General features: G+C 48.2%; 2 protein-coding genes across 3 annotated transcripts; one reads left to right on the top strand and one right to left on the bottom strand.

Annotated features, from left to right (window-relative positions):
* Positions 1–36215: 36215 nt before the first annotated feature.
* On the top strand, positions 36216–57978 carry IGFBP5 (insulin like growth factor binding protein 5). The gene is made up of 5 exons (XM_036857388.1): positions 36216–36236; positions 36943–37298; positions 51440–51669; positions 51959–52078; positions 53268–57978. Exons 2-5 carry the CDS (start codon positions 36965–36967, stop codon positions 53397–53399), a joined length of 816 nt encoding a protein of 271 aa, XP_036713283.1. The 5' UTR covers positions 36216–36236; positions 36943–36964; the 3' UTR covers positions 53400–57978.
* A 5876-nt stretch (positions 57979–63854) lies between these two features.
* On the bottom strand, positions 63855–89891 carry IGFBP2 (insulin like growth factor binding protein 2). Of its 2 annotated transcripts, none has more exons than XM_036858004.1 (4): positions 89352–89891; positions 67148–67377; positions 66264–66404; positions 63855–64383 (listed from the first exon to the last, which is right to left on the bottom strand). In XM_036858004.1, the coding sequence occupies exons 1-4, from the start codon at positions 89776–89778 to the stop codon at positions 64219–64221; spliced, it is 963 nt and encodes a 320-aa protein (XP_036713899.1). In that variant the 5' UTR covers positions 89779–89891; the 3' UTR covers positions 63855–64218. The 2 variants fall into 2 exon arrangements, with proteins under 2 accessions (XP_036713899.1, XP_036713900.1); XM_036858005.1 differs by lacking the exon at positions 89352–89891 and adding an exon at positions 88796–88999.
* Between the last annotated feature and the right edge of the window lie 53830 nt (positions 89892–143721).

The raw sequence follows: 143721 nt of genomic DNA, 5'->3' as shown, positions 1-143721 counted from the left end.
TGTCCAAGGGCAAATCCTTCCCACCCTCTCGGCATCTGGCAACCATCCAACCGCCATCTGACCACATCTCCCTGGTTCCCCAAAGAGCCTCTTCTATTAACGGACCCTTGGAAAGATACTAAGCAAACGCCTCTGGAAATGTCCATCCCGTGAGGGACAGATGTCCTGAATTATCCTAGGACACAAAGCCTGGTTGATAACCAAGCCATAACATCCACGAGGCTCCACTGCGCCGTTGCTCACGACCACTGGGGCTACAGCCTCTCAATGGAATAACCCAAACCCACCCGCCGATGCTCTCCAGGATACTCGGTTCATGTCTTCAGTTTTCAAAATAGACAAATCACTGCTAACTCTGAACTTGACTATCTAATCTTTCTTAGGCCTCCAATTCCTCATCTGGAAAATGAGAAAATCAGATCAGACGATCTCTCACTGAAATCTGATCTAAGGCTAACACTGCGATCCTGTGATTACTCTTGCTGGCAAAGTGGCAGGTGGGAGGAGAGAGGGGACTCAGGATTTATGTGAGAGTCACACCTGAGCTCCAGGTAGAAATGGCCTTGGCAATGAGCAAAGGCTGAAAACATGAAAAGTGGGTGTATTCGCACTGGAGAGCTGGATGGCTGCCCGAGGCTCCAGGTACACAGAGCGAGGTCAGGAGCTCAAGCCACCTGGATGGAATGGTCCCGGCTGCCCAACAGCTGACGGGCTAAGGGAGAGGGTACCCAGAGCTCCCACTCAAGCTGCACCTTCAGAAGGCACTCCTACCTAGCACAGCTCTGGGCCCGCAAGGGCGTTGGGGAGGCAGGGTCTATTCCAGGCAAGGCTTCCCAAATTTCTTAGCAGGGTTTGGGAAAGCACTGGGCAGGTCATTACTGAGGGAGGAAGAATGGGGTATATAAAGAGTGAGCTAGCAGAGAAATCAGGCAAAAATAGGAATTTGTATATATCCAGTCACAGTCCTGAGAACGCTAACCCACTGTATGGGCAGGATGCGGGTGGCACAAAGATGCCCCACCGTATTCCTCAGCCGAGTCCTAGCACAGCGCCGGGGCAGACAGGGTAGAGCCGGGGCGAGCGTGGGCTCTCGCTGAGCGTGCCTGGCCCCCGTCCCACCCCCTGATTCACAGCTGTACTACTTGGATCCCGTAAGTAACCTCTCTAAGCTCAGTTTCCTCATCTGCATGATGGGGATGAAAATAATCTGTATAATGGGGATACAAGTAACCCACCTCCTAAGGTTCTCATGCATATTAGGGGAGATGATTTTAGGAAGCGTCCAGTAAAGTGTCCAGAACCTATGACACACCCAATACTGTTAGTAGTATCAGCAGTCATTGTTATCTTGTCATTAGACCAGCCCCATCCCAACAGCGGAGCTACCGCTCATTCCTGAAGTTCTTGAGTTTGGAGGAGGTGACGGAAGGGAGGAAGCAGGAAGGAAAAATCATCCCCAGTGATGAACCAGAAGAAAGGGCCCTTTTTACGTCTGCCCTCCACACACAGCTGTGCCCCAGGGCTCCTGGCAGGGGCTCTGCAGACAGGCAGTCCATGTCCCACAGGTGACATGGACCCCTGTCCGGTTCTACCGAGTGGTCAAGAGGCTGACCTCACAGGTAGCAGTCTGGGGCCTGAGGGACAGCAAGTGGGTCACAGGACTCAGTGGAGAGATGGGAGAAGAAATGTCTTACAATGATGGGAACAGGGAGAAACAGGAAAATCAGTGGCCAAAACCCAGTTCGGAAAGTCTGGTTGTCAGATAAAGTACAGGACGCCCAGTGAAAGCTGAATTTCAGATAAACAAGGAATAATTTTATAGTACAAGTATGTCCAAATACTACGTGGGGCATACTTATACTTTAAAAAAAAAAAAACTGTTGTTTATCTAAAATTCAAACTTAACTAGACAGCCTGTGTTTGTATTTGTTAAATCTAGCAGCCTTGGCAGGAAGCACCATGACAGCAGGCTGGAGAGGGTCCTGCAGGGGCCGGGGAGGGGAGGTGGAAGAGTGGGGTCAGGACAAGGGTACAGGGGGAGGTGATGGAGAACGCCATGCTTGGCTGTGAAAGGACAGAGACCGGTCAGGCAGAGGGAAGACAACACCGCAGGCCTCGTGTGCAAAGGCCCAGAGCCTGGAACAGCACAGCATGTTCTAACAACTGGTGGCATCCAGTGTCCCCCAGTGTCACCCAGTGCAGCACGAGGTGAGGAAAGCAGGGGCCGGGCACCCACCTCAGGAGATGCCTCATATTCAGAACATGTTTATGTAGAACTATTTTAGCATCTACAATGTGCCAGGCTCTCTTCCTGGGATACAGGAAGCGAACTGACAGACGAGCTCACTGCTCTCATGGTGTTACTTACATTCCAGGAGGAAGTGAGGGCATTTCGGAGGGTAAACAAGTAAACAAGGCCATGAGAACCAGTGACAGTCAGATCGAACTCCCATTCCCATAGTTACCTGGCTAACTCCAATTCACCTTTAGATTCTACCCGGATATTATCCCCTTGAGCAAGCCTTTCCTGAAGCCTTTAGCTGGCGTTAGGACCCTCCCTTGTTCTCTCTGCACAGCATTGAGCATACCGTATGGAATGAAGTGTTTACTTCTCTAAGCCACACACTAAACCATGGGTCCTTAAGGAAAGGGCCTGCTATTAAGTCCATAGTACTTAGCGTGGTGATTGGTATCTGATACACGCAAAAAAAAAAAAAAAGAAAAGGAAAGTTCTGTTGAAGAAACTTATAGGTTTTGTATATGAGGCATGGCTATGTACACCCTGGTGGAGAAGCCTAGTCAAAGTGAACTTATGGATCTGGAAATGGGGAAAGGATCAGGGACTTAAAATCAGATCTTTAAATTCTAGTATATTGATTGTATATTGGAGCCAGGAGTGTGAATATTCTTGTCCAGGGAAAGTATATGCATTATGAAGTTAGATAAGTTTCTTTGGTTAGGAGAAAACAGAATTCACACCGGCAGACTCAAAGAAAAACAAAAGAGCAAACAAAAAACAAGCTGAACCACACAAACAAAAAACAACTCACCTGGGGATCGGGGATTACTTTGGGGGCCAACATAGGTGGCTCACAAGATCAGAGGAAAAGCTGGCAGCCAGGTTTAGAAAGGCTAGGTCCAGAGTAGGTCAGGGCACGTGCGGGGCAGGAAAGAAGCCCAGCATGCCAGGAGCCCCTCTGGAATGGGCTCCACCAGTGTGGCTTACCCTGCTCACTCATCTCAACTAAGTCCCAGGAGAGAAAATCCACTGCATAGCTTGGGGTATGGACCCACCTCTTGGTTAGACCAGGACAGGACTTTACTGAGACGAAGACTGCACGCATGGGTAATTCCACCATTTGAAATTAGGGTGGTGTTTTCAGAAAAAAAAAGAAAAAAAGAGAAAATGGATGCCGAGCAGCCAATACCTATGTCCTCATAGTCACTAAGCTTTTACCAAACTGTCAGAATGCAAAGCACTGGAATGGGCAACCAAAGGACACTATGACGTCTCCTTCTATGGTAATTTCAAAAGAAAATCATATACAAACCTGTTCCTGAGATTATTTGAATGGAACATTGTCTAGAAATAGGAGAATGAGCAAAGTAACATCTTTAGTTGTTTCCGCATCTACAAGAATCAAAGTTTCAGGACAACCAAGGGAACGTGGAAGCGTTGATATTGTCCATTTTATGTGAGAAAGTATGAAATCATGCTGTTTCATTTTTGGTGTGCTGGGGTGGGGCAGAAAGGGACACAATGGGGTGAGCTGCTGGAATAACCAACTTTAGGTTGGATGGGTAACGTCTAATTTATGTGCAGATGCGCCTTCAGTGTTGCAGGTGTTTATGTCAAGATAGACATCTAGATGTGTTGATAGGCTGCAGGCAAGTTGCCCTCCCTGTTGGAGCACCTGGGATTTACAGATTTGGAAGAGGCCTCCCCGTGCAAGCAACTGTCAAGAATGATGGATGCTGAAATCTCAGGTTGGAGGAAGGCATGAACCAGAGGCCTGGGCCCTGGGAACCTGTTGCAACTTAATTTCAATCTCTTTACCCTCAACTATCAAGGACTGATGACCCATGATTGGTGATCCCTTCCGAGTTGCCTGGAAGATATCGGAGCCAAGGCACCAGAAGAGTGTTTGGAGAGGTAGTAGGAAAAGCTTAAGAATTATTTGTGGGGAGCGGAGGCTAGAGGGTGAGGATAGCAAAATGGTAATGGGAGGGGGAGATGATGGGGCGGAAACCCAGTGGGGGAGACCAAGAGGTGATTTTACATATCAGTAAGAAACTAGGATGATTTGCCTCTGAAATTATTGTTTTGGACAAGAAATTCTATTCTCTAGCTCTAATACCAATCACCTTTCTCCTAATTTTTAAAGCTCAAGAGTCTTTTCATGACCTTCCCAAATTGCCCTCCCCAATTTATCTTTCTTTCTACTAGCCATTCTTCTATTTCCTATTTAAAATCTGGAAGAGACTTGCATGTTAAGCCTTCAAGATGTTAAAGCCCACAGACTTTAGAATAAATAGCAGCAATCCTTTTCATACATATCATCCTGACCAGATTGAAAAGCATATTCACTTATGCACTCTCATTCAATTGTCACAACAGCCCTGTGAAGAAGGTAAGGCTGGCATTATTTTTCTTTAAAGCCAAGAAAATAGTGATAGTGGGACTTCCCTGGCAGTCCAGCAGTTAAGACTTCACGCTTCCACTGAAGGGCTGCGGGTTCGATCCCTGGTCGGGGAACTAAGATTCCATATGCTGACCGGTGTGGGGAAAAAAAAAAAAAAACAGTGATAGCGAAATAAGGTTATGGGTTCAAGATGATGTACCTAGTAAGGAATCAAGTGGAGAGGTTAACCCCAATCTTTTTTTTCTTAGTATTAGAAACAGCTTTCACACATGTATGTTTAAACACTATTTACAACTTTCACGGTGTGGCGGTCACATTCATTCACTGAAATAACACTGATCTTAAATCTGCATGCAAGTAGTTCACATAGAATCATCATTTTTTCCCCAATTTTACTGAGGTATGATTAACCAAAAAATTTAAGGTATACAATGTGGTGTTTTAATGTAAGTAGACATTTTGTAATGATTACCACAATCAAGCTATTTAACATATCCATCCCTTCACATGTTAGCATTTGTGCGTGTGTGTGTGTGTGTGTGTGTGTGTGTGTGTGTGGTGAGAATACTTAAGATCTATTCTTTTAGCAAATTTCAAATATACAATGCAATATTATTAACTATAGTCACCATGCTATACATTAGATCCCCGGAACTTATTCATAACTGAAAGTTCATGCCCCTTGACCAATATCTCCCCATTTCCCCCACCCCCCAGCCCCTGGAAACCACCATTCTACTCTCTATTTCTCTAGGTCTACATTTTTAGATTCCACATATAAGTGATACTATGCACGCTTTGTCTTTCTGTGTCTGGCTTATTTCATTTAGCGTAATGTTCTCTAAGTTCATCCACATTATTGCAAATGGCAGAAGTTCCTTCTTTTTTAAAGCTGAATAATATTCCATTGTAAATATACTCATTTTCTTTATCCATTCATCTCTTGACAGACACTTGTTGTTGTTTCCATACCTTGGCTATTGTGAACAACGCCGCAGTGAACATGGGAGTGCGGATATCCCTTCAAGATACTGATTTCATTCCTTTAGATAGATACCTAGAAGTGCGAATTCAGAGTTCTTTCCCTAATTCCACACTGCCTGAAATCCATGTTCTTCTCCAATCACCAGAGGGATGGATGATTTGCTCTGGACAAGAGGGAAGGGAGGAGAAAACAGCAAGGCTACTTCTTGAGATGGGAGCTCATTTCAGATGCTTGTCTGGTGGGAAGATACTATGTGATCCACCCATTCTGAAACCATGCACAGAGCCACTGATACATAACTGCGTTGATTTGTGGCTGCCTCTCCTTTGTTTTGTGGCACTTGTAGTTTGGGTGGAGCATGACCCAACCTGAACTCCAAAAATGAGCCCTGATTGGTCTGAGCCAATCAGATAATTCCATCCAACTTATCATAAGAATTGGTCCACATTGCACAGCAAAGGAAATGATAAACAAAAGGAAAAGACAACCTGCAGAATGGGAGAAAACATTTGTAAACAAAGGGACCAACAAGGGATTAATTTCCAAAATATACAAGCAGTTCATGCAGCTCAATATCAAAAAAACAAACAACCCAATCAAAAAATGGGCAAAAGATCTAAATAGACATTTCTCCAAATAAGACAAACAGATGGCCATAAAGCACATGAAAAGATACTCAACATTGCTAATTATTAGAGAAATGCAAATCAAAACTACAATGAGGTTAAAAACTAACCATGCCATATTTTGGGCCCGCCTTCTGAGATGGCCCACACTCTGTCTGCGGAGTGTGTTTCTCTCTAAAAAATCTACTTCTTACCTAAAAAATAAAATTAATTTAACTTAATTTTTAAAAAAACAACAACATTGCAATGAGGTATTACCTCACACCAGTCAGAATGGCCATCATCAAAAAGTCTACAAACAATAATTGCTGGAGAGGGTGTGGAGAAAAGGGAACCCTCTTGCACTGTTGGTGGGAATGTAAATTGGTACAACCACTGTGGAGAACAGTATGGAGTTTCCTTAAAACACTAAAAATAGAGTTACCATATGATCCAGCAATCCCACTCCCGGGCATATATCTGGAGAAAAACCCATAATTTGAAAAGATACATGCACCCCAACGTTCATTGCAGCACTATTTACAATAGCCAAGACATGGAAGCAACCTAAATGTTCATCGACAGATGAATGGATAAAGAAGATGTGGTACATATATACAATGGAATATTACTCAGTCATAAAAAAGAATGAAATAATGTCATTTGCAGCAACATGGATGGATAATCTAGAGATTATCATACTAAGTGAAGTAAGTCAGAGAAAGAAAATACCATATGATATCACTTTTATGTGGAATCTAAAATATGACACAAATGAACTTATTTACAAAAGAGAAATAGACCCACAGACATAGCAAACAAAGTTATGGTTACCAAAGGGGAAAAAGGGGAGGGATAAATTCAGAGTTTGGGATTAGCAGATACACACTACAATATGTAAAATAGATAGTCAACAAGGACCTACTGTATAGCACAGGAAACTCCACTCAATATTCTGTAATAACCTATATGGAAAAAGAATCTGAAAAAGAATGGATATATGTATATGTACAGCTGAATCACTTTGCTGTACACCTGAAACTAACACAACATTGTAAATCAACTATACTCCAATATAAAACAAAAATTAAATTAAAAGAGAAAGAATCGGTCCATGAATGAGCAATAACATTATATGATATATATAATGTTACATTATATATAGCAATAACATTATATGATTATATATACATAATATATAATCAAATACCAGTTAGCTTCAAATCCCATCAGGTCCACACTCAGTAACATCAGTCTTTTTAGGTTCTTCAAAATCTTCTGTTAAATCTACAAAGTTGTTTTCAACCACCGGGGAGGGGATGGAAATCCCCATTGCTTTTCGGACTCCATACATGCTTACAATATCACCCGGAGTTACTTGCTGTGCAAGTTCTTTAAGGTTATTGGTCACTTGTTCAGCAAGATGCATTGCATGAGCCAATCAGCTCATGGGACCCTTCTGGGAATCATAGTGATTAGTTCAAGTTGGCCCAATAAGACTAAGCACAGGACCAAGACCAACCTCATGGGCATGTGACCTATACAGTCACACAGTGCTCTGCACTTACTAAGGTTCCATAATTGGTTTAATATTCTGGTTTTGCCTTCTTGAAATTCTCAATAATTGTTGAGCAAGATGCCCACATTTTCCTCCACACTGGGTGACAAATGATGTCACCAGCCCTGCACAGGACTCTACTTTACTGGTTGAGGGTGACAAGAATAAGGAGTACGTAGCCACGGCTGCTGTCTGCTGCCATCTTGCAAGCATGAGAAACGTAACCTGAAGACAAAGCCAACACTTAGAGGGCAGAACTGAGAGAACCACAGAGAGCTGGCACCCTGACTGAGTCATGCCTGAAGTCCACCACTCAGTTAGGCTTCTTGATTATGCAAGTTAAAACATCCCCTTCATGGTAAAGCAGTTTTCAGGGAAATTCTCTGTTATTTGCCACTGAGCACATCGTATCTGATGCAATGATTAAAGACAATTGTCAATGCAATAACTTAGACACATAGAGCCACATCTCTAGGGCAGGAAAGGGTGACTTCAGCTACCTCCCCCACGTATTCTGCACCCCAGTTCCATCTTCTCCGTGACATCTGTCTTGCCCATTCACTCCAGCCCCAAGGGGTGCCCCCCCCTCAACACTCCTGAAGAAAGTCAATCAAATTGACACCCATTTCTTGAACACTTGGCATAAGATGTACCCAGCACTGGGCTGGGCTGAACCATTTATGTTCCGGATAGTATCTGTTTCTATAAGAAGCATAAGAACTAGCATTTAGAGCTGGACAGGACCTAAGAGATTGAGTCCAACACCATTTCATTTTCCAGATGGGAACAAAGCCCACAGGGAAAATGACTTTGTCCAAGGACACATAACAAGTTAGGCTGATCCAGGCCTCTGCCTCTGTCCCCTGACCCCCAGCTCTCTCCACCTACTCTGCCTCGGGAACCATCCAGGTATCACTATGGTACATTGACAATTGAATCTTTGGTCTACTAAAGTTGGAGAAAGCACAGTAGCCCTGCCAGTCACAGAGAGTTTGATGTGCAAAACCCCTTCCAACTTCTCCATAGACTCCCTCAGACATGTATCAGAATCTGCCCAGTGTCCCATCGTGATAAAAATTGTATTTTCTCCCTGTTGGAACTTAATCATTCATACTCTGCTATTAAATAATCTGGGTTCACAATGTGGATTCTTCCATTTACTAACTCTGTGATCTTAGGCAAGTCTTTCAAAATTTCTATGAAGTTTTGTCCTTTCTAAAACAAGGTAATTGTTCTTACCTCAGAAGGGAGTAGTAAGGATGAAATCAGTTAATGAATACAAGACACTCAGGACAGGCCTTGCACATAACAAGTGGTCAATAAATATTAGCTATTATTATTTGAATTAATATAATAATACTCTCCCTCACGATACTGTCCATGGTTATCTTGTATTGACATTTAACTCTTAAGTTGATGTTTAGCTTTTTGTGGATACATGCTTTATCCTCTCCCAAAAGCTCCTTCACGACAGAGAGCTGTCGTAATTGATTGCTATCTTCTGTGATACCCAGGACAGGGCTCTGCATTCAGTGACTACTCACCAAAGAATTGTTGACTCAGTGGATCCACTTCCACCAGCAGATGGGATGCAAGAATTTCTCTTCTGTCAGCTTTAGAAAAGTCTAGCTTTCTCTTCTGCAAGATGGAGGATCTAACAAATCAACTTTAAAAATTGGCCAGTTAAGGGAAGGTTCCGGGGTTCTTTGACGTGATGGAGACAAAATAGCTGTTCTCTGTGCCAGCTGGAAACAAGACCCAAAAGAATGGGGCTCGCTACAGCTGAAGAGATTTGAGTTAGGTATCAAGCACTTCCTCGTTCTACTGGGGCTTAGATACACTTTCAAAGAAGGTCGTGGTATTTTCTTCTCTGAAGATTTTTAGAGAAGGTGGATACTGCTTGATTTCTAGTATGGTTGGGTGAGGTCCCACTGGGGTTAAGTAGACAGATATCTAAGTGTTCTTTTGAAGGCTTGGGGTGGACAGAGCAAAGACAGCAGAGCCTTGGGACCCAAGTCCCAGAAGCCAAGGCCTACACATCCCGGCAGATCCCACTGGAGCACCATGCCAACCACTGAAGCTGTGCCAGGGCTACCTCTTTCTCTCCAGGTTGTGCCGGGGGAATAGTTCGGGGGCAAAAGAGGTGGGAATGAGCTGAGGAATTAATGATGTAATTTCCCTCCAGCAACCTGAGCTCCTTGGGAGAAAGGTGTGGTATTATTATTATGAATCAGAATTTCTTCCCTTTAAATCCCTTCTTCAATTAATACTCTAAACAAAATGAACCATTTCTAGGAAAAGGGAGTAGGAGACTTGAGAAATGGTTTTCCAATTGAGTGGAGTGTTTCGGATCCTTTCAACCAGTTTTCCCAGACTTCTTTTTTTTTCCTCTCAGGATCAAATGTCGCCAACTGACCAGACAATATTCTGTCTAAACAGGAAATTCCCTATCCCTGAGCTCAATCTTCTCCTCCCTTCTCCCCTCATTATATTGACCCTTTGACCTGAACATAATATAAATATTTAATCTCATTTATTACCTGAAAATTATCTGTATTTATTCTGTTTATTTAGTGACAGTTACATGAAAACAAAACAAAAACTACCAGATTTGTTCAAACAAACAGTGTGTCTGATTTTTCCACTAAGGTAATCTCTTTTGGTGTTTAATTTAGATAATTGACTAGTCACTCCCCAAACACACCATGGATTTTCCCAGCCTCCTTGCTTTTGGCCTTTCCTCACGTTCTCCCACATACATCTTTTCTCTGTCTGGCAAAATCCGATTCATCTTTCAAACCCTATTTCAAACACCCGCTTCTCTGTGAAGACTTCCCTGATCGCCCTGCCCCCGTCTGCTGCTGGACCAGCGCTCCCTTCCCTGTCTTCCAAGAGTGACTTGGGTGTACCTGCATCCTTGGTCTTATCACAACATGGGATTCCCTGGGACCTACTAGGAGGTTTTAGAGGATTCCAGAATCATACTCCCTGACTTCAAGTACAGACTCTACAACTTTCTAGTTTTGAGACCGAAGGCAAGTGTCTTAGCTTTTTGATGGGTCAGGAAGCCCATCTTATTAGGTTTTACTTAATAAGCCCTCGGCTCCTAGGAGATGCTATTCAGTCCTTGGGGGGTGGTTATAGATAAAGAAGCAAAGGGAACTGACTGGAAGAATAAAGATGGAGATGGGGGAAACTAGAGGGAAGAAGGGGGAAAAGAGGAAGGATTTTTCTGAAGAGGGAAGAACACATCATTTGGGAGTGGTTGAGACCCCAAACATCTAATCCTTAAGTTAGTATCCCACACCCCAACCCAGCAGCCACCATGGCCTATGGTTTGCGGGGTGCAGGTTCATCTGTCAGCCAGCTCTGTGCTCCTGCACACCAGCGAGGCCTGGGCTGCAGCCTGGGAGCAAGAACAGGACGAGGCATGGGCAGGCAGGTTCCCTCGGTCTGTCCTGGCACAGCTCATGAAGTCTGCCTCTCAGGCAGGACCTCGCTTTGGGTCTATCCTTCCTCCTCCCATACCAAGCCAGATCCACTTAGCCTGGGACTGGGAGAAGCCCGAGGTCGGATAACTCGGGATCAACTTATTATTTTAACACCCACGTCAGAGCATGCCAGTGCCTTGCTCCCAGGGCCCCATGGCTGCCCCAATCACTCAGGAGACAGTCCAAGGTCCTTACCATGTGGCCTGGCCCCTGCCTACTTCTTTGCCCTCTGTCCCCACCTGTCCTTGCTGCTTCTTAAATACACCAAACAGATTCCCTCCAAAGGTCTCTGCACTTGCTGTTCCTGAGGATCCACTCCTTCAGAGACATGCCTGGCCTTTCCCCTCCTTTCTTCATGTCTCTGCTCAAATGTCACCTCTTGGGAAACGCCTCCCATGACCACCTTACCTAAGGCAGGCCCCCATCAGTCACCTCCCACTAGCCCCACTGCACTTACCTTCCCCACACCCATCTATCTAACATTACATCTGCTCCCCAGTCACTCGCTGCTTCCTTTGGCTTTTGTCTGACTCCCCCTGTATATATGCTCCATGACTGCAGAAACTGTATTGTGTTTACCACCATGTCATCAAAGTCTGGCATGTAATAGGTGTTCAGGAAACAGCTGTTGAGTGGATGACAGAATGAAGTATTCCAACCACCTTATTCACAGTGAGGAACCCAGGGCCAGAGCAGGAAGAACTTGTTCAAGGTCATATGTGCTGGCTCATGTGCAGCAGATCCTGAGTCAGTCATGTCTCCTGGCCCCAAGATGGAGGCCACTGTGATCTGGGGAATGGCCCCCTTACTCACACACCCACCCAGAGTGGACTCTGAAAGGGAGACTTAGCCCCAGACAGCCCGGTGCTCAAGGTTGCTTTCTGGCTGCACTTGAGTCTCTTCACATCTCTTACTCTAAGTAGGTTCTGACTCCAAACAAAAAGGTGCTTAAAAAAACCAGGTCAAGGGACTTCCCTGGTGGTCCACCGGGTAAGACTACATGTTCCCAATGCCCAGGTTCGATCCCTGGTCGGGGAACTAGATCCCACATGCATGCCACAACTAAGAAGTCCACATGCTGCAACTAACAGATCCCACGTGCTGCAACGAAGATCCCATGTGCCACAACTAAGACCCGGCGCAGCCAAAATAAATAAATAAATATTATAAAAAAAGAAAAGATAAGCAAAGAAAGAAAGACGACCCTGCTATTAAAAAAAAAAAAAAAAAAACAGGTCCTGATGATTACAGGCTGGGGGTGACCAGTCCTGGATTATGTCCACAGAAGGCAAGACAAGAGTCCACTGGGTTTGGTTAGAGTGTGGTTAGAGGGCAGAAGGAAGCCAGAGGAAGAACAGTTGGAACCAGAATGGGTGTCCAGGACAGGGTGAAACATTGTGAGAACCCTGGAGAGACAGGAGAAAGCCACAGCTATCCATTTATCCATTTATGTGACATTCATGCAATCACTCAGCAGATATTCACTGAGTGCCCACTGGAGAATCTCAGGATATCTAAGGACTCTGCATGGGTGGGACAACCTGTGAGTCCTCACAAGCCCACAGAACCTGATCCTGTATGAGTTGTCCTCAAAGAGTCTCTTTGTAGAACAGCTCAGGAGATGAGAAGTCCCCAACAAAGAACCTGACACCATCTTCCTCCTCTTTGCTCTGGTTCAGTGACTCAGATGACAATGACATCCACACCAGATTCATGGATGCTGGACTATCTGGACCCTCCATGGCTCATTTTTGTCCATCCCCCTGCCCCTAAAAATAAACAGTACTTTCTTAGACCCAGGCAAGGATGGGTCATTCTTAGAGATTCCCCAGCAGAATTAATCCCACAACTCCTTTGTTCAACATTGTGTAACTACTCTCAGCCTTTCCATCATAAAGCTTCTTCTGGAATCTGCCCTCATACTTTTCTGCCAGAGCTTTTTAAGTTCTTGTTTTAAAGTCAGTCTCAGTCATTAGATGATTCTCCAGACACCAGACCCCTTTTTGCACCATTGACTAAAGAATACATTACAAAATTAATCAATCAGCCAACAAATATGCATTGAGTATCAATGATACGCAAAAATCTCTGGTAGGTTTAGGGAAAGGCACAAAGGGAAGGCAGAGGAAAGAGCAGTGGGTCTGGAGACAGAGATTAAATTGGAATCACAGCTCTGATACTTGTCCCCATGAGGACAAATCCTCTTCCCCCTGTGAAGTTTATCATCTGTGAAATGGGGTGAGCAGCTTCTGCTCTCTCTGTCACCCTGGGTTGTTGTGGAACTCAATAAAGATGATCATAGGCAGGGGCTTTATAAACTGTAAAATTCCATAGAAATGTGAGTCAGATGCGATACTGTATAGTGGAAAAACACTGAACTTACAGCCACAGGGCTGAGTGGGCCTGACTCTGTCAGTACTGATTCCATCACTTACTTCCCCTGGGACTTTGGGCAGTTCATTTCACCTCAGTTTCCTTCTCTGTAAAAATGGCTTGTTGTGCAAATAGAGACACTGCACATAAAAAGCATCCCTCATTGGCTCCTAGTACCTCACAGATCCTCAGTCTGGATTTGTTCATTCCTTTGCAACTGATGTGGGGAGAGCAATACAAGCCAGCAACCAAGAAGAGATTGTAGCAGTGAACACCTTGGTCCAGCCAGGCCTGAAGGGGCAGCCTGAGGATCAGTGAAAAATGAGACCAGAAGGGCTGTGATATAAGGGAGATGGGGAGGCGAAATGCCGGACTAAGGAGTTTAGGCTTGAGAGAACCATTTTTGGGCATTAGGGAGCCATGGGTGGTTTTAGAGCAGTAGGATAATAGATGAACACTCTTTCTGCTCTTTTTGGGAAGTGGCTCAGGAATGGGGAATATCCTGGAATTGTTGGGTTCTTCACTCCAGGGCTAGGCGCTAACCAGCTGGAATGGAACACAGGCTTCAGAGGGTCAAGGTCTGACCAGCACCTCCTTTGCATAGCTAGAGCTCAGAGCAAAACTTGCCCACCTTTCTAGAACTTGGGCCTTGTATTAGTCATAAATAGCTGTGTAACAAATTTCTTCAAGAAGTAGTGGCTAAAAAAAAAGTTTATTTTCTCATAGTTTCTGAGAGTATCCTAGCTGGGAGGTTTGAACTCTGGGTCTCTCATGAAGTTGCAGTCAAGATGTCAGCTGGGGGCTTCCCTGGTGGCGCAGTGGTTGAGAATCTGCCTGCCAATGCAGCGGACACGGGTTCGAGCCCTGGCCTGGGAAGATCCCACATGCCGCGGAGTGACTAGGCCCGAGAGCCACAGTTGCTGAGCCTGCGTGTCTGGAGCCTGTGCTCCATAACAAGAGAGGCCGCGATAGTGAGAGGCCCGCACACCGCGATGAAGAGTGGCCCCAGCTTGCCGCAACTAGAGAAAGCCCTCGCACAGAAACGAAGACCCAACACAGCCATAAATAAATAAATAAATAAAAATTAAAAAATAAACAGGAGCTGTTATTTAAAAAAAAAAAAAAAAAAAAAAAAGATGTCAGCTGGGGCTGCAGTCATCTGAGGGCCTGATAGGGGCTGGGGGTTCTACTACCAAGGTGGCTCAGGCATGTGGCAGCCAACTTGGTGCAAGCTGGTGGTGGGGGGCCTCAGTTACTCACCCTATGGACCTCCTCACGGGGCTGCTTGAGAGCACTCGTGGCATGACGTCTAGTTCCCCAGCTCAAGTGTACAAGAGAGAGCATGGCTACAATGACTTTGATGCCCTAACCTCAGAAGACAGACACTCTCACTTTCATGGTGGTCTCTTTCATCCCGGTACAATGTGGGAGGTGTCTACATATGGGAATGAGCAAGGACCAATGGGGGCTTTCTTAGGGAGCTGGCTACCATACCCAGGAGAGTGGGATGTGGAAGAGAATGATCTTGGAACCAAACAGACCTGAGTTCAAATCTCAGGTCCTTGACTTACTCCCTGTGTGACCTCGTGCAAGTCACTGAAATCTCAGGCTTTAGTTTCATCACTATAAAATGAGAATAAAAATAATAGCACCAGCATCAGAAAGGGTTATGAGGAGCTAGCAAGGTGCTCCTCACAGAGCTTTCGGTCCAGCTCCAAGCTCAGAGTCCGTGTTTGGTAAGTGGGAGTTTTGTTTACTGGTATAATGCACAGGCAGGTAGGAGGACTGTTCTAGAAGCACAAACCACCCGTGTGGTAGACTGAATAATGCCCCACCCCCCCAGGGATGTCCATGTCCTTATCCCTGCATCCTGTGAATACATTCCCTTATATGGCAAAAGGGATTTTATAGATGGAAGCCAATAATCTTGAGATGGGGAGATTGTCCTGGCTTATCTGAGAGGACCCAATGATGCTATCACAAGGGTCCTTAAAAGAGGCAGACTGCACTTGCCCCTCTTGGACCCTGGCCACCCTCCCTCCTCCTCCACTGCTCCCCCTCAAGACCTTTGCAAAGTCAGCCCGCAAATCACTGTGGAGAGAAACCTCCTTCAGCCAAGTTCTTTCCAGCATCTCCAGGCCAGCCCTGAGGAAAAGGCTTCTTGGCCAGGACACTAGAAAGTTTCCAACCCTTCACAAACCCCCTCCAGGCAGGGAATTAAAATAAAAAGATAGACAGAGAAGGAGGAGGAGCCATCTGAGAATTAAGCTCTCCCCAAACACTTGAGCAAGTCTTAAACATCCTGAGGACTGGGGCCCAACAAGTTCTAACTCACCAAGAGCTCTTCCCCTCCAGCTGCACCAACTAATTACAAGGGAAAGGTTGAAAGGGAAGTTTTGAGCTTTCCGTGACAGTGCAGTTTTCTCTTTTTACTCTCCTCTCTTTCTCCTCCTCATCTCCCTTCTCCATTCTTTCTCCCTCGCTTCCTCTGTCTCTGATTCCTGGCAACAGGTTCCTGCAGGTAGGTAGGAGCTGGCTGGGCCCACTGAGCACAGACTCAGGTGTTGGAAGGAACTTCCAGAGGTCACAGAATCAGATCCCAGCGTCTAAACAAAATCACTGCTCCCCCGTCAGCATCTTCCAGAAAAAGGTTAGCAAACAGCCTGGACTTCTCCTTCTCAAGACAGGATTTAAAGGTAATAATTTCTCCTTGGACAAGTAATGCATACTCACAAAAAAGGTACAAAGAAGACACTTGAGATCATCCATTATCCCAACAACCAGAGATAACACACTATCAATATTTTGATGTACAGTAAATCCTTGACATTCCCAAGGATTGTATCTCAAGATCTTCATGAATCTCTAAAGTTAAGAAAGTGGAAATGTTAGAGGCAACCAACCTCTAGGGGCTTTACAAAGAGATTATAACTCCATGGAAGCAACCTAAGTGTCCATCAACAGATGACTGGATAAAGAAGATGTGGTATATATATATATATACATATATATATATATATATATATATATATATATATAATGGAATACTACTCAGCCATAAAAAACAATGAAATTTTGCCATTTGCAACAATATGGATGGACTTGGAGGGTATTATGCTTATTGAAATATGTCAGAAAAAGACAAATACCATATAATATCACTTATATGTGGAATCTAAAAAACACAACAAACTAGTGAATATAAGAAAAGAGAAGCAAACGCACAGATATAGAGAACAAACTAGTGGTTACCAGTGGGGAGAGGGAAGAGGGGAAGGGGCAGAATAGGGGTAGGGAATTAAGAGGTACAAATTATTATGTACAAAATAAGCTACAAGGATATATTGTACAACACAGGGAATATAGCCAATATTTTCTAAAACTATAAATGGAGTATAAGCTTTAAAAATTGTGAATCACTAGGTTGTACACCTCTAACTTACATAGTATTGTACATCAACTATACTTCAATTTTTAAAAAAAAGAAAAGAGAAAAAATGTATTTAAAATAAAGATCTGGGCTTCCCTGGTGGCACAGTGGTTAAGAATCTGCCTGCCAATGCAGGGGACACGGGTTCAAGCCCTGGTCCGGGAAGATCCCACATGCCGCGGAGCAACTAAGCCCATGTGCCACAACTACTGAGCCTGCGCTCTAGAGCCCACGAGCCACAACTACTGAGCCCACGTGCCACAACTACTAAAGCCCACATGCCTAGAGCCCGTGCTCCGCAACAAGAGAAGCCACCGCAATGAGCAGCCCGTGCACCGCAACGAAGAGTAGCCCCCGCTCGCTGCAACTAGACAAAGCCCATGCACAGCAACAAAGACCCAATGTAGCCAAAAATAAAAAAATTTAAAAAAAAATAAAAAGACAGTTTAGCAAGTGTTTAAATATATATATATATATATATAAAATAAAGATCTAACAATAGTTCTAAAAAAGAGAGGGACTTCCCTGGTGGTGCAGTGGTTTAGAATCCACCTGCCAATGCAGGGAACACGGGTCCGAGCCCTGGTCCAGGAAGATCCCACATGCAGCAGAGCAACTAAGCCCGTGCTCCACAACTACTGAAGCCCGTGCACCTAGAGCCTGTGCTCCACAACAAGAGAAGCCACCACAATGAGAAGCCCACACACCGCAACGAAGAGTAGCCCCCGCTCGCCACAACTAGAGAGAGCCCACACGCAGCAACGAAGACCCAACACAGCCAAAAATAAATAAATAAACAAATAAATAAATAAATAAAATCAAAAAAAAAATAGAGAGAGAGATTCTAACTCCATATCTAATCTATAGCATCATAAGCTTAAGGAGGGGATGTGCTAGTTTGAAGCTGAAGGATGGATGAAGTGCCACCCACTTTACAGACGAGGAAATTGAGGCCAAAGGGATATATCAGTTTGTCTGTGACCCTCAGCTAAATGGGAATCAAAGATGCGGCACAGAAGGGAAATGCTTTGGCAGTGTCTGCAGAGAACGGGCTGGTGCACGCGTTGGCCAGGAACGTGGAGGCACAGGGAAGCCAGCAGAAATCCTGACTTCCCGCTTGTGCTAACAGGTTGAGTCTCCAGCTTGATCAAACCCAAGTTTTCCAGGATCTGCAGCCAGGAGTATTGTCTGGATCTGGAGAATGAGATACCAGCGAGGCTGAACATCCTCCTAATTGGCCGATGGCCGCTCACTGAGACAAGGTGTGTGTGTGCTCCCAGGTATCAGACCTGGGACCAGTGTATCCCCAGAGAAGGTCACCAAGAAGGAGAGGAGCTCACCTGGATGTCACAGGAACACTTGGTTCGAAAGTGTGCGTCCTACCCAGGCAAGCAAGGAGAGCTTGCCAGAGCTGGAAATTTAGGACCAGCCTGCCTCCCACCCCTGCACTGCACTTAACACTGCTTAACCCTGGTCAAGTCCTCTGACAACTAGCATCAAGTAGTGGCAAATCTGCCTTGAACAGAAAGATCCAGACACCCCAGACTGGCAGTTGAGCTTACACCTCCCTTCCAGGGCAACCAGAGAGCTCTGGGCAAGGCTTTGGAGTTTGTTGCAACCTGTAAAGCTGCCTGTCCCTCCCCTCCTCCTCCAGGATTTAGCCTGGGGCTAAAAGCCCTCACTTGCCACTCCCTTTGCACCGCCAGGAGCCAGCTGTGTAGAGTCTTCCATTCCTAGACCTGCCGGGGACTGATTCATCCGCTGCCAGATTTCCCTGAGTCCCAGCCCAGAGCCTGTTCTCCCCGCACCCACAAAGCCCTCTCTGGATGCCCCTCTCTCTTGCGAAGAAACCTCTAAGAGTCGATTTATTTTTCCCCAACCATGCCTAAACTCCTACAGCCTCTGTCTTCATATTTTATCTCCTCAGTCGTCATCAAAGAGAAGAAAGAGTGTAATGAGAACAATCCTAAATAATGATTTAAAAAACTAATAATAAAAAGAAGGGGGAAAGTTCTACATTATACTCTTAGAATTTTAGCTAGCTCATTCTTCCAAATGACTTAATGGGGCTATTTAATTTAGGAAGATCAATCACTCAAATTTTAGAAGGGCCTTTGGAATTCTCCAAGGATCTCCAAGGTCTTGGGAAATGTTTGGAAATAAAAAATAATTTTGGGGGCTTCCCTGATGGCGCAGTGGTTGAGAATCTGCCTGCCAATGCAGGGGACACGGGTTCAAGCCCTGGTCTGGGAAGAGCCCACATGCCGCGGAGCAACTAGGCCCGTGAGCCACAACTACTGAGCTGGCGCGTCTGGAGCCTGTGCTCCACAACAAGAGAGGCCGTGATAGTGAGAGGCCCGCGCACCGCAATGAAGAGTGGCCCCCGCTTGCCGCAACTAGAGAAAGCCCTCGCACAGAAACGAAGACCCAACACAGCCAAAAATAAACATACATTAATTAATTAATTATGAAATAAAAAAATAATAATTTTAGAATCAATATCTCTGACCCAGATATTGTTTCCTCCTAAGATACAGACACACTTTTACACATACACCGTTCCTATTTGCTTTGGTACCCATGCCTCCTACATGCAAACATATGCACATATTACCTTCTCACAAACTTGGAGTCACCAGGAACTGTGCTCACCCCAGGCAGAGTTGTCAGATAAATATAACAATATAGGGCACCCAGTTAAATTTGAATTTCAGATAAACAACAGATAAATTTTAAGTATGTCTCAAATATTGCATGGAATATACTTATACTGAATGTATTCACTGTTATTTAAATTCCAATTTAACTGGCCGTTCTATACTCTGTCTGACATCCCTAACCCTAAGGCATCTACCGCTAGATGCCCCACAGAAGTACTCTCACCTAGCCCCACATAGACACTCTACCATGAACATGAACCTTGATCCATTGTGAATTTTCAGAGAGTCATCTGAAAATAACTAGGGCTGAGGATCTAGAGAGAAGCAGGCTATTTTCAAGCCCTTCACCCATTTGCCTTACTCCTGATCTCACTCAGGGATCTGGTCAGTAATTAAAGGTTGGGGGGTAGGGGTGTACAAACTCACCAAACGTCAAAGACCTTTGGTATCCCAAAAGGTTATTAGCTCACTCATTCTAATTTTTCCCTCCACGACAGTGCTGGTTTGGACTAAGAAAAGGCTGAAAGTACTAGCTCATATGAAGAGTTTAATTTCCAGGTACTAGAGAAAATCAAAGAAGCAGCTTAGCTGGTTTCTAAGGTAACGTCGCAGAGACATCCATGACAGCGATGGTGCTGTCTTAGCAGATCTGGTGTTAAAGGACTAGAGGTGTGCTTTGTGCCTGTTATGCATGTCCCCCAACCCTGTGCTCCATGAGACTACCACGGCCACGGAGACAGAGTCTCGGGACATTTCTAAGTCCCTTCCCTGCTCATTCCCTGGAAAGCTGTGTATCCTCCAAGTTGGTGAGCTCTCTCCAAGTGGATAAAAGCAAAGATCTCCCAAGTCCCTGGTAGGGTTCCTTGAAACATCTCTGTCGGAGATAAGTCTCCCTTATTTTTTTTTTTTTTTAAAGTTTTTTTTTTTTTTTTTTTTTTTTTTTAATTTATTTATTTTTGGCTGTGTTGGGTCTTCGTTTCTGTGCGAGGGCTTTCTCTAGTTGCGGCGAGCGGGGGCCACTCTTCATTGCTGTGCGTGGGCCTCTCACTGTCGTGGCCTCTCTTGTTGCGGAGCACAGGCTCCAGACACGCAGGCTCAGTAGTTGTGGCTCACGGGCCCAGTTGCTCCACGGCATATGGGATCTTCCCAGACCAGGGCTCGAACCCGCGTCCCCCGCATTGGCAGGCGGACTCTCAACCACTGCGCCACCGGGGAAGCCCCCTCATGTTTTTGATTCGCCCTAAAATGAGCTCTGCCCAAGGCTCAGGATTGTAGCTGGAAGTTTGGCAGTGAGCCTGGGATAGTGGGAAAGGAGGCATTCTACCCAGGTTTCCAAAGCTGATGTGCTTCAAAGACCCCTACTGTCAACCAGACTTCCTCTGAGCTTCTACGTCCAGGTTGGTAGAATGGGTTCACTTAACCAGCCAGGTATTGTCAGGAGGATCAAAGAAATGCTGTCTGTGAATATATGATGAATTCTCAGAGGCACAGCATCAAGATCTGAAATAGCAAGCATCTTTCAAGGGTAATATATGGTTTAAGACTTTCAAAATAGATTCTGTATCTCCAGGATCTCTCTGCTGAGAAACTCCAACTCTTTTGGATGCAGAAAAAAAGATCTCCAGTGTCCTGGAACCCAAATAATTTGGAGAAAAATAGTTAGCACTACAAGGATCCCAGAGGGAATAAAAAGAATTATGAAAGAAGAGTCCAAACTTCAGCAAAAGACCAATGTTTAGCACATCAAGAGTTTCCTAAGAGTGAAAGTTTTCTATGTATGAAAATTGATAGGATGATGAACTCTTATCACACAAACTCTTGTAGAGTCAACACTCCATAAAGACACACAATCCCAACAGTCTTCAAGGTTGGAGAAGAAGAGGACTGCCGTGACAGCGCAGCACCACCACAAATCAGAATATCCATGAAGATGTTTTAATAAAAGCTCTTTGGGGACATATATACACTACCAAATGTAAAACTGATAGCTAGTGGGAAGCAGCCGCATAGCACAGGGAGATCAGCTTGGTGCTTTGTGACCACCTAGAGGGGTGGGATAGGGAGGCTGGGAGGGAGACACAAGAGGGAGGGGATATGGGGATATATGTATATGTATAGCTGATTCACTTTGTTATACAGCAGAAACTAACACAACATTGTAAAGAAATTATACTCCAATAAAGATGTTAAAAAAAATAAAAATAAATAAAAATTTTTTAAAAAGCTTTTTTGGTTGCAAAAAGCTGAAACCCTCTCCAACTAGTCAAGGGAAGAAAGTGGTTGTTGAAAGGGTAGAAGGAATGTCATGGGATTGTGAGGACAATCATAGGACTGTGGAACAAGAAAGCCAAAAGCCTTTGTGAATCAGGGTCATTTGCTGCTGAGTATGTGTTCATTCATCTTGTTGTCCTATTACCTCAGTCTCCTAAGACTTCTCAGCTCCCATGACCACCACCAACTGGTCCCTCCTTCTGTGCTTTTCATTCACATTTATGAAAGGGAGACTCTAACTGGCCCAGCCTCACCCATGGGTGAGCCGTGACAGGGTCAGGTGTCTTCCCTGGAGCCAATCACTCTGATTGGCAGAGAGGGTTCAAGGCACTGAGCTTGGCTATGAGCAGCGGCAGGGCAAATGTCATTAAGCCTAATAAAAAAGGAGAGAGGAATACATTGAGAAGGGAAGGCATCTTTAAAAGATGTGTGCATTACTGTGTGTCCACTACCCACAATGAGTATGAAGGTCGAAGCCCATCCATTTAGTGGACAGAGTGCTAAGAATTTTACATATGTTTTCCTGTTTAGTATTCCCATCCTGCACAGTGGGCTTATTTCCATTTTATAGGTTAGGAAAACTAAAGCAGAGTTACAGAAGGGTAACTCACCAGGGTCACTCAGCTAAATGCTTCAACTCAGGTCTGTATGACTCCTAACCAGTATGTTTTCAGATGCAGCAGCCACCAAACAAGGTTCTCCCTCTCTAAATGGAGTCAAATTAAATGCACACAGTAAAAGGCAATCTACTCCAAAAAGCACCCTAAATGAAGAAGAATGAGAAGGGAGGAAGGCCAGAGGAAGGAAAAATGGATTTGCTTTTCCTGAGTAAATGGGAAGGATGAAACGGTAGAAATGTGGAAGAAGTCTGGCCCATCTGAGGACTCTGGGCAGGGGTGGGGGGCAGAGAAAATGAAATCCAAGGCCATAGAAAAGTATTCACTTCAAAGGAGTGATTTTTTTTGTTTTTGTTTTTCTTTGTCCCTGTACCAGAAGTGCCTATTAAAAAAAAAAAAATCCCTGCCGTTTCTCCAGCAACAGACAGAACCATGGCCCTGCAAGGCCTTTGCCAGGTCAAGAGCTTTTTCTACTACCCCGATCCTCAACATTTCCATTGTCAAGATGAGGGGCAGAGGCTTGCCGAGACACGCCGCTCAGAAGACGCAGCCTAAACGCAGACCTCACTTGAGCCAGAAAGTAAGCTAAAGAGAGGCGTAGGGGGGTGAGGGGCACTGTGGCTCGGCCCAGTCATACTTGAAGACAGTGACAGAAGTGGAGCCCAAAATCACATCCTGAAGCTGGTCCACAGAGAAAGTAAGAGGACAGGGAACAGAGAGGAATGATCACAGCTAAAGCACACACACACACACACACACACACACACAGACCTAAAGACCCAGAAATAGACACAATCACACACTCACACAGAAACAGAGAAACAGAGACCAGAGAGGGAGAAACACTGCCTTGTTTATTCTTGTGAAAGGCATCTGGATTTCTCAGTGAAATCCCGACTTGGGTCTTTTCCTCATTTTCCAGCTGGGCTGAATGGTGAAATGCCTGGCATGAGAGGTGGTGTGAGGTAGCCGCAGATCCAAGCTCCATCCCTCTGCCCCTTGCTCTGCTCTTTGCCAGACCACACAGCCTCCCTCCCCCTCCTGCCAAGCATGGCTTAGCTCACTGTCCAGGTAACACACTTCAAAGACTTGGGGGTGAGATGGGCCAGGTGCAGGAAGGGAGCAGATTCCACTCCCAGCCCAAACACTCCTCGTCAGTTTTCTTGAAGGTCTTCCCTTCCTCTCATATCCCTGACACTTTGAATAACCCCTGGAAGGTAGAACTGGAAAATCCAATTTTTCACCTGGGCTGTCATCCTCTTTTGCACTGAGGGGCTGTGCAGCTTTATTATTGGGGGGTTGACCAGATGTCAGCCAATGCTGAAGCACAGCCTGGCAATAACAGAGTCTGTATGTTCTTCCCTGGAGTTGGTCATGCTCCCTATGGCAATCAGAAATAAAAGGAGGTACTTAAGTGACCAGAAGCCATAGGACATCTATCAAGGTGTGTGTATTATAGGGATACCCCTGAGTATGGGTCTTATAGCTCCCAGGCTGGCTGCCTACATCTCATAAGATATTTCCTTTAGGCTACTTTGTATTCAATATATGTGTCTGATCTCATAGAAAACTGTAAAGATTTCTGCAATCAAGAAACACACTCATTTTTTTTTTAAAGATTTTTATTTGTTTATATGTTTATTTTGGCTGTGCCAGGTCTTAGATGCGGCATGTAGGATCTTCATTGAGGCACACGGGATCTTTTAGTTGCAGCATGCATGTGGGATCTAGTTCCCCGACCAGGGATTGAACCTGGGCCCCCTGCATTGGGAGCGCAGAGTCTTACCCACTGGACCACCAGGGAAGTCCCACACACTCATTTTTGTGTCCCTGGTAACACAAAGTGAAAGACAGTGCCTGGTGCTAAAGTGCTCTCATTAAACGTCTTTTGACTTGAGGTCATATGCTGGTATCCTCCTCTGACTTTTTGAAACACTACAGAACTTGAGAAGCTTGAAAACAACCTAATATTTCTTCCTCTCTTAAGTCCATTCTCTCTTGACAATTAGATCTATACACGAGATTTAGCACTGCTCCAAGGACTCAGAGTCCTATTATTGTACTGGTGGGGAACCTGAGGACAAAAATGACATTGACCTGTCAAGCACTGGGGTAGGCAGTATTCTAAAATGACCCCCAATGACCCACACTCTTCTATAATCCCTTTCCCTTGAATGTTGGTGGGACATGTAACTTGCTTTTAACCACTAGAACATGGTGATAGAATATCAACTCCTGTGATTATGTTACCTTATATGGCAAAGGTGAAGAGACTTTGCAGATTCAATTAATTTGCAGTTGACTTTGAGTCAATCAAAAGGTAGATTATCCTGGGTGGGCCAGACCTAATGATGTGGCTTTTAAAAGAGGCTCTAGATGTTCCCTGAAGTTCTAAACTCAAACCAGCAGAGTTTCTCTCTCTCTCTCTTTCTCTCTCTCTCTCTCTCTCTCCCTCTCTCTCCCTCTCTCTCTCTCTCTCTCTCTCTCTCTCTCTCTCTCTCTCTCTCTCTCTCTCTCTCTCTCTCTCTCTCCCCTGGAACAGATAACTTTTGGTGTGGGTAGAGAGGTTTCCCTTCTGGGTAAGCAGGCAGTCACTTCCTCCTATGAGTTTCCCAGGAGTCCTCTCTCCCACCCAGCCCATCCCAGCTGTTTCAAATGCTCATGTCTCTCCACATATCCCAATCTCCTCCCCCCTTCACATGATGACCAGTTCTTGATTTCCTTCACCAAGTTGAACTCAAACAGGTGCCCTCCATCACTTCTCCCTCCCAGCACCACCTCTCTGCCTTCCCGGGAAACAGTAATAACTGGGTTCCTGGCAATAACTTGAGTTCTCCTCCTAAGCTCAGAACGAGGTGCTCTTCTCTGCCCAGTGCTTTCCCCTCTGGGCTTTCATGTTCATACTGCCACATTTTTGTGGATGACCCCCAGGTCTCTCTCACCAGCTCTGCTCTTTCCAGACCTGCTGTCTTCTCTGTGCTCAGGGCAGCTTCACTGGATGTACCCTCTCCACCTCATTCTCCACCTTTATTCAGTGCTTCCTCTGCCCAGATCATCTGCTTCCCCCACCATCCTCTCAGATGTCCAAACTCTGGAACCTCAAAGTCATTTATCCTCCACTGACCCACTTTCCTCAAACATTCCTTTATTGGGCATCAATTTCCTCCTCTATAATATAGAAGGAAATCATCTATCTTCCTCCTTATTATTTGGAAATGTTTGGGTGAATTTTCAGGGTGCAAGAAGAAAGAAGCTCCAGGACTTCCCTGGTGGTGCAGTGGTTAAGAATCCTCCTGCCAGTGCAGGGGACATGGGTCCAGGAAGATCCCACGTGCCGCGGAGCAACTAAGCCTGTGCGCCACACTACTGAGCCTGAGCTCTAGAGCTCGCGAGCCACAACTACTGAGCCCACGCGCCACAACTACTGAAGCCTGCACGCCTAGAGCCCGTGCTCCACAACAAAGAGAAACCACCACAATTGGAAGCCCGCGCACCGCAACGAAGAGTAGCCCCCGCTCGCCGCAACTAGAGAAAGGCCGCATGCAGCAACGAAGACCCAATGCAGCCAAAAATAAATAAATAAATAAATTTATTAAAAAAAAAAAAAGAAAGAGGCTCCATAACCATAATTGTGAACCTGAAGCTGAAGAGTTATGTTTTCCATATGTTTTAAAATTCAGTCAATGGAAATGGACGAAGTGAAGAGAGCTGTGTATAGGGGGCAGGATGGCCACGGAATAATGGTTGTTTCCGGCTGAAGGATGGACTCGCGGGGATTTGTTATACTATTCTGTCTACTTTTATGTATGCCTGAGAGTCTCCACAATAAAAATAAAAAGGGTTTTGTAATAAAGTTAAATATCCAATTAAATCTTTGGGGGAAAAAAAAAAGGTCAGAGTAGGGTGGGGCAATGCTGTTTTCATAGTCCCAAATGGTAACAATAGTCTGAAAGTGAATTGTAACAGCCCCTCTTGAACCCATGTTTCTCCCCAGTCCCCACCCAACCTGCATCCTGTGACTTACCAGGGCTATGTACATTTTTGACATCTGTTCTACAGCTGTGAGAAAATAGCTAAGTAGATGGATAGATACGTATACACATAGATGGTGCCAGTCAATCAGTTAATTATTAGTGTGTTTTTAGTTTTCAGTCACTTCTTTTTAGCCCATGACAACTCACCTCTGGGTCTCTAGAATACAGAGCATTGTCTCCCTGTACTTCACACACCAGCTCCTGACTGAGTTCAAGATTTATAGAACTCCTGGTTTTCAGACCAGGGAACCATCTGACATGGGTGGTCACATCTTTGGGGCCTGTGCTGGTGGTTTGTGGACCAGAGAGTCATTGCACCAGACAAAGGGAGCATGCATCTTTCTGAAGACCAAGTAAAGCCCCTGTACCTTTCTGGCCTGTGGCTCCGGGTGTAGACATTGACTTTCAACCTCTAGAGCCAATATTGACCTCACTGGCTCCTTCCCAGACTCTCAGGGTAGAGTTGGGTCCCCTTCATTCCCAAGTCTTAGTCCTGGCCAACATCAAGTCCCAGGAAATGCTCCGAGTGGACTCTCGCCAGCTCCAACACAGGCACCTTCACCCCTCCCCCACCAGCACCCCAACTGCCCTTTGCCATCTGGCTGGATTTCTAACTGGCTGCAGAGAGCAAGTGATTAGGGAGGATTTAATAACTATCAACAAAAAGGAAATTAAAATTTGTTTGGTTTCATTTCCTTTGCCTTTAATACTTTGGCAATCGAGAAAAGATAACTAGAGAGAGAGGCTGGGCTAACTGAGAAATCAAAAGAAGAAAAAAATGGGAAAGAAACAGACTTTACGCATTTATCCACAAACCTTCACTGAGTGTCTGCTATGCGCCCATCACTGTTCTAGGCACCCGGCAACACGATGGTGAACACAACAGCCCAATCGCCTGCTCTTGGGGCACTTTCTAGACATAAACAGGCCAGGAAAGACAATGAGAATAAAAATGAAGATCTGAAAATTCTGACTATAAAACTACACCATGGAAAGTTGATTGAAGAAGGCATCGTGAATAATAATAACTACCACTGGAGTGTTTACTATGTGTTGTATATGGAATTGTGTCCCCACAAAATTCACATGTTGAAGTCCTCACCCCCAGAATGTGCCCTTATTTGGAAGTAGGGTCTCTGCAGACATAATTAGTTAAGATGAGGTCATACTGGAGTAGAATGGGCCCCTAATCCACTATGACTGGTATCCTTATAAAAAGGGAAATTGTGAACACAGACACACACTCAGGGAAACAGCATGTGAAGATCAGAGTTATGCTGCCATAAACCGAGGATCTCCCAGAAGCTAAGAGAGGGGCTTGGAACAGATCTTTCCCTAGAGTTTTCCAGATAGCATGGCCCTGCCAACACCTTGATCTCAGACTTCTAGCCTCTCCAAACTTGAGACATGAAATTTCTGTTGTTTAAGCCTCTCGGTTCGTGGTACTTTGTTACAGCAGCCCTAGCAAATTAATACACAATGTAATAGGTGCTGCGCTAAGCGATTTACGTAGGTTATCTCATGTAACCCTCACAACAAACATAGATAGGTACCATAGCCCATTTTACAGAATAAATGTAACCAGAGTAAGGTTAAATAACTTGCCCAAGGTTGAGCTGTTTTAATGTAAAAAGACAGAAGTATTCAAAGCTTGGGGCTCAGGGAAACCTGCCCTCCACACCCAATCTACCCTAATTCCATAAATCCCACCTCTCTCTCCACTTGGCCTTTCAATCCTTGCTCCAAACACGTGTTGTCTCTTTGGTTAGCTTACAGTTAAGATGCCTCCACTTCATGTTTGGTGGTCGAATTGGTGCCTTTACCTGTTCTAAGTCTATACAAGCAGAATGACCTAGTGAGTCGTGATGTTTATGCTGTATGTAGTGACTCATTTACCAACAAACTGGTAGTCAACCCCCCTGACTTCAGGCCCTCTCTGTGTGCGACCTCCAATATATACCACACACACACACACACACACACACACTCAGACCAGCCATAATAGCACAGGTTGTTCATGTTGTTTTTTTTAATTTGTTTTTCTCCAAAGCTCATCACCCAGTTGTGTAAGTTCCTTACCTCAGCCTTGCATCCAACACTAGTAGACATTTTCCATTTTCAAAGGTATAGGAGTCATGTAATTTCATTGTGATTGTCATTTGCTAATGAGCTAAAAAGCAGATGTGGATTTGATCCTGAGACAATGCATAGGAGCTGAGTGAAGGCTGGGTGTCCTGATGCTATGTTATAAAAGTGAAGGTTTTGCAATACTGTTTTGTTTTTCAAGTGACTTAAGGGGTTTTCATGGGTAATTTTGATTATCCTCAGGTTTTGTACGTCAAGCTGACTTTAACCACTATATAGGCCATGACTCCACTATAGCTTAAAAAAAAAAAATAGTGGGAGAATTAAATCATCAAATAGGACATCAAGCCTGTGTATGCCAAGCTCAAAAACCCTGCACCGTAACAGTTAAACCATAATCACAACGTGAGTAGTGATTTATTTCCAGCAAAACATCAACCAAACATCAAATAACACACTAAATTAATGTTGTCATTTTGGGTTTTGTTGGGTTTGTAGTTTTGACTGAGTTTACTTACATATTTGTTGGATTTTACAGTGAGATAAGCATATGGAGCTTATACCTTTATATGTTTGTACATGTTTAGGTTACACTACAATTAACATATTTTAAGTCCAACAATAGGAGTATACTGGAATTTACTGTAATTTTTAAAGAGTTCATAAATTACTCACACTTGAGACACAAAGGGTTGACCAGACTAGAATATAAAGGTATAAAGTAGAAACACATCAACACGGATAGTAAAACAATCAGAATGATGAAGAGATAAAACTCATTGTTTAGGAAGATGTTGGAATAATTAGGGGGTGGTAAATGTTTTTCATTCAAAAATAATTTATTCAGTGCCCTCTGTGCTAGGAACTGTACTAGGGGCTTATGGCTAAGAGGTAGGGAAGGATGAAGGAAAAGTGGAAATAAGATATCAAGATGAGGGACTTCCCTGGTGGTGCAGTGGTTGAGAATCTGCCTGCCTATGCAGGGGACATGGGTTCGAGCCCTGGTCTGGGAAGATCCCACATGCCGTGGAGCAACTGGGCCCGTGAGCCACAATTACTGAGCCTGCGCGTCTGGAGCCTGTGCTTTGCAACAAGAGAGGCCTCAATAGTGAGAGGCCCGTGCACCGCGGTGAAGAGTGGCCCCCGCTTGCCACAACGAGAGAAAGTCCTCACACAGAAACGAAGACCCAACACAGCCATAAATAAATAGATAAATAAATTTTTTAAAAAACAACAACAACAACTTAAAACCCATCACATGTTAACACAAATACAATATATTAAAAAAAAAAAAAAAAAGAATCCGCCTGCTAATGCAGGGGATACGGGTTCAATCCCTGGTCCAAGAAGATCCCACATGCCGCAGAGCCACTAAGCCCATGCGCCACAACTACTGAAGCCTGCGTGCGTAGAGCCCGTGCTCCGCAACAAGAAGCCACCACAATGAGAAGCCCGTGCACCGCAACAAAGAGTAGCCCCCGCTCGCCACAACTAGAGAAAGCCCACATGCAGCAATGAAGACCTTGCACAGCCAAAAATAAAATAAATAAATAAATTTATTTATAAATTATTCAAAAGATGTCAAGATGAGTAAGACCTCAGGTCCTTCAAGACATTCAGTCTAATGGGAAGATAGGGCTACAACAGGTAATATTAATTAAGCACTAGTGAGGTTCACATAGACTGTCTCATTCAAGGCTCACAACAACCCTAGGGGATGAGCAATATTATTCCTCCATTTTACTGATGAGGACACAGAGGACCTCATGGGATAAATGGTGCTACTCAGCTAGATGCCCTTAGGAAATTACACATGGGAGTCAGGGAAACCTTCCAAATGAGGTGTGATTTCATCCGGGTCTTTAATGATGACTGAGATTTCACCAGTCGGCACAGAGGGGGAAGGCATTCTTGTCAGAATAGACAGTTTGGGGACTTCTCTGGTGGCGCAGTGGTTAAGAATCTGCCTGCCAATGAAGGCGACATGGGTTCAATCCCTGGTCCGGGAAGATCCCACATGCTGTGGAGCAGCTAAGTCCATGCACCAAAACTACTGAGCCCACGTACCACAACTACTGAGCCCACATGCCACAACTACTGAAGCCCACGCACGTAGAGCCCATGATCCGCAACAAGAGAAGCCACTGCAGTGAGAAGCCCGCGCACCACGACGAAGAGTAGCCCCTGCTCACCATAACTAGAGAAAACCTGCATGCAGCAACGAAGACCCAACGCAGCCAAAAATTAATTAATTGATTATTTTTTTAAAAAAAAAAAGAACAGACATTTTGTGCAAAGCCATGGGGACATGGAAAAGCATGGTTTCTCTAAGTAATGGAACAAAGGTGTAGATTGGCCCAGCTGAGAACACGGCCAGAGTCAGCTGCCTTGAAGGGATTCACGCCCATCCTTCAACCCCGGTAATGGATCAAGCCATGTCACTGGACCGATCCTCCCCACACTAGTAGAAATGCAGTGCTTCCTGATGGTTTGGAAACCAGGCTCAACTCTTCCAAACAGGGCCACCACATACAGCTGTGCACATTGTGCACTGCATGACAAGAGCCCCATCTAAGTGGCACAAGCCACACAGCAGACATCACAGATATATACACTCATTATGACGGTTTCCTGGAAGGGGTAGTAAAGTTTCTTTTTTCTAATAAAATCTGTATGTGATAACAATTTTCTGACAAATAGAAGTACGGTATCTTGGGGAGGGGCATCTTTTTCTAATTCACATAAATGTGTCCTATGAGCTAATGGTGGTAAGCTAGCTCTTACTGCTTTTCCCTCTTGCACTGTGCTGAAACCTACTCCAACTGCACACTATGATCTTATTTGGCCTTTTCATGACTCAAATGCATTACATCAAACCTGCTTCAAGCAGGTAACGCTTTCTCTTTCCTCCTATCCCATGTGATTGCAGCTTCCCTACCTGGTCCATCGCTATCCCTCCTAGATTTGGATCTATCCACACTGTCTTCTGACTCACAACAGATCACTTTTCCTGGTTAATCTCATTTTTTCCAGAACTCAAACACAGCCCTGGGCCTGCCTGTTGTCAGAACATAAGAGGTCCCATGACCCCAAAAGACAGGAGGCCTCCAACCAGAAACCGTATTCATGGAGCCCTCCCTATTCTGCCATATATTTCTGGAATGGCTCCAGAAGCCTCCTAAACATGAATTCTTAAAACTATCAATTTATATATTGCTCACATAGAAACATAAATCATTCTGAGCTGTAGTTGGCTCCAACTCCTTCAAAAGTCAGCCTTGGGTCTATTTATACGCTAAATGGCCACCAGAGCAAGCCCTGCTACAAAATGAGCTCTAAAGGGGCACATGGGTTCACCCTCAAAATCGTTCTAACTCTGTTCTATAAGAAACTTCCTAAAAAGCCTAGAAAAACATTGTGCAGAAAGGATACAAAGCTATTTCAGGAGGATGGCTACCTCTGCAGAGGGAAGACAGGCATGGGCTGCAGCAGGAGGTGAGCTTTTCTCTGTAACATTGTATTTCTTTTTAACAAAACCTCAAACAAGATGGCGAAATCTTAGTGTGCTAAATGTGTGTGCTGGGTAGAAGAGATCTGTTGCATTATCTTCTGCTCTTAATGTTTGAAATATACCATAATTAACATTTTAAAATGTAAAAAAAAAGGACATTTTTATGCACTTTGGCTGAAGACCATATTCTAATTATTCACCAGAGGAGCTTTAGGGCATCCTTTGATGAACCCCAAGTAATCAAGTTCTGACCTGGCCCTTCCTAGGCTCCTAGGGAAAGGATCCTGCATATAGCCGCAGGGGGGACTTGGAGGGTCTCCCACCTCCAGCTGGATTGGTGCTGTCACAGCAAAGGGCAGTGCCAGGGCCGGGACGGTGCACAGTGCACCCAGTGGGCGTCGAAGTGGCCGTCCGTCCGTGCTTTTGCTTCCCCCGTCCCCCCACCCCCATTGTCAGACTTTCACCAGTGTCAGCTTCTTTTCCCTTCTCTAAAGGAGGCGTGTTTTAAATGATGTATCTATTCTGCCACCTAGCCTTCAGCCGCGTCACTACAACAAAGTTCCCTTAAAAGGCTCTTCTGCACAGACCTCAATCACTGGATTTCCCTAATCTTGGCGGGGGGACCTGAGCGATTGGGTACTTTATTTCTTAAGGGTCACCGTACCTTAGATTTGGACCAGGGTGAGATGGTAGCATTAGAATGCTCAATGTGAAAGGGTATTTTCCTTTGGGAAAGGGACTGGTCAATCTCAAAAGGGCTTTATAATGGAATAATAACTCACTGTGGGGAACAGTTTAGGCAAATCTGTCTAGGACAGTGGGGATAGCAATTCATAGGAGTGAATGAAGGCAAGACCCTTAGCTGACATTCTTCCTCTCCAACCAGAGGAATCCATGATATCTTATGTCTCATTAAAAGCCTCGCTTTCTCACATCAGGCACCATCCTGGCTTCAAAAGCCACTTAGAAACTCATGGAAAATGACCAGAGGAAAGGACTCACGCTTTATAAAACACAAATGCTATGTACCCTTGGAAAAGTTGTCCATATAAAAGCACAAATCTTTTACTGGGTTGCATTTCTTGAAATATGCAGTTAATCTTTTAAAGGAATGGAAAAGGGTGATCTCTGGGGAATTGGACACAAGTGGATGATATTTAACTTCTTACTTCTCCAAGAAAGATGTGGTTGAAAGGCATCAAAGCTGGAATATGCCAGAGTTAGGAAGCAGAGTTGGGAAACTTGTGGCAGAGAAAGAGGGAAGGGACCCCGGCCTCTGACGTTTGAATCTGGCAGGCATAAATGAGCCACCCCCCATCCCCCAAACTAAATTCACTGATGCAAACTACTTTTTTTCCGGAAGCAATCTTCTAAAGGTGATTGTGAACAGATCTAGGGCTTCAGAACAGAGGGGAGCGGGAAGTGGAATAAAGAAAGGCTCCTAGGCATCCTGCATAATCCAACATCCTGGAACAGACCTTCCCACTCTGCTGTCAGACGTTAATTATGGGCTCTTAGGGGCAAACCCATCCAGCCAGGAGCCCATCTTTAGACCAAATTACCATAGACAATCCCAGGCTACTTAGCGTTCTTTCTCTCTTAAGCCCTCCCAGGGAGCCTACCTGAGGGTCCCTTGGACAGCAGCTTCTGTCCCATCAGCCAACTCTCAACCCCTCATGACATAAGCCCATCCCTAAGTGGAAATACAGATGGTCACTTAATGTCTACAGACTTACAGAGTACCCTTCTCCCTGGCTCCCTGCCGCCAGACCCCATGGACCAGCTCTGGCTTCCTTTCTCTCTACCCTTTTCGTCTTCTCTATGAATCATCCCCCTCTCCCTTTTACCCGTCTTCACACATTTTATTTTCCAGCCACTGGAAGTCGGCTAGACAAAAAGACGTGTCACTGAGGCCGTCTCTCTCAGAATAGAGGGTGGCTGGAACTAGGCAACTCATGTTTCTCTGGAAGGAGTACCACAATCTCCCCATTCATCTGAAATGCTACCACTGTGCCCGAGCCGGCTCTGCTGCGGAGTCGGTGCAGAAATAGGAGCAGGGGCCGGAACACACACGCCACACTGTCCGAACTTGACACAAAGGGGAAAATAATACGTGATCTCCCTCACTCTTCAAATATTCCAACCAGAGTTTTGAATATTAATTTTGCCCCTACCTTACCGAGCCCCCAGACACAGAGGAGAAGCAATGTTAATGAGCCTTGCTTGTTTGTTTTTTTTTTTATCATTACACACAGTTCCTCCTCCCTCTCTCAGCCAACACCTAAAGCCCCTCTGGCAATACGAACAAGAGCACAACTTTAAACTTTTGCCTTGACTTTAAAACGTGCCTTTCGGCAAGTAGATAAGTGGGAAGACAGATCAGGATCTGGGGGTGTTAACAGCACAGAGCGAGATGCTTCTGAACCAAACTGGCAAGAGAAATATTTTCTTCAAAGCAGCCCTACAGAAGGAATTCTTATCATAGATGAGGGTGCAGTCTAGTGGCAAACTTCATGAAATGCAGCCCCTTCTCCAAAGGGAAGTTAGAGCACTTCCAGAGGGACGAAGAGAAACGTAAAGGGGGAACAGTCCCACCGCAAGTTCCCCCACATGGGGCAGCAACAGCGCTCAGCTCTCTCTGACCTGGCTCTGAAGTCTACAACCCACCCATGCCAAGTGCAGGAGAAAACGAAAGTCCCCACCTTCATTCTTTGAAGACTTTAGCTTTCTTTTGTTTTACTTAGGAAAGAAGGGTCCTTAGGGTCCCCATAGATCACATGAGGTTCCAAAAGGGATTACAGTGTTCCTGGTAGGGATGAGCAAGTCCTGTGGTGACGTCAGCTCCGATTCCTGGGCTGTGCCCGCTGGCACCAGTGTCCCTCATAACGGGGGGTCCCTCTGGTCTGTCACCCATTCCCTCCAGGGATGTGGCCCTGCCCAATGGAAATACCCCTTTCAAAGAACCTGGAGGGGAAGGATGACTCCACTCTGCCTACCTTCCCTCTGACAACCCCACACCAGGACACTTCAGGCCTCCAGGCAAGGTTTTCAGACCTAGCTTTCCTCCACAGTGCCAGTCTCTGTAACGCACTGCTGCCTACAGTGCTGCTATGAATGTCCCTTCGAGCAAGTACCCACAACACACACACACACACACACACACACACACACACACAGCTTCCCTGGGCTAACAGCGTAACTGAAGGAAAGTGACCACTTCTTCACCCTATGACCAAAGACAGTCACTCCACCAGCAACACAAACACTACATTAAATCCCCTTCCCCAGATTTTTAGGGGGGAAATTCAGTTTTTCTTTTCTTTCTTTTTATTTCCAGTCACCACCCATCACTGGCCACCCTACACTAACGCCCACCCCAACACACACATGCGAGAGAGAGACAGAGAGAGAGCGCGTGCACACACACACACACACACACACACACACCTTACTTGGTCACTCAAAAACCAGCAGACAGCCATTTCCCAAAGCTAAGGAAGAATTTCTTGGGCACTGTATATATCCAGTTGGCTAATAAGAAAATACTTCTCCCTCCAGCCTGGGCCTCGGCTAGTTAAGGGGTGGGAGGGACCGGGGGACGAGTTACTCCGTATTGTATCCACCGTGCTGCGAAGAGCTCCCCTTCACTCGCCCCCCGCCTCCTCCCCGCTCTGGGCAGCCCGAGCCCCGTCCCCCGCGGCCCTTTCTCCCACTCCGGGAGAGGAGGGCGCTGTTCGGGCGGCGAAGGGGAGCCCCCGTGTGTCTAGAAGGCCTCTCCCCACCCCCACCCCGTGTGAGTTTGTACTCCTTGGCATCCTTGCCTGGGTTGGGTGTTGGGGAGCTCAAATTGCAGCTACAAACTGGCTGGCAGCCAGGGGCCGTCTATTTAAAAGCGCCTGCTCGACCGGAGCCCGTAGTCTCTTTGGAAACTTCTGCCGGGGGAAAAAGAGCTAGGAAAGAGCTGCAAAGCGGTGTGGGTTTTTTCCTCTTTTTTTTTTCTTTTCTCTTTTTCCCTCCTTTTCATTACCCCCTCCTCCGTTTGCACCCTGCTTCGGGCTTCACGCAGAACCTGCGAATTTCGAAGAGGTGCTGGCAGAGTGGGAGAAAAGAGGTGTTAGGGGCTTGGATTTGGTCTTTTTTTTTTTTTTTTTTTCTCGATTTCCACATTTTCTCCCCACCCTCGCGGCTGCAGCCGCCGCCTCTTACCTGTTCCGGGGCAGCCACGCGCCGCTGGCAGCTGAGGGTTAGAAAGGAGCCGGGTGTACTTTGAGATTTTAAACAAAAAATTTTTAAGACGAATCTATTTTTCTCCCCCCGCACCCCCTCCTCCACAGCCTCCGAGCTCATTATTCCGGTGGTGGTTTTGGGGTGAACAATTTTTGGCCCCCGCCCCGCAATTCTGACCAGGTCAGGCTTGGGGAGGGGTTGTTTCTCCGGCCTCCGATCCCTCTGCGTGCACCTGGCGCTGCTCTTTTTCCCCTACCTGTTGCAAGTCCATAATCTTTGCAGCTGAGACTTGCTTGCAGGCGCCCCAGCCCTCCATCGCTCCCTACATTTTGCAATTGTCTGGGGGAGGCCACCTGCTCTACCTGCCAGAAATTTTAAAAAGAAAAAACAATTCTCCGCGCGCCCTCTTGGCCCCCTTCTCCCTTCATTCTCGCGCTCCTGCCCCGCCCCAGGTAAAGGGGAGACTCGGAGAAGATGGTGCTCACCGCGGTCCTCCTGCTTCTGGCCGCCTGTGCGGGACCGGCCCAGGGCCTGGGCTCCTTCGTGCACTGTGAGCCCTGCGACGAGAAAGCCCTCTCCATGTGCCCCCCCAGCCCCCTGGGCTGTGAGCTGGTCAAGGAGCCGGGCTGCGGCTGCTGCATGACCTGCGCCCTGGCCGAGGGGCAGTCGTGCGGCGTCTATACTGAGCGCTGCGCCCAGGGGCTGCGCTGCCTCCCCCGGCAGGACGAGGAGAAGCCGCTGCATGCCCTGCTGCACGGCCGCGGGGTTTGCCTCAACGAAAAGAGCTACCGCGAGCAAGCCAAGATCGGTGAGCGCGCTCAGTGTGCCAGGCAGCTACGCGGCGCACGGGCGGGGGACACGGGGGACACTGCGCAGGCTGGCCCGGCGCGCTCTGCCCAGCAAGTGGCTTAGAGCCTGGGTGCAGCCCGGGAGGAGGGCGGGGAGGGTCCTTGCCCCTCGGAATCGGAACCCTGGCCCATCCTGCTACCCGGGGTTACGGTCTAGCCGAGGCTCTCCCTGTTTTCGCTCCTTCTCCTCGCTCCTGCCCACACCTCCTCCACCCCACCCCTCCCCCCTCGACTAAACACTGACTCTAAGATCCTCCTATTCAGTCTCTAGGTCCAAATCCCCAGGTACTCAATCTCCAGTCCGAAAATGTACACCTTACATTATTAACTCCCTCTCCACCACCCCCATCTACCCAATATGTTGTGGGGTGGGTTTGTTGTTGTTGTTGTTGTTTTTCCTGAACTTGAAAAAAAAATGTCTTTTGTTAAAATATTGCTTTCACTGGGGACCTGGAAAGAGAGAGGCGTCACCGGTCTTCTGTGGTAATTCCACCTTTGTCCTTCCCAGCCCCCTACCCCACCCCCCAGTCCCTCCTTGACGTTTCTATTCTCCTACCCCACCAGACACACACGCACACTCACATGCACACATAACACACGCACGCACCCTTGGTAGCTAATGCCTTTTGGGTGGGGACTTCGATGCCCCTCCCACGTGCACACCCATTGCTCTTGACTTGATCGGATTGACTGTGGTCAATTATACAACATACTGAAATGCAAAATACCGTTTTTCCTCCCTGGAAGGGAAAGATTACTTTAGCCAAGCTCAGAGGCGGCGGGAAGGTGGGGAGGCGGTAAGTGGGGGAGGGCGGGAGTGATGGAAAGGGATAAGAAGGAAGGGTTTGGTGTTCCAGGGCTGGTGTTTGTCCCCGAATCTAACTCCTTTTCCCGTGCCCCAATTCAGATTTTACCTAGGAAGAAAGGTGGATACAGGGTTGGGAAGCCAGAAGAGACATGAAATTCAGACATCCCAGCTTCCCCGCCAGTGCTAATCGCCCACTCTCCCGCGCTGCCCCTCAAGCTCTCAAACCAGATCACAAGTGGGCGTGGTGTAAATGGAAGAGGGGCCCTGGAAACTCAGAATGCAAAATCAAGGGGGCGGAGACGGAAAAGCCACGCTCCCGGAGCCTCCCCTCCGCCTCCAAGTAGCCCCGCCTCCGGGTTGCCCCGCCCCCAAAGTCTCAGTGCCAGGAGTCTAGGGTTTAAAAGGTTGACAGAGCTACTTGTTCAATCAGAACAGTTCTGCGCCCCTTAGACTGGGTTTCCTTTTGGAAAGTTACTTGATCTTACATTTTTAGCAAGAGTGTAATGAACTCTACACAAAAGTCTGGGTTCTGAGACGTCGTTATTGGTCTTCTCCCAAAGGGGTTCAGACTTGGCTAAATAATGTTTATTCTGTGTGGTATTTTATTACTGGGACAATGCTCTTCTTCCCTCCTATCCCCTTCCATTACGAGCACCCCAACATGAGTTTTCTTAACTGCAAACTACAGACACTGTCATGTAGGAAAGGAGTGCGCTGGCGCTTGAGAAGAGGCAGGAGACCTTTCCTGGGTTCGACCCGGATGCCCACAAACCCTGCAGGTTTTGCCTGTCGCTGGAGGCCGTCCCTCCAGCTTTGCAAGAGGTAGTCTTTCTCCAGATTGCAGCCTGCAAAAAGCGAGAGAGAGCAACGTGCAGGCCCCGGAGGCCCCAGAGGCCGGTTTGTGAAGTTATTTTTATTAAGAGCCACTTTTCAAAGGCGGTCCCCCTCGCCTTCATCTTGTGGGATGTGGATTTGGAAAAGCTTAGCACGGGGGGGGGGGGGCGGGGGGGAGTATGAATCGATTTTCTGGCTTGGAAGCGAGCGCTCTGGGTAACAATCCGGTCACATCGAAAGCATGCAAGGTATCGCTCAGCCGCATTCTGGCCCCATTTTTATTTGCCCAACCGTGTGGTTGCTGTGATGTGGTTGGTGTGGAGGGTGCCCGCGCGCGCAGTTGCTGGGAGAGCAAATGGGCGCATCCAACTTTCCAGTTCAACCCAACACACACACACACACACACACACACACACACACACACGCTTTTGTCCCAAGCAAGATGCCTTTTAGACTTTTCAGCAGCCCCTTCCTCAGCCCCCACCTTCAAGGTGCCTCTGGACCAACACGGAGCAGCCTTCCTCCCCCTCCCCCATCCCCATCCCAATCCCTCTGGAGGACCCCACCCGCCTAAAGCAGGTGCCTAACCCACTGTACTCGCTGGATGGCTGCCCTTGACCGGTGGCCGGAGTTGACGCCTTCCTCCCAGACAGATGGGATGGGGGTGGGCTCTCCTGGCTAGAGCTTTTCATCTCGAAAACCACTGGGTGGGTCCCCCAAATGTTGGAGATGGTGCAGCGACGGTACTTAAAGAGAGCTCAACGAACAGAGAGAGGGAGGAGAATGTCAGCTCCTTTAGCCAAAATTACTGCCCCCCCGACACTCCACCACCACTCCTCCCTACCGATACCAGCAGTGCGCACTTGGATTTGCCCCAGATTTAGATACAGACATAGATGATAATATACATATTCACATATATCAAAAAATATACATATAGAGAGAGATATAGATTTAGGGTCTTTTTCCAACCAAAACAACAAAAAAAAGTGCATTTCTAGAATCAGAAATGGGGAGCTGAGGAGAGCGAGATGGCAGGCAGCCAAAGCTTCTGGGAGGAAGAGCGGAGGGCGGGAGGGGACTGGTGTTTTGCTGGGCGCGTTGCTGAGCAACGGGAGAGGGAGTCCGCCCGCGAGCTTGGTGCTGGGAGTGCTCCGGGCCCTGCATTTTATTCTGGCCAGTTCAGAGGCAAAGATAGATATAGAAACAGAGGGCAGTGTGTGAGGGCTAGAGGGAGGCGGGAGACAGGAGTTATTTATTGGACCAAGCTCAATAAATATGGGTGAGCTGGGTCGAGTCAAGGAAGGATCGAGCTTTGCTCTGGGCATTGTTTGGAGAAGGAGCCTTGTGGCTTTACTGGCGCACATACTTGCCCGGGTCTGGAAGATCTCTCTTGTGCCTGTGAGACATTAAGTTTGGGATACAGGGAGAAGTGGGTTCTGGGTTTCAGTTCTGTCATTTAGAAATAAGAGAGGAAGAAAAGAAAATATGCTTCTGGGAAAGAAAGAAAAATTACCTAAATAAAAATGAATTCAGCCTTTGCTTCTTTGAGGGGTTTGGCCCTCCATCACCCTGGCTTCCATTCCCAGCCTGGTCCAAATGCCATGTTGAAATCAAGTTCCAGGGTTAGGTTTATTGGCCAAATTTTTGTCTGGGTTGAACAACATCATGCAAAACTGAAGGAGACAGATTCCTTTCCCACCCGTATCCCCTCCCTTTGAAACAAGTCTTTGAGAGGCTGGCTGTGCCCTGAGCCAACCAAAATGGGAGCTGGGAAGACAAGAGAGGGTGCTTTTAACTTGACTTTTCTTGCCTTCCCCCTCCCCTCCGTTCCCCCTCTTTCTTCTTTGTCAGCTCAGACTGGAAGAGCAAGCACAGTTGGCCACAGTGAGAGCTCATTTTCTTTCCACTTCTCCCCCTACCCTCCCCACCTCCACCCTGACCCCTTTCTTATCCCTCCCTCCCATCCCACCCCCTTCTCCATCCCTCAACTCCAAGGCCTTCCCCTGAGGGCTTGAGTTTTAACTTGGAGCAGCTGTGCGTTGGTCCTGGGGCTGGGATTGGATTTGAGCAGGCAGGTGGGCTTGCAGCTGCAGAGGGAGGGCCAGGCTGACCCAGGAGCCAGAGGTCACCATGAGGGTTACAGCAAAGGGCATGGGAGCAGGAATCCCAGCAGAAACCCTGGTCCCCTTAATGGGGAGTGGTGGGGGGGGGGGGGCGGTGAGGGGGAAGGTGCTAACAGGAAAAGAAGGTGATTTTTGTTATCTAAAGTTTTTACTTTGTACCTGAGCAGTGTCTTTGAAACTGAGTTATTTAATGTATGGAAAATAAAATTTTGGAGAAGGGACCACCACACTCCAGGTCTATTGCCTCCAGAAATTGGAAGAACACCGTAAACAGACCAGGTACCAAAGAGGTCCCACTGGAAGCAGAAGTGAAGAGGGCGGAGGCTGTTTGGTGGGGTTTTGGTTGAGATTTTGTTTTGCATTTTTACTATGGTAGGTCCAAAAGTTGCAATCCCCAGAGACCATCCTTCAAGTGTAATCTGGACATATGTTTTCCAAAACAATAAGATTGATTACATATCTGCAGGAAGAAATAAGCAAATAAACAAAAAAAAGCCACTTCTAAGCTTCTGGTCCCCTCTCCCCATATCCACAGAATCCCCCGTTCTTGTTTCAAGCTCCAATTCTTGCCATAATTTCTGTTATGATGTCTTTTTTTTATTCCTTCTTAAATATAAATCTAGAGAAGTGACTGGAAATCTCTATGAGAGGCAAAGTGGCCTTTCCTGCCTGGCCACTCAGCTTAGCTAGGTCCGAGAAGCTCTCCAGGAATTGTCTGGGTGTTGGCCAAAGAATGCTACAGCTGGAAGGAACCTGCAGTGATCATGGCATCATGGCAGTCAAGGCCCTCATTTTACAGATGAGGACGCTGAAGCCCAAAGTGCAAGTCACTAGCCCAGAATTAGGTGCAGCGTTAGAGGCAGAGCCAGGGCTAGAACTCAGCCTTAGAATTCTGTTGAGCCTAGGCCTCCGTTCCGCTCTCCCTGGCTTTCTTCCTTAAGTCACTAGGGCTCTGGCCTGAGTCTGGTCTAACCTGCAATGAGGTCTTTGGCAAATATCACCCGAGGCTGTCATCCCATAGCTCGGGGGGTGGGGGGGGTGTGGAGGGGACGGGGGGAGCTGGGGGGGGGGCGGGTTGTGAAGATGAAATAAGAGCTCAGAACTGGGAGTGCTCCATTTGAGGGGAAGAAGTGAAGTGGCCCCAAAGTGGAGAAGGCAGTACCCCTTTATTTTCAATCCCTCCCCGTTCCGTCCCTTTTTCTGCACGGTCTTGCAAGCAAGGCTGGCTTAAGCCAGTGGTTTGGGATGGGGGCAAGGAGGGTAGTGTGTTCAGCCCAGACTTCAGGTCCATGTGCCAAACCTCATTTCCTGAATGACAGGGAGCTGTCCTCATGCGGGCAGGCAAGCAGGCAGGCCCTCGCTGCCCCTTGGCTAGGCAGCGGTCCACAGTCTCTAAGGAGCCCACGGCACGGAAGTGGCCAGCTTCCCATGGCAACCAGCCTCCACCAGCACGGGCTTGCATGGAGCGGGGCAGTAAGATGATGAGATCTGAGCTCGGGTGGGGTGGGATGAGGGTGAGGGAGTGATCGGGGGATTTGCGCATGAGAAGAAAAGAGAGAAAACCATATGCCACAAAAGTTGATAAGGAAGAGAGAGAAAAGGTCACCGGGTTTTTGAACATAGTCAGGTATGTGGGAGCTCTTTCAGAAAGAGGAGAGGAAGCCCTCCAGATTACAGCTGGGGGCCTCACGTTGACCTGAGGAACTGCTGAGAGCCATCCTCATACATCCCGGATGCTGGGGCAGCTCCTCCTTTGGGGGTTTCTTAAGAAGGAGGCAGATAAGATAAGGCTGTCTTCCCAATAGATTAGACCAGCTGTCCCCAACCTTTCTGGCACCAGGGACCGGTTTTGTGGAAGACAATTTTTCTACAGATCGGAAGCAGGGGTGAGGGGGAATGGTCCAGGCGGTAATGTCAGTGATGGGGAGAAGCAGATGAAGCTTTGCTTGCTCACTGCTCACCTCCTGCTGTGCGACCCGGTTCCTAACAGGCCAGGGACCAATATCGGTCTGCGGCCTGGGGACTGGGGACCCCTGGCTTAGACCACCAGGTGAGCCCTGGGGGGGTGTTTTAAAATAAATAGGTTATCTTATTTTTGATCCCTCCCCTAAACCATCAGAGATCAGCCCTTCTCTTACCAAATCCTGAAGCAAAACCCAGATTGAATTTGCACTCAGAACCTAGCCTCATATGACCTCTGCTGGTTTGCAGAGATGTTTTACATGGGCCCCTATTATCCCGAACTGTGTAGATTGTACCATTACAGCTGTCCCGGGCATACTGCTCCCCCGTCTCCCTGTCACCTCAGTGAAGATGGCTCTCATTCCAGACCCTTTAGAACAGCACTGTCCAATTGAAATATAATACAAGCCACATACATATGTAATTTCAAACTTTCTAAGAGTCATTTTTTTTAAAAAAAAAGGTAAAAAGAAACAGGTGAAATTAATTTTAACTGTATGTTTTAACTCAACATACCCAAAATATTATAATTTCCACATATACTCAAAGTAAGCAATTATAATGAGATATTTTACGTTCTTTCATATTAAGTCTTTGAAATCTGAAGTGTATTTTACATTTACAGCACATCTCAATTCAAACACCAAATTTTCATTGGAAATACTTGATCTGTATTTTTAGTTTTCATAAGATTTACAGTTGAAAAAGTAGATTCATATACCTGAGTTGCCCTAAATATACTCAAAAGTTTTCCAATAACCAAGGATATTTTTAAATTTAAATTAATTTAAATGAAACAAATCTTAAAATTCAGTCCCACTAGCCACATTTCAAGTGCCAAAAGCCACATATAGCTAGTGGCCACCAAACTGGACAGGGCAGAGGCCACCAGCAAGCCCCTCCCACACCTGAGAAGGGAACTACTGTCTCTGCTCTCCTCCTGCCCCGAAAAAGTCAAAAAGGAAAAGAGTCTGAGCTTTAATTGCCAAACAGGACAGACTCCCTTGTTTGACCCCTAGCAAGTCTCTCTTCTTAGGGGGACCAGGGTTGGGAGGGGGAAAAAAAAAAAGTGTTCAAACCATCTGCTCCCTGCCGCCCCCTTCTGGTCATACAGGACTTTTCAGGGAATTTGGCTACTTAATTGTGCTGTTCTGAATGGGCCGTGATGAGTCACCAGTGGGAGTGTGGCCAGGTCAGAGAAATGGTCCCTCACTTCCTCCCTCTCCTCATCTCCCCTTCCCCCATTCAAAGACTGCTCCCCACCTCATCCCTCCATTACCTTCTGGTTTGGGGTGTATATAGGGACGAGATAGAGACGTTTCTACTGAGCATGCTCTACCTTCCCCAGGTCTAGAGAGATACTGGATGGCTGGAGATACTCATCTTGGGAGTTGTACATAAGTGTGTATCTCTTATGTGTAAATTTATCACCAGCTGCCGCCCAGGGATCAAGAAATGTGTGCCAGAGTCATGGCCCTGAATCCTAGTTTGTCCCCAGGGGGAAAAAAATGAGGAGGATCCTTCCTTTACTGTGGAGGATGTGTGAGTGGGACCCCAGCCTTTCATTCTGGGGAAGTGCCGCCAACTTGACACCTGCCATGTCTACACTGTGGAAAGGTGGTAGGTCACCTTTTCTCTCTCCATCTTTAGGGGAAAAGACCTAGTGCCTTAATGCAGCATGAAGGAATGGGATTAGACAAAGGACAAACTCCCAGGCTGAGTTCTCTAAGTGGGAACCTGTTCTCAGAAGTGCTTGGGCAAAGCCCCTCTCACCTGAGGTTGGCAATCAGACTCCCCAGAGACGAAGGTAGATCCATCACTTCCCAGCAGACCTTTCTTCAGTCCAAGGCGCCTGAGATCTTGTGATCTACAGGTAGACACCTGTCAGCCACATATCACAGCAACCAGAGTTTTAGTTGATGATGGGAACAAGGGAGGTGGGAGGCAACAGAGACCTACAAAGGCAGAGACCTACGCTGAGAGTTCATTAGCACGTAGCAGCTCATAGAATCCTCACAACCCTATGGAGAAGGGGCTGTTGTCATCCTCCCCATAACTCAGATGAGAAAACTAAGGCAAGGAGAGGAGAGGAAGCAACTAAGAGAGGTCAAAGTACACCTGCACCAGGATTTATTGAACCACGGTTAGCAGCCCCATCTTCCTCCCAAGAAGGGTGACTGAAGGTCAAGGGCTGGTAGTCCGGCTCCTGACTCGGTTTCTTTGCTTTGCTCTACAATGTCTTTATTTCTCTGCTCAGGATAGAGATGTTACATACCCACGTTGGTTTTCCTGGCCTGAAATGGCGGGGGGCTGTAAAGGAGCTCAGGGGGCTAAGCCTGTTGCTCTCACTGGCCAGTCACTAACTCTCTGAATCTGCTCCCCGCCTCTGCCATGTACCCCAGGTCAGCAAGACTCCCCTCCAGTGTCTTTTTGCAACTCCTCCCTTCTTGCAACTGGTTCCTTAGGATGACAGTCGTTTGGGTTTCTTTTCGTCTTGGGAAGTCAGTGCTCCTTCCCTTCTCAGCCCATAACTCAGGTGAAGAAGAGCCCAGAACATGCATGTCTGTTACTAACCACAGAGGAAAAGAAAACAGAGTCTTCCAAGAGAGACTGGGGCAAGGCAGGCACTGGTCAGGGATGTTATGGATAGGAGCGGGGACGGTGCAGCTCCCCTGGAAGGCTCTGCGGCCCTCCCTACCGCCCCGTCCCCTTTTTCTTTATGCAAAGGCACACACAGTGTAATTGAGTCTCTTGGCATCTGCAGCTGGGAAATGGTCAAACTTCAGGAAACTGAGACATGTCTCACATTTTTTTAAACAGTGAGCAGCTGATCTAGCATTTTCGCAGAAGTCTTGTGTGTAGCAAAGAGCAGGAGGCTGCAGGTTGGCTGGGAAACAAGGCCAAGTGGAGAGGAGGCACGGAGAATCCAGCCATACCCAGGCACGGATCAGTGCCCTCGGACGGGCTGCCCAGGGGAATTTTCTGCAGTGATGGAAGTGTCGTCAATCTGCGCTGTCCAACACAGTAGCCACTGGCCACATGTGGCTATTGAGCACCAGAAATGTGGTTGGAGCAACTGAGAAGCTGAGTTTGTAATTTGATTTAATATTTATTCATTTCAACTGTATTGGACAGCACAGTCTTAGATCAAAGAAGCCCAGTAAATCCAGGGGACCCTACTTCTTCCCGCTCCTGTGAGGCTCACCTCCCTGCCGCCTTGTTCCCTCTGCAGCAGTTCCTGTGTTTAAAGGCAGGTGCATGGGTGACATGACCCCTCAGGGTATCCACTGAGCTCTAACATGCCGCAGCTGGCATTACAGAACTACTCCTAGACCCCCTGCGCTCTGTCTCGTGAGCAGATTCACACGTCTCTCCATTTAAAGATTACTTCTTGAAGACCATATGCTGGAGAGACCAAGATAAATGACAAAGTTCTCCCCTTAAGAAGTTTACTGTTTGAATTCCACAGAGGGAGCTAGAATGAGAGGCAGTGGAAACCCAGCTCCACTTTTCATTCCTTGTAGAGAGATTCTGGGTGAACCCCTCTTGTCTTCTGGCTAGGAAAAGAGACTGGTCCCAGGTCCAAGTGGCCTGGCAAAGCCCCACATCTCTCCAGAGCTGCGAATTCCAACTACACCTCAGCTTCTTCAATTTCTGTAGGCAAAGTCACAATATCTGGCCCACCCATTTTCTCTAAGTTTGATTATGAGGTCAAGATAGTGTGGGAAACAACCACCAGGCTGGGCCCGGGCTGTTAATGGTGCCAAGGTAGGACTAAGAGCCCTAGGGTGGAAGGTTCGATTGCAGGAAGCAGAAGGTCCCCAGCTGGACCCGCCCCATCGCTGGGCTCGGGGAGCAGGTGGGATGAGAAGGCTTCTTAAGAGCAAGTGCCTGGTCCTGCCGCTAAAGCATCCTGCCCCTGCAGGAGAACTACAGTGAGAGGGCGGGTTGGAGACAGTGGTGGGGCTGGGGGAGGGAGCACGCATTGGCACTTGTGCCGTGAGGAGCAGTGCCCACCCTGGGACGCCTCTGGGTCCACACTGGCTGGGCCTGCACCCAGACACGCTCAAGGTTCACTGGGGGAATTCCCTGGTGGTCCAGTGGTTAAGACTCGGCACTTTCACTGCTGGGGCCCTGGTTCAATCCCTGGTTGGGGAACTAAGATCCCACAAGCTTCATGGCGTGGCCGAAAAAAAAAAAGGTTCACTGGGACATGAGGATGGCACAGTCCTCAAGCAGGTTTTCGTGTTGCCCTGGGGAGTGCCTCAGCGAATGTTGCTGCATCCGTGTGAATGCGCAGCGCCTTATGAATGAAGGAGAAACTGAGTTGCCCACCCTAACACGGCAGGGGCTGGGACCATCAGAGACCCCGGGTGGCAGGACTGAGGGCAGAACAGAGCAGGGAATCAGATAGTTATCCAAAGATAAATATCGGGACAATATGAGAACCCTTGCTTCCTTAGTCGTTGGATAGATCATGGAGTTAAAGGGCCCTACCTCAACAGCTTCCCAGAGGAGGGAACAGTAGTGAACATTCCATTGCCCACTCTCTGCAGAATCCTTTCAAAATAACATCTAGAGATAGGAAGGGAGGTCCTAGATCTGTTTCCCTTCTTTCCCTGACTGTGTTTCAGGTGCAGATTAAAGAAACAGCAGGGGGTTACACACTGATAGCATTGCCCCCGCCCCACACCTGCCTTCTCCACCCTGGCCCCTGGTGGGTCCTTCCCAGTCCGTGCATGTCCATCTCCCTGACTCTTTCCGTGCATGCTGCAGACACACAAAGAGGGGAGGATTGGGGTGGTTGTCAGAGAAGTAGGAGAGGGAGGCACACAAATTCCAGATTTTAAAATTGTTTACAGTCCCTACAAGGAAGCGCCACGGACGTGTTCTGCGGCCATCGGTCTCCTCTGCCACCTACCGGCCGTATGGAGGTATTGATATGCTGGTCGACTGGGTTCCAGAACCTACTGCATTGCTAAGTTCCCTAGATTGCTATTCACGTGCAGGGCAACTTCACCAGGAAGTCCTCCCTTATATCCCACCTAAATCCCTTCCGCAAACTTGCTCCATTTTCTTTGGATGAAACAGCTCAGGAGCTGCCAGTCTACTTGTGCCTGCTTGGTTTATCTAAAACTTAAACCCTTCCAAAATTGCAAGCCTATTTATGACTCAGCTACAAAGCAGCTGAGTAGGGCTAGTTGGCTCTGGCATCCCAGCTCCAGTCTTACTTTCCAGCCCTTTAATCTTCATGGCTCTGCCCTGGCTCCGCTCCAAGTTTCCGCTGTCTCTCTGGAGCCTACAGGTGACCACAAGACCCTGATTAGTATCTTTGATACTCGACTCTCCCGCTGCCTAAGTAATAGGTCCCATGGGGTTAAGTGGCACCGAAACCCGGGAGGCGCATCAAAACTTAAGTCTGCCCTTCAGAAACAGCCAAAGAGACTGCAAACTGGGGAGGGTATGCCCTCAGGAACCCGGCCTCGGTGAGGCCAGGGGAAGGACAGAGGGTTTGCAAAAGTCCTTTGAGTTCCTTAAAGAAGGCACAGGAATCTACATGTATCATCCTTGCTTAGTCTCAAAGCTAACATTTTTGGACAAAAGACCAAGAGAGGTCAAAGTAAATTGCCCCAAAGTTTCTTGAACCATTGTTAACTGCCCTATCCTCCTCCCGGGAAGGGTGACTCAAGGTTAAGGGCAGCCACAGCACTTGTCAAAGATCCTAAACTATGAAGAACCTTGAGAAGGGCTGCTGACGCTGGGCAGGGTGGGCAGTAGCCAGTGTACTTCCACGGCCACCAACGCCAGACAGAGAAGCTCCGGAGAGAAGGTGAAACGGCATCTGGAGGATCACACCCTCTGACCAAAGGGACAGGGGGCCCCCAAAACAGGTGACCAGAAGAAGATGGGTGGCACTCCCACCCCAGATAGCTTTAAGAGCCAGAAAGAGCACCACTGGGATGGGTGCGTGTACTTGTGGACACAGGGATGGCCTATTGGAGGGATTCGGGGAGCTGGACCAGCCAGCCACTGGGAGTAAGCAGCTCCGGGGACCTCTCCCGGTGAAGAGCCCAGATCCGCAGGTGCCCCTGAGGACAGTCTGCTGGCCCTCTGGGCCAGGCCAGAGCAGCCCCCAAAGGAGATGCTCATCCTTCCTCCATACATCCCACACCCAGCCCTCTCGCCCTCCTCCCCTCCCTTCATCTGGTTACAGTCTTGATCGGGGAAGGCGTGTGGCCATGCACACCCAGAATGCTCCCAGCCTTTCAGTGGCAACCATCTCTTGCCCTCTCCCCTCCCCCACTGCTCAAGTGGGGATCAGAGTGCTTGGGGATGCCCAGAGAGTCTGAGTGAAGAGTCAAGTCACTCAGTAAGATGTGACGGGGCAATGGTTTGCTTTTCCTCTCCTCACCCCCTCCCTCAAGACCTGGGCCTCAGGTTTGGGCCTGAATTACTAGATAACAGAGCCCTAATCTTTCACTTTGCACAGAGTCCCCCAAATCAGCTTGCTCCGCCCTGCATCCCACCCCCATCCTAGCTAATCCCACAACCAGGAAAAGTTGGTTTATGCCAAAAATATCACTGTTAGCTAATCTCCAGAAGGCTCCATTCCACCTGCCAGGTGCATCACCTTGTTGATTTATCATCCCAGTGGGTTGTGATAGAGTCAGAGCACAGGGCAGGACATGGTGGGAAGAGGGAGTGAAAGGCCAGAAGGGCACAGGGACCCTGGGACTTTGTTCAGGGAGAGCCTGCCCACCGCTTTGTCATTTGCTTTCTCACACCTTCTTCTCCAGAAACTACTTCCCTTCCTCTCCTGTGGATAAATACCCAAATCAGCTCACCACCCAGAACACTGCAAACCTCTGGAGGCTTCTTTAGGGTGGGGAACTTCCCTGCCAGGGCCTTAAAGACTGGATACCTATTTGATTAAATCTGACAAATCCCGAGCCCAGAGACAAACAGGTGCTTGGGTGCTTCCTACCACCTGCCATGCTGACCAGGTTAGACCAGGCCTCCAAATACCTCTCTTAACACACACCTGGAACTTCCCCCGGGCTGAAATTTCCTGCCCCGGGGACACCAAACAGTGTCTTCTCACAGAACTGCTCCCTCCCTGCACCTCTCCTCGTCCCCACCTCCAGATTCCTCTCCTTCTATTTCCCAACCCATGCCTTGCCATCTCGGCTCCTGGGTAGCCCAGGGTGGACAATAGGATTTTTCTTCAGTCTGTTTGAGTTATTCAGGGTCACCTCCAAGCCCTATTTTCTTTTTCTAGAATTTGAAAAGAAAAGAGGGCAGTGAAGACAGGGTTCCCTGCCCGCACCCACCCTGCCCTACACCTGCTCTCACCCTGGGCATCCTTCCCATGCTCTGCCCACCTGGGAAAAGCAATCGAAGACCTCCTGCCCTGGGTCTGTCTAGGCTGGTGGGATCAGGGATCTGAGAGGAGGGACCCAGAGGAGGGTGCCTGTGACATGAGAATTTCATGGAAATCTGTGAACCAAGAAAAGGCCGGGGAGGGGGGGGGTGGAATTAACAGATCAACAAATAAATGAACAAAGTTCTAGTTCTTTAAAGGTCATAAGTCAGCTAAATATAGACTGTCACCAAGTCACTGCTATATATAACCGCTCCACCCGCAGCCAGCAGTCTGCCTCTCTTGGCCTGGAGCTGAGTTATGTCCCAGCCTCCCAGGGCGCAGAGCCAGCTCTGAGCAGGAAGCAAGGCCCCGGGCTTCCATGTGCCCCCCAGGCGCCGGCACTGATCCCCTCCAGACCCCACATTTCTGGCTCTCCCGCATCCCCTCCTCCTGTTCCTCCTGGTGGCCCCCACCACCCTGCCAGTCCAGACACCCCAGGACCCTCCTGCCCTTGGTTTCCCGGGTCCAGATATATCTCAACTCCAGCAGTTCCGAAAACACCAAAAGGATGGACTTGGCCTGTTGTCCACGTTCTGGCCATCGCCTATTTCCCCCTGACAGCCTAGATCTTCAGATTGTGTTCTGACATCGCAGCCCCACCTCCGGCCACCACCCCATCTACTTAGCCAGCCCCCCAGCAAGCAAGCCCCTTCCCACAGCCCTCGCCCTCCCCGTCCCCAGAGTATCCTCTCCCTCCTGTCCGACTTCCCCTCCTGTGTCAGCTTGACTTTTCTAACACTCTCCTACTCCATGAAGTCGCCCTAGATTTCCCACCACTTATACGAGCGTTGACTCGTGCCCTGGTTCTCATCTCCCTGCTTTCCCCAGTTTGGACGATTCCAGGAGGGCAGAGAGCACGTCTCCTCACCCAAGTCCTGCGAGCCTTGGGCTCTGCACGGTTGGGCCTCAGCCCTCACAGGCTTATCCTCCGCCCCCTTCTCCCTGCAGAACGAGACTCCCGCGAGCACGAGGAGCCGACCACCTCCGAGATGGCGGAGGAGACCTACTCGCCCAAGATCTTCCGACCCAAGCACACCCGCATCTCCGAGCTGAAGGCCGAGGCCGTGAAGAAGGACCGCAGAAAGAAGCTGACCCAGTCCAAGTTCGTGGGGGGAGCCGAGAACACCGCCCACCCCCGGGTCATCTCTGCACCTGAGATGAGACAGGAATCTGAGCAGGTGAGTCTCAAGGATCCTCTCCCCATCCCCCTCTGCATCCACACCCCGCAGCCTCCGCCACCACCCCACCCCGCGTCTAAATGAGCGTGCGTGGCAGCACTGTGTACGCCCAGGGGGCGCGGCAGGTGAGGCGGAGGGAGAACTCGGGGGGCCGCTATTTGGCACAAAAGGTGGTGACTCTCCGTACAGACCCTTTACCACGCCCCCCATACCCCAGCCACGCTTTCTGCACGTCCTGGGGGTTCCCGCGGGTCCTGCCACGCCTCTCACTCCTCCTGTCCGCACACAGGGTCCCTGCCGCAGGCACATGGAGGCTTCCCTTCAGGAGCTCAAAGCCAGCCCGCGCATGGTGCCCCGCGCCGTGTACCTGCCCAACTGTGACCGCAAAGGATTCTACAAGAGAAAGCAGGTACGCCCCGTGCCAAGCCCCAAGTTCAGGGCACTTGCCAGAAACCTGCACCTCTAAATGCCTGGATTTCTGTCATTAACAACACTTTGTCCCAAACCTCCAAAATCCTTGCACCCATCACAATCGTGATTGTCCCCATTCCCTCCTACACTATAATCTACTGACGTTTTAATGATTCACCTTACGTACATGAATTCATCTAAAAAGGAAACTTTCTATCACTGCGTCACATCACACATTGGATGTGTTATTTTCTGATAGGCACACGTAAATATATACATATATATGACTCTAAAACATGTTTTAACCACATGCCACCTGAAATCATTTAGTGTCCCATTCACAGCCAGGCTACCCTTTGGGCAAGCCTACTGCTGGTTAAGCAGTCATCTGAGCCCGTTAAGGAGTACACATTACCTTAGGGTAGTGATCTCAGACTTCCTGGGACATCAGTATCACACTGAGGTCTTGTTAAAACACTGATTGCTGGTCCCACTCCAGAGTTTCTGATAGTAGGTGTCGGGCAGACTCTGAGAATTTGCATTTCTAACAAATGCCCCCCCAAATGACTCTAATGAGGGCACCCCTCCTCTAAGTTAGGAGTCAAGAACCAGACGGCGTTGGGTGAGTGCTTGGCTCTCCTGTTTACTAGCTGTGTCCTCTTACCCCAGTTAGTTAATGTCTCTGCCTCCAGTTTCTCATGTAAGAAGGAGAATAATTGTACCTATTATTCTCACATGATTATGAGGAATAATGGACTAATCTTTAGAAAGTACTTAGAACAGTACCTACAATATAGTAAGTGTTAAGCGGTGTCTTGTATGTGATACAGCTATACAAGTGATGCCTTCTATTATTACTATTATTTAACAATTTAATTTATCATCATTTTCATCATCATGATCATTATCAGGTTATATCATTCTCTGGAAAATACCAAGTTGGAGGACCCTGAATGGGTGACATAAAAGAAAGTCATAGGAGCTAGCCAAGGGCAGACTGCCTAAATCAGCACTTTTCCCCCCCGTCCGCCCATGCAATGTGGACACCAGAGCCCCCAGGGTTGGGTACCACTCCCTCAACTCTCCGGGGGTGAGGATCTGTCTTGAGGCAGGGAGGATGAAGGGCCAGGCAGGAGCAGAGCCTTAGGGTACAGCCATCCTCACTGCCTGTCACTCTCCCACCCCAGTGCAAGCCTTCCCGTGGCCGCAAACGTGGCATCTGCTGGTGCGTGGACAAGTACGGGATGAAGCTGCCAGGCATGGAGTATGTGGACGGGGACTTTCAGTGCCACACCTTCGACAGCAGCAATGTTGAGTGACGCGTCCCCTCCCCATCTTTCCCTCACCCCATCCCACCCCCCAGCCCCGACTCCAGCCAGCGCCTCCCTCCACCCCAGGACGCCACTCATTTCATCTCATTTAAGGGAAGAAAATACATATATCTATCTATTTGAAGAAACTGAGGACCTCGGAATCTCTGGCAAGGTCTCAACTTTGAAAATGGCAACAACGGAGATGCACAAAGCTAAGGAGACACCCCCCCCCCCCCTTTAAAAAAGGTTTTCTTTTTGAGGCAAGTTGAATGAACAGGGAGGGCAAGAGAGGAAGAACAAGAGAAAGAAAAGGGAGGGAAGCAGATGTGTGTGAGAGAGGGGAGGATGTGTAGTCATGAGAAGGAAAAGCAGAGCGTGGGCCGGAAGCAGCCACCTTTATGTCCAGCCCTGGCCCGAGGTGGGGAGCCGTTTGGGCAGGAGCAGGTGCAGCCCCAGGTGTGGCCTTCGATGACACACTTGGAATTTGCCCAGTTTGGATGGGTCACAGGGGGAGAAAGGAAAAGACAACAGGCGTCAGTGCCTCTCCTGGATCAATCTCCCCCTGCAGCCAGCAGCTTGCACGGCTCGACCGGTCCTTCCTCTCCTACCACCCCGACACTGTGTTCTCTCTCCCTCAAATTTACAAAACCTAAAATGCATTCCATTCCTCTCAACACAAAGCAAATTCATAACTGAGGGATATTAGGTAGGTAGGTGTTCCTAAGTGGATCCATGAGTATGAAGTATGTGTGCATATTTCACTCCCCCTGCAGACTTTGAGAAATCAATCCACACCCCAACAGTGGGAAGATGGGTTCTTCCAGGGCGGCTAAAACTACGCGCTGAATGAAGCCTGTAGTTTCAGCCCTTCATTGCATCCAGTTCGCAGCTAGCACAGCCTTTGTGGGGGAGGATAGGCTGAAAAAAAAAAAAAGTGGGCTTGTATTTATCTACAAGGCTCCGTATAGTCATATATAGGCATATAAATCTATTTTCTTTATTTTTTTCTTTCTTCCTTCCTTTCTGTCAAAGGTTTGCATTAACTTTTCCAAGTAGTTCCTCTGGGGGCATTGAAGAGCATCCTTATTTTGGGAAACCAAGAAAACCCATCTTCTTGTAATACAACCCATAATGCCTGCCTCCCATGAGCAGCGGCAAACTCAACCCTTTGTGGGACACAGTGTTGGATTTTTTTCGTGATTTCCCATGTGTGTGTCTTCATGTACCACCAAGCCAGGTGGATGAGCACACCCAGAGGTGCACCCACCAAGCTCCCCAGGACATCCCATTCACCTTTAGACCCTTGGGAAGTCACTGTCTCTGGACTCCCACACCCAGTGAACCCAACAGGTCCAAGTTTGACCCCCTGGTCCTGCCCAGCCTTTTTGTTCCATATGGACAGAGCCTGCCTTTGGAAAGCCTCTTTCAGCCTTCATGCTGGCAGAGCAGGAGAGAGACTGAAATGAGAGACGGCAAAGAGGGAGATGGAAGTGAAAGGTTTAAATATGGGGAAACAGTAAAAGTGATTGTTCAGGCCAGAGTAGATGAAGTGAGGGGCAGAGAGCTGGAGAGACAGGGGGCTGACTGTCCCGTTCTACCTTTGGAGCGAAGCGACAGAAAAGGGAGCAAAGCCAAGAAACACTTCCCTGGGTCCCCACCTGATAATCCCTCTGGAATGTAAGGCGAAGGAGAGAGGAAGATGGGGGAACAGGTTGTAAGAGAGAAATGTGCTTAATCCAGGCCTTGGAGCCGGGGAAGGTGGGTAACTTTCGATAGGTTCTAGACTGTAGCGGCTGGGCAGGAACAAGGATCGGTAGAGACCAGCCGTAGTTTGGAAGGGACAAGCCTGTGTGCTCACCTGCCCACCTTCACCCTGCAATAGGGGACTGAGGCCAGAGAGGGTTTCAAGCTCTTCATCCACTCTGGCCAGTTCTGGCTTCCGTCCTGGGGTGGAAGATGGCAGAAAGGCCCAGGACAAGCGGGGAATGTGTGTTTTGGGGGTACTGTCATTTGGCAGCCAGATTCTGAACCAAGAAAAATCCCATCCCCCACGGACTCCCCCCAACAAATGGGTGGCCCTGGGGCTGCCCTCTGAGGATGGAGATTGCCGGCCAGGAGAAGGGGCTTGGACATGGCAAAGGAGACCCTTTCTCGCTGTGAACGCAGCTTTCTCCACTCTTTCCTGATGACATGACGCCGTGGAGACCACACCAGCATCTAACTTGGGGATGGTGAAGAGGGACAGCTAAGGAGCAAAAACGTTTCAGCTAGTGGAAAGCCTGCAGCTCTGGAACTTGGGGGGATGTCTCTTGCTCCCCCGGACAGGACGGTTGGCTGGGATGGAAGAGGCAGTCGATCTTCGTAGGACAAAGGGCCTGATGGGGATGGCGGCCGTGAGGACTTCCTTGACCTGCGTGCCCCATCTCTCTGCGCAACTGTCCCCAAACCCCCGATTCACATTTCAACGTCTTAGGCCAGTATCGTCAGACTTTCCCACTTCACTGTTCTTTCCGCCCATTCTTTCTTTGGATCTTGATCAGTTGTCTACCTGAGATCTGCCGAGTGGATACTGGGGGGTCATTCCCCCTAAGAAAAGACTGACCAGGGATTTGCAGACCTCTCCCCACCCAGCAAGGCCTGGACCTGGTTCCTGGTTACTGAGAGGGGCTGTCTTTTCCTCTTGCTGTTTACTGGACTTTGAAGGGGCCTCTGCTCCTTCCATGGGCTCTTTGCCGTCAGCCGTAAGGTGGGGGATTAGGACCTGCTTTAACGCCACCCGTCTCTTCAGGCCTCCAAAGCTCATGCCGACTAACCCAAACCTGTGAGTCTCTCTCTAGTGCTTGCAGGGGGGACGGGAAGGGGATTCTGGTCAGCTGGCCACTCCCTAGAGGATGCTGGACCTTCAGATAGAGGGAGGTCTGGCCTGAGCCCAGGGTGGGAGCCCATGGGGAGGGAGTCACTGAGGAAGGTGAGCCCTCCCCTGGGCGAGGTGGCGGGAAGGCAGGTGTGGCGAGCTGCCAGCTGTGAAGTCCCGGAGCAGGGACCTTCTTGACCCCAGGCTGCCTGTTGGCCACTGTCTGCTCACCCAGAGGCCTTAAGCTCCAGGTTTTCTATGGCCTCAAGTCTAAATGTTGGCCCACTGCGCCAACAGGAGGTCTCTCCCCATCCGCCCTTGACTCATGCCTCGCTCTGGCAGTGAAGACCTGTGTCCCCCTCTGCTGCCAGGTCACTTAGGGAGGCCTAGCCAGGACTGATTCCCCCTGCCCCTAGAGCTGCCCCATGCACCAGGGCAAAGCAGGGCATCTGGGACGGAAGAGACTCGAAAGTTTCTCAGACAGCCAGGCCTGGACAGACAGGCCTGGAGACATTTAGCCCCCCACACGGGGGAGGATGGGAGGCCCTGTGTGGTCCCACCCCTTGTCCCCTCGCCCATTTTCCCATCACCACCTCTGTGGTCTCCATGGTAACCCAGCAGGGCCAACCTCCTCTGGGGAGGCGGGCCTGGACCACCACTCTCCCACTGCCCAGCTCGTCAGCAGCCACAGGGCTACCAAGCAACTGCCAAGCCCGCCTCCAGGTGGGGCAGTGCCCCCCCTCCATCCGCTCAGCCCCCAAGAGGGCACCAGCTCAGATGGGAATTGCAGAGAGGAGTGGGGCAAGGAGAAGCAACCCTCTGGTCTCGGAGGGGACAGATTTGGCTTCCAAGAGAAAGGAGGCTCTATTTTGAGAGGTAGTGGGCCAAGGGAACGGAGGTTACCAACCAGCAACCTGGGCGTTGTACTGTCTTTATTTTTAAAACCACTAAAGTGCAAGACTTATTTTGCACTATTCTCTACTTTTTTTTTTTTCTCATAGGCTTTTGGTGTCTTTTTTTAAACATACTTTCTTGGTTTTCTAATGGAGTATATAGTTTAGCCATTTCCACAGACTCTGGCCTCCTCTCTTTAACTTTTTTTGGATGGGAGAAAGGGGAGGTGAGGGGGGTCAGCCGCCCTGCACCCGTTCACCCCACCTCTCTGGTCCTCGGCCACCAGCCTGAGTCCCGGACCGTCCACCACCAGCATCACACAGTAGCCCACACGGATAGACAGTTGTCAGACAAGATTCCTTCAGATTCCGAGTTGCCTACCGGTTTGTTTGTTTTTTAGACAGCAATAACCACAGCACATATTACTGTAGTTCTTTATAATTTGACATACATACATACCATAGCGCTATTCTCTCCTCTTTTTTTGTTTTCAACTTTTTTTTTTTTAATAAATGCTCATAATCTTTACTGGTGAAAAGGATGAAAAAAATAAACCAACAAACAAAACCTGTTTGTGGAAAAAAAAAAAAGAAAAAGCGGGGGGAAAAAATCACCTGAATGTGGAAGAGCTCGCCTCCTGTTTAGTGTTTTGTACGTAAGGAAATAAAAAATGAAAAAAACAAAAAAAACAAAACAAAAAACCTGAGGATCTCACGTTTTATTAAAAAAGTGAAGATTGCTGTATACTATTTATTCAACTTATAATTTATGTTACTCCTTGATCTTTGTCTTTTGTCATGACAAAGCATTTATTTAATAAAGTTATGCATTCAGTTAGCCTGCGTCAGCTTCCTCCGAGGGTCCAGGGAAGGTAGGCGAAGGGAGAGAGAGGACAGAGGGAAGGAGAGAGGACCAGGTGGAGGCAAAACCAGGGCCTGCTCCCTCCAGAGGGGCCCCCAGACCCAAACCCAGGTGCCCCCTTCTCCATCTCTCCAAAACCCTTTCAGTGAGTTCACTACACAAGGCGCTTAGGAGGGAGGGTGGTCCTGCAGCTCCAGCAGCTGTTATCACTAGGACTATTATCATTTTTACCATCTAATCTCAGCTCCTGCTGCTAAAGAAAGTGATCTTAATCAACTCCTAAGCAAATGATGGGTCTCTTCTCCTCAGAGAGGACTTTAAGGAAGGCATTGCTAGAATGTTCCTCTCAAGCTCTTAACTCCTGGGAACCTCTGGCAGAGGTGAATCCTACCTCCTGCTCCTGCCCAGCACCCCGTTGCCATTTCCGCCCACTGAAGAGGAAAGTTATGAAATGGCTAGTAACTCTGATTTCAATCCTCCAGCGGCGTAAGGACCGCCATTCCTACACTGTCCTACCATCCACCCTTCCTTCCTCCGGCCCCTTCTCCTCATCTGTCTCCATGTCCCCTCTTTATCTGCGAGCCCACAGCAGGGCACTGCCCTCCATGCATCCCCCTGACCACCCCCAACAAGGGCCTCCGTCCATGGGCACAGCAGGGGGACGGAGTTGGGGGCATCTCCACTCTGCCCGACCCGGACCCCCCGGTGCCCTGCCCCGTCCGAGTCACATGTCAAGCAGAGACATTGGGAGTGTCCCTGCCTGGCAAGGGGCTGGCCTGTCATTGGGCATGTGTCCTTCGGAAGCATCACTGAAGCTCTCTTCCCTGAGACCACTGGGCCCGTGCACAGCTTTGCAGACGTGCAGCCGTTCAGCCAGAGCCCGGCAGTGGTGGCAGAGATGGAAGGTGTGACAGCTGCACTGGGAGGCCAGAGAGGGACCGGCCTTCCTCACTTTCCTGGGCAGGGGTGCTGATGAGTTGTGTTGGGCAGGGACAGGAAGAGCAGCGTGCAGGAAGGCCGTGCGGCCCAGGTCAGGCCACATGGCATCACCTGACCCGGGACTGTCTCCTGGCCTCTCCATTGGCAGCTGCTCATCCACGTACTGCCGGGGCGGGCGGGGGGTGGGGGGTGGTGCAGGGCGGGAGTGGGCCAGGATTCCTCTCAGACTTACTCCCCCTTCAGGGCCCATGCCACCCCCGGGCCCACTCCACCATGCCCCCTACTCCTACAGCCCTCACCTCCGGACATCCCGCTCAGCTACCCACATCATTTGGGATCTGGCTCCGGGCTGCTGTGCTCCTGGTGCCACGCCTCCCTGTACAGTTCATCATCGGGACCCATAGCACGTTGCTGACCACATGTTCACCCGGGGGCCTTGTGAGCCGGTAGGACTGGGCTGGGGCCTGGGGTCTGCTGTGTCCCACCCTCACCCCCAGCTTTGGCAGCTGGTCCAAGGCCACACTCTTAGAAACACTCTCAACTCCACGGTCTCACCTCCATCCACTGAAGCCCTTCTCTGAGCCTGGGTACCCTCAAGGGTTCCGCATGGAAAATCTGAAGATCCCCCTCTCCTATTCCAAGCACAGTCAGCTATTCCAGTGAGAGAAATGGAGTGAGGGCGCTGCAATGTCAGCGTTTTACTCAGTGGAGAACGAGAGCCTTTGGTCTCCCCTATTCTGCTGTTCGATTCATCAACCCTCCCTGGCTCTTCCCTGGGGATCCTGGAGCCCATGGCTCCACTGTTAGCATCTACTTGTCTGGGTGTCACCTGCCCTGCAGCCCCTCGGCCCTGGATAAACCTCCCCTTGTCACTCCTGCACAGCCCCCTGAGCCCTGCTGGAGAAAGTCCCAGCATCGTGTGGGCTGACACCACCACAGAATCCCCAACCTCCAAATCCTGCCTGGGGAACCTCCCACATTCCCCAACGCACTCTCACACTCCTCATCCTGCCTTCTCGCTATCACAGAAAACCAAGACCCGCCTCTGAGGACGTCCTATCTTCTCCTCCCAACCCCTATGGAGTCAACCTCTCTCATGTTCTCTCCCACCTCCCCCATCAGTCCTCCTCTGTTTCCAAGGGACAGTCCCCTTCCTTCTCTCTCCCTGCCCGCTGCTCCCCATCTCCCCCATCAACAGTCCCCTCTCCTGCTGTTTAGGCAACAGAGGAGAGGGAGAGAAGGGGATGGATAGGAAAAGTACCTTGTGTTTAGAGCTGATGGGAATTGTTCATTAACTGGATGTCGGGATGAGGGGAAAGTCGAGGATATCTTCTCCACTCAAAGTCCCCCAGACAACTCAAGTTCAACGTGTCCAAAACTGAACTCGTACTGTAAGCTCAGGTACTTCACCTGTCTTATTTCACTTTATATCTTAAAAGCACCAGTTCAAAACCACAAACAAAATTTGAACTCATCTTCCCTCTTAAACTCTCCCCTCTTCATCTCCCCTCTCCTCCTCCTCTCCATCTCTCTCCTCCCTTTGCTCTCTCAGAGAATGGCATCTACCCAATTGCCAAACCCAGCCCTCCTTTACCCCCAACGTCTAATTAAGTCCCCAAATCTTAGGAATAAGCTACATCGTTGACAGCTCTCCGATCTGACCGTTCTCAACACCTGCCCTGCCCGGTTCAGACCACGCTCACTTCTCACCTGGATCACTATAGTTTCTTCCTGCTGGGACCTTCCATCCCCACCTGTGTCCTCCATGCTAGACATCGCAGCCAGAGTTCACTTTGTAAAACACGCCAGTCATGTCATCCTCTGCCTAAATTCCTTCCTTGACTCTTGAGAGCGTTCGGTCTAAAATCCTTCATCAAGACACCCAAGGTCCTTCCTGGCGGGCCCTCCTAGCCCTGCACCTTCCATACCATAGGCAACCTCAACCATCGGCAGGTCTCCACGTTCATTGTGTAGCTCATGCTGGTCCCTCTGTCTGAACCCCACCACACATGCGTGCACACACACACACACACACACCACGCCTTTCCCCAAATTCCTATTTCCTCCTTATAGCTCTGTCCTTACACGCCTCCTGAGACAATTGTTCCTCCTAATTGCACCAGGCATACCTCCGTTACATGGATGCTTCCCTCTACTAGAATGTCAGCCCCTTCAGGACAGGGACCATAATCTTTTTCACCTTCATATCCTAAAACCCTAACACTGAGCCCAGGATACAATACTAACTGCCTGTAGGCAGCACTTATTATACGACAGAAATGAGTTTATATTCTCAAAGCAATTCTTTGAGAGAGAAATTATCTCAACATTTAAGGATGAAAACAAATAAGGTTCAGAGGTTAGAAATGTGTCCAAAGTCACATAAGTAGCAGCCTCCAAATTCTGTGCCAAGACTGCCTTACCTCCAAGCCCATGCTCTCAACTATCCCATCACATGTAGCTAGTACTCCAGACACATCTGACAAATGCAGTCGCCACAGCGGTGATTCTCCACGTTCGGAGGGCATAAGAATAGGCAACCTAGGATAGATCCCGTTGTTCGCAAGTTCAACAAGCATCCCCAGTTGATTCATTCTGGACTCCTGGGACCGCCTCTTAAGCAAATGACACTTTGAGACAGTGTAAACTCAGTTTCCCATGCTGCCACACAGTGGCAGTATAGCCGCAGTGTTTGTCAACTGCCCGTCCTGAACTAAAATTTAAACCGTTCCAGAAGGTGAGCAATCAGCTTGACATCTTCAAGATCCCTGCCCAGCCAACCATCATCCCACATGGATGCAATTAAGCTTTCCCTCAGAAAAGGTTTCTAGGTCACAGTATACATCAGTCAGTGCGGTTCCTGTAGCTAGAGCCACAGCAGAAGTGCTGCTCACATACCCGTAAAATCCACCTCTTCAGAGGGTTTAGAGTACAAGGAGGCTGCAGGCAAGTGACATGGAAATGGGCAGGGAGACTGTGGCATCCTCAGGAGTACGCTGCAAAAATATTACAGAAAGGACCCAAGTGAGTTAGCAACCTTGGGGCATGGGGGCTGGCATGAGGGCTGACCCCAGCAGTGGCCCCATGATAATAACCCCTTTCATTTGGTACACTCCTGTAGTTCTCAAAGCACATTCACACCTATTGTCTCACATTAATAACCACCCTGTTATCAATTGGGTGATATTAGATATCAACCCTGTTGAGGCTGAAACCATCCCCATTAAACAGATGAGGAAAACTGAGGCTCAGAGAAGGCGAGTAACATAGATCCAGGGCAATGGAATAGTAAGGGACCGAATTCAAACCCAGGTGTTCTGACTTCAGTATTCATTGCCTTACTCCTTGGCTTTGCACTAGAACCTTAATTAATCAATTAATGTTAAAAAAAAAAAAAAGAGAGAGAGAAAAAACGCCTGCAGTCCACTCCAGACCTATCAGATCAGAATTCCTGATGGTGGGGCATCAGCGTCAGCGTGAAAATTTTTTTTAGTGCCCCAGTCAATTCAAACGTTAGCCAAGTTGAAAATCACTGCCCTTGCTGGGAAAGCCAGCACGGCTGCCCTACCCAGGACAGCAGCCACCAGCTGCCGACTACAGCTGAGGGGATGGGAGAGGGGTGGTGGGAACACCCATCAGTAGATGAAAGAAAATTCGTGTAGGGACTGGTGACCCACAGGCTGCAGATCCAACCAGCGCCCAAAGCCCTCCAGGCTCTCCCCGAGCATCCGCCCTGCTTCCGCCCACAGGGGGCAGTGTAACTCAGGGCTGAGCAGTGTCCCCACTCTGGAGTTAGGGGCCCCAGCCCTGGGCAATGGAGGTTGGGCACTTCCAGGGACCATTTCCGCATCTGTGAAGTGGAGCTAATAATAGCACCTCATTTGTGGATTCATGATGATTAACTGAATTAATGCACTTCCGGAGCGGCCAGCCACTAGCTACTGGCCCAGCCTAGATAATCTGAATGGGGATGTCTGCTTTGGGGGACCTGCTTTCCTTCTTCAAGGAGTGAAACTCATCTCACCCCTGGTCCGGGCCCCAGGTATCCCTCTGCCTCTCCTGAGATGCTGAATGGACGGTCAGGAGGGAGGTGGATCAGGCGAAGCTGCCTCCGGTCCCCTCCTCCATGGCAGGAAGGGGTCAGATGCCACAGAAGAGGGGTGGCACCGTGAAAGATGGGGCCAATGGGGCCGTGTGTGGACAGCGGGTCTGAAAGCACTGAGCACTCCTTCCCCCATGGCCCCCCGCAAAGTGAGGAGCCCCCTGGAATTGGCCGGGGTTGAAGGGGCTAACAGAACCAAGCGGGCAGAGCTCTCACACAGAATCGTGCTTCAGAAATAGGGCCCACTTCTGTGCCTGGTTCCCTAGTCCCTCGGCATTGGTCAACACGTGCTATTCTGGGGCCAGACAGCTCCTCGGGCCCATCGGCGAGCAGGCCTGGATTCTCAGAGGTCACAGCAGACCCACTCCTTTTCCTTGGGGGCTGAGTAGATGTCTCCCTCTGGGCAAGGGAGCTCTCCTTGACTTCAGGGGCCAGAGGACCCCAATTCCACTGTTTCCCTGCTCCCTTTCTTCCTCTGCAGTGTCATCTGAATGTGAGAGAGAGAAAGAGACACGGGCTCCACCCTTCCTCCCCCAGGGCCCACCCAAGGGCAGGGAGGTGGCCAGAGCCTCAGCTGGGAGTCCGGACTCCTAGGGCTGCAGTGGAGGCTTCCACCTGGATTCAGGACTTTGAGTTTCCAGAGCCCCTCTTCCTGCCCCATCCACCTCATTGCTGTGTTATGAATGGAAAACCGAGACCGTGCCTGTCCCACTTCCCCGCGAGTCCAGCCAAAGCTGGAGGGAAGGAGGCTGGTGAGCCTCGAGACCTCTTTCCCACGGGAGCCCCAAAGACTCAGGCAAAAGACACATGCTTTATTTTTCCTTCCTTTAATCTTAAGCAAAAGAGACACAGGGGTTCAAAAATAAAAATTTCTTTTTTCCCTCTCCCAAACCTTTACCCCAGCTCCGCCACTGCAACTACCCCCTTCCTGCCCAGCAGGGACTCGAGGAGGGAGGGTGCAGGCATCTCCAGCTGGGAAGGGGGGAGGCGGGTGGGGGGGGCGGGGGGGGCGGGGGGGTGTGTGCTGAGCTCGGTGCTGGTCTCTTTCCAAATATAAATACACGTGTCAGAACTCCTGGAAAATCCTCCCTCCACCCACCACGCAAGCGCTCTCCTTGCTCTGCCAGCTTTGGAGAGGGGTGGGGGGCGGTGCCAGGCACCGGCTGGCTGTAGGTTTACTGCACCCGCTGGGTGTGTACCCCACGAGCCCCCTGCTGCTCGTTGTAGAAGAGATGACACTCGGGGTCCCCCCGGATGGTTGGGGCCCCCTGGATCAGCTTCCCGGTGTTGGGGTTCACACACCAGCACTCCCCACGCTGCCCGTTCAGAGACATCTTGCACTGAGGAGAGAGAAGAGGACATGGAGGACACCCCGATAAAACGGAGGTCTCACCAAAATGCAGGCTCCGTTCGTGAGGTCTGGGTGTGCCTGCAATTCTGCACGGCTAATAGGCTCCAACGTGACTCACGCTGGTGCTGCTGGCCCAGGGACCGTGCTCTGGTCATCAGCAAGGCTGCTGGGGATGCCTCGTGATGGAAAGACTCAGTCCCCATCCACGGGGAGGTCCCATCCAGCCGGGGACCCAGTGTACTGGAGTTCACTCGTAGTGTGAGGCGGAAAACGCACATAAAAGTCAGCGTTAGCTCGGGTCCTACTATGTGCTGGGCGTGGCGTAAGCAGTCATATACACTGCTCATTTACAGTTCATATCTAACATACACTCATTTAATCCTCTCAACCACCTTGTGAAGTAGGTACCATTACTTTACCACTTTGAGGACGATCAGAAGGAAGCCCAGATGGGTTCAGTAACTTGCCCGATGTCACAGAGCTAGTAAGAGCCACAGCTGAGATGCCAACCCAGGCATTCCCCTCCCAGGATCCCTGATCTTACCCATAAGCCAATTCCTCTTGCAAATCCCCGTTTACCCATAAGGTTCAGAAGAAAAGAAGATCACTATTTCTTCTTGTGAGCTCCAAACGAAGTAGCTGGCTTACATTTAGAGGGCAGGTTTATGAACAAATAGCTTTTAACGTTAGACTGCTATTTCAAAGGGCAAGATGCCTGGGCTGTGAAGGAGATGGGGAAGTGAGACACCACCCCCCCCCGCCGGGGGGATCAGCAGAGCCCCGTACCCCATCTCCTGGCTCTGCACACCCACCCTTTAAAAGTCAGTTCTGACTTCCCAGTAGGACCACCAGGGGAGCCTTTGAAAAATCTGGTGCCCAGAAAGCACCCCAGACTCACAAAATCTGGATCTCTGGGGGTGAGGCCCGGGCATCCGTATTCTTTAAAGCTCCCTAGAGAAGCCCAGTGTGCAGCTGGGCTCAGAACCTCTGCTGGAAAACAGAATGGCCGGTGGAGTGCACACCATCTCAATCCTTCTCTCTGCCTTACATGAAACGCACACAGACTTTTTCTCCCTATACAAGGGATGAGCTGGGGGAAGTGAGCCGTGCACTAGGTGAAAGGACGACTGACCATGTTAAACAGCCACTAACAATCGTCACTACAAACTCTATGTGGTTAAGTAAACAAAATTAATGATAAGGGGAAATATGCATACACACATAGATCATTAGAAGGCATATGAACACAATGGAAAGGGGAGGAAAAAGGGCTCCTGGGTGTTTTACTTACACTTTCTACATTTCCTCTAATGTACTGATAACACTGTTCTGTTACCATTTCTAGAAATATTTCAAGTGGCGATTCTCCACCCCTGATTCTCCTCCATCCCCTGAGATACTTGAAAACCAGAGAGGCTACTTGGTCAATGGTTTAAATCAGTGATTCTGGAAATGCCGTCCATGGACCATCAGCATCCTCTGAGAGCTGGTTAGAAACGCAAACTCTCAGACCCCACTCGACCTTCTGAATGACAGTCTCCGGGGACGAGGCCCCAGAATCACCTGCAGGTGATTCTAATGCTCAATAAAAGTCAAGAAGCACGGGTATGAGGCGCTATTTCTCCTCCAAGAGGCTCCCTCCTATCCTGGACACCAAGCGCTGCTGGCAGGTAAGCTGGGTACATGGAGTCGGGCTCTGACAAGCCTGAAGCCAAGAAGAGAAGCCCCGCCCCCGCCTTCCTTGGTCTGGCACCTGGCATCCCCACCTGCCTCCTCACAGAAGACTAGGTCTCCCGCTCTGAGGCTTACAGGTGGTGGGGCAAGAACAAGGCACACCCAGGGTCCGGGGCCAAGGAGATCCTCGCTCACCTGTTTGAGGTTGTACAGGCCATGCTTGTCACAGTTGGGGATGTGCAAGGAGTAGAGGTGCTCCAGGGGCCCCCGCTCGTCGGGAAGGCGCATGGTGGAGATCCGCTCCAGGACCTGGTCCAGTTCCTGCTGGCAGGGGGTCTGTGGGCACAGGCATGTGGAGAGGATGCTTAGAGTGGGAACAGGCCCGTGCTTCTTCTGAAGGGATTTTCCCAAGGCCACACAAAGCTAGCTGGTGGAACCAGGAACTTCTGACACCCAGCCCAGCAATCTTACTACCATATGATTATGCTCTACCGCACCCCTAAAGAAAGTCACCTGCATATGAGTATTCCCTCCTCTCCTCCATCTGTGTCAATGGCTTTCAGGGGTCAAAATGGGAGCTACTTGCAAATACTGAATTCAAGTGGCTGCCTCTAGAGTATCTCTACACCCACCCAGTGGCCCAACCTCCATTCCCTTCCATAAACCCAACCAGGGCCAAGACAGCAAAGCCGAGCTGGAAAGAAGAAGAGGGGCAGCTGAGTGAGGGCAGCGTATTGCAACAAGAGTGGGCAAGCTCAAGTGGATCCATCTATATCTCTAGCATCCATTGTTTTGCCTGTGTCCCAAAGCCAAGCAGAAACGTGGAGATTTTAGAAGGAAGGGACTTCAAGAACCCATATGCAGAGCCCATTTCACAGCCAAAGATACTGAGGCCCCCCCCAAAGAGAAACTGATCAGCCTGAAGGTCACTGAATATGTCAGTGGCAGAATCAGAAAGGAAAGTGCTTTGCCCGCAGGCACACAGGACATAGATCTCATGGGGGCCCACATCCCCGCTTGCTGGGACACTCCCTTTGCACGTCCTCCCACCCCTCCAACCAGACCCGACCCGCTCTGACCCTGGCAGGTGGCGGCCGCAGCTTCTTGGGCTCCTCCAGGCCGAGGTGATGTTTGCCACCCTTGCCCATCTGCCGGTGCTGCTCCGTGACCTTCTCCCGGAACACGGCCAGCTCCTTCATGCCCGACTTGAGGGGCTTCCGGCCAGCACCACCTCCACCTCCCAACAAGTTCATGTTCCCGTCCACGTGGTTCTCGACCAGGCCTCCCTCAGAGTGGTCCTCGCCATTGTCTGCAGAGAGAGGGAGGGAGGAAGAGCTGCAGGTCCAGTTTCCAGAGAGGTGGGCCCTCCAGGGACTATCTGGACCCCCTGATAATGACAAGGAAGGCGATGACTAACATCTAAGCAATGGTGCGAAGTGATTTATGTGGATGATCAATTTCGGTTTCACAGCAATGAAGAACACAATTAGCAACGTCCCCCAACTTCCACAGACGGAGAAGCTGAGGCTCACGGAGGTCAATTTCTTGACGAAGATCACAATCCAGGATTTGAACGCAGGTTCTCTGACTCCAGAAAAATGCCCAGGTCACCTACTCTGCTCTGCCTCCACCCCAGGAGGTCAAGGGGGAGGATGGGGGTGGGGGAGCAGAGGGGCACAAACGAAGGATGACCATGTGGGCAAGGCTCTCACCAGGGAACGGGTAATGTCCATCACTCTTCCTTGAAAGACCTCTCAGATTCACCCACCACTAACTCCCCCTGTTTAAAGTCTTCATGATGTCTGGTCGGAAAAGGCATGGATTGGATGAGCTTTTAAAACTCATGCCACAGAGATCACTGGGCTGTGCTGTGTCTGGCGCGGAAGTGAGGTGGAGAGCCGCGTTGCCACCAGAAGAACACAGCGTCCAGCACCCCCCCGCCATCACTCTTCCTCTGCCCTTCTGCTTCCTCCTCTCGTTGCCCTGACGCTCCACTCCTACGGCTGCTACAGCACCATCCCGGGACCCTGATTTGTCTCCTGTCTGTCCATGCACGCTGCCCCACCCCCCATTACATCGAGAGCCCCCAGAACAGGCACGATGACCACGCTGTAGTTTCATCTTATCACAGGGCGCGTAGCCTCATCCAGATGTCTGTCCAAGGACCATCCACTAAGTCTTTCGACTTTCTCAAACCTCCATCCAGCCGGCAATAGGGAACAGCTCCTATGGTGCACACAGCTTAGGTGGAGGGGCCCTGAGAGCAGCCCTCCCCTCCCACAGTCTCACGCAGGCTTAGGCACGTCCAGCCAGGGAACAGAGTGAATGGTGTGGAAGGGTCCTAACCAGGGTGACAATTTCTGGCAAGCTCTAGGTGGGCCGGGGCGCAAACAGCCCCTCGCAGACGCAGCAGCAGGGCCAACAGGGTCTCCGACCACGCTGCCTGGAGCAGCTCCCTGCAGGGCTCAGGGAGCACGCACGGGGAGTTTCCAAACAAGTCTTGCACATTTTCTCTTCCCCTCTAACGCACCTCCGAAAACTTACAGCCTGGATAACATACCCGAATAATGGCTTTCACAATATTTCTACACAAGGGTTTCAGGCGAGGCGCCTAGTACTTGGCAGTCCTTTCAGAATTCAGGCACAGTGTGGTGGGCTCAGGGGGTCGCTGTCCTGGGCATGCTGTATGGTGGAAAGAGCTGGCCCTTACCTGTAAAAGGGGGCCCATGATACCCACTCTGGATCGTGAGCTTCGGTGTTCGCCCCCTCACCAGCTAAGGTGTGGGACCCTCTTCCGTGCCTCGGGGAGCCAGCGCCTGCGGGACCAGGCACCAACAGGGTCCCTGGAAACGGAGGAGTTCAACAGAGGTTTACTCCCATCCCTTCCCTTCGCACTAGGCCTGACGCCTGGTCGGTTCTCACTAGCTGCAGCATCCGTTAGAACCAGGCACGTTATCTCCAGACTGGCAAGCGCTGGATAGGAGGGCGGACTCGAGTTGAATTCCAGCTCCGCCACTTTTTATATTAGCTGTATTTCTCCTGCATATATATCTGCACCGTGCCTCTGTTTTTCTTACCGTAAACTACTGGATAATAATAGTTCCTACTTTACAGAACTGCTGAGAGTATGTTACAGGTAAAGCCGTTAAGATACAGAGTGGAACACAGAAACTCTATGTCCTGTTGGTGGTGATTACTTTGACGACGATGATGATGATGTCGATGATGACAGCTGCCTCAGTGACCTGCTACCCCTGCCGTGTGGAACCCAATCAAGAAGCAGGAAGCAGAGGAAGATAAGCTTCTGAGCCTCAGAACAGCAGTCACCACATTCATGCATTGTAAAGCCGTGATGCTTTCCTCACAAGTCAAGGAAAGTCAGTGCATGAAGAACCTTGACGGTTCGCAGTAGCACTGGTCAGATAAGCCTGGTTTCTGCATGTCTGGTTTCCAAGGCCACCGCAGAATAAAATCAACAAAATTAAAAGGAGAAAAAGGAAGGCATGTGGTCAGTGGCGAGAAGTATCAAATGGCAGGGAGGAAAGAGGACAGTAAAAAAACTGAACGTAAGAACTCTGGGGACATTTAGTGCACAGCAAACAACTCCACAGCCATTGATGACCCCTGAAAACTTCTACGTTGTGTGGCCTGAAACAAGACTAGTGTTGATAATACGACCTTGGGGCATCCAAAAAGGAAAGGGGTAAACATGACAAGTATTCAGTATTAAGAAAGATGTCTATCCAAAATTGTTAAACTTTAGAAAAATAAAAATTGAAATATTTAAATGAGTAAGCCCTTTGAAACCCGGAAAATTTTTCTCTAGAATGGCTATTTCTCCAGGTGCTCCGAGTAGCCCAGATTTTATCATAAATAAACCAAGCGCAGACTAGATCCTGTTCCAGAAGCCCCAGCACCACCTGCAGGGGAAGGCTGGTTTGAAGCATCTGCCACCAAGTTGGGTGGGAGTCCTGATCCACCACGTTCTACATTCACCCGCCCCAAACTTTCCTCACCCACCCTGCCCTCCCCTTTCTGTCCTTGAAGCTGAAACAGCAGAAACCCAGAGGCCCCAAGAGAAGCAGTCCTGGTTCCCTGGCTCAGCTACCGGCCCGGTTCCCCTGAATGGGGACTGGCTGCAGCTTTCCCCTGGGACTGGTCAGGCAGCTGAGGCCAACCACGAAGAAGATCCCACCTTCCCTGTTCAGATACCAGAGGTAGAGGGCAGAAGGCTGAAGGAGAGGCTTGCGAGAGTCTGAGATAGGCCTGGCAAATAAATAGGATGGGCTGATTCAGGTAACCCTCTATCTGCTTAACATTGACCTTGAAGCATAAGGCAGATGTTGACACAAATGGGGGGGGGGGACTCATCTCCATCCTCACCATCAGTTCTGCCATTTCCATCTCTACAGTCTTCTCTGCTTCTCTGCACCTGGACCTGGTGACACAGTTTCAGGCTCCCTGTCCTCTTCCCTGCAGGCGCTGGCCCGGGGAACACAGGAGGAAGAGAGCAAGACGCCTAGAAAAGTCCTGCTTCCCCGGCTGCATTGGGAACCATGCAGGATCAAAGGGGAAAAAAATGGGGACCTCTGGGTTGCCCTCGCCCAGCCCCTCGTACCTGAGTTCACCCTGGGCACAACAAACCCATCCTCATCGTGCCCTGCCCAGCCTGCTTCCTGCCCACAGTGACAGAGAGAATCTGTGGAGACCTCAACAGCACTTCTGCACTCGACGCCCTGAGTTCTGCTCACAAAGTAATTAGACAAGGGCTCTGGGAATTTCCCACCATTTCTGGAACCATCCGCTCTGCTGTCACGAAGCCTGTGACTCTCAGAAGCTCACCGGGTTCCTCTCTTTTGGGGGCAGGTTTGCCCGCCTGCCCCGAGGCTTAAATTAAGACAGCCCGTCTCCACTGTGGCTGCAATTACACGTTCTCAGGTTGAAAGAGAGCAGGATGGCCCATATTTAGTCCTCTTCAGGAACGTCTGGGAAGGCTCCACTCACCAGAACCCAATGCCTGGAACATTCTCGGGATCAGGGTCTCCCAACCCCAGCACTACTGTCTTTGGGACCAGAAGATTCTTTGTTAGGAGCTGTCCTGTGTAAGACGCCCAGCACCATCCTGGGCCTCTACCCACCAGATGCCAGCGGCACCCTCCCCGAATTGCAACGACCAAACACGTCTTTGAACATTGCCAAATGGTCCCCAGTTGAAAACCACTGTTCGGAGTTAGAATTGATCCAGAGGCCTGAAGTTCCCGGCCCAGTGCTGAGGACTCCCAGCCTCACATAAAGCAGATCTGAGCTCCACTGTATCCCCTCCCTCGGCTAAGACCCCTCCACCACTGTTCCATCACAAGGAACACTTCTGGCCTATGAGTCTTCCTTCTTGGTGGTGGTGGTGAGGACCCCAGAGGACTCTTAGCCTGCTGACTCCTCTTCCCTAACTCTCCCGGCACTCGTACCACTGACAGGGGCCAAAGAAGCATCCTTTGGCTGAGCCCTAGATGTCAGCCCACAGTTAACGCTCAGAACCAGGCCCTCTGCAAGCTCTGGAAACACTGGATGGAAGAGAAGGGCACACAGATTAATGCACGTTCAGGGCTGCAGGCTCCAGGAAGGGCTGGTCTGTTCATCAGGCACAGCGGGCACAGTGCCCAGGGCCCTAGGAAATGTTTTCATTTCTTTTAAAATCAGAAGAAAAAAATAAACTTTTAGGTCAAAGCAAACGTCTTCATATAACACTGATATGTTTGCAGTTATAAAACACGATTTTATAATTTTTTTGTGTTTGCCCACAAAGGCAAACATGTCTGGGGCCCCCAAAAGTCATAATGCAGCCCCACTCCAGGTCCCAGAAGACGGGGCTCAAGTGGGCAGTCCTATCCCAGAAGGACAGAGGTGGCTTCCTGTCCTGAGATGTCCCTGACCGCTCTGAGCGGAAGGTCAGTTTCTCCACCCTCACGGAGGCCATCTGGGTTCAAGGGTATGTTTCATTCCATTCCTTTATTGATCTCATCATTGCCAATGAAAGTGCCAATAAGATGAGGAAATCCATGAGCCTGGTCTGCTGACGCAGGTGCTGACACCCCACATCTTGAAGTGGAAGCCCAGGACAGGGAAATGCAATTGTTGACTGGGTGGAGATCAGAAAAGACTGTAGGCTGAGAAGAGCCTTGATTCCTTGACTGATCCTATTCCCAGCCAAAGAGGTTCAGGGATTCAGCCTCCAAAGTCTGATTGCCTGGCTGAATCCTAGCTTTACCACTGAGCTGTGCAGCCCTGGACAAGTTACTTAAGCTCTCTGTGCCTTCACTGCTCATCCGTAAAACACGCACAAACAGGATCCACCTCCAATGGGTGGCAGGGAGGATCCCGAGAGCTGCTGCACGCATACACAGTGCCGGCACAAGGGGCTAGCCCTCAGCTGCTTCCTTTGCGTCCCACACTCAGGGAAGCACCCACACGGCACCGCACCCTCACACTCTGTTGGACAAGGACATTATCACACGTTACCAAGTTCGGCCCATACGTTCTCTTATAGGTGACAGAGCAGTCCGCAGGAAAACATTCCACATGGAGGACTCCAGCTAGAGATGGAATTTGCCCTCAGAACAAAAATACCAAGTTGCATTTTTTTTCTCTGCCTAGGAGAGTTCGGTTCAGAATAATATTTATTAAGCAACCACTTATGTATGCAGCTCCATGGGCTACAGTGCAAAGGTCACTCTAAGAGATGGTTCTTAGCAACCCAAATCACATAAATGGAAAAGCCTGCGGGCTTAGAGATGACTGACAGGGATCGCCAAGATTCCTGAAGAGATGTCCCTGTAAGGATTAGTAAGCAGTAGCTGTTCTCTGCCTAGTGACCCAGGAAATGGGTCAACGCTGAAGAAGGGAGTTTCCCAATTATGTACAGAAGGTCAAGCTTTTCCAAAGACAAGTGGGGGAGATGATAGAGGGAGAGTAGAGTCTTGTGGGAGGCTTGAAGGGCAGGGAGAAGGCCCATCCTGCCATAGGGGCACTGCCACGCCTTCCCACCTTACACACCTGGAGGAGAGCTGAATGAGAGACAGATGGACCGAGAGGACATAGACGAGGTGTCCTATTTTACAGACAGCAAACCCAAGGCCCAGAAGGACCAGCGCCTGGGTCCACGAGGAGCATGCACAACCTCTCTACTGTCATCAGAGGTGCTCCACGACTGGCCTGGGGTCCCCGCACTGCCCTGTGACCCGGCCTTACTAAGCTAGCCAAGCAGGGCAGCTGGAGGGGGACGGTCCAGGAGCAGAAAGATGCCTACTTCTGTGCACTGACACTCTGGCTTTAAAACTTAATTTTGGCACAGTCCTTTCCCCCGCAGTGCCATCTGGCTTGACTGTAGCACTGACAACCTTACTCAATGGACGAAGACCCTTGTCTCACGAAACTTCACTTTCTCCTCCTGTGATGCTCCGACCTCTGCTCCATTTGACAGTTGGCAACTCCTGATCTACGGGAGACCTTAGAGCACTCTGAGGAAAACAAGGCTTAAGAATCCAACAGCAACCCTCTACCCCTTCCTGCTTACGGTGTGAAGCATATGTCCTCATGCAGGCCTGGTGAGAAAAGGAGACCTTTTCCCAAAACCACCACACATCTTCATAAGAGGTTAATACATCTCCTTTCTTTCATCTTTTTATTCTGAAGAAACCCTAGCCATTTTCCAACCTTCTCCTCAGTCTATCTCATGATTAGTTGGAAATCTAAGAGCTGAGGGCACCACAGAGATGATCTAACCCAACCCTAAATCCATCACTCCCTCCAGTGAACTCACCTCCTTCAACAGGTAATAGCATTCCAGGCCCTTTGAGAATGGATTCCAAGTAACAGGCCAGGGGAACGCTGGCTACTTTCCTGGTTCCACCCTGGCTGGGCACAGAACTCACGTGGCTCCTTCTTTGTTGATTTCTCCCAAAGTGCACTTAACCTTGCCATATGTTGGGCAAAAGAATAAATACTAACTACCATCTTCCTCCTCCCTCCAGGACAACTTCTCCACTAACATCCATGGCAGTGGACAATTCATTCACAAACTCGAATGGGCCAAGAACCCCAGGAGTCAAGAGCCCTGAATTCCAATCCTGGCCTTGCCACTGACAATTCACCCGTGATTTTGGCCAAACCCTTTAACCTTTCTGAGCTCTAATGTCTTATGTCTGAAAAATGAGAATAATCACCCTACCAAAGTGAAGGCTGCTACTTAAATAGGCTACAGCATTAGTACCACTCAAACTCCCAACGTGGGCAGAATCAGGCTTTGGAAGAAATGTGCAGATGATCTAGTTCTTGAAAGAGTAAATGAAAGGTGCATTCGTTTGGTAGAGGGGAAGGGTGGGTGATACCTGGTCTGCAGAACGGCCAATGCACAGGGAGAAAAATGAGTTATAAGAGAGTTCTGCATCGACATCTTTCTACATCTTTCTTCTAAAGCTTGATTCTGTTGATTGTATAAATTCCATATGTTGCTAAACATCAAAGCTCTCTGCCATCTGATGAAGTCCTCGGGCAAGGGTGGATTTGCCAAAATTACTTTGCTTATAGAATTTAGGCGAAGGAAAGATGGGAGGAAGCCAGGGAAGAAAGAAGGGAGAGAGGGAAGGAGGAGAGAGGGAGGAAAGACAGGTAGAGCCTCATAACCGCCGTGCATGCACAGGTGAGGCAGGGTTCACAGGTAAACGCACCAACACACAGGGGAAGCAGATTTTGTTGGAGGGGCTCTGAAGCCAGTCCCTTTGTATGGGTGACTGTGCTCACCTAACTTCACCTAGCATATGGCCACTTTGTTCAACAGCACACCCCACCCAGAAGCCGGGGTGGGTGATTCAGGCCTTGCTGGGAGGTGGGGGAGTGGGGGGACGTCGTCGGGGGCAGAAGTTAGAAACGGGTGGGGTAGGAAGGGGGCCTATTTGTTAATTTTCAGCTAAGGTTAAACCTGAAGTCCTTAGTCTCTCTGGGGGAGAGACATCACGTGCCTTCCTCCACCTGTTTTTAGCCTGTCACAGGCGGGCAGGCAGCAGCGGCCTCTCACACTGGCATCCTGAGTAGTACGTCCGTGGATGTCTCACGTGGTGGCATTCCAGCCCAGCTAATGACGTTCTTGGATGGGCCATCTACGCCCTGCCGACCCCCAGCTTCACTCCAAACTCCCTTCCCATTCTCTGAGCCCCTGCTCCCTGCTAGGGAGCCAGCTAAGCAAACCTGACGTCTCTCAGATGCCACTTCGTTCTGGGAAAAATCCCTTCGGCCACAGACCGGTAGCTCCTCAGTATGGTTCTTGAACAAAAGGTCTCCTCTCTGATGATACCCACCGCCCACCCGTACATAAGGACACGGCTGTAAACAAGCAGCTTCCTCTGATGTTCTAGACCCATAGGTCCCACAGGTGATCGCATCACACAAGGGCAGGAACTGGCTTTTCTCACCTTGAGACCATCTCCCTGCACCGACAGCTGCCACGAGCCCATCACCTAGCTAAGGGCTGCAGAGCTGGGTAAAGTCTGTGCAGTGGGATGGCCAGTAGGCACCCAGCCCCATCCTCATACAGGGAAGGAACCGCCACTGGAGAGAACAGCGATGGTGGACAACAGGAGGGCAGAGAGGGCCGACTACCTGCCACGCCATTCTGAGCCCTTTTTGGATTTCCTTGGGAACACAGGCTCTTGAGCTCGAAGCCTTGGCCATCCGGTTCTAGTGTGGCAAGAAGGGCAGCACTGGCCGGAAAGCCAGAGGCCCAAGGTTCTGATCCTGACGTTACCGCCAGGCCTGGGATTCTGAATGATGCCAGGCTGGGTGTTTCAGATGTACAGGCCCCGGTGTGCTCAGCTGTAAATTCAGGGAGTCAGACCAGGCAAACAGTTCCCAATTGCAGCTGTTCATCAGAAATCATCTGAAGAGCCTGCGAAAAGTAAAGTCCTACACTCCAGCCCCAGAGCTTCAGAGACAGCAAGCCTTGGCGGGGGGTGGGCAGGAGGGGTCAAGGACTCTGTACTTTTAACAACCGCCTTCCAGCTCAGGGCCCCATTCCTCTGTGATTCCTGCCTCGGTTTCCTGATGAATTTCTTGGTGATGAGAGAAAAGGCTTCTATTCAAGAGATACGGCTTCACATGTACACTTTGCAAGGACGAAGCCTCATAAGCTCTTTGCACCCACTGACATGCGGGTTCAGAAACAGACACGTGTATATGGTTGGATGCACATACAGGGGCCCTCCTCGGCCAAGCATCATGGAGGTTTCTAGAGCATCTCTCATCGCGGGCTCCCCCTCGAGTGACCAGAAAGCGCAGGGCCTCCCTGCCTCTGCGCTCTCCAAAGGACTGTTTCATAAAACACCAGGGTCATTCCTGGAATTGCCAAGACCTGGGGAGGGTCAGGGCTGAGGCAGACAGTTTGAGGAAACAAAAACATGCTCAAATTCAGCCACGGTCCTCTGGGGTTCTGTGAGCCAGGCTGTCCTTGAAGAGCCAGAGAAATTGATATCAAGATGGTCAACAGCACTATCCGCTTTCCCTCCTTTCCGTGAGCCCCCAACATCTCTTGTCTGGTTCAGCTAAAGCCATCTGAGAACCCGGCAAGGGGACCTACCTGCTGAGGGCCCACGTGAGCGGAGAGTGTGCTTTGGTGCAAACCTGGACCAAAGGCTTATGGGAAGAGTGTGCCTGGCCCAGTAATTCTACTTCTCTCTGACATGTGCACAAAAACGTTCATTACAGCATCACTGTACTTGCCAAAAGCTATTAGCAACGGGATCCGAAAGCCTTTCAATAGGTGAATGGATAAATAAAATCAGTAGGGTAATACAATGGAATAATATACAGCAGTTAAAAAGTATAGCTCTGACCTGTGTCTATCAACATGGGTAGATCTCAAAACCTAAAGTGGACGGGGGAAAAAGTTGCAGAATGAAACCTTTTATGTACATTTTCCATTATCTCAGAGAATGACTCTGAAATATTGGTCATTCATTAGCAAAACTGTTTAGCTAAGAAAGAGAAACACTAAATGATGCTAGTGGTTGTCTCTGGGGAGGAGGAACAGGGAACAGGTGGCTGGTGGGGAGGGCCATCAGCGGAAGCTTAAAAAAAAAGACTTGAAGTAAAAAAAATGACAACAAAATATCAACCGTTCCCAGCTGTGGGTGGTAGATTGGCATTATTACATCATTCTTAGTATTTCTCCGCATTTTTAAAGTTTTCTTTTAAAAGAAACTCACTCCATCCACCTCTCACCCTCCTTGTCAAGCAGGGGTATCAGTAAATACGGGTGCCCCTTGAACCCCACTGGCTGGAGGAGGACCAAATCACAGTGACATGGCCAACCTCAGTGCCACTCTCAGAGGCCAGTGTCACAAGAGCCACCTGCCTGCCAGTCGGAGACTGACCACAGGCTCCCGGCCAGGTCTGTGCAGCATGAAGAACTGGGAAATGAGTCAGAGGAAAGACTCGAAGAGAGTGGAAGCGGGTCACAGGGTCAAGGAGGGGAAGATGCAGGAATCAACACTCAAGGGCCACTCATGCCCAATGGAAGGGAAACAGCTGTTCTGGCTTCCTAAGGAGCAGGGAGGTAGCAGCCTTAAACCGAAATGGGAGAGATCCACGTTAGAAACCACCCAAGTTTCATAGGAAGAACTAAAATGAGTAACAGATTGCAGGTGGAAAAAAATTACACACCTTCCTCTGGTATCGTTCGGGAGGAAGGAGGATGGACATTATGGCCTCCAAGTGTCCAAAGGCCACTTGATTGAGTGGATGACGGGCATCCCTGGGCCAAGCGCTCTTGTAATTGGACTCAGCTTCCTTCACAGCCCTGTAGCCTGAGTGCACTGGCACAAAGCCATGGGTCCATGCTTTTCCTTCCTCCTCCAAAGGAGGGAGCTTCTTGAAGACACAAACTTGTTCTTAGCTTCCATAGAGTGTAAAACAAAGTACACATCATGAAAGGAGGGCAGGAAGGGAGACATTTTGTGTGCTCAATTTGCCTTTTTGGAAGAAAGAGATTGCGCTTTCGTCTTCCAAGACTGGAGATTCTTTTCCTTCTGTGACTTTATCCACCAGAGAGGGGTCCCATTATTTCACATCAAGATCTTCCCAAGAGCCTTGGTCAAAAGGCTAAAAACAGCACCCGTTTACTTACATGAGATGTATCTACATCTCTACTGACTTGGTTTCTTCTTAGATAATATCCAACTTTTTCAAATGCTTTTCTTGCTCCCCTCCAGGATCAAACAGCATGTGCTGTGGGAGAGGGATAGCTTGGGAGTTTGGGACTGACATGTGCACACTGCTCTATTTAAAACAGATAACCAGGACTTCCCTGGTGACTCAGTGGTTAAGAATCCACCTGCCTATATAGGGGATACAGGTTCAGTCCCTGGTCGGGGAAGATCCCACATGCCACGGAGCAACTAAGCCCGTGCGCCACAACTACTGAGCCTGTGCTCTAGAGCACATGAGCCACAACTACAGAGCCCACATGCCACAACTACTGAAGCCCGCGTGCCTAGAGCCCGTGCTCCTTAACAACAGAAGCCACCGCAATGAGAAGCCAGAGCACCGCAACGAAGAGTAGCCCCTGCTCGCTGCAACTAGAGAAAGCCCGCTCGCAGCAACGAAGACCCAACGCAGCCAAAAATTAATTAATTAATTTTTGAAAAGGCTATCTGTATAAAAAAAAAAATAGATAACCAGATTTCCCTGGCAGTCCAGTGGTTAAGACTCCATATTTCCAATGCAGGGGCGCAGGTTAGACCCCTGGTCGGGGAACTAAGCTCCCACATGCTGCATGGCACGGCCAAAAAATAAAATAAAATAAAATAGATAACCAACAAGGACCTACTGTATATGTATAGCACAGGGAATTCTGCTCAATACTCTGTAATAACCTAACTGGGAAAAGAATTTGGAAAAGAATAGATACATGTGTATGCAGAACTGAATCACTCTGCTGTACACCTGAAACTAATACAATATTGTTAATCGACTATACTCCAATATAAAATAAAAACTAAAAAAAAAAAAAAAAGCATGTGCTACAGGTGGTATGATAACTGTATCTGTCTAGAGTCAGTCTCATAGCTTGTACCTGTGCTCAATCAATGTTTAAACATTAGGAAAGCTGACTATCCAAAGAGCATTCCACTGCTCTCTGGCCTAGAGCATCCTGTTATATTACTTCTTTTTCTCATGTTTCTGGTCTCTCCCTCACCATCTAAGCCCCAGAGCAGCAAGAGTGGTTAGGAGAGAAGAAAGGCACTGAGGGAACAGAAGCATGAATTGGAGAGGAAGGCTACTTCCCTCTACCAGGACCCACATTCAAACAACTGTCCCTGCACTCAGCTCTGATGTCACCCCACACACCAGCTCCCACGGACCATAAACACTGGGTCCCACTCACCTCTCTCCTTCCACCCTCTCCTTCTGCCAATTCTTCTCCATCCCCAGACGGCTCCCAGATATCCCAGGCCTGACAAATTGAACCCAGGGGATGCAAAAAGAAACTAAAAACCTGCAAAGATGTCCAGGATTGCCGGCCACACTCTCAAAGCAGCACAAGAAGTGTCTTGAATATAAATAAGTGTCTTTAAATAGGTCACCATGCTTTCTTTTCCTTCAACTAAAAGTTCACTAATTTTGTCTGATATAAACCTGCAGCACATCAGTTGTCTTCCTTGGTTATGCCCTCTTGGTTTAGAGGCAGCAAAGGAACCAGAGATAACTAGCAGGGCCTCAAGTAAGAATCCTCCCCTCAAGGGGCATGAATGGACCTTGGTCCGCGGTCAGCCATGGTAGAACCACAATGAGTAACAACGGCACCAAAGGTCATGACTGCCCTCTGGAAAACCCTCCACCACTGACTCCATTCTGGACTTTCCAAAGCAAAGGGCAGCTGTCCAGGTAAGCCACACCCTGTGGAAGCAGCCACACTTCCTTGCAGGATGCTTAAGTGCCCCTTCTTAATAAACTTGGCCAATCAGCAAACAGCTAAAAAAACCAGCATTTGCCTTGTTCTGTTCTGTGTGTTGACATCAGAGGGAGAAGAGAGGGGAAAGGGATCAAAATCAGTACGACTCACCTGATTCTCTGAGTTTCTAACCCTGTGCTAAGTAGTCTGTGTACAGAACTTTGCTTTATCATCAAGCAATCACATGAGGTTGATAATTTCTTATCACGCTTGACTAAGAAGCCATGCGGTGTGAGGCCAATGGCACAAAATCACGCAGCAACAGCGGAGCCAAAACCAAATCCCAGGTGGTTTAACTCCATAGCTCTTAACCAACCAGAATGGCATTTGGTCATTGGTATCATGGTAAACTCCTGACCAAGACCTTGTAACCCCAGGGCTTCCTTTCTACTGTTCCCCATCACCTTGTCTCTTCCCATCTCCACAGGACCCTCCCTCATCTTCCCAGGGAAGGAAGCCATCAGTCATAAGCCAGCGGCCCCCACCCAACCTCAAAAGCCCTTAGGATCCAGTAAACCCATTCCTCCCCACCCCCCCTTTATCTTGCCTGACACACCTCGTGCCAGTGTCGCTATAGAAACCACCCAGCGTTATCAGGCCATTGCAAGGGCAGGGCCCAGGGGAACTGTCATTTTCATTTTATCTTGGCCTCAGGCACTTTAGAAAGCAAGTTCCCCATCCACAGGCAACTTGGCACCTCCATCCAGAAGTCAAGACAATAGACCTAAAAGAAACTTCCTGGGGAGTTGCATAAAGGAACATTTTTGAGAAGTTATGCCTTAATTACTACCTCCCAGGGAAAAGGAGCTTTTCCAAGCAGCAGTATATAATTCACTGCTTCTCTGCATGTGTGAGTCTGATGGAATGGAGCTCTGGAATGAGAATCTGGAGACCCAGACTCCGTTCTGGTCCGTCCATTCTGGTCTGTACTTGCCTTGGCATTTGAACCTGAATGCGGCCTTGATTTCTTCACCTGTCAAGTGGGGAGAATCTTGAGGCTAAAACAGCTAGAAAAAACAAAAAACCTACAGTCAGACTTCCCTGGCGGTCCAGTGGTTAAGACTCCGTGCTTCCAATGCAGGGGGTGCGGGTTAGATCCCTGCTCAGGGAACTAAGATCCCACATGCCACTCGGTGTGGCCAAAATATTAAAAAAAAAAAAAAAAAAAAAAAAAAAAAAAAACTACAGGCATTTGGGTAGAAGTAGACAATATCTAGAAAAAAAGCAATTTTAATTATGCTTACGTATTCTGTCATTTACCCTTTAAGGCTGACCCTTTGCTCACTGCACCCCTACAATCCAACTCAGATCACTCCAGCTAGAAGGCCCCCATCTCCTCGACCCCTATCAGGAAGGAACCCATGAGCCTCCCCCCTCCTCCCCAACTTACCAAGGCCTCCCCGGGCCAGTGCCCCTCCCCTCAGGGCTTCCTCACCCGCAGAGCTCAGTTCCTTGAATGAACACAGGCTGACACACCTACACCCGTCCACTAATTAGAAACCTCCCCAGGCTCTGCTCGGGGCCAACTTATTAACCAGGGCCTGTGGGCCAATTCCCCAGCCCGGCAGCTGGAGGTCTGCCAGCCCCTGCTCCCTTCTCCCCAATCTTCACTCCTGCCCTGCCTCCCAAGAGCCAGGAAGAGATGTGGGGCTGGTGGCCAGAAGGGGCCCCAAGGGCTGCCAAATGCCCCCCTCCCCCCCTACAAAAAAAAAAGGGGAAAGGAAACAATTCCTCACTACAGTCGACTCTGTATTTCTTTCCGGGGGAGCCGGCTTTCTGAGCAAGGTCTCCCTCTGCGTCCTGACTGACACCCAGGAGCTGAGCCAACCCAGATCCTCCTTGGCTTTGTTAAGGAACAGGAGTGGCCCAGGAGGGGGAGGGGAGGGTCGAGGATCAGGAGCCAAATAGGGGGAGGGACAGAGGGAGATGGTCCATTTTCCAGTAGGAAAAAAAATCTCCTATAGCCCATCCACTCTATTCAGAGTCGGGGAGAGGGTAAGGGAGGGGGCAGTTACTCTGGAACCTGAAAGCCAACACATTTCTCTGGACCCACCACCCACTCTGTAAGGAGAGCTTTGCCTCTCCTCCCCCACTCCTCCCCACCACCACCAAGGTCCTCAGAGTTTAACAAGACCGTCCACCCCAGATGCCCAGTGGCAAACGCTGTGCTTTGTCCCTATTGTCCTGGGTTTAACCACAAGCATCTGCTGACCCCTGAAGACTCAAGCATCCAGCTTCCCTGCTTCCTGGGGCCTCGACTCCATCAGATGCTTGACAACAGACACTGTGTCATGTCATCGTGGCCAGACGGGCCATTCAGAGGGCTTTCCGGGACCACAGGTGGAATGAGACATCAGGAAGAGCCCCAGGGCCCAGAAAACACTCCCCCATGCCTGCTGAGAACCCCTCAGGCCCCACTCCACTGGGGAGTGAGGTCAACGCTGGAGACGGCGTAGTAAGAAAACATCGCTTTTTTGGATAGAGCATCCAGTTTCTTTGCCAGGATCATGTTCAACTTTCTGGCACCCTAGGCCCAGACAGGATGGACCTGAAAGCCCACTTTCCTGGGGCAGGAAACGGCCACCATGGGGTCTTCACTGGCTGCACTGACAATACAACAGCTCACCCGGCACACGCCCTGTGTACCAAACGTGTTAGGACACACTGGTTCTGACCCTCTTCTGCTAAAGCCTGGGTCCTAGCAGGTGTCCTGCGGAGACCATCCGCGGAGGAAGGCGCTGCCCACCCCTGAAATGTGGCCTCAGGGATCCCCCAGTGCTCTGAACTCCAGCAACTGGAGAGCTGGGTCCTAGAGATCGGCTGGTAGGCGAAGGCAGGACTCAGCTTCTGGGTGCTGGTGTTCTTCCTAATGTCCAATTCCACCTGTCTCGTTTCTGAGCAGCAAGGCCAGCAAGAGTACCCAGGGTCAAACTCTGGGGCCCCCTCTGCCCCCCCCCCAGTCCCTCCACCCCCATTCGGGCACTACAGTGAAGCCGCCAGAAGAATGGTCAGCTCCAGATCCTAGCGCACGAGCCCTAAAGAGCACCACCCAACTTAGCCATAAAACGTGCCAGCCTTGGACCTCGGGCCACCTGCTTATTGTCAATTGGGTTTATTCTGCATTGAAAGCACAGTTTCATTACCTTTTCCACAAACAGCTCCACTACCGTCTGTCTGTGAAAATGGGTCAGGGGTATGGATGCTTCCATTTTGTAAGTGGAGAGATGGAAATCAAGTGGCTCATTACAGAAAAAAACCAAAAAACACCCAAGTGCGGAGACTTTTTATGTATTATCTATCTGTACACACACCACACGCGCGCGCACACGCACACACGCACACGCAGACGTGACCCTATGAAGTTGGCACTATCAATTCCTCATTTACAGATGAGGAAACTGAGGCTCAGAGAGAATATATCTCTTGCCTCGGGTGGCAAGTACGTGGTAGGAAACTGGGTTTTGAACCAAAGCCACTTCACACCAGGATGAGGCCCCTTAACGCCTGGTACAACCTTCAGAGACAGGTGGCCTGCCTGACACAGCCAGTCCGGCCTTTGTTTTAAAGGCCGCCTAAGTGTCAGAGAGGAGACGTCGCTTGCCAAGATTAAGGCAGCTAAGAGAACCTACTACGTGCCAGGCATTTTGCATTATCATAGCTGACCTCACACGTACCCCATTTGAGAAATACAGTCACCCCCATTTCACGAAAAGATAAGACCCTGGCCCATCATCACTCAGGTTCTCAGAGATGGGCCTGCATTGGAACCCAGGTCAATCTTCCGGCAAAGGCCAGGCTGCTTCCACATTCATCCACTGCCCACCAGCTCTTCTCTCTAGAGGCCTGTCCTGGAACCCTTCTGCCCCTCCTGACTACTGCACGCTGGCCGCTTCCATTTCTGAATTCCCCAAGTTCTAGGACTTGGGCCTCTCCAAAGAGTCAAGGGAATGCAAATAACTGAACGGTGGCCCAAGCATCACCTGCACGTGGCAGGTGTCCAGGAACAAACCTTCTGGCTGACGGGGGTCAAAGGTTTTTTCCGCCAGCAGCCCGCACTCACTTGCTCGGTCACAGAGGCAGAGGGGTACAGAGGAAAGGCGGCCAGGTTAGCCCCTCACCTCACTACTTAGCTGCTCAGGTGGCCCCTCCATTGAGCCCCAGAGTCCACACCTGCGGAATGGAGGTAAAAAGCCTCCCTCGCAGGGATGCTGTAAGACAGGAGACAAAGCAGGCAAAGAAGCAGTTCATACCAGGATGAGGACAGACGGGAGGCTGCCTGCCATTCTCAGCGAAATGCTGGCCAGAGACAGCAAGGAGAAGCAGAGGGGCTCCAAACGTCTGCCAACCAGATCGCCAGCGCCCTGGCGCATTCGAAGTATAACCTCGCTCCTCTGTGCCTTGGTTCTGGCAGAAGCAGCCCTAGCAGGCACCCCCGCCCACGAAGCCCAGCCCCTGCACTGCCAGTCAACCGCCCTCCTCATTTAAGGGTCAGATTTGGTTCAAGCACGCCAATCCCCAATCATCTACGTGGCCTCCATCTACTTGGATCCCTGAGGAAGGCCGGACCAATCTATTTCCCATGTCATTTTCTCAAGCCCTGACCACCTGCTTAGCAACCAGCCAGGTGTGCTAGAATTGTAGTGGGAGAAGCATGGGAGAGAGAGGAGAACGGTCCAGAGTGGGTTGTGAAGACAGGATGGAGAAAGCAGAGGAGGAAAAGGGGAGCTGGGAACACAGAGAAGAGAGAGACTAAAACTAAATGCAGTCCCTGGATATGATGCAGTCTCTTTAAAAAATAATGATAATGATAACCAAGCCTTTTTTTTTTTTTTTTTTTTTTTGGTACGGTTTTGTAGTATGTGAGGAGGACCAATAACAAAACCAAACATGGGCACAGCCTGTTCATTTTCTACTTCTCCCTCATTCCCTTTAGCAGCCCCTGCCCTGCCCACCCCTTCCCGCCCTCGGGTACTCCTGTCCTGCATTTCATTAGAACCAAGAATTTTTGGAACCTGCTCATATCAGAACTTAGCAATTGTGTGTCCCATTTTCTACAGCAGAGAAGAGCTAATCTGAGAACCGAGGAGAAGCTAACGTGATAAATGGGCTAGAGAACAGCGATGCTCTCAAAGTCACCCTCAGTGTCTGACAGCTGGTGACTGAACACACCCCTACTCTCAGGCACCTTGCAGGCATTTCTGTAGGAATTCTTTCCCCCAAAGGAATGATGTGCCTGAAAAGTTTATTTTAAAGCTCAGTGCTAAGATAAGCTAATAGTGAGAACCATCTAAGCCTCCCTTTTCCCTTTGCCTGCCAGGAAACTCAAGGGTCCAGTTAGGCCAAGAACCACTGCATAGATAGACCCTCATGTCCACAACAGATGGGTTTTTCTTTCCCCCCTCTCCTCCACCACCTATTCTAATTCAGAGACTCCTTACCTCTGGTTTTATTTCTGTAAGGTCTTTAGACACTGTTAATAGGATTTTTTTTTTTTTTTCTCAAAGCTTCCTCAAATATCTCATCAAAGGAACAGATGGGGTCATTATCACTACACATAGGGAACGATCTCCGTGAACACTCTGGATGGGAGTGGAAGGTGAGCAGGGAGACTGCGGGCAAAGACTCCAACACTGCCAGCCTCTGCCTAGTTGGTTCGGGACCTGTGGAGTCACACCCTCCAGACCAGCCCTGCTTCCGAGGCCACAGCGCACAGAGCCACACCCGGCTTAATCCCTGTAGTCAAGGAACTACAGGTCTCCTGTCTCCCCAGAGGGACCCAGAAGCAGCAGTCCTCCAGTCCCCCATCTCCGCTTCCAACACACTCAGGCAGAGCAGCTTAGCAGAGCTAGTTCTGGGTATTCTGTCTAGGGCAGGGGGTGGGGGAAGGTAGTGAAGCTAGCAATCAGTGACAGTAGGTCCCACTCATTCCCCAAGACTATTTTACGACTTTGAACTCAGTATGCAAATTTATGCAAGACAAGATGCAAAGCAGTGCTCTGAGCCAGAAGTCCCGTTGCTTTTTCTCCCCCTTCTTTGAAGCTGCGCTGAACCACTGTAAATCAGCCCTCGCCTCTGCCCCCCTTTATGCTCCCCCAGCGACTGCAGATGCAAAGCCTCCCCAGGCCCGCCCGCCCGCCCGCCGGCCGGCCCACCAGCCCGCCGGCCCTGGGACTTTGAATGACTGCACATTTCTATAGCACCTTTATAAGTGCAGCGGGCCAGACGGCCACTTGGGCAGCTCCGCCCCTCGGCATAATCCCCGGCATTGTACACGGAAGGGAAGGAGGCAGGGGAGATGCTTGAGGGAGCCAGTCCGGCCCGGCCGAGGCCCTGAATTCTGAAAGGGCCCGGATTGGCCCAGGCCTGCTTCCTTTTCTTTCCCTAACATTTCTAGGCACTTCTGCTCATGCCACCACCAAACACACCCACACATTTCTCAGGTCCAGACTTCACGCAGATCTCAGGGTCCCCCTCCTATTTTTCTTCCAGGCCCACCCACTCTAAGCCCCACACCCCGCAATCCGCGCCTCCGTCTGACTTCTGGGTTTCTTTGAATCACCCAGTCCCAGCCCATCACCCCCATGGGATGCAGGCTCAGCACCCGCTGATGTGCCCACCCCCACCCCCTGCATCCCAGCCATCCCCAGGAAGCCAGCAACACAGCCCCTGAGTCCAGGGAACAAAGACAAAAGAGCTAACAGCAAAGCCGGAACTGCTGGGGTTTGCTGCCTCGAAATAAGAGGGTATGTTTAAAATTCTCAAAAGCAACCTGCTCAAAGAGGAATGCAGGCTGGGATGGGGAGGGGGGGGGGGCATTCTTCTGAGGGGGGAGAAGTGGGAGATGAAGAGGAGGCGGCAGCATTCAGTGCTAAGGTTTCATCCGGGCCACGTCCTTGTCCGCACACCCCACCCAACTCGGACCCCCGCAGTCCCCACGCAGCACCCCAATCCCCACCCTGGCTCAAGACCCTCTCCTGCACGGGAGCCTCAGAACTCGCCCCTCTCTCTCTTCCCTGCACCCCAGCAAGCCCAGGCTTCTCCCCCCAGTGCCCCCTTCCCCTCAGCCCCCTTCCCGCCTCAGACACCCTGCTCTTAGCACTTCTTTCCAGGGCACCCGCTCAGCTTCCACCCACCCCCAACCTTGGTGTCCCCTCTTCCCAGTCTGGAGCACAAGAGAAAAATGCGGAAGGCGGCTGTCTGGCCGCTGGGAGCAGGCTGAGGAGGCAGCTGGGGCTAGCTGGCGGAAAGGAGTCCCATAACCAGGCAGAAAATCCACAGTGACATTCTTCCCATGAACTCACCCCATTGTCCCCGAGCTCCCCTGACGACTCCAGGGAGGAGTGAATGGGAGAATTCCCAGCATCTGTTCCCTTCTGAAGACCCTAACCTGCCTCTGGGGGTTGGGAGGCAGGAGAGTTGGTTTTCAGGCAGAGAGTGAGAGGAATGAAGAATGAAAAAACACCCCCAAACAAGTTTTTTGAGGGACACAACCAGGCTGGGAAGGTTAGGAAGGACATGTGCTACGCGCTTGGTTAGAACAGTCAGAATCCAAACGAGTGTATGAACGTGGAGGCCTTTTGAACAAAAGTTCACCCTGCTGAGGGAGATGTTTAGTTTGTCAGAGTTCAGCTCAGAAACCACAGTACCTCCCCGGTGGACCACGGGGTGCTAGGGGGCGAAGGAGGAGGAACGCAGGACTGGGGGGGGATGGGCACCCCCAGTGAAAGGACCTTTGCTGAGTCTTTTCCCTTTTACTATTACTTTCTAAGAGAAGCTGGAGGAAAGGGTTAACTTCGAGGCAGGCTAGGGAGGGAAGCAAGCCGGAGGGAGAAGAAAGGGACTTGAGGGGTTCCGCTCAGAGGAAGCCCTAACTTGCTGTGCACTCAAGGTCAAAATGCGACAAAGAAAAGATTTCAACTCTGACCCCTAATTGTATTCCCAAGGAGAACAGGGAAAAAAACAATAGCAGGCTGAAGGAAGGGGGGCGGGGGGTGTCCGGGGCGGGAGGGGGCCAAGGACCGCAGAAGCTGACAAGCAAGCAAGAATTTTTCACTTTTTCTTTTCTTTCTTTCCTTCTTTTTTTTTTTTTTTCTCTAAGTTTGAGAAACTTGCTTTTTAAACAACAGCAGCAGGCAGTGGACACATTTCACCACTGTCTCCAAGAGGAAAGAAAATAATTACAGCTTCCTCCAGACCACTGGGGCAGGAGGCTTTTGTAATTTAAAAAACAAAACCGACAACAAAAACAACAAACAACAACAACAACAAAACCAACACGTGAGAGATCTTTAAAGCCTGGTTGTGTCCCTCAAAAAACTTGTTCGGGGGTATGCGAGCTCCGTACAAAGAAGCTCAGGGCCCCCATTCTATGGGACAGGAAGAGCTCCCTCAGTTAGGATGGGGGGCGGGGGGAGGGCAACACCTCGCTCCGGTAAGAGCAGCTGCGCCCCGGCCCAGGCATCCTCCTGCCGGACGCCCGGGGGCCCAGATGCTAAACTGAGCGGCCTGGCTGCCCCCGCCCCGGAACGCAGCCGGCGACCCGGCTTAAGTTACAGTGACTCAACGAATGGGGTCTCTTCCTCGCTTCCCAAACTTCCCTCTCTTATCGTTCCACCCAACATAAAAGCAAGAGCCTTCTTCGTCCTCTCTGTAAAATAGCAGCGTTCCTTTTTAATCTTCCCCCTAGGCAGCCCACCCTACAAAGTACCAACAAGTCCTTTCTTCTCACCTCACAATCCCAGACGGAAGGGACCTCAAGGCGCCGCTGCCTTCTCCTAGCGCCCCCTTCTCACTAGAGGTCCCTGGTGTCACCGGTACCCGCCAGCGTCAGCCCCCGGCGGCGTCCTCCACCAGGACCTCTCCAGGAACCTTCGGTCGGCGGTCACCAGCTCAAGCGGCGCCCTAAATAAGCCTCAAGCTCCTACTCCCACCGATCTGACCGACACCCTCCTCCCCAGGAAATCCCCCCTCCAAAAAAGAAGTCAGGGTACATTCCACCGGGGAAGCCTATGGTAACAGGCATGCCTTCCCTCTCCCCATTTTTCCCCACCAAATTAGTAGCCGGGGATCTTCCGCACGCTCGAACTCCAGTTCCCCTCCCCGGGCCTGACTTTCGGGTCCCCCCTCCCAACAATCGCTCAGAGCCGGTCCAGGACTCCGCTCTTCCTCCGCTAAAACGGTCTCTGAGGTTCCGCCACACATTCCTTCCCTCCAGAAGGGCCGCCAGCCAGGCTCCCCCGCTGCCCTCCAAGTTTCTCCGAACTAGTTGTCCCAACCAGCGTTACCTGCAACCTGCTCGGGGCTGGCGCTGTACTCGGCATCCCCGTGCTTTTCGCAAGTGCCCTCGCCGTGGACCAGCGCCCGCAGGGGCAGCTCGGAGCCCGGGTGGGGATAGCAGCGCAGCCCCTGGCCGCAGCGCGGGGTGTACACGCCGCACCGCTCGCCCTCCAGCCGGGCGCACACGGAGCAGCAGCCGCAGCCCGGCTCCCGGACCAGCTCGCAGGGCACGCGGGCGTCGCCGGCCGGCCCGGCCTCGGCGGCGGGCTGCGCGGCGGGCGGGGGCTTGCAGGCGGCCAGGCTCTCAGACGTGCAGGGCGGGCAGCGGAACAGCACCTCGGCGCGCGCCCCGCGGCCGCCGCCGCCCGCGCCCAGCAGCAGCAGCAGCAGCGGCGGCAGCAACGGCAGCGCGGGGCCGCCCAGTCTCGGCAGCATGTTGGCGGCGGTGAGCGCGACGGCGGCGAGCGAGCGGGCAGGTGGCACGGCCCTGCGAGCGCGGGAGCCGCCTCCTCCGCTTCTTTCTCCTCCCCCGCCGCCGCAGCCGGGTCCTAAAGGGCCCTGCTTCTCCCCGCCCCCTGCCTTCTCCCCTCCCCCTTTTGGAGACCACCCCCTTCCCCCGACACTCCCGCGCGCGGGCCTCTGCGTGCGCGCACGCCCACTCGCCCATCTCCACTTCCTTGCATGCTGCGTGGGTCCCCTACACCCCCTGGCCTCTCTCCCTCCACACCCTTCTACCCCGGGCTCCCAGACTCCTGGAGGATGAGAATAACTTGGGGGTTTGGGTAAGATTGGCGCGGGAGTGGACAAGAGTGGGTGCTTTTGTCTCCTGTTTTCGGTTCAATTCGGAAGGACTTCGTTTGCGCGCCTCCCATGTGGCCGGCACTGGGCTCACTGCTGGAGGGAATGCAAAGGACGTCAGACATGACCTTCAAGTAGATTTCAGTCCCCTCCCAGCAATTCCCTCCATCCTCGGGTCCCACTGCTGACGTGTTGCTTGGGACAGTGACTTAGGAGTCAGGAGGCTGTTCACATCCTCTGGATCAGCCTACCCCGAACAGCCCCTCTTAGGGACCATTTCAGTTTCTCAAGCCTGCAAGCATTTGTTAACATATAAGTACCTGAAATGCAATTTCTGGACACTAAGAAACCTCCCTTCCTCTCCGCCTACTCTGTTCCACCTCCCCCCACAAATAATCCCTTGGGGACCTGGGCCTCCACCCACAGATCTCGAGGCATTTGCTGCAGGACAGAACACCCTGCTTCAGGGGTCTTAGGTCAGATCAGCTTTCCAGGTGTGGGAGAATGTCCTGGGGTAAGATCATTTAGAGCTCTCTCCAATAAATGCAGATGGACAAGAATGGCCTCCCTTCATTGTTCAGATTGATTCTTTGATCCAAGCTGTCCCCAACTCCAGGAAATTCCAGGCTGGACCCCACTTTAATCATCACCCACCTCCTGTGACCCTAACAAAGCTCCTTGTCAAAGAGATTCTCTTGGTGGGGGTTGGACCATTAAGCTACCTCCAGCCCAAGTATAATTTCTCAACACTCCGTGCCACCCTTCCCCCACCAGGGCCCTCCACTCCAGCTCTTTCTAACTTTAAAACTGAGAGCCATTTGATTCTACTGAACAGCAACTTACTAAGTGGCCACCTGGCCCTGAAGGTGAGCTAGATGCCCCAGGAAGGCAAGTTCCTGATCTTAAGGAACTAACAATGTTATGGGTGAGAGTTTGGTGAAATGAACAAATAACTGGTTGTCAGAGGCTTTGAGGAGGAGAAATATTTAGATGGTAAGGTGACAGGGATTGCAGGGGTAGATCAGAATTGAAATTGAAGCTTGGAATTCTACCAGGGGAAATGCAGGCATAGCAAGGGCATCCTGAGTAGAGGGACCAGCTACATCAAGGACCTGGAAATGGGAAAGCGAGGTTGGAGAGAGGAAGTCCACTTTGACCAGCGGAGGCTTGGGGGCAGGGGGAGGACCGGCAGGAAATCCAGTTGACTTGTGTGGAGATTTGGCTTCATTTAATTGAGCAGGGGGGTGCAGCATCCGTATTTGGGCAGAGGAGTGAAAGAGACAGAGCTGGACTTCTGGAAATCACTAGAGCTGTGTCTAGTGCAGATCGGACAGAACTAAGAAGAGACAGGCATGAGGAGGCTGCCGGTCACTGCTCCTTTGTGTGCCCTGGCATACTGTGCCAGCCCAGTAACATTTGTTTCTGTTGGTCTCACCCACTAGAGTCTGAGCATCTGCGGAGTAGAGATACCCTAGCATGATGCTGTCCAATAAAAATCTATTGCAAACCACAAACGTGAGCCACGTGGGAAATTTTCAATTTTCTAGTAGTCACTTTAAAATATAGTAAAAAGAAATAGATGAAACCCATTTTAATATATACTTTATTTAACTTAATTTGTTCATATATACTTTATTTAACTTAATTTGTTCAAAGTATCATTTCAAGGTGTAGACAACATTAGAAATTATTAGTGAGAGATTTAACACTCCTTTTTTTCGTACGAAATCCTTAAGCCCTGAGGTGTATTTTATGCTTACAGCACATTTCAGTTTGAGCTAGTCAAAATTCAGATACTCAATAGCCATATGTGGCAAGTAGCTGCCAGACTGGACAGGAAACAGGTCTAAAATATAGTGCCTGGCACCTAGTAGGCACTCAATAAATGTGTTGAATGAATGAATTAGTGAATGAATGAAAAGTAGTATCTCTAGAAATACCCCTCACAGGGCCCCAATCTCAGTCACCATTGCAATGCCCAGCAGCTGGGGATGAAAGGTACGGATGAATCATGAATCTACTGAGAGGATAGGAGAGGCATTCATTCATTCACTCATTCATTCATTCATTCACTCATTCATTCATTCATTCAGCTCCTCACTTACCTTTTGAGACGCATTCTCCTTCCATCTCCTTTAAGGTTCTTCATCCTAAGGTTCTTCTCCTAAGCCAAGAACCAAGGAGATGAGCAGGCAAAGTAAGGCTAACTTGACAAATGCCAAGTGCTCAATGAGATTTTTCTTTCTAATGAGTCTGAAGATCCTACACCAATTCTTTTCTCTTCATTCCCTGGTTAAGAGTAACCCTCCTCCCTGTGTACACACATCCACTCACCACCAACAACCCCATCTTTTTCAAGTCCTTTCCTAACCACTCTGAGTTTCATAGTTCTACTCCAGAAAGGCCAGCAGCTGCTGAGGCTTCAATCATAGAACATCCTCAATGGATTGAAGTCTCGGGAAGAGGAGGGGCTTGACCAAGACCACAGGCGGGTTACTGGCTGGCCTGAGACTCCACCGTTTTGTTCATCACTGTAGGCCCAGGGCCTAGAACAGTTCCTGGTACACAGAGGCTGGATAAATCTTGAATGAACCCAGGTTCTCAGCTTTTAGCCCCCTGCTTTGCCCACCATTCCTGGAGCATACCTTCCTTTACGTATCTCATGAATCCTTCTGTGATGTCCTTCGGCCTGAGAGCCCTGTCTGTGCCAGGCACTAAGCAGTAAGGACTTGTTGAGAGATGGGGACAGGTTGAAACTGGTTTTCTCCCCTCCCCCTAATCCCTGCCTTTTTCCATTTGAAAAGTGTTTCACAGACTCCGCCTTCACAAGGTTTACCATAACTAAGTACCACCTGTACTATTATTTACATAATATTTTTTTAATGTAAGTCAATTTGCTTTTTTTTCCTTTTTTACTTAAAGCTATTTTTTTTTAATATCACTACCATAAATGGAAAGGCAGTATTGATGGCCATGTATAGATAGCAACCATAAAAATAAACAAAATGAAAACAAAACAACGTTATTGGGCTTCCCTGGTGGCGCAGTGGTTAAAAATCCACCTGTCAATGCAGGGGACATGGGTTCGAGCCCTGGTCTGGGACGATCCCACATGCCGCAGAGCAACTAAGCCCATGCGCCACAACTACTGAGCCCACGTGCCACAACCACTGAAGCCCGCGCTCCTAGAGCCCGTGCTTCACAAGAGAAGCCACCGCAGTGAGAAGCCTGCACACCGCAATTAAGACACAATGCAGCCAAAAATAAATAAATAAATATATTTAAAAAAACAAAACAAAACAACGTTATTCAGTTCAAGTTGGATACTGTTGTTTACTGCAGCCTCTGAAGCTGGTATACTCTTCTGGTTAACAAAAGGTGAGCCAGAGAAGTATTGTTTTTTTTTTTTAATTTTTGGCTGCGTTGGGTCTTCACTGCCGCACGTGGGCTTTCTCTAGTTGCAGCGAGCACGGGCTTCTCATTGCGATGGCCTCTCTTTGCTGCAGAGCATGGGCTCTAGGCACACGGGCTTCAGTAGTTGTGGCACATAGGCTCAGTAGTTGTGGCGCACGGGCTTAGTTCTTCCGTGGCACGTGGGATCTTCCCGGACCAGGGCTCAAACCTGTGTCCCCTGCATTGGCAGGCGGATTCTTAACCACTGTGCCACCAGGGAAGGCCCAAGCCAGAGAAGTATTAAATGCAAGCCAGACCCAAGCTGAAATTTTTCTCCATTAAGTCCTCAGGAGATGGAGAAGAATATTTTTAAAACATTTTATTGAAATGTAACATACATGCAAAAAAGTACACATATCATAAATTTGAGGAATGTTCACAGATTGGCCATCCCCTGTAACCAGATGAAGAAAGAGAGCATTAACAGAACTCAGAAGACTTCCTTCTGGTTACCTCCCCACCAAGGGTCACCGTTATCCTTACTTCTACTAGCATGGATGAATTTTGCCCGTTTTTGCGTTTCACATTAATGAAAACATACAATACGTAGTCTTTTTGTCTCTGGCTTCTTTCGCTCAACATTAGGCTCGTGAAATTTGTCCATGATCTTGCATGTAGTTGTTCATTCCTTCTCCTTGTTGAGGAGTGTGCCATGGTATGACTACACCACACTTTATTTCTCCATTCTACTGGTGATGGCCATTTGGCTAGTTTCCACTTTTTGACTCCTATGAACACAGCTGCTTCTAGTCTCCCAGAGGATGTCAGTTACTGAGTGTGGGCACACAGTTCTGTGGCATCCCTACCTAGATGTGGAATTTCTGGATCATGGAGTATCCCAGTGCTCAGTTTTAGTAGATCTAGCCAGAAAGTTGTGCCAAATAAATGTATGAACCTATACTCCTATCAACAGTTTATGAGGGGACTTCCTGTGCACTCTAGAGCCCGCGAACCACAGCTACTGAAGCCCGCATGCCACAACTACTGAAGCCCGCGAGCCACAGCTACTGAAGCCCGCATGCCACAACTACTGAAGCCCGCGAGCCACAGCTACTGAAGCCCGCATGCCACAACTACTGAAGCCCGCGAGCTACAACTACTGAAGCCCGCATGCCACAACTACTGAAGCCCGTGCGCCTAGAGCCTGTGCTCCGCAACAAGAGAAGCCCATGCACCACAATGAAGAGTAGCCCCCACTCGCCGCAACTAGAGAAAGCCCGCGCACAGCAACGAAGACCCAATGCAACCAAAAAATATATAAATAAATAAATAAATAAATAATTAATTTTTTTTATTTTTAAAAAAACCACAATTTATGAGGGCGCCACTTGCTCCCCATCCTCACCAACACTTGGCATTTTCCGTTGTATCTCAATGTACCCGTTCTGGTGGTAAGTAGTTGTATCTGATTGTGGTTTTATTTTGGAATCCCCTGATGACTGAAGAAGCTGCACATCTTTTTAATGATAGAATAGGAGGAGTTTTCAAAAGGAATTGTGTCATATAATGTGATGTAATGCCATGCCCATGTATCATGATTAAACATCTTGAGTAGCACCTAAAATCATCTTGCATGCATGGGTTGCCACTTTTTTTTATTAGGGAGGTTTTAGTTTTAGCTGCTGTTTCAGCAGGAAGGGAAGAGAGAAAAGGCAGGAGTACTGCTTGAGCAGAGGAAGCGTCCTCTACCCTCTATCCATACCCCTGGGGGTTGCCTCAGAGCGACATCAGCCGCCTCCTCTTCGGTACAGCCTGAAACAAAATAAACAGGCAAGAGGACCTCTGGCTTTTTTGATCCAATGGCTGGAAACTCCACCAAGCAATATGAAAACTGAAGAATGTGCTCTAAGAGGCCAAGGCTGCATGCTTTACGATGATTTCCCAAATGAGCCTCAGGTACCAGGGCAACAACTTGATCGGATCACCATCATCATCTTTGTCTTCAGAACACCTTTACCAAATCCCTCTCCCCAGATGCTGGCTTAGGCTTTTGTGTAGCCCTGTCCTTTAGAAGTTACTGTGTCAGGTTGGATGACTCTAAAGTGACCAAATGGAGAGGACACAAAGGAAAAGAATCAGATGAGAATATGATCACTGGAGGCTGGGGGAGGAATTCAGAGAAAGGGCCCTGCAGCCAGGGTGCCTGCATTCGTGTCCAATCCCTCCCCTCCCTGGCTCCGTCATTTGGGGCAAGTTACTTCCCCTCTCTGAGCCTCAGTTTCCTCATCTATTAATAAGGAGGTGATAATAATTGTACCTGTTTCAGAGAGTTGCTGCAAGGAAGTGAATGAAATAATCAAGGTGAAGTCCTTAGCACTCTGCCTGGCACGCAGCCCTCGACAACAGATAGTCGTGCTGCTATTATTACCTGCCGCTCATGAGGCTGAGAGTTCCCCAGTATGAGGTCAGGAGAGTGCCAAGTCCCTTCCACTGACACAGCTGGGAAGATGTCTGCAGGGGGAGGAATTCACCAGGCTTAATGGGAAGGGGTGGGGGGGGTGGTTCCCTGGTGTATAGTGAGGTGGGAGGGGCTGACTGGAGGCACAGAGCTTCCAGGAAGTGCACTGGAGAAAAACAAGGAAGAAAGAGAAGAAGACATCAGAGCATAGATGCCTTAGAGACCTGGAAGAAGGCATAGATCCAGAACCTTCTCCCTCTTGCAAGAAGCAGGTTCAGCAGATCTGCACGGCCAAAGCAACAGGCGATGATGACGTGCAGTGACAAGAAGAAGAAAAGAACAAAACGAAGAGCAGTAAATCTGTGCAAATACTTTCCCAGGTGTTACTTCATTTCATTCTCATAAATGTCATAGGAAGCCCAGAGAGGTTAAGTGACCTATGTATGTTCACCCAAATAGTACATAATAGAGCCAGATGTCAAACCCTTACCTCCCCACAACCCCAGAGGAGTCAAGAAACTAGAACTCAATTCAAAATCAGCTTCTGACTTCAAGGTGTGTGGCCCCAGTTGCTCCCTCTGCCCTTCATGGCCCATGCTGCCTTTGTCCTGGACTGGTTACCTCTCACTGTGGAACGAACCATCCCAAAGCTTAAGTCTTAAAGCAACTATGTGTATGATCAGTCATGGTTCTGTGGATTGGCCGGGCTCAGCTGGGTCATTGTCACATGGGCTCTCCCATGTGGATGTAGTAGACAGAGTCTGGGACTTGGGTCTGCCTGACTGAGCTGGGCATCCAAGAGCGCTGCTCACTGTCTTGGACAGTAGTTGAGCCGGATGGTCAACACCCTTCCTATATCTTCTCCACATGGTTTGGGCTTCTCAGAGCAAACTCAGAGTGGCTCGGTTTCAAGGGGGAGGGTCCCAAGAGCACGTGTTTCAAGAGACCAGATGGAAGTTGCGAGGCATCGTAGCAACCAGCAGTCCCACAGTATTACTTCCCCTGCCTTCTACTGGTCAAACAGTCACGGGGCCAGCCCTTCTTCAAGGGGGGTGAGAAACGGCATGTGGGACAGAAGACGTTGTTCCGGCCCCCTCCGGAAAGCATGACGGACAGCCTCTGCCCCTTCTCACTGATGAGAACATCTGTACGTAAGCCAGGCTGTCACTCCAGTATCCTTTGCTTCTCAAACTCTCGGTCATTCCCTAGGGAGTGAGGGACACTTCTGCTCTCCAGAGACAGGCTGATAGGGATAAAATGAATCAATGTCTTTCCTTCCACTGGGTTACCCACTCTATCCCAGCCTCCCAGGCTCACAGTTGTACAAAGAGCACAGCAGAGCTCCAAGCCTCAGGTAGAGGTGCTACCCATTAAACAATTCACAATTTTTTCCTCCTTTTTTGGGAGGTCGTTGAGGTCAAGGTGTTGTGGAGATCCCTGATGGGTTCGGGACCTTGAGCCCCATTGCGTATGAAGGAAGGGTGTTGAGCAGAGCAGCCCTCAGCCTTCAAATCAGTGTTCAGGAAACTTTTTTAGCAAGAAAAAAAACAACAACAACAGAAAACCCTTCGGTAAATATTTTAGGCGTTGCGGGCTTCATATGGTCTCTGTCACAACGACTCAACTCTGCCATCCCATCCCCAAAGCAGCCAAAGATGACATTCAAACAAACAACTATGGCTATGCTATGTTCCAATTACATTTTATTTACAAGAACAGATGGAGGCCAGAATGGGCCTGAGGTCTGCAAGATGCTGACCCCTGCACTAGGGCCTCCTTGATTCTAGAGAACAGGCTTTCAGAGGCTGTCAGGACCAGGAGATAATACAGACCCTGGAGTATTACTTCCCAGTCTGCATCCAACTGACCGCCCATTGGAACGTGCCTAGATGGGAGCAACAGGATGCCTGCTGGAAAGTCCCCTCTCCAGTGGTCCCCACTCCTTCCCAGAATCCCACAGTGAGGGGTCCGAGTCCCCAGCATCACCAGAAGACAGTCTCAATCCGGCACCTGGTCAGGCCCCGGCAGACCCGCCCTCCCCCCTCCACACACACATGGTCATCTAGGACAAGACTCAGCCGGACAGGGCGCTCCCCGAGATTTCTTGGAGGAGGAAGGCGGAACAGGCGGCACCAGGAGGCAAGGCAGATGCCACGGACCGATCGACAGAGAACTGGCTTCCCTGAAAAGGTTTCAAGCGGGGTGCAGCATCTGTGAAAAATTTGAGCGGGGCTGCTGCTTCTATTAGATGGGCCTGCCCCCCTCCTATGGGCTGCAGCTTTTCTTTCGAGGAACAAGCCTACATCTGTTTGGCGATACTCTATCTGGAATCGTTAAATAAACCTTTCAGGCCCTGGCAAACAACAGCCCATCTTATTCCGATGGGGGAGCTCCTGAAACACAGCAGACTTCTTAATCCTAAATCTGTCTGCAGGCCTCCCCTCCCCTCCCAGCAAATCCCTGCCGCCCCTACTCTCTGGCCCTCCACTGGGAGAAAGATTGCTCACCCTTGCCTCCTTTGGCCCCTCTCAATGCGAACAGATTCTTGGCTTTGAGTCTTCACGTTTACTTTTAGTATTGTTGGACTTGGTTTTCCTCTCCCTCCCCGACTCTTCCCAGGGGGTCTCTCTCCCTCGCTCACTCAGTGGATCGCAGTCACACAATCCTGTCTGAGCAAACTTGCTCAGGGCCTCACAATTATCTCATCTTCCCATTACCCCCACCCTCACCCCCTTGGGGCCACTGAGAACCAGGCAGAGCTAAACAAATAAAGGACGGGAGGGACCCAGCCAGGTTTTCCAAGGCCCTGGCCATGTGGAATCGCAGGCTTACAGGCTCAGGCTCAGCTTGCCTTCTACTCCCCGAGGGCACCAGCCGTCCCCATCATCACACACACACACCACACACACACACACACACACATACACACACACACTGAGCCCCTCCTACAGCTGAAACCCAAGTCCACCACAAAGGCGTGTTGCAATGCGGGCTAAGGGATCTGTGTGTCCAGCTGAGCACACAGAGCTCACCCCGCCCCCCAGTCCTCTCCAGCTTCTCACACTGTCGCGCACACTTCGTTGCCCTAACTCCCCTTTCCAGGAAATCTGTTGCCTCCGCAGGGAGTGAGGGAAAGCATGAAGTTGCTGTGGGCACGTTTGGGCTCTTACAAAATTGCTGCCGGGTGGAGGTGGCACATGGGTTCGAACGTGCCCTTCTGCCCGCCCTCCACCTTCCCGCCTGGGAGAGGACTGTACGGACCTGGTTTCTCCTTTGCTCTGTAATTAAAGCACAGCCTCTCCCCTCCAATCAGAAGCCGGCTGGTGAGAGGGCCACTGCTCAGCTGAGGTTGAGGGGGAAGGGAGGGAGATTTGAGTAGGGGAGGAAATGATGAAATCAGGCAGTCGGGAAACTAAGCCATTGAGGCGGTTGGAGGTAGCAAAGAATCATTCTCTAGGGGAAGAGGAGGACCCTCAATTCAGAGACTCTATACAGGCCAGCGTGAGGATGCGGGAAGTTTCCTGGGGGGCAAAACCTCTCTTCTAATATGATTCTTGCTAATATGATTCTCGCTTCACTCCTGGTAGAGCGCCTTCCTGAAGGCAAGGCCAATCCCATCTGACCCCCTCCATTGCTCCGAACACCACCATTCAGGAGTGGAGCTCTGTCCCAGCCATCCTAAGATCTGAGTTTACATTACTTTGTGTTTTTGTGTCTTGCGTCCGTCTCCTCCATCTCCCCATGACACTGAGAGCTCTGTGAGGGCAGAGGCTGGCCTCCTCTGATTCCTGGGCAGCCCTCTCCTCCCACTACACAGCCCTTCTATCCGGCTTTGCCCACAGTAGACGGAGATTATCCCATCCTCTCTACATGCCGACATGTGGGCAGCCTCAGCGAGTCCTCTTTGCATAAATGGAAGAACTGCAGCCTGAAGAAACGAAGCTCCTCCTCATTCGAGGTCATTGGACCAATCTGTGGTTTCACTCCCGAAGCACTGGTCCCTTCACTTGGCACTCCTATCTCCTCGTCCTGGCTGTGGGCAGGCAGTAAAACCCCACTGACAGGACCACTGCGGACAAAACTGAGACTAAGCAGTGTTTCCCAAACATCAGTCCTTTGGGAACCTGCTTCTCATTTTTGCCCCATCTTTGAACAACCCCAATTATTATTTCTTTAATATTTATCTTTAAATCAACTCACTTATTTTTACGTAAATAAAATACTTCAAGTAATAATATTTCTGAAAACACAGGTTTCATATGCTACTTTTCCTTAACACATGAAAACAAAACACAGAACTTAAAATATGTTCCTCGAAATACACCTAAAATCAGCTTGTGTACCATACATTGGTACAAAAATGTAGAAGGTATTTTAACCTTTGGGCCAGGTTAAGTATTTTGGGCAAGTCTCTGAGGTTCAGTTCCCTCCTCTATAAAATGGGAATGAAAATGTCTTACTCTGCCTTCACGAGGGCGTCAATACCTCACGAAGGACAGTGGGCAGTATAAAAAGCTTTCAAGTAGGAAGGGAATTTTCAATAGAAGCCATAGGCAGGAGAATGTCCCAAAATTTAATAAACATGGGAATTTTTTAAAGTATAAGTTGCTAAAAGAAGATAGAGAGTTCTGTACATACTCAGAAGAACAGGAGCCCTGCACCAGATCCTGTGAAGGAGATACAACAGAAATAGTAGAGAAATGTACAGGCTATTAAAAGAAATAATACACTCCCACACGAAAAACACAAATAAAAGAGCCTATCGAGAATTATAACCCTGATTAGAATCTGTTGAGCCACGAATGTGAAGCAAGGGGACGATGAGCCTCTGGACGGCTCGTGGTGAGCCCCACAGCCTAAACAGTGGGCTGGGAGGGCTTCCTGGAGGTGGTGTTAGAAATCAGAGCTCTGGCTCCTTGGTTGTGAGGGTGGAAGCCTTCTTCCCTCCCCCCACGTCTCAACTCCACATCCCCCTTGGCTTTCTGCTATGGACAGCAGGTGCGTGTTGGAAACTACTTTTCTGGGGGCTGGTGGTTGTTGGCAGGACATCAGGGCCATCAGAGGCAGCAGTGCTGTCTCTCTGGGGTGTCTCCCAGTGCTCAGCACCCTCTGCGGCTGAGTCCCCTCCACAACCCCCCACGCACTCCCTCACCCACAGCCTCCTGAGTGCACCTGGGAGGAAATCTTTCTGGCTGCTGCCTCCAAGGAAACTTGTCTTCCTCACTTTCTGTAGTGTTTCTCTCTCCTCTATGCAACTGTCAGAGCGCAACGATTTCTATCTCCTCTGCTGTTGTTCCTCTCTGCTACCCTGTAGCTTATCTTGGCGTTGGTCTCTTTCTGCAGTCCCTGCCTCTTTTCCCCATCCTCGTTATCTTCATTTATGATATCATTTTCATCCCCACGTCCACCCCCAGCAAGAGGTCTCTTTCTATGACCTAGCCCTTTCTTTCTATAGAAAAGAGGCCCCGGGACTTCCCTGGTGGCGCAGTGGTTAAGAATCTGCCTGCCAATGCAGGGGACACGGGTTCGAGCCCTGGGCCAGGAAGATCCCACATGCCACGGAGCAACTAAGCCCGTGCGCCACAACTACTGAGCCTGCTCTCTGGAGCCCGCGAGCCACAACTACTGAGCCCACGTGCCACAACTACTGAAGCCCACGTGCCTAGAGCCCATGCTCTGCAACAAGAGAAGCCACTGCAATGAGAAGCCCGCGCACCGCAAGGAAGAGTAGCTCCCACTCGCCGCAACTAGAGGAAGCCCACGCGCAGCAACGAAGACCCAATGCAGACAAGGATAAATAAATAAATTTTTAAAAAAGAAAAGAAAATAGGCCCCGGGGACGCTGCTCTATTGTAATGATTATCAGTGGCCGTGGGACTCTAAGGTATCATAGTCTGGGATTTGGGCAGAAGGGAGTCACAATGAATCCCCTACCACCATTACACACACACACACACACACACACACACACACACATACACACACACACACACAAAACGGAGCTGTGGTGTGGCATTGGGCATTTTGCCAATACTATCCAAATTGTGGCTCCTGCCCAAGAGCCAGAATGAAAAATCAATAGTTATTTCCATCCACATCTTTACAAAATAGTAAACAACCCAGAGGCTCAGCCAAATGACCTCAGTTCCTGCTTTTGGTCCGGAATTCTGGTCTCTGGACCCTCAGTGTATAGAGGGGCATTTGAGTTGTAACACCAAGGACTTCATAGCTTGAAACAACCAGGACAAGCACACCTACTTTAGAGGCAGTTCTATGGGGTCCCAGTGCCAGTTCTGCCCTGTAACACACCAGATGACTACAAGTCACCAAACTGCTTGGAGCCTCAGTTTCCTCATCTGCAAAATGGAGTAAGCACACCTAGCTCACGGGGTTTCTGTGAGGATTGAGTGGAATCACTCATGACGGCCTCTGGCAGGATGTCTAGTCCAAAGAACAGGTCCAACCGAATGTCTGCTGAACCTGAGTGGGGTCTTAACGGTGGGAGTCTTGCTTCTTGGAACAATCCCCTGACTGTGAAAACTCTGATCCAGGACACGGGATGCCTGGTAACCTTCAAGGCCACCCGTGGGCACCCGAGCCCCCTCCCTCCTTCCCTCCTGGCTGTAACGATTCTGAAGGCTCCACCCGCCAGAGCAGCCCCCTCTGGAGACCTTCACCTTGCAGGTGTGCCATCTCTGCTGCCTGTTCGCCCTGCCTGGTCCTAGCCATTTGGAACAGGACCTTCTCTCTGGGGGAAAATATTATTGTTTTTTTGGCCACTTGTTTGATCCTCCAGAGTCAATATTTGCGGAGATAAGCACAGTGTCCTGTAGCAGTGCAGTTGTTTATGACTCTGTCCCCATCCCATTAGATTCCAGTCCCTTCTGGGCCACAGTGGGAGGCGAGGGTACATTTCAACAGCAGTGGGTCCCAAACTGCCTTGGCCAGGACATGGAAGAGGGGCTGGGGTCAGGCCGACCCTGACCTTCTCCACTAGATTATGAGGTCCCGGACTGGTCTTTTCTATCAGAATGAGATTTTCTGTTTTCACTTCACATAAAAAGGCCTGGTGAGATTTTCCACCCAGACTGGAGAGCTTATTTCAAAGGATTTGACTTAAAATATAGGTTGTGAGGGGTATGCAAAATTCCCTCTGAAGTGGCCTGGAGGGAAGATCACCCCCGAGGGCTGGGTGGGCAGACATTGTCTTGCGCAGCTACACATGAGATGCCGAGCGGAAGGCCGGGATGACTTCTGATTAGGACAGACACGCTACACATATTAAGCCATTGAGGACACACAGGCAAGCGTGGTTTCAAACAAAGCCCCAGAGCAAAAGGCATGAGGCCGTGCAAAGCTGCAATTGAACTGTTTCTCAGGTGGGCAACTCTATATAATTATAAGGGAGTAGAAGCAGGGATTGATTAATTAACCATGGTTAATGGTTTTCTGGAGAGACACGAGGGAGGCTGGCTAGCTAATAATAGTAATAACAGCAGCAAAAGGAGGGAGGAAGAACAGAAAGGAGAAAGGAGGAGGAGGGGGGAGGGGGAGGGGAGGCGTAGCTGGGTGGTCTGCTCTGTACCAGTCTCTTAGCAAAGTGACTTACAAAAATAATCTCATTTAATTATCTTATTTAATTCTCACAAAAACCCCACAAAGCTGTTCTTATCATCTCCATTTTTCACGTAAGTAAAGTGAGACTCTGAGAGGTTAAAGTGATCTGTTCGAGGTCATACAGCTTGCAGAAAGCAGGTACCAAATGAGATTTTGTTGACCTTGATCAAGGAACCTCCCAAAGATCCATTTTTGATAAACTCATCATTCTGTACTGAAGACAGCTGGCCCTTATTATCCCGCCTTAGCCATTTCCTTGATCATTCTTCTTTCTTCCCTTTGAGACAATGGAATCCTTTGAATCCTTGGCCTGAGCCCATGCTAGGCTCCAGGACAAGTTGGTCAAATGAGTCAAGATGTCTTTCTTAGCCACCCAGGGATCTGAGATTGACTTAAACCTGCCCTAAAGCACTTGCAACGTTTGGAGACATTCAGGAATTTGGGGGCACCTGCTATGGACCAGGCACGGTTTTCATTGTTTGGGATAAATCAGTGAACAAAGCAGACCACTCTTCCTGCCCTGGCAGAGCTTACCTGGGGAGGGAGCACAGGAGTTACTGGCAGACACAGTAGGGGATTTCTCCTTATGGCCTTCCTTTTAAGAAAGCTTGACTCAGCTCCAGTCTGCTCTCCACACTGCAGCCAGAGGGGATTCTGTTCCAAACACAATATGAACGGCTCAAATCCCTGCTCAAAAAGTGGTCTCCCTTCACTCTTAGGAGAAAGACCCAAAAAGCCTTAGACTGGCCGTCAAGGCCCTACATGGGGTCTCCACCCATCTGCTGCCTCACTGCCCACCGAGGACCCTCCCTCTCTAACCGGCGCTTCCAGGCCCTTCCCTTTTTACCAGCCAGCAACTCCTTCAACTGTCTCCTCAGTCATCTCAGCCTCGTGGAAGGCCTGCTCCCCCCCTGGTCAAACCCCTCCTTACAGACTCCCTGAGTACCCTGGACCTCTCTGTGGTGCTTCCCAGCGTTACAGCTTCACACTGAGTCCGACAAGTATCTGATGACTGTCTGTCCCCACACTGGACCATAAGCTCCTTGCACACAGGACTGACCGTTGCACTCACCACCGTGTGCCCGGAACCTAGCCAGGGCCTGGTCCAACACAGTCTGCTGAATGAATGACCATTCCCTGCACCCCACACTCCTAATCATCTTCTCATCTGATCGGTGCAAACCACCCTTTCCTAAAAAGTGAACAGGCAGGGGGTCAAGAGCTGAGGGCAGGGCGCCCATGACACTTCAACCTCTAATTGGGATCTGAGGTCTCAGAGTATAGGTGCATATATTAGGACACAGACAGAATGTTTGACCTCAGACATTCCAGGTCATATGGTCACGGCACCTGTGATGGAAAACAGACGCCACTGCAATGTGAAATCCTGGAGAAAGAACAGGGTGAAATGAGTCACTAGCCAAGCCTTATCTCTAGAAAAATGCTGAGCAGGAACCCTCCAGCTTCACGAAGCTTGGAGTTACACACCCGAGAGTTCTGTTCCGTGTCACTGACTCACCTTTCATTGGGAAAGGGCAGGCCTGGGCTGCAACAGCTGCCTTCTAACTGGAGAAATAAGAGGCATCGCTTCACTTATTCATTCAGTTAGCATGCATTGATTAAGCCCCTACTGTGCTTTAGGGATATAAAAATAGACTAGACCCATGCAGTTCTTGTCCTCAAAGTTCTGCCACACGAACAGAGCAGGCAAGCAGGCTCTGTGGGACGAGGGGTGAGGGCAATGGGGCAGGCACCCACCTCAGCATGGGAAGGGCTTCATGGAGGTGATGTGGCTCAGGAACTGAGTCTAGAGACAGATAAGAATTGGGTTGGGCTGCAAAGGGCTTTCCAAGCCACTGGAATGGCACAGACAAAGGCATGGAGGTAGAGACAAAGGCTTGGGGTGTGGTGGGAACTGCTAGTGGTTTGGTATTGCTGGGAAGTTAAGGGTAAGACTGGAAATGGTGGGAACGGAGCTGGAGCAGGAGGGACGGGCTGGGTCTTGGAGCAACTTTTAAGTCCTATTAAGAATCTTGAAACCTTTTGTGCCCAAATAAAGAAGCAGCATTGAGGGCTTTAAGCAGGAGAATAAGATGGACAAAACTGCATTTCAGGTAGATCCCAATGTGGGGAGAAAGGGTTTGAAGGGGACCACAGAGAGGGAGAGAAGCCAGTTAGAAAGCTGTGGCTGTGTCCGCAGAGAAGAGACAAGAGCATAGTCTCTTTTAAATTTTATTTATTTATTTATTTATTTAGGCTGTGCCGGATCTTAGTTGCAGCACTCGGGATCTTTTAGTTGTGGCACATGGACTTCTTAGTTGTGGCATGTGGACTCTTAGTTGCAGCATGCATGTGGGATCTAGTTCTCCGACCAGGGATCGAACTCCGGCCCCCTGCATTGGGAGTGCGGAGTCTTACCCACTGGACCACCGGGGAAGTCCCAAGAGCGTAGTCTTGAGTCGTAGGGGAGGCATGGGGGGAGGGGTTCAAGAAAGGTTTAGGAATCTATACTCAGAAGAACTAGGGTATAATAAAAACAATAACCACACTTTCCAGTTCCTGAGTTCTTTCTACATGTTGGCCACTCTGGAGAGCTTTTTGTACATTTTGTAAGTTTTAATACTTATCCAAGTAGGTAGTGGACTCGGGATGAGTAAAGGCTTGGAGGCTCTGGGACCTGTGCAGACACTAATGCCAACTGAGCTGAGATTAGGGGAGAGGAATGAAGTAGGAGATGGAGTATAGAGTAGAAATGAAAAAGAGCGGGTCCCAATGATTAGTTAAGAGAAGAATTTTATTGGGGATTTTGGGAGAGAATAAGTTTGGACAAAAGTTTGCAAAGTCAAATGTTTCTGTGTACCAGAAAGCTAATGTAAGTAAGTTAAATAGGCAAAAGGCCAGACAGTCAGGAGTGGTGAGGACTGCAGCAAAGGGAGAGCCCACGTACTATCGAAAGAGGTCAACTGCTGCACAGCTCCAAATAATGGTGGCCTTGCAGGAAAGAGGGTTCAAGGTAGCCAAACTGGCTGATTATCAAAGTGAAACCAGTTCTCCAGAATTTTGTGTGAATTCTCCCAATCTGAAAATATTGGTAATTAATTTAAAATTTGGAAAGGAAAAGAAAAACATTGTACAAAGCACCCCAACCTGCCTATAAGCTGGACATGAGTCTGGGGTTGGCAATGTGGGCACTCTGGTGTTGACCACTTCATCTAGCAGTTGAGTATCCAAAGCAAAGGGAGAATCAGGGTGGTGTACAGACGTGCAAGCAGGACAACAGGTGTTGCTCAGGGTCTCAGAGACTTGCCAGCTTCCTGACAAAACACCAAATGCCATTTGGAGAAGGAGAGATCAGATGTGGTAATGTCTCCTCCTCACCAAGTGACGGGATCTGCACAGACATCCCTTCCTGGGATGAGTAAGATCTGTTGCGCTGTGAACAGGGATTGTCAGACATCAAGAACATCTTCAAGCTTCCAGAAGCTCAAGCAGCAAAGGTACATGCTCAGCACTTGTCAGGTAGATGTGAGCGGGCTGGACTGCCTGTTGGAAATACGCCACCGTCTCCCATTCATGTTTCCTGGGTCCATCCTCTGCTGTCCTTGCAGAGTCCCCATTTCAGTTCCTATTCTGTGATTCAGGTCTTATGACCCTTCCCTCTCCCCTCTTGATCCCTTCTCTTGGGACCCTAGTAGCTGCCCCTGGCTTCCTGGTCCACCCTGCCCTCCCCAACCATCTTCAGTTGTGAACCCGCTGCTCTGGTCTGACCCGACAGCCCAGGGGTCATTGCGTTGTCCTGTGATTTAAGACAGCGGGTTGGGCTGGAAACGTTTCCACGTCTAGGGAGAGAACTTGAATCAGTAATCACTATAACAGCAAACAAAGAGTGGGAATAGAGCTATGTCCTCAGAGAGCTCCAGAAAGAGGGTCGGTGGAGAGTGATCTTGGTGGTTTAATCAACTCAAGTCAAGAAGCCCCCAAGAATTAGGAACGGCTAGCACACGTGCCCCTCACTCTGTGCCAGGCAGTCTTGGGTGCTCCTATGCTGAACTCGGGGAATTTGAATTCTCCCAACTATCCCACGAGGTAGGAGCCATGGTTATCCCCACTTCACAGAGGAGAAACTGAGATCCCGGCGGGGAGAGGTGAAGTCATGCGCCTTGGGACGTCGCCTCTTTCCCAACCCAGACTCGGCGCCAGAGTTTGTGCTCTTAAACACCGCTTCTCAAATTACCTCTAAGGGAAGACCAGTTTCCCCCCCAATTCATCACAGACCTCCTCCTGTAAAATACAATAATAAATGAATTACTAGAAAAACGATCATGCGCTTGGACGGTGCGGCAAGGCAAATTGCTCTAAAAGTTTCTGGATGCTTCAGTTTCTGCACCTATCCCGTCGGGATGCAGAGCAGTACTGGGCCACACGGGCTGAGGAACGCTAATCCACTTCCTACACCCTCGCTCATCCGCTGAGGATGCGAAGGAATGAGTGGGGCGCAAAAAAAAAAAAAAAAAAAAAAATCACTTGTCTGGATTCCGAAGGCTGACCTGTTAACCTCAGCGCTCACTCCAGCACTAGGGATGCAAGAGAGCCTCTCGCCCCGCGTTCCTGGTGTGGGTGACTTAGGGCGGTGTGCCCCGTATCGTCCAGGGGTGAGGTTAGTTAGCTCCAAAGGGCCCTTCCAAAACCACAACGCTGGGATTCCGTCTTCTTCTGCAACAGGCCAGCTCAGCAGAAATGTTTGCAGGGCCAGCTGTTTTCGCTCCCGCATTCATTAATAAAAGTAGTGAATGCAGCCAGGGCCACCCTTTTCTTCCCTTTGTCATGTCCTGAAAGGGGGCAGGGAGGGAACAGGAGAGGCTGCAGACGCAGGGGACGTGCCAGACGTGCAACAGGAAGGGCTCGGAGATGAGGACTGAGAGGAAGGAAGGCAGGTGGGCGGATGGGGGACGGGCGGCGGGGCGGGGGGAGGGGCCGTGTGACAAAGGCGGAGAGACACGTGGAACCAGTTCCCCCAGGCAATGGGGTAGGGGTGCACCTGAGGACTGAAGAACACCTGGCAGTTTCTGGAACAGAGGAGGATTAAGAGCTGCTGAGAAAAATGGGGCTGATGATAGAGCAGGGCTGGGGGGGATGGGGGGGCCCTACCGCTCATCTTACTGGGGACCTTCTTTTGATCCCTTTAGTGATTGGGGAGGGGATATTTCTCAGAGTCCATCAGTAGGCGGGGAGCGGGGGCGGGGCACGCTCTAGGTATTTTATTCAGACTTGAAAGCAGGAAATTGGTTACAGAGGTGATAGAAACTTCCCTGGGCTAGCGGGAGCACCAGGAGTTGAAGGAGCAAGGATTCTCCAGCAAGAGTTCCCACACAGAACACAAGACGCTGGTTAATCTGAATTTCAGAGAAATAAATAACTTTTGGTATAAGAAGTTTAGTATATAATGTGTTAAATGCCACAGAATTGTACATATTAAAATGATTAAAATGGCAAATTCTATGTTATGTGTATTTTACCATAATAAAAACTGAATATAAAATTTTATTCCATTTATCTGAAACTCACATTTAACCAGTGCCTTGCATCTTATTAAATCTGGCCACCCTACTCCCAGCAGGAGCTAAGACAATGCCAGGGGGCTTCCCACATGGAGCTGGGGCCACAGAGGAGAAACAGCTGCTGCTGCTGGTGGAAGAGAGAGACAGGAAGTAGAGGGAAAGGAGGAAAAATGATCCGGCCAGTGACCCCCAGTTCCTCCCTCCCAGCAGCCAAAGCTCCTTAGCAGCCCAAGGGCAAAGGAGTCTCAGAAATGCAAGAGCAGGGAAAGATCCTAGAGCAAACTTGCAATTGTTTTAAATGACCCAGGACGGCCACCCAGTGACCACAGTTTTATTTTATCTGTGTCAATCAAAATAATAACAATGACAATGACGATGATGCAAGAGGCTGCAAATAAGAAAAGAACTTATTTGTGGTTTTAAAAATTGCAATTTGGAAGACACAGATCTGGGTAATTGCAAAAGAGTTCGGGGAAGAGAAAGAGTCAGGGGCTTATAAAGACAAAAAACCGCAAGGTCCTTTAAGAGTTGCCTGGCGAGAACTGTGATCGACTCTGACTCGAGTCAGAAAATATTTGTCCTTAAGGACTCATGAGTTGTTTTAGGGTGAGGGTCCAATAACTAGACAGGCTGTAGTGAGTTTCTGGCGGATGTTTTGGATGACTTAACATCGGATCAAAAGGTCAGATTCCATCCAGGCTGAGACATGCATAAGTCACACTTCCTTAATGTCCTCCTAGATCCATTTTAGAGAGCTCTCTTAGCAATACTAACTCCATTTTGATTTTCCTTTCACATTTCTCCCTTTTGGTTGAGATCTTTCTCTAGAAAGCATCAACGATCAACCACTTGGGTTTTCGGCATCAGTGTGAACTCTGTCAGCACTGGGAAGGCTCGTTCCCAGAGAGCTGTGTCCCAAGGAGTGGAGAGAGAGGTGGTTTGTGGGAGAGGTCTGCTTATAGAGAGTTTACAGCCATATTTGAGCAACAAGGAGCTATCCACGAAGAGAGTCTTAGGCAGTGTTCAAAATAGGCATGGCTCTTCATCAGGAGGAATCTTACAGGAGGGAGCAGTCACCTCCAGATGTCAAGCTATCATTATTTCTCTGGAGGGTGTCATAGCACAGCGGTGAGACACACAAAGCCTAAACAGTTTAAAAACAACAAAGAGAGAACAATTAGAACAATGATTAGTACAACTAATTGCAACTTGGACGGCACTAAGCCAACAGACCAGAGGGGAGCCAGCTGAAGAAGATTTCTAGATGTCAAGGTTGAAGCATCTTTTGGAGTTTGAGATGTCTCTGATGATGTCATCGGGTGTTTAGGTAAAGAGCAGTTTTAGTTCTCAGTGACTCCAAGTTAAAATGATGGGAGAAAAACTGGAAATGTTAGTTTGGAGTCATAGATACTGGAAGAAATGAGAATTTAGGATCTAATCCAGTTTACAGGTAAATACCAAAACCCCAAAGAAAATTAAAAGCACTAGACCCTAATGTCCATGAAGGCATGACATTGAAACAATCGCTCCCTCTCCTTTTTTAAAAAATTAATTAATTAATTTTATTTATTTATTTTTGGCTGCATTGGGTCTTGGTTGCTGCACGCGGGCTTTCTCTACATGCGGCGAGCGGGGGCTACTCTTGGTTGTGGTGCGTGGGCTTCTCATTGCGGCGGCTTCTCTTGTTGCAGAGCACGGGCTCTAGGCATGTGGGCTTCAGTAGTTGCGGTGCGTGGGCTCAGTAGTTGTGGCTCGCAGTCCCCAGAGCGCAGGCTCAGTAGTTGTGGCACACGGGCTTAGTTGTTCCGCGGCATGTGGGATCTTCCCGGCCCAGGGCTCGAACCCGTGTCCCCTGCATTGGCAGGCGGATTCTTAACCACTGCACCACCAGGGAAGCCCTGGAATTAATTCTTGATCTCGATCTTTTGTTAGCAGTTTTATGAAGCCATCATTTCCTTCATTAAGGTTCTGTAAATTCTTACCCAGTTCAATGGTATGATCTGAAAGTCTATCACAAATCTGTACTCTAGAGTGTCAGTGTCCTTTCCATGAATCTCTCTGAAGATGAAACATATTTGCAAAAGCATCAGAGTAAAACAGTAACTGTCTATCAATGACAGAAGACTTAAAAATGCCTGTTATTGAAGATCTGAGAGTTCATTATGATGGAGTTGACAAGGAAATTTGGTTGTCTTTGTGACACAAAATAATTTGATACTAACTAGAATTATGACTGATAACATTATACCAGGACATATCAGATTTCCAGAAATTTCACATAGTTTCTGAAACACTTATAACATATACCTATATAGGCACAATGTAAAGAAGGTTTAGTATTACTTCTTATTCGACAATGCTTCCCATGTAATTTAACATATAAAATAAGCTTCATTAGTTTAACATCTCCCTTTTTATAAGGAGAGAGAACAATTCTTTGAGATAGTTCAGGGGCCCTCAGACGCAAGTTAGTTCTAAACCAAAGTTAGTTCTAAATCAAAGTTAGTTACCTCAAGTTAGTTCTAAATCAAAAACACTCCATTTAGAATTTGATTTTGAGAAGTTTGTCAAAAATATCAAAATTTTAAAAAACATTTGGTCAAATAGGATCATAGGTCACTGTGAAACAGTGCTTAGTTACCCATTTAACCAAAATAACAAAGACTTCATGGGCAAATATAAAAGGTTATATAGTTATAAAAAAACTTAGCTACAAAATATAGAGTCTTCGTTTATCTAGACAGATTACATTAAAGGTAAAGAAAATTTTGTTTATAATTTCTCATTAAGACCAGACCAATAGTCTAAGAAAACTGTTGTTTGAACAGAGAGAAAAACCAAAGTTTGATTTTGTACCAGCTAACTTTTGACATTAAAACTCATTTACTTAATTAAATTCATTCCAATCTTAGCCAGTCCTGACCACAAATAAAATTCCTTTCCAAAGATTCCTTTTTTTTCCATAAACCTTCTACAACTTTCTATATCCATTTTACTTTGTCTCTTGTTCTCTTTCCCATTTAGAAATAAACAGATTTAGGTCAAAATCACTTTCTATTCCCTTAACAAAATGCATTTTCATTTCTTATACCTTTTCTTAAAAATTTCCATATATACAAAGGTGTTTTCCTTATTAATTTTAATTACATATATTAATTAGAATTTTAACACTTAGATACCTTCATTTCTATTGAAAAGAAGTAATCAATTATGAACTATCTTTTATATTAGCGTTCTATAGATTGGCAAACATAAATACATTTTATAGTCTCTAAAAACATGTGCTTTTTTATAGAAAATTTCTCAGCATGGCAACAAACATATCTACTAATAGTCCCAAATATCTTTAGTTTCCCTGTAAAAGGAAGTCTATGTTTAGTCAATGTTTCTGTATCTTATTTTATTTGGGAACGATCTAAGTATTTAATAAATTTCCATCATTTAACTTAATCTAGCAAAACTCTAAAGTTTCAAGTTACCAAAAAGATTTGAGGAAACTTTTTTTTTTTTTTTTTTTCCCATGCCGAGTGGCATGTGGGATCTTAGTTCCCCAACCGGGGATTGAACTCATGCCCCCCTGCAGTGGACGCACGGAGTCCTAACCACTGGACCGCCAGGGAATTCCTGAGGAAACTATTTTTAGATAGACACATCATAAAACATAATTATTCTTAAAGAGTTCACCTAAAAACTATTTCATTTACATTTACTTACTCTACTTATGAAAATATCATACCAGGTTATTTTTCTTGATGACAAATTCCGTAACAGAAATAATATGAACTTACTTGGTTTTTAGTAAACCTAGGTACAACAAAAGTATTATACTTAATGTTGATAACTCTAAAGACATGTCTGTATTAAGACAAAAAGCTTAAACTAGCTTTAATAGTGAATATTAGTTTAATACTGAATATTCCCCAGATTATGTGAACCTGAAATTCATTTGGATTAGTTTCTATTATATTTCTGAGAATTTGTATAAGTGATCATTTTCTTTAAGCCAATTAAATAGAGCTTCTTTACAAATTAATTTTGGCAATACTATCTAGAGGTAGAAACATACTAAATATACAATGTACATACATAGACATATATACCTACAGATAGACACAGACAGAGGTCTTAACAGTTTTCATTTTAAACCTTTAGTCATGAATTAGGTACGATACAAAACTTACTAGTTTATTTATTTGGAATAAATTAAGTCTACTCATTCAAATGGCCTAAGCCTTTCATTTTTTTTGTGGAGAAGACTTTTAAAATCTGTATTTGCCCTTGACAAGCAATTTTAAGGAGATTGGGCAAGAGAGTCCTTTTTGCAGTTTGAGTTTTAAAAAAGGCTTCTTTTCCTTTTTTTTTTTTTTGCTCAGTCATAAAAATTGGAGATGGTCTAGAAGACCAGGTAGAACATTTACGTCTCAAAGGCATGGGGAGAGAAATGCAAGCTCCTCTTAGAAGGACTTTTGTTCCTTTAAGGTCAAAACTTTGAAAAACAATCTTTTTTCAAAATGGCCATAATAATCATAGACATTGTTATCAGGCTATTGGTTGCATTGTTGCCTTCTGTAAGGGATCGCTCTCACTGTCATAAAAAGGAAGTTCAGAGAGAGATGGATAATAAATTCACTCCCAACAGTCAACCTTCAGGTCATTGCTTTTCCTTTTTTCTTTTTTAAATTAATTATTTATTTATTTTGGCTGCGTGGGTCTTCGTTGCTGTGCGTGGGCTTTCTCTAGTTGCAAAGATTGGGGGCTACTCTTCGCTGTGGTGTGCGGGCTTCTCATTGCGGTGGCTTCTCTTGTTGCGGAGCACGGGTTCTAGGCGCGCGGGTTTCAGTAGTTGTGGCGCGCAGGCTCAGTAGTTGTGGCTCATGGGCTTAGTTGCTCTGTGGCATGTGGGATCTTCCCGGATGAGGGATCGAACCCGTGTCCCCTGCATTGGCAGGTGGATTCTTAACCACTGCACCACCAGGGAAGCCCCCAGGTCATTGCTTTTCAACCTACGGGTTACGAACCACTAGTGGGCTGTGAAATCACTTTAATAGGTATAATAGTACCTGTTTAATAGGTATAATAGTACACATTTAACATAAATATTTATTATAATTACACAAGAAAAGACAGGTATGTAGGAAAAAAGGAGGAAAATAATAGAAAATATTAGTGTATCACATGTAATAGTAAGGGTAAGTATTGTTCTGTGAAACTAGGGTTTCAGTTGTGTGTGTGTGCATATGTGTACACTGCTGCAATGTAAAATGTATCTCTTATTGTGGGTCATGGTCAAAAAACTTCGAAACCACTGTTTTAGGTTAAATCACCATTCCTCATAATTCTACCCTTCCTCATTTTCAACACCCTTGCTCCTTCCGACCTCCAAACAAACACCACTTACTGTCTTCCTCACACACTCATTCACCACTTCCTTTCCCTTCCCTTCCTCCTCGGGATCCCAGAGACACGGCCTTTCTCTGTCCCTGATCCCCAAGAGGCCCCGTTCCTCCCCTCCCAGCCCTGTTCCACTGTAGGAGACCAGAAAAGTGCTTTGGGTACCAAACAAGTGGGCGACAGCAGAGTTGTCCCCAGATATCAGCAGTCCCGGGACCAGGAGAAGAGGAGGGTTACCGAGGGGAGCTTTGGCTTTGTATAATCAGAACCCCGAGAAGAAACTGTTCTTCAGGCAGGAAGCAGGCTTTGGGTTCAGTTATGGAGGGGAGTAAAGGTCAGGGTCTGGGTCACTTCCGAGGGAAAGACATTCCTGAGGGGGTAGTCGGGTTAACCTGGAGGGAGGATGAAAAGGAAAGAATCTGGAAAGAATACCTGGAAGGGGAGTCACTGAGACAGTCAGGAGTCAAAGAGGTGCTCGAGAACGAAGTAATATATGAAGCAGGTAGAGGAAAGACTGTGTCTCAGGGTGAGCAGGGGCTCAGCCCGCAAGGCCTGCCAGGGTCTGCAGAAAGGGGTTTCCCTGGAGGCCTGGAGACCACCTCTGGCCTTGCAGGGTCCTCCTTCTCTTCGTCCTCCCCTCCCTCCTCCTCCTCCCCCTCCTCGTCCTCTTCCATCTCCCTTTCCCCTTCCCCCTCTGCTAAGTGAAATAAATAACCCAGGTTGCTCAGGATTAAGCAGACTTAGCTTCAGCCATCATTACTTTAGCCACTGACCCCTGTGGCTTTGTTCATTCCAGCTTTTGGTCTGATAGCACTGAGGGATGCCCACTTTGCATGATAAAGCCTGATGTCCAGGCTGGGCCCCTGCAGATGTCCAGGACCCTCTTTAGCACAGCCCCCTCCCCCATCCCTCTTTTCCACCTGGTGTATTTGTCAGGTTGAGAGCAGAGAAAATTAACACACCCTCTCCACCAGCCTGCCCAAACGCCAAGGCAAAGGGAAATGGTCTGTATCATCTAGAGTCTCATCCTTGAAAGCATCTCAGTGGCTTAACTTTGGAGTCCCGGGCTGGGCTGGCAGGACGAGGGGCTGTAGGAAGTGCTAATTCAATCAGCTGATCCCTTTGCCTCAGTTCCCCCAAGAGAAGAGGTCTGAGAGTCCTATCACCTTGCACTCGGTTTGAACTTGGCCCTACGGCCACCCATGTCACCTCCCCTCCATGAGTTCTGCTTCCTCATCTGTGCAAGGTGGGGCTCCTATTGAATGATATCTAACAAACACCCTTTATCGAGAAACACTTCTGGTACAGGTGTTTTACGGGGTCGAGACAGGTAAAGGGAATGAGCAAAGCTTGCCACCCCACCACAGGCAGTAGGACTGGATGAGGCAAATGGGAGAACCCTTGCTCTGTTTCAAGGGGCAGCTACTACTCCACTCTACTATTCTACTGCCAACAGAGAAGCTGAGAATCTGAGATTTTTATGTGAAATCTCCAAAATTTTAAACATTGACACCTAGTTTCAAAATGTTTAACCATCATTGCAGGCCAAGCATAAACATCTGCGAGCCTGACTCAGCCTGTCCGTACCAGCTATCTGCCGCGTCCAAATGGTTCTCGAACTTAAGCATGCATCATAATCACCCCAAGGGCTTGTTAAAACATGGATTGTCGGGTCCCACCCAGAGTTTCCAGTTCCATTAGTCTGGACTGGGGCCTGAGGAACTACATTTCTAACAAGCTCCCAGGTGACGTTGCTGCAGCTGATCCAGGGAACATACTTTGAGAACCACAGCTCTACTCTATAGGAATAGTGACAGTATCCCGTGTAATTCTTTACGTGATGCCAAAGCAGCTCTCATGAGATGCTGTCAATATTTGAGGTCCCTAGTTTGACAAATAGAGTGAAGATGATCATGATGATGATGAAGATAGCAGCTAACTTCTTAAAATGCATCCTACAAGTGGTAAGTATTTTACAGGCATTATGACCGTTAGTCTTCACAAAGGCCTCAGAGGTCGGCATTATAAATAACCCCTAACTGCAGGTGAAAATAGCTAATATGTGGTGGATTTGAAGCCAGACAGTGAAACATCAGAGACCACCTTCCCCCAGTGAGGATTCACATCCTTCTTACTCACCCCATTACATATTCAGATCCCCTAGATCATACTTCGTTGTTTTTTTTTTTAGATCATAATTTTTATAGGTAGATCTCCATAAGTCAAAGCAAATTGTGTGTCATTTAATCATTCATTCACTCAATGAATATTTGAGCTTAAAGTATAACTGCAAGTCATGCTATACAAAGTGAACTTAACAAGCAAGGGAAAAGGACAGGGAGTGATTGGGGGGAGGCGGGCAGGGCTATTTTAAGGTAAAGCATTCAGGGAAGGCCTCTCCAAGTAGGTGACATTTGAACAGAGACTAAAGGAAAGGAGGAAAAGGGAGCAGCAAGTACAAAGGCCCTGGGGTGGAAACAAGTGTGGCACATTCTAGGACCAGCAAGAAGACCCATGAGGCTGAGAAAAGTGAGCAGAGAAGAGGTTGGAGAACTGAGCATCCTAAAGGCCACATTAGGAGTCTGCCTGTTATTCCAAGTGTGATGGGGGAGCCGTGGGAGGGTTTTGAGTCAGAGAGTGACCAGCTCTGATTAGGTTTGGACCAGGATCCCTCTGTTCACAGGGTGAAGACCAGACTGTGGGCAAGCAGGGGTGGAAAAAACGGAGCTGGTGTCTAAATGACAAGGTGCTCAGAGATGCCTGAGCCATGAGCTGCTGCAGCTTTTCTCAGCCTCGGTGGGTAGGGGAGAGGAATGGTGAGGGAAGGAAGGAAATGGATGCCAGATGCAAAATTAAAACTATCTGATAGGGGAGTTCCCTGATGGTCCAGTGGTTAGGACTTGGTGCTTTCACTGCCGTGGCCTGGGTTGAATCCCTGGTCAGGGAACAAAGATCCCACAAGCCGTGCGGCCAGGCCAAAAAAAAATACTATCTGATAAATCATGGCATGGGAAGTTCTGCCTCCCTGATGGGGACCCAGGCAGAAAGGTGACGGGGCCACTTCTAAGGACACCAGCAACCCAGGTTTCCTGACTCCTGATCTCAGTACCTACAGCCTGACCTTGTTGGGAAGAAGAGGTGTCTGTGTGGGGTTTGGATCTGTAGAAAGATGATTCCGGTCCTCAGACCCATCTCCTCTTAAGCCTGTTTAAAGTGATCAGAATTTCCCATTATGGGAGATGGAAATATTTGAAAACTGGATTGTGGTGATGGTTGCACAACTGTATAAATTTACTAAAAGTCATGCAACTTACTAGGGGGTGAACATAGTGGTATGTAAATCCTACTTCAATAAGGTTGTTTTAAAAAGAAAAAACATTGGCCCACAAGGGAATCATCCTTTGAACCTTGAACTTTTGAGAGTTTGTCTATCACTAAGTAGCCCACAGCACTTTAAAAATATACATGGTAACATCCACCTAATGGAATAACAACCATGGTGATTCATGCTTTTGAAGAACATTTGAAAATATAGATATAAAACTGTGCATGTAATTTCAGTTTTATTATATGTGTGTGTGTATGTGTGTGTGTGTGTGTGTGTGAGAGAGAGAGAGAGAGAGAGAGAACCCAGACCTTAATTCTAGGTTCTGGGATTTTTTTATTTCTGTTTTTTGTTCCCAGCTTTTGATTTTCCAAAGTTTCTACAATGAATATTAACAGTAAAGATGCCCTATTAAACAGGTGAATGAAAATAAAACCCATATAAAATTGAGTTAGAAAAAAAGGCCAGGGAATTCCCTGGTGGTCTAGTGGTTAGGACTCGGCCCTTTCACTGCCATGGCCTGGGTTCAATCCCTCCCTGGGAACTAAGATCCCCCAAGCCCCACGGCGCCGCCAAAAAAAAAAAAAAAAGCCAGAAAATAGGTCATATGCAGTTATCATTGCCACACACTGTATGTAAGATCAGCAGGGGCAGAGACAAAGCAGAAAGGAGAAGGGGAAGGAAATAAGCTAAAATGTTAATCATGGAATCATAGGCGATTTCAACATTTTTCTCTTTGCCTGTCTATGTTGTCTCATTTTCCACCACGAACATGTATTATTTGCCTAGTGAAGAGGAGACATAAAATCTTCTAAATCATTGGCACTATGATCTTACAGATTACTTTCTGCTTTTTTATGGACTATTTCATTCTTCTTTTTCCACTGTGAAGATTTAATTTAGTTCAAAAATTTCACAACTATTTATGGAATGCTTATTCCGTGCCAAGCACTGTCCTAGGCACGGCAGGAAATGGAAAGATCATTAAGGAATGATCAGGTCTCTTTTCCCAAGTAGGTCATCGGACCAGTCAGGAAGACAGATCCGGAGGCAAAGAACTCTACCGCTGCTCAGCATGGTCATGGGTGCAGAGATGGAAATATAAGGTGCAAGAAGAGTTCAGCTAATTAGTCAGCAAAACTGCTTTTTTTTTTTTTTTAATTCTATTATTATTGCAAACACTTCTGTCAAAAGTGATCTCTCTTGCCTTACTAGCTTGCCAAGTACAGATCTCTGATGGCCTGAGCTATGTGAGTAGGTGGGACTTTTGTTAGGAGCTAATGGTGATTGGCTGTGTACAGGGCTGTTCTTCATCCTCACGACTGCCTGAGCACAACGTGGGAGCACAGAAAGAATAGTACAGTTGCTAGAAGACCAGGCTCTATAGTCAAGCTGCCTGGATTCTAATTCTGCTTCTTCTGCTCCGTAGTTACGGAACCTCCAGCAAGTACCTCAGTCTTTTCTTCTGTAAAATGGACATAATAACAGTATACACCTCACCGGGTCTGTGGCAAGCATTGAAAAACTCATCACGCACTCAGAACAGAACCTGACACACAGAACACACTCTAGGACTTTATTTTATTTTATGCCATGCCATGCCATGCCATGCACGGCATGTGGGATCCTAGTTCCCTATCCAGGGATCGAACCCGTGCCCCCTGTGTTGGAAGCACGGAGTCTCAACCACTGGACCACCAGGGAAGTCCCTAGTATTTTATGATGTTATATTTATGTTCCACCAAGTAAATATTCATACTACTTGGTATTATCTTTTTCATGCACTGCTTCAAATGTACCTAAAGACCCAATTCATGACAATGATTCAGCACTTTTGATCACCTACTGTGTACCCAATACTGTCCCCCTATGCGGGGAAAGCAAAGAGGAACAGACAGGACCCCACTCTGGGGCTGCTCACAGATCAGTGCAGGAGAGAGACCCAAATACAAATAACAGAACAGGGCTGGTGATTAGAACAGTAGTTGCCTAAAATGTCCTAAAGTCCCAGAAAACATTTTTGTCTCTCTGTCTCTAATAGTTAAAATGTGGTTCCCATTACCATGTTTATAGCATTTGCTTGTGAAGGGAAGAAGGAAACGAACGTTCCTTGAATGTCTGGTGTGCGCCACAGGCGGTGGAACTGTCTATAACAGTGAGAGGCTCACCGTGTACCAGACACCATGCTGAGGGCCACATAGGCTTATTCCCCTTTAATCCTATGAAGCAAGTATGATGATTACCCTCCTTTACACATGGGGAAATCAAGGTCTTTATCTCCAAGGTCAAGTAACTACCCGAGGTTATATTGCCAAGAAATGGCAGAGTCAGGATTCAAAATCAAGCCTGCACCCTCAACAATATGCTGTATCTCCTCCCAATGTGTTATTCTACACGGCATCTAATCTAATTCTCGTAGTAACTCTTTGAGGCAGATGCTATTATACCTATTTTTATACATGAGGAAACTGATGTTCCAAAAAATGAAATGCTTTGCCCAAGGTCAGAGAGTTAGTAAGTGACAGACCCAGGTGCCTCCAAAGCTGTGGTCTTTTCAAAGTTCCTGTGCAGCCTCTCATTTCCCCCCGTGTGGATTAAAGTTGAATTTTCACCCAGGCCTGCAGGAGCACATCCTGGATTGGGATGTAGGAAACATGACTTCTCATCATGACTCTGCCTATTACCAGCACTGTGGCCTGGGACAAGTTGCCTTCCCTCTTGAGGCCTTCATGCCCTCATCTATCAAAAGATAATATAGGGTTCATACTTCCCAGGAGTTCCCAGAGGAATGTTATAGAAAGTAAGCTAATACCAGGCTCTGCTGGAATAAACCTAGGGTAGGAGGCTGGGGTGATGCCCAAGGAGTGAAGAGGGGAGAGTCCCTGAAGATAAACACTTCCACACTGTGTGCAGGAAAGGGGTCTCCATCCTGCCATCTGCCAGAGAGGGAAGTGCAGCCTGGCAAGTATATGACTTCATCAGGACTAACAGATGTTCTATTTCATCTTTGTCAACATCAGCAAACACACATGAATGCCATACATCAGAGTCTAGGGTTATACGCAGTCCCTGCCTCATTAGAGAGGCAAGGCATGAAATAAAAGAAAGAAAGAAAGAAAGAAAAAGAAAGAAAGAAAGAAAGAAAGAAAGAAAGAAAGAAAGAAAGAAAGAAAGAAAGAAAGGAAGGAAGGAAGGAAGGAAGGAAGGAAGGAAGGAAGAAAGAATGGAAGGGAAGAAGAAAGGAAGAAAGAAAGAAGGAAAGAAAGGAAGGAAGGAAGAAAGGAAGACCAATGCCCATGGGAGTTTAGAGGAGGCAACAGGGATGGAAGAAAATGGGAAAGACTTTATAATGAGGATGGAATGGACCTGGATGAGGACTCGAGGAATGGCTCACATGAAAAAGAAGAGGAAATGAGGGCATCTTGGACTGAGGGAATTCTGGAAGGCAAGAATGGATAAAAATTGACATATTTTGAAGCTAATTAGTAGACCAGTTGCCTGTAGTGGTTAATTTGCAAGATAAGATGGAAAGCTAGAGGCCAGTTGTGGAGGACTTGAAATGCAAGGATTAGAAAACTGTTTTTATCCATTATTCTCAAAGAATGTTTAGCAGGAGAGTAATGTGATCACAATAGGGCTTTACAATATTATGTGGAGCCCAGTACGACAAACAGGTTAAAGTCCAGAAAAGATGAGCAGTTGAGAAAAATGTGATAAGGACAAGCAAAGATCAATGGATTTGGAAAATAAGGCACAATTGATTACCCTGCCATGGTGCTCCCAGAGTGACCTAGGTGGAAGCCAGGTCACAAAGGAGGGAGGAAGGGGTAGCTAGCACCAAAATGAAGATTAAGAATATTACAATTCTATTGAGAAGCTTCCGAGTAAAGGGAAGGTCAGTAGCTTATGGGACAGGTTTGAGGAAAGTTGGGTTTTTTTTCCCCAACAGGTTAAAGACAGAAAGGAAGAAGTTAGCAGAGAGAAGGAAGAAAGGTGTTAGAAGAAGGAGCAGAGTGGTGGAAAGGACCACAAGGCAGAAAGGACTCCCAAGAAAAGGTAGACAGGAGTTGCCAGCTTTTCCCTCACTCTTCCCTTTCAAAGTTAAGATATATGGATATATTTGGAAGTTTTAAGGATACAGAGGTGAGTGGATGAGGTCATAGAGCTCTTCACATAAACTCAGCTGTCCTCAGTGTTCTGCACACAATAGGAGATGTTATCAGCCGTGAGGGAGAGAGATGAAGAGAGATGGTGTTTTGGTTTGGGTATCCCCAGAAGCAAACTCTGAGACAAGGATTTGAGACAAATAGTTTATTTGGGAGTTGATTCCGTGAAGCAGCAGGAAGGGAGCAGATAAGTGAGACAGGGAAGGGAAAGTAGCCAGTAATGGATGTGCATGCTCAGGCTGGTGACTGCTATGGGCGCTTCATCCAGTGGAAAAGTCTGGGAATCAGCAGAGAACAGAGTTATCCTTCAGGAGAGGTGAGGGAGCCAGGGAATTTATCTCCCAGCTCCCATCCGTCAGTGGTTTAGGGCTGCTTCCGAAGGCTACATCCTGCAGACACATTAGTGGACTGTAGCATGCCCACTGGCAGAGAGGGCACCGCAGGCTCTGGCAGCCAGGTGCAGGCAATTGGAAGCATGCCTGAAAAGGATACTAGCTGAGAAGATGTGGACCCAACACCAAGAAAGTCTGCTAGATGTAAACTATTATATATCTGATGGATAAACAGCAAGGTCCTACTGGATAGCACAGGGAACTATATTCAATATCCTGTGATAAACCATAATGGAAAAGAATATGAAAAGAAAGCATGTCTATATGTGTATAAGTGAGTCACTTGGCTGTACAGCAGAGACTGGCACAGCATTGTAAATCAACTATACTTCAATTAAAAAAAAAAAGAACATCTGCTAAAAACGGGGGTAAGGAAAAATGTTCAAAATAGACAAAGTGAGGTGTGTGATAATGATTCTTCAGAGATACATAAAGGGAGTTCTCAGCAACAGTAAGAGTCAGTTCAAATTAAAGGGTGTGAATCTGGTAATGATCTAACAAAGCACAACTTGGGACCCAATCAGGTTCCAGAAACACTTCACTGTCTGAGGGGTGATGACAGGGAATGCAGATGGTCAGGATGAGCTACGGCCAAGCATAGGCAGCAAAGGGCACAGCACAAAGTCACGGGACAAAACCATTCCTAGCGCTGAAGACCCAGAAATGGGCTGCTTGTTGCAGCATCTAGACATGATTTAGGGATGCAAAAGTCAATGCCACCATGGACTTGAAGAACTGGAAATGGGAAATTATTGGTTGTGCTGCCCTCATTCAGCTGATGGAGGATCTGAGAGGAACAGAGAGGGGAAGTGACTTGGACAATGTGGCACAGCTGGTGACTTTCAGAGCCAGAATCACAGCCCACATGCCCCACCATTGCCTTGGGCTGCTTTCCCTTGGGACAGATCCCAGTGATTATGAAAAGTTGAATCAGCAGATGGAGGGAAGCAATAGGGTAAAGAGAGTGTAATCAGAGCATGGTTGGAGCTGGAGCAGCTGCCTGGTCGATGACAGTGGAGCAAAGTTATGGCCTTAAGGAGAAGGAGATGGTGTGGCTTTGCCATCAGGGAAGCCCTGGCTCCAGAGCTCTCATACGGGAGGGTGGGGGCAGTCTGATGGGAAGGAGATTTTGTGGATATGTCTTGCAGCTGTGTTTGCAAAGAAAGCAATGTTTTTTCTTAGATTTTGGGGAGGTATTGGTGAAGATTACAGAGAATGAGCTAAAGCCCACTCCCTGCTTTCAACAAACCACCCCTCGGTGCTGTCATAGATCAAAATAATAGATGGAACATCGACACGGATGTCACAGAGATGTTGTGTGGAGGAAATGTTTGCTTTTGGCAATTTAGCTCTAAGGAATGAGCAATTTGTTTGGCTAGACACAGTGAAGATAAAGGTCATACTTTTGAGAATAAGCCTAAAGCCCGTAAGTCTTAAAAGCTGACCTGCTCAGTTTCACAGGACCCCAGAAGCCCACGTGTCTTTTCTACAACTTCCTGCACTGTTAGGACATGACAAGAAGATGCAAGTCTTACTCTCTAATAGGTTTGCCTCTTGCGCAGGATTGGGGGGAGGGTTCAGGGATGGGGCAGGGTGAGAAATTACCCAGGTGGGATCATGTGACAGTCATGCTTAGAAACAGTACATCCCCTCAGTCTGTGGGCTGGGGACTGAGAGCCCTGGTCCCACTCTGTTGGTCTCCTCCCTATGGCCTTTGTGACATTTAGGGGTGAGAGCAAGCTGCTAACCCAAGTTGAAAGGCTGCTGAAACCTTGTCTGGGATCTTCAGGGGCCACGTTTCATACTGGGAGACACTGCTGGAGGTGATTGGGAGTTGTCTGCATCAGGAATGGCCTCTGAAGTGAACAGCAGCAAAACAGGAAGAGTCTCCTAACAGAAGTGGGACCCTGAGGTGTTGCACTGAACTGATGCTAGTGATGTGACAAGGGTGGGAAAAGTGGATGAGACAAGACTTCAAGAGAAGAGGTATTTAATATGGACAACTGGTTTTCAACAAGGGTTCTAAGACCATTCAATGGGGAAAGGACAGTCTTTTCAACAAGTGGTGCTGAGGAAACTGGACATCCACATGTAAAAGAATGAAGCTGGACCCTGACTTTACACCATATACAAAAATTAACTCAAAATGAATCAAAGACCTAAGAGTAAGAGTTAAACCTGTAAATCTCTTAGAAGAAAATATGGGGGAACATCTACATAACATTGGATTTGGTGATGATTTCTTGAATATGACACTAAAAGCATGGGAAACAAAAGAATAACTAGATAGGGAATTCCCTGGCAATCCAGTGGTTAGGACTCCCTGCTTCCACTGCCGGGGGCACGGGTTAGACCTCTGGTTGGGGAACAGCGTGGCCGGAAAAAAAAAAAAAAAAAAAACTAGATAAATTAGATTTCATCAAAATTAAAAACTTCTGTTCATCCAGCGAGTGAAAGGGCAACCCACAGAATGGGAGAAATTATTCACAAATCATATATCTGGTAAGGGATTACTCTCCAGTTTAAATAAAGAACTCCTACAACTCAGCAAAAACAACTCAGTTAAAAATAGAGATCTTACAAGCTCTCATCACAGGAAAAAAACAATTTTTATAACTATTATGGTGACAGATGTTAACCAGACTTACTGTTGTGTGCATTTCTTAGTCTATACAAATAGCAAATCATTATGATATACACCTGAAACTAATGTAATGTTATATGTCAATTATTCCTCCATTAAAAAAGGAAAGAATTAGGCAAAACGGTAAATTTTATGTTATGTGTATTTTACCACAATAAACAACAACAAAGAAAAGGCATTTAGTTGGTGGCAGCGGAAGGATAATACAGACCTGAGAACACAGAGGAGCCGTAAGTGGGCTGTCCTCCCATCTCAGGAGAGAGAGGAAGGTGTAGTCTTCAGGAGAAGAGCATCTGAGACAAGTTTGTTTGGCGTAAGCTGTAGTGTATATGGGCCTGAGCATGCTTGGAAAAGGTACCAGATGCAGGAGAGTTTTTACTTAGAAAAAAGGAAAACTCAAAACCTCAAAGTCCCATTCTTGTCTTCTGAACTGGTCCATACTCTGTCTGTGGAGTGTTTCTCTCTAAATAAATCCACTTCTCACCTATCACCTTGTCTCTCACTGAATTCTTTCTGCGAGGAGACATCAAGAACCTGAGCTTCATTAAGTCCTGAAACCAGGTGTGGACCTCAGTTGGAAGACTGTGGGTTTTGGCTGGGTTTGAGTCCCGGCTGTGTGGGTTGAGTCCCAGTCTGAGGTGCACGTTTCAGCTGGTGACCGTGAAAGGACAGTGATAAGAGCTAGATCAACTCCTGCTCGTGGTCAACACCACTGAGGATGTCTTCTGTGCCGTTTCTTTGCGACTACTTTTTGGTTGTCAACAACCAAACCTAACACCTGGTTGGGAGACTACCTTGGAAGGGATAGCCTCTAAAATCAAAGGCTATGGAAGCAGTTACAATAGTTCCACACCAAGGTGATGGCTATGCGAGGATTCCAGCCCATACTGACTTAAAACAAGGAGCTGTCCTGCCCCTGGGGCCCCTAGATCAGGCATCCAGAGATTTTTACTCCCTGACAGGCAGGGTCGACGCCCCTACTCAGCCTTGAAGCAGTTACAGAAGACGGACCATCGCCCTTCTGCTTCCCATGAGAATATGGGATAAAATCTCTGAGGGGGGAATGAAACAGGAGGGAAGGGGGCAGGACACAACCTTTGAAAGAATGACATAGCCCAAGGACATGACGTAAACTGACTAGAACTAAATGGGCCCAAGGTGGCGGACACTTCCACTAGACCTTGAGCGTCAGTATACACATCAGCAAACTAAATGACACACCCACAGGAGGCATGACAGTTTCAAGGCCAACCATAAGGATCAAAGAGTGGGCGGTGGCCCAATTCCTGGAAATCCCTGCCCCTCCTTGAGATAGCTGGAATACTCCTCCCACTCATTAGCCTATGAAGTTACCCACCCCTATAAAAACTGACAACCCCATACCCTGGTGCCATCTCTCGCCTTCTGAGATGGCCCACACTCTGTCTGTGGAGTGTGTTTCTCTCTAAATAAATCCACTTCTTACCTAAAAAATAAACAAAAAACTCAAGGTGGCACAGAATTGGAGAATGAACTTATGGTTACCAGGGGGGAAGGGTGAGGGGAAGGGATAGTTAGGGAGTTTGGGATTGACATGTACACACTGCTATATTTAAAATAGATAACCAACAAGGACCTACTGTATAGCACAGGGAACTCTGCTCAATATTATGTAACAACCTAAATGGGAAAATGTATAAATGAATCACTTTGCTGTACACCTGAAACTATCACAACAGTGTTAATCAACTATACTCCAATATATAAAACAAAAACAAAAACAAAAAAAACATTTCAAGGTGGTGTAATGGAAGGAATTAGAGAGGGGTGAAGGACCACGCCAGGGATCAGTGGGGGGCTGAGTGGGTTGAGGTTGGCATTGGGCAGGAGCTGGCTGGGGGATATTACCAATAGATTCTTCTTTTTAAGCAAATAGTCCCCAGGCTGGAAGGGGGTGTCAAGACCACAGTTAAGTGTCGTCTCCACTGTGCTCCACAGAGTGTGGCTGGAAGAAGCCTGTGGCGCCTCCCATGGGACGGTACCCATGTCTCACAGGGACAGATGCTCTCCTTCTACTTCTTTGCGGGACTTCCTGTGGCCCCAGGTAAACCTCCCCATCCTTCCCCATCCTTCCCCATCTGCCTGTGATCAACCTCCAAAGGACATGACCATGGTTCTAACTTGGCTTTTCATGTTCTCAGCTCTGGCTTTGGAAGTCGCCCAGAGGAAGGAGCGGGATTAAGGAGAAATGTTGATATGTACTGTGTTCCCCCAGAGCCATAATCAACTCCCGTGGCCAGCACTTCAACATATTTTGAGCTGTGGGATTTAGAGAAGTTAATTTGGGAGATAGGAGCTTTTGTCCTTAAGGACTTTGCAGCTCAAGGAGAGAGTGTCATATTTTACTGCCGTGACAAATTGGAACAACAACAAAAAAGTGGTCTTTCCAAAGATGGGGTTAATTTACACACTAAGCAAAAAACTGAGATGAGTGTCAGGAAAATGAATAAAAATGAGGAAAGCCAGCCGGGGCCCAGGCAGAAGTCAAGGTAATCTCTAGAACCTGCTTTGGCTTGTCAAAAATTCTACTTCGATGTGCTCCGCGTCAATTGAGGTAAAAGGAGGTGGGGAAAATTCTTTCTCCTGCCATTGTGGGGACGTAAAAGTCCTGTTAACCAATGAGCTTCCCCCAGACAGAAAACGTCGTGTTCCACCCTCTGGGGAGCCCCAGGATGTCTGGCCTTCAGAAGGGTCTCACCCACTGCGAGTAGAATGAATGATGGAGCCAATAAAAGAATAAGCTGAAAGAATGACTGGAGAAGTCACATTCCAGCCCACGCTTCACTGATAACGGTCATAAAATGAGGGACAAAGTGGCCTGGATTGTTATAGTATTTTGACTTTGTTTAACTTTGTGCAAACACTTTCTGTTTAGCTGGGATAATGAGAGTACTTGGCCTGGTAATAAACAAATAAATGAGCAAAGAAATGATGTCTTACATTTGAAGTGATTTACAGTGTACAAGGCTATTAACGCACACATTTTTTCCATAGAGCCTGTTAACCACCTTGGGCACAGGCATGACAAAGAGTACTTTCTCCTTTGACGAAACTGCAATTTAAGCAACTTCAATAACTGCAATCACAGAGCTGAGAGTGAGAGGACAGATGTAAACCCGGAGCTCTGACTCTCAATGCTCCTTCTGACCTGGGGTCCTCGCTCTCAGGGGACCTACACTCTGGAAAAATCATTCCACCATGTGTTCAGCCTGGTCACCTCCTCAGAGAGCCTTCCTTTGCGATCCAGGTGTCCACGGGTAACATTTGGTTTTGTTTTGTGCCGGTTGTTCATTTCTTACAAATTGTGCAATTAAATGATGAAATGTGTAACTCAAGCATTCAGGTCTTCTCCCATACACAAAACCATCTATTTATCACATCTCTCCTGATCATCAGACATTCCCATTTTCATGTTTGCCCTTCCCGTCGTTGCCCTCTTCCCCACCGCATGCGTCACTTCTCTGCGCGTTTCCCCTGACGCTGGTCTTCCTCCCCGAACTGAAGCATTTTGCCATGCCCTTTGCTGCCTCGCTCCCTTCAAAGGTCTGCCCCCCTCCTCACTCTTTACTATTCCCCAAGGCCCTGGAGTTGCCTACCCATTCTTTCTTTCCACAGCTTTGGCCAGCTGGCCCCAGAAATCAATCAGTGGCCCATCAGAGACCAGGCTAGCAGCTGTCACTCCCACCACGGAATTTAGGTAAGTTCCCCAGAGGCCGGTTAGTGCAAACATTTCATGAGTCAGCTCTGCTTCACGGAATGCTCCCGTTTCCTGCAGTCTCCTGAAGCCTGGTCCATGTCTTTATCTGCTAAGCCTTCGATTTCTACTGCATGAGTATGAATGTTCTTTGTTTTCTTTCCTTTTTTTTTTTTTTTCATTTAAAAAACTCACTGCGTGGTTTCCCAGGAAGCTTTTATAGCCTCCACACACTCTGCCATCTTCTTCACCCTGCCCTTTCACAGATGTCTTTTGCCCATTTTTAATGTTTTCCTTCTCACTGTCATTTGGAGCTTTAACATTTCGGCCAGCTGCCCACGCCCTTAGCCTTCTTAGGTGATGTGCCCCTTACTGCCTAGTTTGGAGGCTGGAGGGAGCCTCAGAGAACTTTCAGTCCAGAAATTCCTAACCCAGTGTCCTCGTGGGCCATCCATGGGGTCCTTGGGAAGCTGTGATGCTCTGAAGTTTCATGCAAAATGTCGAGGGTCTGGGCACTTTTCTGCGGAGAGAGTCCATAGATTCCCATGCTATCCTCAGAGATGGGATCGTGGCTCAGGCCCCACCCCTGGTCCAGCCTCCTCATTTTACAGATGCATAAACAGATGCCCATTGTGAGTTAATGGCTGTGAGACAGGAGTTAGGTTTTGGGCCTCTCTCATCTGTGCTCTGCCATATCTGTGTGGACTTTCCTGCCCCTTGAGGCTTCCCTAAACACTGTTCCTCCCTCCTAGATTTTCTCCTTGGGTTTTTGCTTTTCCTCATGGGCACACACATTGAGTACTCCCTTGCACTTATTCAGTACTCAAGGCTGGGTATTTAATTTATGGGACCCAGAGCAAAATGAAGAATGGGGCCTGGCAGGGAGTAGGAAAGCCGATACCCCCTTCTTTTGGGCCAGCTGTCCCAGGGATTTTGACCTTGGTGCCAGGGTACCCTGTGTCCTGGAGGCAGGGTGGGCAAGATGCCCACGCTCAGGCGTACACGAACAAGTCCAGGCATCGCAAGCCAGGGAGGGGAGCCACACCTCCCCCCGTGCGAGACACCACGGGCCCAGGCCTGCCAGACTCTGATTGTCCCTGTACCCGCACCCAGGCCAGGGCGGATCAACAGTGGAGCTTGGCCGTCCAACATGCTGGGCAGAGGGCAGCAGTCGTATGGGGTGAGGGTGGGGAGGGGAGGCTAGACAGGGCCCAGGGGCCAGGACTCAGCCTCCTGTGTATGCTCCACTGTCCCACTGGCCTTCACTTCAAAGATGAAAGTGTTAAGGATCTCAAGATGGCAGCAGCAGAGCATTAAACCAAGTGTGGGTCCCTCTGCACCAGCCACAGCCCATGAAGCACCTGGACAGCATTTCACAGGTTGCAAAGCACATTCACATCCTTGCCTTTATTCTGACCTCTCAGTAGCCGTTTGAATTAATCAGATCAGGTGTCTTTCAGCCCCATTTTATAGGCAAAGACAAGACTCTAAGGTAATAGACAGAGCTTACACACGTGAATGCTGGTGTCAGTTCAGCTTCACCCCTCTGGGCCTTAGTTTCCTAATTTGCAAAGGGAGCTTATCACCCCTTCCTCAGGGTTGTTGTAGGATTACAACAAATATTGTATAAAATGCATTCCATAGTACCAGATGCAGTCAGTGCTCAATAAGTGGAAATATCCGTGTGCCCATGGTCCTATCTGGCTTTTCCCAAAATCTTGTTCATGTACACTTTTCACTAATTTTCAATATGCACAAGCCATCTGTACCATTATTGGCATAATATTTTTATTTAAATCTACCTATGTTTTTATACTTTATTTTACTAGTTAGTTTTATTCTAGTGTCATAAGTGAAAGACCAGTAACACTCACCTTAAATAGAAGGTAGTCATAAAAATAAATTTATGGAAAATGATAATGGTATGAGACTCTCACTTGATACCTTTGCTTGCTGAAAACTTAGAGCCCATATTTTCTCTTTGTTAAAAAGGGAAATTAGCAAGTATTAAAGATTTAGCCCCACCCTGAGACTTCTCTTTCACCTAATCTGCAGGGAATAATTTTCTCACTATTCCATTCAATGGTATTATGTGCCCTGCACATGGTAGAAAGAGGTGGAGCCAAGGGTCACCAGACATGTAGCACGATTGCAAAGGATGAAAATCCCACACAAACCAATTCCAAATGTTTTTTATGGACACATGGATTGAAAGAATTCACATCAGTTCCTTAATAGTGATTGCCTCTGAGGAGGGAGAGGAGAGGAAAAGGTTGTAGTCAAAGGGACTTTAACCATATTTGTAATGTTTTAATTATTTTATCAAAAACGCTTGAAACAAATAGGAAAATGTTTTTACAGTTGCCAATTCTGCATAATGAGAGCACGAATATTGAGTATTCTTCAGACTTTTATTTATTTTTTAAATTTCCCTAAAATTTAAAAGAAAAAAATAGAGAAAAAGAAGAAAAAAAAGTTTGATCAGGCAAAATGCTCCCAGATAAGGTTGCTAGAAAGGATTGAAAATTCTTTGGTAAGTAAGGGACTGTATTAATTTGCTAGACTGCCGTAATCAAATACCACAAACTGGGCAGCTTACACAACAGAAATTCATTTTCTCACAGTTCTGGAGGCTGGAGGTCCAAGATCAAGGTGCCAGCAGGTTCGATTTCCTCTGAGGGTTCTCTCCTTGGCTTGGAGATGGCTGCCTTCTCACTGTGTCTTCACATGGACTTCCCTCCATGCATGTCTGAGTCCTAATCTCTTCTTCTTATAATGATACAAGGCAGATTGGATTAGGGCTCACTCTAATGACCTCATTTTAACTTAATTACCTCTTTAAAGACTCTCTCTAAATACAGTCACATTCTGAGGTACTGTGGGTTAGGACTTCAACATATGAATTTGGAGGATACAGTTCAACCCATATCAGGGACCTTTAACTGATGACCCCTGCCAACCTACCTTATCATCCAGGAGTCTCTTATCACCTCCCTTCACTGACTCTGCTGCCTTCCCCTCCTCTTTCCAATGTCCTGGACATCCAGCCAGGGTTTCCTGACTACCCCACTGCCTGTACCTTATTTTTTTTTTATTGAGGTATAGTTGATGTACAATATTAGTAAGTTTCAAGTGTACAACAAAGTGATTCACAGTTTTTAAGGTTATATTCCATTTATAGTTGTTATAAAATATTGGCTATACCTGCACCTTCTTGAGCCTTCCTGTCATTGACTCCTCTTCCTCCAGGCAGCCTACTGAGGACCACCTGTCCTCCTCACCCTAGCTCAGCCCCTTTGAGTCCACACCCATCTTTGGATTCTCCACTCAGGAGCCCAGTGGTACAGCATCCCAGACTGCAACTCTGCAGCTTCACCCAGCTCAAACTAACTACTCATGGACAACACATGCAAGACATTTTCCCCACCTCAGCTCTAGCCACTGAATGCCCACACCCCTCGCCCTGTCTGCCTTCTTGAGATATGTCTACAGTGAGTATGTTTGTGGCATTCCCTTGCCCATTCCTGTCTCTGTAGTTCTTATCATTTTTATTTATTTGTTTTTGGACGCGTTGGGTCTTCGTTGCTACGCGCGGGCTTTCTCTAGTTGTGGCGAGCGGGGGCTACTCTTCGTTGCGGTGCACAGGCTTCTCGTTGCAGTGGCTTCTCTTGTTGTGAAGCACAGACTCTAGGTGTGCAGGGTTCAGTAGTTGTGTCACGCGGGCTCAGTAGTTGTGGTGCACGTGCTTAGTTGCTCCATGGCATGTGGGATCTTCCCGGACCAGGGCTCAAACCCGTGTCCCATGCATTGGCAGGCGGATTCTTAACCACTGCGCCACCATGGAAGCCCTCTTATCATTTTCAAGTCACAGATTGTATCAATAAGCATCCAATCAAGAGAACAGAAACCTCCCTAGACACTTAGCCAGAGGGAATGTAATACAGGGAATTGTTTACACAGGGGTTGGGAGAGCGGAGGAGCTGGATGGGGCATGGGTGAGCGACATGAACGTGGCGGCCCTTGTGAGTAAGGGTGACACCCTAGTGATAGTGGAGCAGGAAGATAGAAAGCACTTGGGTCCATTGCTCCATGGAGCCGCCACACTAGCTCTGAACTATGTGAGCCCAGGCTGTTAAGTGGAAGAAAAACAACCTTCTATTACGTTGAAGCCACCGTTGCTTGGAGTCTCTGTTAGGGTAGCCAAGCGCATATCCAGCAAATGCATCTCTTTTTATATTGCCTCTTTGGGGGCAGTTTGCAGAGCCCTTTTCCTTCCCTGAGGAGACAGAGCTGTAGCCTTGGCCTTGCCATCTGAAATACATTTAGACACGCTCTTTATACTCAAATGACTGCTGGAACTTGGGTGACCAGCTGTCTATGGTTGCCCAGGAATAAGGGATTTTGTAGAGATGGAACTTTCAAATGGGGAGAGTCCCAGGCAAACCGGGGTGAGTGGGTCACCCTACCTTCTCCTTGTACTTGTAGCACCTGCCAGAGTCCCAACCGCATCCTCCCCTCCCAGGTCCAAACCACAGCGCAGGCCGCCACCCTCACTGAGTCTGGTTGCTTCCCAGTGTCTCTTTGAACAAGACCCAGCAAGTACTTCTGTGTCCACTGCTTCATTCCCGAAGAGAATAAACACCTCTCCAACCTCAGCCTGCCGAGCAGAATCACCAGAGTTCTTCCAGCAGCCTTGGCCCTTTGCACCTGAGGCTTTTTCCAAAATAAATTCAGTTTCTCTGGATCCGAGGCTCATGTTGCATTCCTTGCTTCTAGGAATTTCCCTGACCATAAGTCAAGTCTCTGGTCTCACCTCAAGTAGTTGAGAGTGGGGTTCTCCCACCACACAGTCCTTGCTGAGCTGTCCTGCACGACCTCTCTGAAGGGGGACCTCCCGGTTAGGGCATCCTCCTCCGCAGGGCCCTTCTCTCATCCTGCTTTCATCTAGGGCACAGCTGGCTGGACTGGAAAGAGTAGTAGATTGAGTTCAGACCCCTGTGTTTGGAAGCCTGCCTCTGCCTCTGTTCTCTCTATAATATTTGGCAGATTGCCTCACCTTGCAGGGCTTCACCTTCCCATCTGTATAATAGGGTGTGATCACAGGCTGAAAAATTACCCCCCCAAAAGATATCCACATCCTAATCCCTGGAACCTGTAAATGTTACTTTATTTGGAAAAAGGGTTTTTGCAGATGTGATTAAGAATCTTAGGGCTTCCCTGGTGGCGCAGTGGTGGAGAATCTGCCTGCCAATGCAGGGGACACAGGTTCAAGCCCTGGTCTGGGAAGATCCCACATGCCGCGGAGCAACTAGGCCCGTGAGCCACAACTACTGAGCCTGCATGTCTGGAGCCTGTGCTCCACAACAAGAGAGGCTGCGATAGTGAGAGGCCGGCGCACCGCGATGAAGAGTGGCCCCCACTTGCTGCAACTAGAGAAAGCCCTCGCACAGAAACGAAGACCCAACACAGCCAAAAATAAATAAATTAATTAATTAAAAAAAAAAAAGAATCTTAAAATGAGGAAATTATCCTGGATTATCCAGGTGGGCCATAAATGCCATCACAAAGGTCCTTAGGAGAGGGAGGTAGAGGGAAATTTCACAGACAGAAGAAGAAGGGGCAGTGTGACCACGGAGGCAAAGATTAGAGTGATGCAGCCACAAGTCCAGGAATGCCGGAAGCCACTGGAGTCTGAAAAAGTCAAGAAACAGATTCTCCCCTAGGGCTCCCGAGGGAGCACACCCTGCTGTTATGGGCTGAACTGTGTCCCCTCAAAATTCATGTGTTCAAGTCTCAGCCCCAGTACCTCAGAATATAACCATATTTGGAAATAAGGTTTTTAAAGAGGTGGCTGAGTTAAGATGAGGCTGTTAGGATGGGGCCCTGATCCAATACGACTGGTGTCCTTATTAGAAGAGGAAATGACACCAGGGACTCACACACGCACAGAGGGAGGACCATGCGAGGAGCCAGCAAGAGGGCCGCCATCTCCAAGTCAAAGAGGGAGGCCTCAGCGGAAGCTAACCTTTCTAGCATCTTGATCTGGACTTCCAGCCTCCAGATTGTAAAAAAGTAAATTGCTGTCATCTTAAGCCACCGGCTTTGCGGTACTTTATCATGGCAGCCCCAGGAAGTTAACCCAGTTAGGTGGTGACACCTAACTTATAGGCTTGTTCTAAGGTCAAGCAGATCACGAGGTGTGCCTGCTGGGTTGTGGGTGAGCACTCACTCCATCTTAGTGGCGTCCGAGTTCTCCTCTCATGGAGACTTGTCTGCATGTTCACTCCTCTGCCCAAGCAGAAGTTAAAGGGGAAAAAAACAAAAACAAAAAACAGCCATAGTGGCTCTTTTTTTTTCTTCTTTCTTTTTTTGGGTGCCTGTCTCCCACCTTACCACTCCATCTTCCTTCAGTGAACCCCATCACCCACCAGGACTCCACAAACAGCTGATAATTGCCTGTATACATATCTGTCTTGTCACCACTTAATAGCAATGACAATAGCTAACATTTATGGGATTCTGTATATAGTCAGGCACTGTGCTAAGTGCTTTTGCTAAATTACATCATTTAAGGCTCTAAGTGTCCCTTTAATATGGGACACTATTATTTTTTTAATTTTTTTTTTATTTATTTATTTATTTATTTATTTATTTATGGCTGTGTTGGGTCTTCGTTTCTGTGCGAGGGCTTTTCTCTAGTTGCGGCAAGTGGGGGCCACTCTTCATCGCGGTGCGCGGGCCTCTCATTATTGCGGCCTCTCCCGTTGCGGAGCACAGGCTCCAGACGCGCAGGCTCAGTAATTGTGGCTCACGGGCTTAGTTGCTCCGCGGCATGTGGGATCCTCCCAGACCAGGGCTCGAACCTGTGTCCCCTGCATCGGCAGGCAGATTCTCAACCACTGCGCCACCAGGGAAGCCCGGGACACTATTACTGTTCCAACTTGACAGATAGGGAAACCAAGACACAGAATGGTTAGAGAGTTTGCCCAAGGAAGTGGCAGAGCTGGGAGGCAAACCCAGGTTGTCAGTGCTCAAGCCTACACCCTCACCCCTGTTAAACCACAGGAGGGCAGGGATCCACCCTATCTTAGTTAACGTTAACTCTCCACCCTGCACTTGACACAGAATTTGGACTCAGCGAAGGCTGCCTGGCTAGCTGGCTGGCTGAAAGAATGAATGAATGAATGAATGAATGAATGACACTTTCCATGTGCCAAGAAGATGCTCTCCAGGACTCTGCTCTGTCCAATTTCTCTTTAGCTTGACTCTGCCGCCATTGCTGCTGCAGCCCCGACCATCAACCGTCCTGCGTGGCCCGTGCCCACATCACCCTCTCTCTGCTCTCGGCCTCTTTCACCTCGGAGCTTAGAGAACCTGAGCTGAAGCATCAGCCCCTGCTGCCCCTCCCTCTCCATCACTCAGCAGTGTCCTCGTCTCCTCCTCCCAGTGACCGCTACTCACTTATGTGGACAGAGAGACTGGAATTCCCAAAAGCCTAGTGAGAGAGGTCTGAATTCAAAAGGATTACAGAAATTGCAGGGGCCCATTATACTCGCCCAAAGCCACAGAAAACTGGGTGTTATTTTTTACTTCAAATCTGGTTTTCCTTCCAACATACCAAGTCAGTAAGAGAAAAGAGACAAGATGGGATGTCAGAGCCTGGATTCAATTCTTACCAGCTGTGTATTGTTAGGTAGGTTCTATAAATTCCCTAAACTTGAGTTCCTTGGCCTACAGACTGGGAGATAAGACTGTTTACTCTCTGCCTTTACAGTTTGTGCCCATTACAGGACTCACCGAGCCAGGCCCTCCTGCGCCTAGGTCACTGAGACAATCCTGGGAGAGAGGACGCAATTCCAGAACCGCATATTTCAGTAATTAACCAGTCTAGACTTTGATCAGTCTCACTCCAACTGCTGATCCAGGCCCTCTGGGGGAACAGGCTAGTTTCCTACGAATAATGGAGAGGGGCCCCAAAAACCTTGATTCTACATCAGTGGTTGCTGCATCTGCCCCTGGATGCAGGGAATGTAGCAGCTCACCTGAATAATTCCATCCCTGAGTAAAACTCCCGAACTTTGGAGTTCTCCAGAACTTTCCTGACCTTGGAGTCAGGAAAATCTTTACCTGGCAATTGTGTTCTAACTCATTCAGTTGTCTCTCCTTTGTGATGAGTACCTAATCATTATGGAAAATAATCTCTTCTCTAAACTATGTATTTCATAATTTAACCCATACCAAAAATGTGCTCCCATGTCTTATCTTTTCTAAATATTTTAAAACACATTTGAATGAAAGAAAACAATGCTTTCAACAGAGATCTGCAATAATGTTTTCATTGAACGCAAGACAAGCCAGCCCTGATGTCATCATTGTAAACCCCTAGAGCAGAGTTTCTCAACAGCAGCACTATTGACATTTTGGACCAGATAATTCTCTGTTTGGGGGACTGTCCTGTGCATCATAGAATGTTTGGCAGCATCCCTGGCCTCTACCCACTAGATGCTAGTAGCACCTCTCTTCCATCATGACCATAAAAAAGGCTACAGATGTTGACAAATGTGCTCTCAGGGACAAAATTATCCCCAGCTGAGAACCACTGTCCTCGAGAAACAGACCAGGCCTGGGGACTCTCTTTGCCCTACCCTACCTGAAATTAAGTACTTTATAAGAATGCTTTCTGAAAACACTGATAAATTAAATGTAGGAATAAGAGTTGGGTGAGCAGTGCAGAAGACCTAAATAGACATTTCTCCAAAGAAGGCATACAGATGGCCAACAGACACATGAAAAAATGCTCAATATAGCCAATTATTAGAGAATGCAAATCAAAACTACAGTGAGGTATCACCTCACACTGGTCAGAATGGCCATTATCAAAAAGTCTACAAATAATAAGTGCTGGAAAGAGTGTGGAGGAAAAGGAACCCTGCTACACTCTTGGTGGGAATGTAAAATCGTACAGCCACTGTGGAGAACAGTATGGAGTTTCATTAAAAACTAAAAATAGAGTTGCATATGATCCTGCAGTCCCACTCCTGGGCATATATCCAGAGAAAACTATAATTCAAAAAGACACATGTGCCCCAATGTTCTTTGAAGCACTATTTACAATAACCAAAACATGGAAGCAACCTAAATGTCCATCGACAGATGAATGGATAAAGAAGATGTGGCATATATATATAGACAATGGATTATTACTTAATATTAAAAAGAATGAAATAATGCCATTTGCAGCAACATGGATGGACCTAGAGATTATCATACTAAGTGAAGTAAGCCAGAAAGAGAAAGACAAATATCATATGATATTGCTTATATATGGAATCTAAAAAATAGCACAAATAAACTTATATATAAAACAGAAATAGACCCACAGACACAGAAAACAAACTTATGGTTATCAAAGGGGATGGTGGAGTGGGGGGAAGGATAAATTAGGAGGTTGGGATTAACAGATACACACTACTATACATAAAATGGATAACCAGTAAGAGCCTACTGTATTGCATGGGGAACTATACTTAATATTTTGTGATAACCTATAAGGGAGAAGAATCTGAAAAAGAATATGTATATATATATAAAACTGGATCATTGTGCTGTACACCTGAAACTAATACATCATTGTAAATCAACTATACTTCATTTAAAAAAATGGAAAAAGATTTTAAAATTTAAAAAAGATTTGGGTGAGCAGGGAAGGAAATATATATTATGCGCTTCAAATACACAAAATGTGCACATCTTAAAAGACCATTTAAGAAGTTGGTTTCTGGAACATGATGCATAGTAGATTCTTCCTGGGATTCCAATATTTAGTTAGACACGTATGGCAGTACTGCAAAGTGGATGGTTTGTGAGTTCATGTACTTCTTTAAAAATGGCAGCATTCCCAGATGTGTCCTCCCCCAATAAGTGTTTATTCTTACTCAGTTTCTCTGCAGAAAAAGAAAAGTTTCCACTGTAGAAAGTCCTCAGCAACTTGTTAAAATTTATATAGAATATGTTGAAGCTACAGTGTGTATAAAAATGGTGTGCAAAGCTTGAGGAAGGGCGGGAGGACCTCCACGCTTGATATGCTGGCACTGGGAGCCACATTTGGCACCATGATATGCTTGAATCTCCTGGCAGTTGAAAGTGATTCCTTGGAATAACTGATTCAGTGGGAAGAAGCTTGGACTCCCTGTTTTGGTCCCTCTTGGCTCCAATATTCTAGGATCTGATAATTGCCTTATGTGGTCGATTGTTACCATATGGCTCCTAAGGAGTCATGCCTCCCTGGGGCCCACTTCTCTTTTGCTGGGTCACTTTACAGGGTCTTCCATCGGGAAGTAGAGTCTATTTTCCCACTCCTTGAACCTGGGATTGGCCTCATAACTTGCATTGACCAATAGAATACAGGGGAAGTAATACTATGAGACCTTCTGGGTTAGCCCTTAAGAGACCTTGCAGGTTTTGCTTTCACTCTCTTGGGTCACTGCCATGGGCATGTAAGAACACAGCCCAGTCTCCTTGAGGATTAAAGAACACATGGAGAGAGAGGCCCAGCCTTTTCTGTTACAAGCCCAGGGATTTGCAGACCTGCTACCCATGGGAGCTCCCTGTGAAGACCCACCCAGTAAACCCACAGAACTGTGAGAACTAGTAAATGGAACTAGTTTTAAGCCACTGAATTTTAGAGCAGTTTGTCCGCAGCAGTAGATAACTGAGCATCTTCCCAAAAGATTGTTTTTAAGAAGCAACTTGTGAACTATCTCCTACGTGTACATCATTATCAGCAAGACACTCCTAATGTTGGAGCTTTTCTCTCAAACTGGAACAGACTTTTAAGCTTTTTCCTTTTTCTCTGTTTCAGGAGCCATGTCTTCATGTCTGTATTCATTCACTCTCTTCTGACGTTGGCCTGGGTCCTGAAGGGATACAAGGAAGACATGAGACAAAGTTTCCTTCAACCTCTAGTCTGAGAGGAGCAACTCTCATGTGAAAAAACAGGGCTTTCATCTCTGGAGAAACTAAAGCTTGTTTAGGCTGCTAAGGCAAAACAAGCAGTATTCCATTGTATATAGGTACCACATCTTCTTTATCCATTCATCTGTCGATGGACACTTAGGTTGTTTCCACATCTTGGCTATTATGAATATGAATAGTGCTGCTATGGACATAGGGGTCCATGTATCTTTTTGGATTAGAGTTTTATCTGGATATACGCCCAGGAGTGGGATTGCTGGATCATACGATAATTCTATTTTTAGTTTTCTGAGGAACCTCTATACTGTTTTCCATAGTGGCTGTACTAACTTACATTCCCACCAACAGTGTAGGAGGTTTCCCTTTTCTCCACACCCTCTCCAGCATTTATTGTTTGTAGACTTCTTTGATGATGGCCATTCTGACTGGTGTGAGGTTGTACCTCATTGTACTTTTGATTTGCATTTCTCTAATAATTAACGATGTTGAGCATCTTTTCATGCGCCTGTTGCCCATCTGTATGTCTTCTTTGGAGAAATGTCTATTTAGGTCTTCTGCCCATTTTTCAATTGAGTTGTTTGGCTTTTTGTTTTGAGTTGTATGAGCTGTTTGTATACTTTGGAAATTAAGCCCTTGTCAGTTGCATCATTTGCAAATATTTTCTCCCATTCCATAGGTTGTCTTTTTTTTTTTTTATGGTTTCCTTTGCTACTTCAATTTTTAAAAATAAAATAAAAATAAATGCAGGGGAAAAAAAAGAAAACATCTTCAGGAAGGAAGATGCCCTCTCTGACAACACGATCAACAGTGTGTAGATGCAGGACAACAACACATATAATCAGTCATCACTAAGAATCCACTGTAGCTTGGTCTTTTTCTGCTTCACTTTTTTTTTCTTCTTTGCTTTATCTCTAATTTCTATTCAAAGAAGTTTAGAATAGAATTGTTCTAACACATCCTATTTCCTAAGTATCAACAAAAGGAAACAGATAAAGGTCACAAAGACTTTCTGAGTTATTCACCAACTGATGGCTCTTCTTCAGTCCAACAGACAGAAGGTCAGAGGGCCAACAGGTATCAATACAACCTTGGCATATTTCCTGATTGTATTACTTTTTCTTCATAGAGCATAATAGAACTCAACTGCAAGAATCAGAGAAGGAGAGATTATCTTATGAGAAACACAATCTCCAATTCCAAAGATGCTTGAAAGGACTGCATATTGGGGGGCCCTCCCTATTGAATTATTATCTGAACAAGTTGGAGTGTCTGTTAAGGAAAATGGGTGGATAGTTTCTTGCCATAGCAAATTGGAGGGCTCACCCAATCCCATTGCCATCGACCTGGTTTTATTTTCCTGGACTTGGTACAGTCCTAGGAAGAAGTTGAATTTGTTGACTATTTTTGCTGCAGGGAGAAGCTTAGCATCAATGAAGATCGTTGGTATTTGGTAGGTGCCCACTTGATCTCTAATCAGTTGTGTGTAATTCTCCCACTTAGGGATACATTTTGCAATTCTTTCACATAGGCAATTTCAAAAGGATAAAGTCCCGTTTAAAATCAGAAAGAAAAAAAAGAGCACTGTAGTGGCACACAGACCTTCTTTTGCCCAATGTAATCTATTAGCAACACAAGTATTAGCTACAACAGTGTTTCTGGATAATACAAAGCTACTGTGTGATGAGAACTTGCTCCTCATCCCCTGACATCACGCACACACACTCACACACATCCAAACTTCTCCAAGCTCAGTTTTGAACACGTTGAGATGTCCGTTACTCATCCAAGTGGCGATGTTGAGTAGGAGGTGGGATTTACAAGTCAGGAGTTCTGGAGAGAAGACTGAGCTAGAGGTAAAAATCAAGGGATGTAAAGAGAATAATGTAGTAGAATTTAACACATTAGCCTTACCGTACCTCACAATTTTTGCTGCATCACTAAATATGGTCTCTTGTTCAGCTAACATTTTTTTCTCATAACAAGACTTTCTTGATGAATAAAGTAGTGTGTTACAGGGAACTATATTCAATATCCTGTAAGAAACCATAATGGAAAAGAATATGAAAAGGAATATATATGTAAAATGTATAACTGCGTCACTTTGCTGTACAGCAGAAATTAACACAACACTGTAAATCACCTAGACTTCAATAAAATAAATTTTTTTAAAAATCGAGGGATGGGTCATCCACATATTGAGGGCCTACTGAGTGCTCAGTGCAACAACACAGCATGGTGTAGTAGTCAGAAGATGAGGCTCCAGAGCTGGCTGTGTCTAGGTAACTGGTGACCATGAACATGACCCTTCCCCTGTCTGAGACCCCACCTCCCCATCGGTAGAATAAAGGGGTGAAATGAGATGATCTCTAAGGTTCCTTCTAGCAAAATATGTTTGTGATTTTAGGATTCTAATCGCTAAAGTGTTCCCTACCCTTAAAGAGTGTACTCTCCTGCCAAGATGAGCTGATTGACAAGCCAAACAGTCATGGAAGCACAAGGACAACAGAGCAGCAACCTTCTGCCCAGAAGTCAGCCTAGCAGTGGGAACAATAGCATTATTGTGCATGGGAATAGTCAGGAAGACTTCTTGGAGGATGGGGTGGAGGCTTGGGAAGATCTGGATTGGAGGAAAGGGAGGAGACTTGGTTGCATATTTTGGAAATGGAATGAATGAAGCACAGAGACGGAGAAGGGCATGTTATTCAAAAGGGTTTAACTGAAGAGTGTTGCATAAAAGAACCATTTACAACAGATATGGGCAAAGATCAGGGAACCATGAAGAGATGGTGAAGCACCCAGGGCTTAGCAACAGTGAGCAAGCAGTGTCACGCTGTTGCGGTCGGGGAGAGAATCCTGTTACCAGAGCCTGGGCAGAGCTAGAGTGCTGGAAGAGGGGCTGTCTGACAAGAGCAACAGCCGCAGAAGATTGTAAGGCAGAAAGGGAGCAGGGCAACAAATGCTCCATCTTCTCCCTCTCCTTCTGGTTTTGGATCTCCAACCAGTGCCTCCCAAACATTGGAAAACCCAAACAAGGGTTTTGGAGGCAATGGAGTCTGGGTGACGTAGTTCACAGAGGTCAGCATCCCAGGGCATGGAGCAGAACAGAGAGAGGCAGATGATGAATCTGGTGGGGGGATGGGGGCAAACGAAGAATAATGAGCACACAAGATATCTAGAGAAGAAGAGTACAGTATGAATTCTTTCCAAGAAGGCTTGCTTTTCCTCTGTCCAAACATGAAATTTGCTCTGAGTCTCAGTATTCCTGATTGTGAAATGGGCCATGCCTGTGTCCTAGGGTGGTAATGAGGAGTCTATGGTATGCCACATGGAAGGGCCAAGCACAGGGCCTGGTCCAACATTGGAGGCTCCATGTATGTTAGTTACTTTCCTCTTTCCTGCACATGCCTACGTGGCCCTTTGACCAGATTACCTCTCCAGGTCTGATTCTCCACGTGATTTAATAAGTTGCATATGTCTCCCTCCACCGATCTATTTATTTATTTATTCATTCATTCAGTAAGGGTATATTTACTGAGCATCAGGTGTGATTGCTGTAGATTCTATGGTGGACAAAGTGGATGTGTTCCCTGCCCCTTTTCCTCCCTTCCTCTCAGAACTGTCCCCGTCTCTTTGATTTGGGTCCCTAGTTCTTCTCTCCTGATTCTCACTGATTTTATATCTTCAACATCTCTCTATCACACACTCTAACACAATTGTGAGAACAGCCCTAGGAGGAAAACTCCCTTGATTTTACCTGGAGAAGCTGCTACTTAACTTTTCCAGGGACACTGAGCCCAACGAGCACAAGAAGACAGAAGAGTAGTTGGCTTAGTTCTGACCGTGAGTCTGTGCCAGAGTCAGCTACACAGCCATGCGTGCAAGAGAGAAGGATCCACCAAGAGAAACAGAGATGGAAAGACACTGATAGC

This window comes from Balaenoptera musculus, chromosome 7 (genome assembly GCF_009873245.2).
Source record: "Balaenoptera musculus isolate JJ_BM4_2016_0621 chromosome 7, mBalMus1.pri.v3, whole genome shotgun sequence".
Lineage (NCBI taxonomy): Eukaryota > Metazoa > Chordata > Mammalia > Artiodactyla > Balaenopteridae > Balaenoptera > Balaenoptera musculus.
Note: the sequence above shows the minus strand (reverse complement) of the source record. Positions and strands in the feature narration are given on the sequence as shown.

Bases quoted from the DNA above. Each gene is read 5' to 3' on its own strand.
- IGFBP5 (XM_036857388.1), top strand. From the start codon at position 36,965: ATGGTGCTCACCGCGGTCCTCCTGCTTCTGGCCGCCTGTGCGGGACCG. The intron at 51,670-51,958 runs GTGAGTCTCAAG...GTCCGCACACAG, and splicing joins TGAGACAGGAATCTGAGCAG to GGTCCCTGCCGCAGGCACAT. The intron at 52,079-53,267 runs GTACGCCCCGTG...CTCCCACCCCAG, and splicing joins GATTCTACAAGAGAAAGCAG to TGCAAGCCTTCCCGTGGCCG.
- IGFBP2 (XM_036858004.1), bottom strand. From the start codon at position 89,778: ATGCTGCCGAGACTGGGCGGCCCCGCGCTGCCGTTGCTGCCGCCGCTG. The intron at 66,405-67,147 runs GTCAGAGCGGGT...CTGTGCCCACAG, and splicing joins TGCGGCCGCCACCTGCCAGG to ACCCCCTGCCAGCAGGAACT. The intron at 64,384-66,263 runs GTGAGCGAGGAT...CTCTCTCCTCAG, and splicing joins GCCTGTACAACCTCAAACAG to TGCAAGATGTCTCTGAACGG.